At 44.4% G+C, this 109,160-nt stretch overlaps 3 protein-coding genes across 6 annotated transcripts; 1 reads left to right on the forward strand and 2 right to left on the reverse strand.

Moving 5' to 3' along the window:
• Positions 1-2,500: 2,500 nt before the first annotated feature.
• eipr1 (EARP complex and GARP complex interacting protein 1) lies at positions 2,501-81,551 on the reverse strand. 2 transcript variants are annotated; one of them, XM_014210324.1, is made up of 10 exons: positions 81,422-81,551; positions 81,232-81,292; positions 80,964-81,047; positions 70,115-70,247; positions 53,472-53,634; positions 46,987-47,086; positions 43,309-43,445; positions 12,319-12,486; positions 6,106-6,273; positions 2,501-3,044 (listed from the first exon to the last, which is right to left on the reverse strand). In XM_014210324.1, exons 2-10 carry the CDS (start codon positions 81,271-81,273, stop codon positions 2,870-2,872), a joined length of 1,170 nt encoding a protein of 389 aa, XP_014065799.1. In that variant the 5' UTR covers positions 81,274-81,292; positions 81,422-81,551; the 3' UTR covers positions 2,501-2,869. The 2 variants fall into 2 exon arrangements, with proteins under 2 accessions (XP_014065799.1, XP_045579371.1); XM_045723415.2 differs by lacking the exon at positions 12,319-12,486 and having other exon boundaries at positions 81,232-81,511.
• Positions 81,537-99,689, forward strand: LOC106610768 (trafficking protein particle complex subunit 12). Its single transcript, XM_045723413.2, has 12 exons — positions 81,537-81,612; positions 81,973-83,324; positions 83,442-83,558; positions 90,928-91,041; positions 91,383-91,521; positions 92,640-92,752; positions 92,902-92,974; positions 93,814-93,887; positions 95,307-95,405; positions 95,495-95,595; positions 95,852-95,939; positions 98,784-99,689. Exons 2-12 carry the CDS (start codon positions 81,984-81,986, stop codon positions 99,024-99,026), a joined length of 2,502 nt encoding a protein of 833 aa, XP_045579369.1. The 5' UTR covers positions 81,537-81,612; positions 81,973-81,983; the 3' UTR covers positions 99,027-99,689.
• Positions 99,690-99,752: 63 nt separating this feature from the next.
• On the reverse strand, positions 99,753-103,927 carry adi1 (acireductone dioxygenase 1). 3 transcript variants are annotated; one of them, XM_014210266.3, is made up of 4 exons: positions 103,491-103,915; positions 102,807-102,926; positions 102,424-102,639; positions 99,753-100,183 (listed from the first exon to the last, which is right to left on the reverse strand). In XM_014210266.3, exons 1-4 carry the CDS (start codon positions 103,614-103,616, stop codon positions 100,067-100,069), a joined length of 579 nt encoding a protein of 192 aa, XP_014065741.1. In that variant the 5' UTR covers positions 103,617-103,915; the 3' UTR covers positions 99,753-100,066. The 3 variants fall into 3 exon arrangements, 2 of the variants coding, with proteins under 2 accessions (XP_014065741.1, NP_001135332.1); NM_001141860.2 differs by having other exon boundaries at positions 99,796-100,183; positions 102,460-102,639; positions 103,491-103,927; XR_006770909.2 differs by having other exon boundaries at positions 99,917-100,183; positions 102,279-102,639; positions 103,491-103,914.
• Between the last annotated feature and the right edge of the window lie 5,233 nt (positions 103,928-109,160).

Raw genomic sequence — 109,160 nt, forward strand, 5'->3', positions numbered from 1 at the left:
CAACTCCTTTTAAAACCTTTTGTAAATCTCTTCCTTGCCCATCCAGTGGATACAGTCTCTGCCAGTCACCTGTGATATCAACCATGACGCCATCTTGGATTGGAGATCCGGGTTCTTGACTTGAAGATGCTCGTCACCACCGCTGACAGGTACACTACACTAGGGGTCATGTGACTGTGTGACACAGACGATAGTTGGCAGTCGTGCCGGGCAAAACAGTTGAACTCTGGGAGCTCGATGTGAGAACAAGACCTTTCCCACGGCTGTTTCCCCAGATATTTAAAGCACAGTCAACAGCCCAAAAACACCCTCGCCGCTCCTGATTCACACTGGAATCACATGTTGTTTTTACAGTAGAGCAGAGCTGGGCGCAGGGCTGGGAAGTAATGTGGTGTAGCCTGTGGATATCAAAACAGTGGTACAGAGCACAGCAGCAGAGTATTTCAGTCATCTGCATTGTCAGCAGTCCTCTTCTGTCTCCAGAGGTGAACATTGTATACTGAATATCAATGCATCATGCTTAGTTTAATCTGCTAATATTAAATCAAATCAAATTGTATTTGTCACATGCGCCGAATACAACTGTTGTAGACCTTACAGTGAAATGCTTCCTTACAAGCTTTTAACCAACTATGCAGTTAAGAAAAATAAGAGTTAAGAAAATATTTACTAAATAAACTGAAGTAAAAAAAGAATAGAGTAATAATAAAATTAAACAATGAGGGTATATACAGGGGGCACCGGTACGAGTGAACGTGCGGGGGTACAGGTTAGTCGAGGTAATTGAGGTAATATTACATGTAGGTAGGGGTGACTATGCATAGATAATAAACAGCGAGTAGCATTACTGTGAATGTATTAATAGGAAGGCAACTGATCAGGTGAAGGCGTCAATCAGGACTCAGGAGGCACATATTCGGATGCTTGTTAGAACATAAACATATCTGCATTTGTGATGGAGATAGTTGAATTATTGTAATATTGATCTGTCATCCAACTATCAATGCCTATCCAACCGTCTGGCCATCCATGTTTGACCCATCTATGTTTGTGTCTTTCTGTCCCTAGCATGCAGCCTTCCACACAGTCAACAGCATACACAGAGACCATACACGCACACGCATGCACACACACACACGCGTAGTGAGTCCTCAAGGAATAGAACGAACATGCAACATGCCACATGGCTGCAAGCTTGTCACACCACCAGCATCTTAGTCAAAAGAGGGAACAGAGGGATGTGGTGTGTGTGCGTTTCTAATTGGGTGACAACTGACAAGCATCACAATCTCAAATTAAAGACAGGATAGAGGGAGGGTTTGGGGAAGATTATGTTTTCAGCTCCTAAACCACATTAGACCCACGCCCCAATCCCCTTTTCAATAATTCACTGAGCTATAATGAGGGTTGTGGATGTGAGCTGCCTTCCAGAGGAGGGGAAGGGTGCTAGTCTGCATTCAAGCCCTGGGTGCCAACCTGGGCATGGTTAATGAAGACCCACAGCCTCTCATGGTTCTCTTGGCACCATGGAGCTCTGCCTGGAGAAGGAGCCCTGAGCAGAGTCAAGCTGCAATTAAAAAGGCTGTCAGTGGATCTAAAGAAGGCTACCACTGTCACTACAGACCAACGTCAACACACACTGTACAGGAAGACAGGGACGGGGGAGACAGAGGGTATGGGAGGAGGAGAACAGAGGGGATGATATATGAGGAAGAGGAAAACGGGTATTAGTGAGGAGGGAGGTGTAGGAAGAGAAGAAAAGATCAGGAGAGGGTTTGGGGAGGGAGGGGTGATTTTCCGAGCTACCTCCTGGCTTCAACCTGTCATCTAGAAACCATAGTGCCCTGGATACACCTCCTGTCATTCCCCAGGGTGAGGCTGCCATTGAGGCATGCAAGGAATCACCAGTCTCTGACTAGGCTACCTATGGTCTCCCAGTCTCTGACTAGACTACCTATGGGCTCCCAGTCTCTGACTAGACAACTTACGGGCTCCCAGTCTCTGACTAGACTACCTATGGGCTCCCAGTCTCTGACTAGACAACCTACGGGCTCCCAGTCTCTGACTAGACTACCTATGGGCTCCCAGTCTCTGACTAGACAACCTACGGGCTCCCAGTCTCTGACTAGACTACCTATGGGCTCCCAGTCTCTGACTAGACAACCTACGGGCTCCCAGTCTCTGACTAGACTACCTATGGGCTCCCAGTCTCTGACTAGACTACCTATGGGCTCCCAGTCTCTGACTAGACTACCTATGGGCTCCCAGTCTCTGACTAGACAACCTACGGGCTCCCAGTCTCTGACTAGACTACCTATGGGCTCCCCAGTCTCTGACTAGACAACCTATGGGCTCCCAGTCTCTGACTAGGCTACCTATGGGCTCCCAGTCTCTGACTAGGCTACCTATGGGCTCCCAGTCAAATAAGAGAAAAGCCTTCAGAAGATTCCCAAAAGCTCAGTAAAGTAACTGTTCACTAAAAATAAAAAACAAAATCCAGTTGACATAAATAGAATTTAATTGACAATATACAGAACAGATATACAGCAGTTTTTCCATTGTATTTTCTCTGTCCTAGCAAACATACAGTCATCTGCATCATTAATGGGAATGTGTAGCGTAATCAGTTATTTTGTAGAAAGGGTGAGGGAGAGAAAAAGAAAATGAGAGAGAGAAAGAGAGAGACAGCGAGAGAGAGAGAGATGGAGAGTGAGAAAAAAAGAGAGAGTTTGTGTGCAGGGTCTGCCGAGTGTGGCTCCCCAGATGGCTGTCGGACACGGTCGGCTCCCCTCCTCATCGCTCCTCCTTCCTCGCCCTCTTCTCTGTCACTGTGTGATGAGTCCAGTCGTCGGTCCAGTGTGTGGTCTGTCTAGAGCAGGATATGGTATTTGAGTGCGCGGGGGACCCTGTTGATGACCAGTCTGCCATCGTAGCTGAGAGAGGCAAAGAGCCATGGGTCTGCTGAGGACCACTCTACTGCGTACACACTGTCCTCATGCTCCTCATAGGTAGAGATGATACTGTCCTGCAGGGGCTCCTTGCTCCTAGAACACACACATGTACACAAACACACACCGATTCACACACAAATTCATGCACACACAGTGTGAAAAGGGAGTTGAATAGGGAGAGTTTTTATTTTTGAGACAGTAGATCAGCTTTAATACTGCAGACAGATAGTAGCTTCCATCAACGCAATAGTCTGCATCATTTCCAATCCCCAAAATACAGTGCATTCGGAAAGTTTTCAGACCCATTCACTTGACACATTTTGTTAAATTACAGCCTTATTCAAAATAGATTAAATATAATTTGTTTTCATCATCCCACACACAACACCTCATAATGACAAAGCGAAAACATTTTATTTTTTGCAATTTGAACTCAGGTGCATCCTGTTTCCACTGATCATCCTTGAGATGTTTCTACAACTTGAATGGAGTCCACCTGTGGTAAATTCAATTGATTGGACATGATTTGGAAAGAACACACCTGTCTATATAAGGTCCCACAGTTGACAGTGCATGTCAGAGCAAAAACCAAACACAGGATTGTGTCGAGGCACAGATCTGGGGAAGGGTACCAAAACATTTCTGCAGCATTGAAGGTCCCCAAGAACACAGTGGCTTCCATCATTCTTAAATGGAAGAAGTTTGAAACCACCAAGACTCTTCCTAGAGCTGGCCACCCAGCCAAACTGAGCAATCGGGGGAGAAGGGCCTTGATCGGGGAGGTGACCAAGAACCCAATGGTCACTCTGACAGAGCTCTAGAGTTCCTCTGTGGAGATGGGAGAACCTTCCAAAAGGACAACCATCTCTGCAGCACTCCACCAATCAGGCATTTATGGTAGAGAGGCCAGATGGAAGCCATTCCTCAGTAAAAGGCACATGTCAGCCTGCTTTTGTTTGCCAAAAGGCACCTAAAGGACTCTCAGACCATGAGAAACAAGATTCTCTGGTCTGATGAAACCAAGATTGAACTCTTAAGCCTGAATGCCAAGCGCCACGTCTGGAGGAAACCTGGCACCATCCCTACGGTAAAGCATGGTGGTGGCAGCATCATGCTGTGGGGATGTTTTTCAGCAGCAGGGACTGTTGTTCTGGGATTGATTTGCACTTTTCGCACAAAAGTACGTTCATCTCTAGGAGACAGAATGCGTCTCCTTCCTGAGCTGTATGACGGCTGCGTGGTCCAATGGTGTTTATACTTACGTACTATTGTTTGTACAGATGAACGTGTTACTTCAATCGTTTTGGAAATTGCTCCCAAGGATGAACCAGACTTGTGGAGGTCTACAACTTTTTTTCTAAGGTCTTGGCTGATTTCTTTTGATTTTCCCATGATGTCAAGCGAAGAGGCACTGAGTTTGAAGGTAGACCTTGAAATACATCCACAGGTACGTATCCAACTGACTCAAATTATGTCAATTAGCCTATCAGAAGCTTCTAAAGCCATGACATAATTTTCTGGAATTTACCAAGCTGTTTAAAGGCCCAGTCAACTTAGTGTATGTAAACTTCTGACCCACTGGAATTGTGATACAGTGAATTATAAGTGAAATAATCTGTCTGTAAACAATTGTTGGAAAATTTACTCCGGTCATGCACAAAGTAGATGTCCTAACCGACTTGCCAAAACTATAGTTTGTTAACAAGAAATTTGTGGAGTGGTTGAAAAACTAGTTTTAATGACTCCAACCTAAGTGTATGTAAATGTCTGACTTCAACTGTAGTATACACATTTTACGGACTCAGTATATTTGACATTAGTTATCTTGTTGTTTTTAGTCCACCCTTCAGCTACACTAAACCCCTCCCTTCTATCTCTGGACACCATCCAATTTTGATTTCTATTTGGACAAGGCTACAGACACAAACACACACACACACAAAAGGTCTAGTTACATTACTCATAACCTCCACTCATAGTCTCTGTGTTTCTGTTCAAGGCCGGGTTGTGATAACACCAGGTACAGTACTCCTCTACCCTGGCTTCCTTTACACACAATAGGCTATTTATTGCACTCTCAGAAAAAAAAGGTATTGTTCCCTGGGGTACAAAAAGATCTAAATACACAATGTACCTTCAGAGGTGCACATAAGAATCTCACATGATACTGTTCAGTACCTTTCAGGGTACATGTGTGGATAGTATAATGGTACATTATTTTTGTACTCAATATTTTAAATATGAAGGTACAATCATTGGAGGTGTGGCTTCGTGGGGGTGTCGCTTTCAGTTAGTTATTTTTGGCCACCTGGGAGTGGAAGTGTTGGACCAGTTTAAGTGGTCTATGGCAGTGTTAATTAAAGTTTGAGCATGTCCGCTGCCAGTTATGGAGTCTTTATAAAGGCTTACATAAGAGTATATGACAATAAAGATCTGTAATTAATATTGCAGCGAGCTCAACGCAATATTGGGGGACCTAGTCAAGAGGTTGGCGTAATGGTTAAGGTGTTTGACAGTCGCTGGACCCTGGTTCCAGTCCCGGTCGGGGCTACTGAAATTGCTACATTGGTGTCAGAAGTGAGATGGCGAAGATGTGTGTACAAGTGAGGGACTTGATATAGAGAAAAGGAAAACATTTTGCCACTTAAAAGCAACAAACGGTGGTACCCTAAAAAGGTAAACACCTTTTGGCTCTTTTAATGTACAAACTGCAAGAGGACAATAATGCACTTCTAACTAATGGTACAATGGACGTAACTACTACAGTGACAAGCGTTTGTACCCCTTTAAGTATAATTTGGTTACTTTTTTTCTGAGAGAGTGCATGCTATTCACAATGTGTAGTGACAGTTATTTGGCACAGAAATGGAACCATCACAAAATAGGGCACAGAATAGGTGAAGTTCAAGACCAGAGAACTAGAATCAGAGCACGAACTCTAGATTGAATTGATAAAATATTCATAATGATTAGTAACTGTTGTGTTGAAAATCCGATGAAAGATTATGACAGTGGACAGTTATGGTTGAGATTGGTCCAGTATGGCTATAAGGGGGGGGACAGGTCTGGACAAATATGTCAGAAAGTGGACAGTGTTGACAGTCATGACTAAGTGGACAGATATGTCATAGAGGTTTTGACTTAGTGTCCATACTTCTCGTCCTGGTGGTTGTCCTCTCCGTCGCTGAGGTCATCGTCGTCCACCAGGTGACCGAAGGGCTCGGAGGAGATGGACACCATGTTGGACAGAATCACCCTGCTGTCACTGCTGCCGGTCAGCACCAGCTGATCATGAGAGTGGTTGTAGCGAACGCTCCACACCCTGGGTGGTGGGCACACACACACACACACACACACACACACACACACACACACACAAAGAGAATCAGTGAATGGGTGTTTTTAATCCATCTATATATCCTCTCTTTCCTTTTGTCTCTTATCCTTTTGGCTCCTCAGTCCATGTACATGTGTGGTAATTGAGATGGATCTGGGCATTGTTTCCCTGCTGCTTAGTTTGTACCGCCGTGAGGTGTTGTGTAATTATGGTTAGTTAATAAAGGTAATCATTCTGTAAACTCCTAAGCCGTCTCTCTCCTGCACTCTTTTCCTTCTTTCACTTGCTGTCCTTCCCTCCCAATCACTATATCCTCTCTCTCTATCTCTGTCTCTCTCTCACAGCCTAGGGCAGAGCTCAGTGGTGGAGCTCCTCATAGAGAGGGATTGAAGGATAACTGGGCTGTTGACATAAAATCTGGCTCAGCGCACCCTTTCCCTGCGTTCGGCTAATCTTCTTCCCTCCTGAAAAATAGTTCCTAATACCCAGAGCCCCGAGGCCCTCGGAGCACTGCTCAGAAATCACACACTGTAGCCTACTATCAGAATGGGATCACATCTACATTGCTCTGGATACATTTGGCCAGTCTACTGTATGTATGTATGACAGTGAGGGAAAAAAGTATTTGAACTCGGCTGATTTTGTACATTTGCCCACTGACAAAGAAATTATCAGTCTATAATTTTAATGGAAGGTTCATTTGAACAGTGAGAGACAGAATAACAACAAAAAAATCCAGAAAAACGCATGTCAAAAATGTTATAAATTGATTTGCATTTTAATGAGGGAAATAAGTATTTGACCCCCTCTCAATCAGAAAGATTTCTGGCTCCCAGGTGTCTTTTATACAGGTAATGAGCTGAGATTAGGAGCGCACTCTTAAAGGGAGTGCTCCTAATCTCAGCTTGTTACCTGTATAAAAGACACCTGTCCACAGAAGCAATCAATCAATCAGATTCCAAACTCTCCACCATGGCCAAGACCAAAGAGCTCTCCAACGATGTCAGGGACAAGATTGTAGACCTACACAAGGCTGGAATGGGCTACAAGACCATCGCCAAGTAGCTTGGTGAGAAGGTGACAACAGTTGGTGCGATTATTCGCAAATGGAAGAAACACAAAAGAACTGTCAATCTCCCTCGGCCAACTTTTTTCCCTCACTGTATGTAATGTAATGCATGCATGCATGTATGCATGCATGCATGTATGTATGTATGTATGTATGTATGTATGTATGTATGTATGTATGTATGTATGTATGTATGTATGTGTGTGGTTTGGGGAGTGAGAGGGGTTGTAGGGTGGATGTGTGTTTGTGTGTGTGTACAGTAATGCAATGTACTTAATCTCAGAATGTATGTTAGTAGCAGCAACAAAGTTCTCCACAGTGATTATCTATTCAGTTCACACCAGAGAGAGAAAGAGAGACAGAGCATGTCTGTACACACACACACACACACACACACACACACACACCTGAATACTGCAGTGCACTGTGTTCAGCTACTTACATAGCCCTGAGCACTGCAGCTCATCACAGAATAGCTACAGTAACCCACACCTGAACACAGCAGTGCAATGTACTTAACCATCACTGAATGTATGTTTGTAGCAGCAACAAACTTCTCGTCATACAGTAACAACACACACATTGTGACAGGGTCAGTACAAAATAAGCTAAAAGCATACGTATATCAGTGGAATATGACTGTTTTGCAAACTGAGGCTAATTGGTAGGAATGTTGTTCATGTTCTCAAATCAAATTGTATTGGTCACATACACATGGTTAGCAGATGTTAATGCGAGTGTAGCGAAATGCTTGTGCTTCTAGTTCCGACCATGCAGTAATATCTAACAAGTAATCTAACCTAACAATTTCACAACAACTACCTTATACACACAAGTGTAAAGGAATGAATAAGAATATGTACATAAAAGTATATGAATGATTGATGGCTGAACGGCATAGGCAAGATGCAGTAGATGGTATAGAGTACAGTATATACATATGAGATGAGTAATGTAGGGTATGTAAACATTATATAAAGTGGCATTGTTTAAAGTGGCTAGTGATACATTTATTACATACATTTTTCCATTATTTAAGTGGCTAGAGTTGAGTCAGTATGTTGGCAGCAGCCACTCAACGTTAGTGATGGCTGTTTAACAGTCTGATGGCCTTCAGATAGAAGCTGTTTTTCAGTCTCTCGGTCCCCACTTTGATGCACCTGTACTGACCTCGCCTTCTAGAAGATAGCGGGGTGATCAGGCAGTGGCTCGGGTGGTTGTTGTCCTTGATTATCTTTTTGGCCATCCTGTGACATCGGGTGGTGTAGGTGTCCTGGAGGGCAAGTAAAACTTTCCACCCTCTCCACTACTGTCCCGTCAATGTACATAGGGGGCTGCTCCCACTGCTGTTTCCTGAAGTCCACGATCATCTCCTTTGTTTTGCTGACATTGAGTGTGAGGTTATTTTCCTGACACCACACTCCAAGGGCCCTCACCTCCTCCCTGTAGGCCGTCTCGTCGTTGTTGGTAATCAAGCCTACCACTGTAGTGTCGTCTGCAAACTCGATGATTGAGTTGGAGGCGTGCATGGCCACGCAGTCGTGGGTGAACAGGGAGTACAGGAGAGGGCTGAGAACGCACCCTTGTGGGGCCCCAGTGTTGAGAGTCATCGGGGTGGAGATGTTGTTACCTACCCTCACCATCTGGGGGCGGCCCGTCAGGAAGTCCAGGACCCAGTTGAACAGGGCGGGGTCGAGACCCAGGGTCTTGAGCTTAAGGACGAGTTTGGAGGGTACTATGGTGTTAAATGCTGAGCTGTAGTCGATGAACAGCATTCTTTCATAGGTATTCCTCTTGTCCAGATGGGTTAAGGCAGTGTGCAGTGTGATTGCGTCGTCTGTGGACCTATTGGGGCGGTAAGCAAATTGGAGTGGGTCTAGGGTGTCAGGTAAGGTGGAGGTGATATGGTCCTTGACTAGTCTCTCAAATCACTTCATGATGACGGAAGTGAGTGCTACGGGGCGGTAGTCATTTAGCTCAGTTACCATAGCTTTCTTGGGAACAGGAACAATGGTGGGCCTCTTGAAGCATGTGGGAACAGCAGACTGGGATAAGCATTGATTGAATATGTCCGTAAACACAGCAGCCAGCTGGTCTGCGCATGCTCTGAGGACGCGTCTGGGGATGCCGTCTGGGCCTGCAACCTAGTGAGGGTTAACATGTTTAAATGTTTTACTCACGTTGGCTGCAGTGAAGGAGAGCCTGCAGGTTTTGGTAGCGGGCTGTGTCAGTGGCACTGTTTTGTCCTCAAAGCGAGCAAAGAAGTTGTTTAGTCTGTCTGGGAGCAAGACATGGTGGTCCGCGACGGGGCTGGTTTTTCTTTTGTAGTCCGTGATTGACAGTAGACCCTGCCACATACCTCTCGTGTCTGAGCCGCTGAATTGCGACTCTACTTTGTCTCTATACTGACACTTAGCTTGTTTGATTGCCTTCCGGAGGGAATAGCTACACTGTTTGTATTTGGTCATGTTTCCGGTCACCTTGCCCTGATTAAAAGCAGTGGTTCGCGCTTTCAGTTTTGCGCGAATGCTGCCATCAATCCACGGTTTCTGGTTGGGGAATGTTTTAATAGACGCTGTGGGTACAACATCACCGATGCACTTGCTAATAAACTTGCTCACCGAATCAGCGTATTCATCAATGTTGTTGTTTGACGCTATGCAGAACATATCCCAGTCCACGTGATCGAAGCAATCTTGAAGCGTGGAATCCGATTGGTCGGACCAGCGTTGAACAATGCTGGTCCGAACAATGCTGGAACATGTCTCGAGTGAGCCATGTTTCTGTGAAACAAAGAACGTTACAGTCTCTGATGTCTCTCTGGAAGGCAACCCTTGCTCGGATTTCGTCTACCTTGTTGTCAAGAGACTGGACATTGGCGAGTAGTATGCTCGGGAGTGGTGCGCGATGTGCCCGTCTACGGAGCCTGACCAGAAGACCGCTCCGTCTGCCCTTTCTACGGCGCCGTTGTTTTGGGTCGCCGGCTGGGATCCGATCCAATGTCCTGGGTGGTGGGCCAAACAGAGGATCCGCTTCGGGAAAGTCGTATTCCTGGTCGTAATATTGGTGAGTTGACGTTGGTTTTATCCAATAGTTCCTACCGACTGTATGTAATAAAACCTAAGATTTCCTGGGGTAACAATGTAAGAAATAACACATAAAAAAATTAAAATACTGCATTGTTTCCTAGGAACGCAAAGCGAGGCAGCCATGTCTGTCGGCGCCAGAGGTATAGCTGTTCTGTTGGTTGTGCAAAGATGGGGTTTGAGGCTATAAGTACAATGGTACAGTTGAAGTCGGAAGTTTACATACACTTAGGCTGGAGTCATTAAAACTCGTTTTTCAACCACTCCACAAATGTCTTGTTAACAAACTAGTTTTGGCAAGTCGGTTGGGACATCTACTTTGTGCATGACACAAGTCATTTTTCCAACAATTGTTTACAGACAGATTATTTCACTTATAATTCACTGTATCACAATTCCAGTGGGTCAGAAGTTTACATACACCAAGTTGACTGTGCCTTTAAACAGCTTGGAAAATTCCAGAAAATTATGTCATGGCTTTAGAAGCTTTTGATAGGCTAATTGACATCATTTGAGTCAATTGGAGGTGTACCTGTGGATGTATTTCAAGGCCTACCTTCAAACTCAGTACCTCTTTGCTTGACATCATGGGAAAATCAAAAGAAATCAGCAAAATAAATTTGCCCTCCACAAGTCTGGTTCATCCTTGGGAGCAATTTCCAAACGCCTGAAGGTACCACGTTCATCTGTACAAACAATAGTACGCAAGTATAAACACCATGGGACCACACAGCCGTCATACAGCTCAGGAAGGAGACGCGTTCTCTCCTAGAGATGAACGTATTCTGGTGCGAAAAGTGCAAATCAATCCCAGAACAGCAGCAAAGGACCTTGTGAAGATTCTGGAGGAAACAGGTACAAAAGTATCTATATCCACAGTAAAACGAGTCCTATATCGACATAACATGAAAGGCCGCTCAGCAAGGAAGAAGCCACTGCTCCAAAACCGCCAGAAAAAAGCCAGACTACGGTTTGAAACTGCACATGGGGACAAAGATCATACTTTTTGGAGAAATGTCCTCTGGTCTGATGAAACAAAAATGGAACTGTTTGGCTATAATGACCATCGTTATGTTTGGAGGAAAAAGGGGGATGCTTGCAAGCTGAAGAACACCATCCCAACCGTGAAGCACGGGGTGGCAGCATAATGTTGTGGGGGTGCTTTGCTGTAGGAGAGACTTGTGAACTTCACAAAATAGATGGCAACATGAGGACGGAAAATGATGTGGATATATTGAAGCAACGTCTCAAGACATCAGTCAGGAAGTTAAAGCTTGGTCGCAAATGGGTCTTCCAAATGGACAACGACCCCAAGCATACTTCCAAAGTTGTGGCAAAATGGCTTAAGGACAAAGTCAAGGTATTGGAGTGGCCATCACAAAGCCCTGACCTCAATCCCATAGAAAATTTGTGGGCAGAACTGAAAAAGCATGTGCGAGCAAGGAGGCCTACAAACCTGACTCAGTTACACCAGCTCTGTCAGGAGTAATGGGACAAAATTCACCAAATGTATTGTGGGAAGCTTGTGGAAGGCTACCTGAAACGTTTGACCCAAATTAAACAATTTAAAGGCAATGCTACCAAATACTAATTTAGTGTATGTAAACTTCTGACCCACTGGGAATGTGATGAAAGAAATAAAAGCTGAAATAAATAATTCTCTACTATTATTCTGACATTTCACATTCTTAAAATAAAGTGGTGATCTTAACTGACCTAAGACAGGGAATTTTTACTAGGATTAAATGTCAGGAATTGTGAAAAACTGAGTGTAAATGTATTTGGCTAAGGTGTATGTAAACTTCTGACTTCAACTGTATATCTACTGTGTGTGTGTGTGTTTGTGCGTGCATGTCCAGTGTGACAGGTGCCCACCAGTGAGAGTGCTCCTCCAGGCTCTTGACTGGCTCATTGATGTTTCTCACGTCCCAAAATTTGACCTTGCAGTCGTCCCCACAGCTGGCCAGGTAGTACTGTTTGTTGGGATTGAAATCAAGGTCTCGAACAAGCTGCCCATGAGCATTCTCTATACAGTAGATCTGACTGGAAAAGAGAGTGAAAGGGGGGAGGAGAGGGGGAATGAGAGAGAGAGATGGCAGAGAAGTGGGTGAGAAGGGTGAGAAAAAAAGGGGAATGATGTGAGAGAGAGAAAGAGAGAGTGAACGCCACAGCAACCCTGATGACATAAATCATGGAGAGAAGCGTGTAGTGGTACTCTACTCTAGGTGAAGGCCAGACCATATTTCCTGTCCTATAAAAGCCTGACGTGTAATAAAGCCAGGAGTCACAACCACACACGGCCTTGGCTTCCTGATCCTGCTCGTCCCGGCTGGGGAGAGGTCAGTGTTAAGGCACGAGGAAAGAAATGAGAGAGCAAAGAAGAGAGGAGACTTTTCCGCTTCAGATTATGTTCATGTTGTAAACCTACTCTCTTCTCTACTCCTCCACAGGACCCTGTACCCTTCCTCTCATCTCCTCTTCTGTCCTCTCCTCCCCTTCCCCAGTCCTTCCTACCTCTCATCCGCTCTTTTCCCCACTCCACCCCGCCGATCATCTTCCCTCCCTCTCCTGCTGTGATGACTGAAGAGGAACCAGGGCGTTCTATTGAACAGCGTTAGACCCAGTGTTCTCTGCTCCCCGCTCTCCTCCACCAGACACCATCTAGCCTGCTGATCTCATTATACAAATAACATGCTAATTAAAAATCTAATTAAAAAGGGAGGGAAAAGAAAATAACCTGAGGGATTCAATGAGATCAGAATGATGGTCTGTATGGCTCTATGACTATATGGTTTGTAAGGTTCTGCCACCGGACCTCAGCAAACTGGATGAGACCAGACTGGGACTTCACAGAGGGTCCAGACACTGGCAGCAGCTCCTTCCTCTAACCAAACAAAATTACAACATTCTTTAATCTTGTGACTTTAAAATGACTTGAGTGTGTGGAGTCACTTTGCTGTCGAGTGCACAATCTGCTCACCATTGACTGCCTCGGCATGACCTCTGGCCAGGGGTTTGACAGTGTGTGTGTGTGTGTGCTGTGTCGTAAACTCTGTCCTCCATGGAATAGGACGCGCGGGGGAAATGGAGCAGGAAATTGGGTTAGTTTCGGTGATTCCAGAATGCTTCTGAGCACCCCACTCTACTCCCTCCACTCGGCAAATATGAAATGGGGATCCTGAGCAAAGCCTGGCTGGAACCCTCCTCACAAAGTATTAAGGATTATATGCCTTCCTAGCCTAAGCCTGCGGACACAGTGAAACCAAATCGAAACTCATCCTCCTTTACGTCAGTGAGGGCCAGAACAATCTACAACACACACACACACACACACAGTAAAGGTGTTACCATGAATTTGACAGTAATTTACAGGCAGCTCTGTGGCAAGTAAAATTCTGTATTTAATATTAGTACACAGGGGCAAAACTTTCACTGGGATGGGGCGGGGGTCCTGTCACCCCCACATTCTGAAATTGCATTTTTGTCACCCCCGGTTTTATCATTGCCCTGTGATATAACAAAAAGCGTCATCGGTGTGTGTAAGGACCATGCGGACGTCTCAGAGCAGAGCGGTCAGCCGGCTAGATTTAGGACCGCCCGGACACCACCACAGAGCGTTTGGGCAGGCTGTGGGAAGGCAATGCTTCTGAAAGGCTGGCTTAGAACTGGCAAGGGACAGTTGAACAGATGCAGCTGCTGACGGTGTGTATGTGTTGCACTCCTTCTCTGAGTTGTAAAAGCAAGCAGTGCAGATACTGGCTACCCTTTAGTTGACTGATATTAGCTAATGTTTCATCCGCTCTCAACTGAGTCAAATGAATTTAGCCAGTTCAGCTCTAGCCATCTGTCAGATGGCGATATGAGGTAGCTATTATTATAGCACTATCTAACAGCTGTTGTGTGTATGGAAATGTTGTTTTGTAACCTTTGTTTTGTCCCGTTTCAACAGTAAATTCATTTGGCTAGCTTCCGCCAGTTGATGTACCGGCGTGAGAGAGCTTGCCAAAATTATTATTTTTGCCTCAATCACACTAAACCTGCATCAAACAAGACGAAACCAGCGGCCAAACGATTGAGTACCGATATTCTGATGTTTTTTCAGTGCAATGTGAGATTTTATTATTCAGTATAGCAATGTAACGTTATTGATCTGTCAGTTTCTCGAGCTAATTCGCTACTTTTCACACTGATATAGTAATAAACAGCTCTACAGGCTTCACTGTCAAGCTGCACAGTCAGTACACAACACTATGCTCATCATGTCTTAGCAGGATCAGATGGTGACAGGTGTTCGTCCCTGCAGGGTCAGACAGCCAGGGAAGACCAGTCCACGAAGCTCAGGTGAATTTTGCAGTATATTATAACAATATCAGTGAATGGAGAAAAAGTTCCATCTTGAGTTGATCGGTAGGTCTACAGTAGCTACATGACAGAAGCTTAAGTTTAAAGCCACAGTCTGGGATCTGGGAATAATGGTCATTTCAATTATTGAACCATTGATTCTATGCTTGAATAATATTCATGTGTACACCAAGGTTATTCTTTGTCATGCCTGCCTCAGCAGGATCAGATGGTGACAGGGATCTGTACATAAAGTGCCAATGAGAGTGGTTATGGTAGACATGTTGGTCCTCAATGGCTAGTGGTAAAATACATACAATTAACAATTATGGAATAGGCAGCGCAAGCATATTAAAACTGCAGAAGATGATTTTGTACAGTTGTATGCTTGCCCTACCTTTTCCATTGTAGCTACCCTACCCTACCCATTCACTATAACTTGTACTTGCAAAATGTCAACTAAATACAACTATTGAACCATTATATTATCAAAGAATAGAATCAATGTATAAATGCCCCACAAGCATAGCACAACCGTCTTACACTATCATAACCCAAAATATTATGTAGTTTAGGCCATATTTAAAACTATCATGTGTGTGAAATGGACTGTCAGTCTTGCATCTAGAATGCAGTCTATGCTTTTGAGATTAGTTATATTTGAAGTACTTTATATTGGGGGGTTGTGGGCTTCACTGTTATGGCACACAGACAGTACACCAGACAGTAATCACTTGTCATGCCTCATCTTAGGATGGTGACCAGATGATGATAGGGGTCCCAGCAGGGTCAGGCAGCCAGGGAAGACAAGTCTCTTATGGAGCAGAGGTGAATATAATAATATGATTAGTATCAGTGAATTAAACTACTCTCCTTAGTGTTTTCAGTAGTTCCTAATAATCAAACATACAGTCTCATTTGATTGTAAGGTATATAACTTGTGAAGACATCAGTGGTGTAGTGGAAACCTTACCCACCCATTTCATTTTTTAGATGCATGTACAAAGTTATTAGGAAGGTTCAGAATATATGTGAAACATCACAACACAGTTAAAAAACATATGTCACATGGAAATCATAAAAGAGCAGTTTACGGAGATTGTTGGGATGAGAGTAGCTGACGGGTGGGTTTACGGAGATTGTTGGGATGAGAGTAGCTGACGGGTGGGTTTACGGCAATTGTTGGGATGAGAGTAGCTGACGGGTGGGTTTACGGAGATTGTTGGGATGAGAGTAGCTGACGGGTGGGTTTACGGAGATTGTTGGGATGAGAGTAGCTGACGGGTGGGTTTACGGAGATTGTTGGGATGAGAGTAGCTGACGGGTGGGTTTACGGAGATTGTTGGGATGAGAGTAGCTGACGGGTGGGTTTACGGAGATTGTTGGGATGAGAGTAGCTGACGGGTGGGTTTACGGAGATTGTTGGGATGAGAGTAGCTGACGGGTGGGTTTACGGCGATTGTTGGGATGAGAGTAGCTGACGGGTGGGTTTACGGAGATTGTTGGGATGAGAGTAGCTGACGGGTGGGTTTAAGGAGATTGTTGGGATGAGAGTAGCTGACGGGTGGGTTTACGGAGATTGTTGGGATGAGAGTAGCTGACGGGTGGGTTTACGGAGATTGTTGGGATGAGAGTAGCTGACGGGTGGGTTTACGGAGATTGTTGGGATGAGAGTAGCTGACGGGTGGGTTTACGGAGATTGTTGGGATGAGAGTAGCTGACGGGTGGGTTTACGGAGATTGTTGGGATGAGAGTAGCTGACGGGTGGGTTTACGGAGATTGTTGGGATGAGAGTAGCTGACGGGTGTGTTTACGGAGATTGTTGGAATGAGAGTAGCTGACGGGTGGGTTTACGGAGATTGTTGGGATGAGAGCAGCTGACGGGTGGGTTTACGGAGATTGGTGGGATGAGAGCAGCTGACGGGTGTGTTTACGGAGATTGTTGGGATGAGAGCAGCTGACGGGTGGGTTTACGGAGATTGTTGGGATGAGAGTAGCTGACGGGTGGGTTTACGGAGATTGTTGGGATGAGAGTAGCTGACGGGTGGGTTTACGGAGATTGTTGGGATGAGAGTAGCTGACGGGTGGGTTTACGGCGTTTGTTGGGATGAGAGTAGCTGACGGGTGGGTTTACGGAGATTGTTGGGATGAGAGTAGCTGACGGGTGGGTTTACGGAGATTGTTGGGATGAGAGTAGCTGACGGGTGGGTTTACGGAGATTGTTGGGATGAGAGTAGCTGACGGGTGGGTTTACGGAGATTGTTGGGATGAGAGTAGCTGACGGGTGGGTTTACGGAGATTGTTGGGATGAGAGTAGCTGACGGGTGGGTTTACGGCGATTGTTGGGATGAGAGTAGCTGACGGGTGGGTTTACGGAGATTGTTGGGATGAGAGTAGCTGACGGGTGGGTTTACGGAGATTGTTGGGATGAGAGTAGCTGACGGGTGGGTTTACGGAGATTGTTGGGATGAGAGTAGCTGACGGGTGGGTTTACGGAGATTGTTGGGATGAGAGTAGCTGACGGGTGGGTTTACGGAGATTGTTGGGATGAGAGTAGCTGACGGGTGGGTTTACGGAGATTGTTGGGATGAGAGGAGAGGTTGAGGCAGTAGGCTCTCCAGGAGAGGTTAAGGCAGTAGGCTCTCCAGGAGAGGTTGAGGCAGTAGGCTCTCCAGGGGAGGTTGAGGCAGTAGGCTCTCCAGGGGAGGTTGAGGCAGTAGGCTCTCCAGGGGAGGTTGAGGCAGTAGGCTCTCCAGGGGAGGTTGAGGCAGTAGGCTCTCCAGGGGAGGTTGAGGCAGTAGGCTCTCCAGGAGAGGTTGAGGCAGTAGGCTCTCCAGGAGATGTTGAGGCAGTAGACTCTCCAGATGTTGAGGCAGTAGGCTCCCCATGGGAATTTGAAGAAGGCTCTCCAGGAGAGGCTGAGGCAGTAGGCTCTCCAGGAGAGGTTGAGGCAGTAGGCTCTCCAGGAGAGGTTGAGGCAGTAGGCTCTCCAGGAGATGTTGAGGCAGTAGACTCTCCAGATGTTGAGGCAGTAGGCTCCCCATGGGAATTTGAAGAAAAAAAACTCTCCAGGGGAGGTTGAGACAGTAGGCTCTCCAGGAGAGGTTGAGGCGGCAGTAGGCTCTTCAGGTGAGGTTGAGGCGGCAGTAGGCTCTCCAGGAGAGGTTTAGGCAGTAGTAGGCTCTTCAGGTGAGGTTGAGGCGGCAGTAGGCTCTCCAGGAGAGGTTTAGGCAGTAGGCTCTCCAGGAGAGGTTTAGGCAGTAGGCTCTCCAGGAGAGGTTTAGGCAGTAGGCTCTCCAGGAGAGGTTGAGGCAGTAGGCTCTCCAGGAGAGGTTGAGGCAGTAGGCTCTCCAGGGGAGGTGGAGGCAGTAGTCTCTCCAGGAGAGGTTGAGGCAGTAGGCTCTCCAGGAGAGGTTGAGGCAGTAGGCTCTCCAGGAGAGGTTGAGGCAGTAGGCTCTCCAGGTGAGGTTGAGGCAGTAGGCTCTCCAGGTGAGGTTGAGGCAGTAGGCTCTCCAGGTGAGGTTGAGGCAGTAGGCTCTCCAGGTGAGGTTGAGGCAGTAGGCTCTCCAGGAGAGGTTGAGGCGGCAGTAGGCTCTCCAGGAGAGGTTGAGGCGGCAGTAGGCTCTCCAGGAGAGGTTGAGGCGGCAGTAGGCTCTCCAGGAGAGGTTGAGGCGGCAGTAGGCTCTCCAGGAGAGGTTGAGGCGGCAGTAGGCTCTCCAGGAGAGGTTGAGGCGGCAGTAGGCTCTCCAGGAGAGGTTGAGGCGGCAGTAGGCTCTCCAGGAGAGGTTGAGGCGGCAGTAGGCTCTCCAGGAGAGGTTTAGGCGGCAGTAGGCTCTCCAGGAGAGGTTTAGGCAGTAGACCAGGGGAAGTTGAAGAAATAGACCCCATAGGAGAGGCTGAGGAAGTAGACCCCAATGTCCACATCACACCATATCAGCCAAACCCAAAACTAGTGGTAGACCAGAAGCTGTCAAACAAGACACTTCGGTTTCTGGATAGGTGGTACAAATAATTCCAGTGGCTCCTCTATGTTCCCACTGTGAAAGGAGTGTTGTGCTTTTATTGCACAAAAGCTATTAAAAGCCAGAAATCACCTCTTGCAAAAAATGCAGATCCTGCATTTGTGCACTCTGGATTCCTAAACTTATCCGGTGCCTTATTCCAGTTTTCACCACGTGCATGCAGCCATGCACACAAGGTTGCCGTTACCACTCGATGTCACCAATCAAAGCCAGTGGATACCCAACTTTCCACAGTGCGCACTGTAGAGCTAAACGAAGCAAGGTCTTGCCTAAGGAAAGTAGCAGGTTCTGTCCATCTTCTAGCATGTCAGGGATGAAGTTTTTATGAAGTCTCCCTTACAACTGAAGAGAACCTGGCAGAAGTTGCCACAGATGTGCTACTCCACCTGAATGTGCCTCTTTCAGGTCTGAGTGGGCAAACGTATGATGGTGCAGCGAACATGTCAGGGAAAATCAAAGGAACACAGGCTAGGCTGATAGCAGTGCAGCCACTGGCTCTGTATGTGCATTGTGGCCCTCACAGTGTCAATCTAGTCACCCAGGCTGCCTGCCCATCTTCCGCTGTGACGTGATGGCCTGAAGTGGCTCCACAAGCTGGGCTGCCTGCACAACCAGTCAGGCAAATACAAAACAACATTTAAGGAAATAGCGATATCTGAGTGTCGGTCATTCACAAGCCTAAAGCCCTTGTGTTCAACAAGGTGGACTGTTAGGACTCCAGCACTGAGCTCTTTGCTAGGTCAGTACAAGTCTGTGCTGTTCAGCCTGGAGGAAATGAGCACATGTGATTCATCAGACACAGCAACAACAGCAAGGGGATTGCTGAGAGATTTGAGAAGGGGACCACAGTCCTAGGACTCCTTGTAGCAGCTGAGGTAATGGAAGAGTTGGAGTGCCTCATTCGCACCTTTCAAATGTGAACAGAGACATTTGCTGGGATGCTCGCTGCAGTGGACTGTGTTTAGACCACCCTGAAGGCGAAGAGATCAGAGGTCCAATTTCAACAGATCTACAGCAGAGGGACAGAGTTGATTGCCAAGATCAAAATCCAGCCCATTCAGATGCCCCACATCTGTAATCCACCAAAGCACTTCACTGGAAATGCTGCTTCATACTCACTCACATCCCCAGAGGATTTCTACAGGGCTGAGCTCTTCAATGTGCTTGACACAGTTGATGTGCAGCTAACAGAGAGGTTCAAACAGGGTGGCCTGGAAACTCTGACTAAGCTGGAGGAAGTTCTTCTCTCTGGGGAGATGGATGCTGCAGTGGTGGACCAGTATCAGAGTTGAACAGGAGATCACTTGAGGTGCAGCTGGCCATGTTCAAGATGCAATACCAGTACAAAACAAGTACAGAAGCTGCATCTGTTCTCAGGAATCAGCTGCCTGAGGTCCACCGGTCTCCTTTGACCAGGTAGGAGCCCTCATTCGCATACTAATGTTTGTCCCTGCATCCTCTGCTGAAGTCGAGAGGAGTTTCAGTGGTCTAAGAAGGCAGCCTGTCACATTCATCAGGACTGAGTGGATGAAATAGACATGTAAAAAGTCTGCCAGCTGTTTGGCTTGGCAAATGACCACAGGAAACATGTTTGGAGCTTTTGATTAGGTTGAAAAGACAGAAATAAGAACAGATAGGATGAATTAAGGATTAATTAAGAAATAGGTTAAATAAATGAAACAGGGTTAATGGAGGAAGGAAAATCGATAGATGGTGTGTTGGCTATGGCTATTTGTGTTGATTTTGAAAATTGATATAGACAGTCTTGATAAAGACAATCAAGTTAAGTCTTTGTACTTTTTTTAGTTTTTCATTTGTTCGGCTATTAGTTATAGTTGCAACACAACGTTAATGGTAACTCTAGCTGAATTAGAAAATAAAGAAGTACAGAAGAAATTACAGAGGATGAAGGAAGAAAGAATGGATGCATAAAGAAATATGGATGAAGGAAGTATTTATAAAAGGAATAGGATAAAGAAAGGAAACAGGGTTAATGGAGGAAGGAAAATAGATATGGTGTGTTGGCTATGGTTATGTGTGATGATTTAGAAATGTTATATAGAGGATCTTAATAAAACGACAATCAAAAGTTGTCTTTGTACTTTATTTGTCTTTGTACTTAAGTGCTGGTTAAGTGTTATTTTATAGTTTTTTTTAATTTGGGGGGGGGGGGGGGGTGGGGGTCAAGGTGAGGAGGAGGATTATTTAATATACTGTTTGAAGAGGTAGGGTTTCAGATGTTTTCAGAAGATGGGCAAGGACTCTGCTGTCCTAGCTTCAGGAGGAAGCTGATTCCACCATTGGGGTGCCAGGATAGAGAAGGACTGAGTGGGAGCGGTCCTCCCGTAAGGGTGGGAGGGCCAAGAGACCTGAGGTGGCAGAACGGAGTGCTTGGGTTGGGGTGTAGGGTTTGAGCATAGCCTGAAGGTAGGGAGGGGCAGTTCCTCTTGCTGTTCCATAGGTAAGCACCATGGTCTTGTAGTAGATGCAAGCTTCAACTGGAAGCCAGTGTCCGAAGGAGCAGGGCGACATGAGACAACTTGGGAAGGTTGAAAACCAGGTGGGCTGCTGCGTTCTGGATAGTTGCAGGGGTTTGATGGCACAAGCGGGGAGCCGACCCAACAGCTAATTGCAGTTGTGCCTGGATTAGGAGCTGTGCCGCTTCCTTTGTGAGGTAGGACCATACTCTACGGATGTTGTAGAGCATGAACCTGCAGGAGAGGGTCACTGCTTTGATGTTTGCTGAGAATGACAGGGTGTTGTCCAGGATCACGCCATGGTTCTTTGCACTCTGGGAGGGCGAAACTGTGGAGTTGTCAACAGTGATGGAGAGGTCTTTGAGCTGGCAGGCCTTCCCCGGGAGGAAGAGCAGTTCCGTCATGTTCCGTCACTTCTAATAACACACCTACTGTAATATATATACGGTATCAAAGCAAATACTTTGTAATGACACACATTACAATACTGTACAATTGACTATATATACAGTAAAAAAAAGTAAATGCTACCGTAATCGGAATGAATGACTGGATGAATAAATGAAATGCATTGAGGGCAGGGGTTTGTATTTCACAATTACAAGGGATTGGTGCAAGCAGGTTGACTGCTAGGTAAAATGTTTACACATTAAGTGTTTACACATTTATTTCACTTGCACTTAGAGGCCTTACAGTGGAAGTGACAGCATTTTAGCAACATGAAATCTTATTAAAATCTGTTCATATACACCCCCAGGAAGAATATTACGTATACTAAGGAATTTGGGAAGATTCTATAGCAATATAGAGTTGGAAAGCGGCCGTGCGTTTAGACAATTAATAGACACTGCAGGAAATAAAATCGAATAAAAACATCTGTCTCGTCCAGGACCAGAGTCTATGTAGACCGGGTGCGTCATTGCCAATCAGAGCTAAATTAGGCCTTTATTTGCATCATAGGCCTGCCATCATTCACTTTGAACTGGACTGTGTGTTTACAGGCAGTTGCAACAGTGCGACTTTAGATCATTAGAAAGCATTCTCCAAAAGCCACAAAATACACCTGAATGGATTTCTGCAAATATGTCAATACCACTCGGGAGTCCTCTTACATTTAGGAACTTTACAGTCCTATTGATCAAACAACCATGAAAAGGTAGGCTCTCTCTCAACAACAAAAAGATCAACAACTAATGCTAGCCAGAGAAAGATGAGCTCAAAACTAATGAAAGAACATTAGATAAACCCTCCCAAACTTTTTCAGCTAGTTGGCCGTAAAAATTGCACAGATAAACAATGAGATTTATGTTACCTAGAGTGTTCGAGACTAACTATTACTTTCTTTGCCTACGTCTACTGACACGGGTAATACTCAGTAGGTGTTGCACGTTCGTAAATTAATAAGTTACTCTGCGCTCTGGCACACTCAGATGAGAGTACTCTGAAATTGGACTAAATAGCCAGAGTGAATTTGCGAACACAAGAGAAACGCTACAGTGCATTCGGAAAGTATTCAGACCTTCACTTTTTTCACATTTTGTTACATTACAGCCTTATTCCAAAATTGATTGGGAGACTAGTCAGGAGAGGGAAAGATGAATGAAGCAGAGTACAGAGAGATCCTTGATGAAAACCTGCTCCAGAGTGCTCAGGACATCAGACTGGGGGCGAAGGTCCACCTTCCAACAGGACAACGACGCTAAGCACACAGCCAAGACAACGCAGGAGTAGCTTCGGGACAAGTCTCTGAATGTCCTTGAGTGGCCCAGCCAGAACCCGATCGAACATCTCCAGAGAGAGCTAGCTTGCTAACGTTAGGCTCTGCTTTTCCTTCACTCTGTAGTCCAACTCATCGTAAACCATCTTAATTGGGTTGAGGTCGGGTGATTGTGGAGGCCAGGTCATCTGATGCAGCACTCCATTACTCTCCTTCTTGGTCAAATAGCCCTTACACAGCCTTGAGGTGTGTTTTGGGTCATTGTCCTGTTGAAAAACAAATGATAGTCCCACTAAGCCCAAACCAGATGGGATTGCGTATCACTGTGGTAGCCATGCTGGTTAAGTGTGCCTTGAATTCTAAATAAATCACAGACAGTGTCACCAGCAAAGCACCCCCAAACATCACACCTCCTCCTCCATGCTTCACGGTGGGAACCACACATGCGGAGGTCATCTGTTCACCTACTCTGCGTCTCACAAAAACACAGTGGTTGGAACCAAAAATCTAAAATTTGGACTCATCAGACCAAAGGACAGATTTCCACCGGTCTAATGTCCATTGATTGTGTTTCTTGGCCCAAGCAAGTTTCTTCTTCTTATTGGTGTCCTTCAGTATTGGATTCTTTGCAGAAATTCCACCATTAAGGCCTGATTCACGTAGTCTCCTCTGAACAGATGCGTCTGTTACCTGAACTCGGTGAAGCTTTTATTTGGCCTGCAATTTCTGAGGCTGGTAACTCTAATGAATTTATCCTCTGCAGCAGAGGTAACTCTGGGTCTTCCTTTCCTGTGGCGGTCCTCATGAGAGCCAGGTTCATCATAGCACTTGATTGTTTTTGCGAAGGCACTTGAATAAACTTTCAAAGTTCTTGAAATTTTCACATTGACTGACCTTCATGTCTTAAAGTAATGAGGGACTGTTGTTTCTATTTGCTTATTTGAGCTGTTCTTGCCATAATATGGACTTGGTCTTTTACCAAATAGGGCTATCTTCTGTATACCACCACTACCTTCTCACAACACAACTGATTGGCACAAATGCATTAAGAAGGAAAGAAATTCCACAAATTAACTTAACAAGGTACACCTTTTAATTGAAATGCATTCCAGGTGACTACCTCATGAAGCTGGTTGAGAGAATGCCAAGAGTGTGCAAAGCTGTCATCAAAACAAAGGGTGGCTACTTTGAAGAATCTCAAATATATTTTGATTTGTTGAACACTTTTTGGTTACTACATGATTCCATATGTGTTATTTCATAGTTTTGATGTCTTCACTATTATTCTACAATGTAGAAAATAGTAAAACTTTTGACTGGTACTGTAAATAGATACGCTAGCCTATTAGCCACGTTATGATTGACGTGTGATCATTGCCCTTGCTAGTTGGATTGTATTGACATTCCCAGCATTAGTTACATTTGTCAGTTGTTGTCCAAAATATTGAGCCATTGAAACTGAAACAGTGCATCCCGAATGGAGGCAGCAAACAATGTACCAGGACAGCTGTGATTTACAAACTGATTGCAATATTTTTTTGGGACACTGAACTAATAAATTGTGAATTATATTAATAATGCATTGAACTGCATCCATCTATTCTGCCAACAATGCCTTAGTATATGTCATGGAATGTTGAGGCAAATAGAAGCTATTTTTCAAACCTCTCATAAAGTTGGTTTTGTAGCCTAGTGGTCAGAGCGTTTGGCCAGGAACCAAAAGGTTGCTGGATCGAATCCCCGAGCTGACAAGGTAAAAATCTGTCGTTCTGCCCCTGAACAAGGCAGTTAACACATTGTTAGGCTGTCTTAACTGACTTGCCTAGTTAAACAAAGGTTAAATAAATAAAATAAATACAAATAAACTGGGAGTTGTACATTTTAGACTGATATTATGATTGCTTGTTTCATATCTGCAAAGACTTCAAACCGGCAATGCCTACAGGGCAAAACGGATCAAAGGGACTTGGCAAAATGCTCAACCATTTTAGACTAGCTGCTAATTCAATCTGTCCCCTATACATGTTCAATTGATGTGGCACTATTACTACATAGGAGTTAAAATGGTACAGCTATCTCACTCACGGGTTCAACAGATATAGCCTCTTACAAAGCACGCCTCAAAATATGTTAATTAGCCAGACAGAACAATACCATGCGCCCACTAGTGGTCAAAAGGTTTTTGGCGCTCCAAAGATACGATACTGTATTCTGTGGGGTGGAATTACAGTTCGAAATACAGCAATTTTCCCACAATGCACCATACCATATGTAGTATGCTGCAGTAAAACATTTCAACGTTTTTTTTTATTGATGCTAATACCTAAAATTACCGTATAAATTACAGTTTTCCATTACAGTACACACACACACACACACACACACCGCCCCCTCTAACCTCAGTCTGGGTGATAAATCGCTATGCTAAGGGGATAGACTGGATATCTCACACTATCACTACAGGTCTCTGTTTCTATGACAACTGCAGTGGGGGAGAAAAAAAAGAAGAGAGAGAAATAATTGAATTGCTTATCAAAATTAAAGCCCAGCTTTGTGAGTGGTTGGGAAGGAAGGAGTGACAGTCCATGCATAAAAGTAAGGGATCATCACATCAATAGTGTGGGTTGATTGAGATATATCTTTACGGACATTAATATAAAGCAATGCCTGAGGCTTAAAAGTCTCAGAGCAACAAAGTTTTTACTCATGTTACTGTGTTAATATAGGACAAATAGTAAGAACGAGAGCTTTGCCAATTCTAAATAAGTCCATAGTCTATTTAGTAGAGAGGTAGATTATTTCCCATAGCATCCAAGCACGGCTGAGGTGCTCCAGTAATATTGTGAACGTTGCACCATCCTAGCCTTCCTGGGGGCAGCATCAGATGAAAAGGTCATGGATGATTGATTTGACAGACAAAGTTCAGGAGGTTAATGTCAAATAGGCTTAACAAACGCGTCACTCACAGTCGACAACACCTTTGATAAATTGTTAATATCCAACTGCCGAGGGCTGAAGGAAATACGGTAGCCTAAATCATACGAAAAAGGGTAAATCATTTTGTTTTAGATGTGAGCAGTACCAGTGCGCTGTAGTGTCTATATTTCTATCTGGGTGAGATGGCTGTCCTGTCCTGACCTGTCCTGTTTCCCACTGTTATCTGACGCCAGTGTGACCGTTTCAGTCCCTGCTGTGAGTCTCCTCTCAACCCACAGTGTGATGGAGCAAATAGCACTAGCAATCACACTACTGCTAGTCTCTACTCTACCTACTCTCCAACACACGCCTGGATACTGGAGATAAAACACTTCATTCAAAACATTTCAGCTTTAAAGACCAAGTAGAGGATAGTGTGGTTGGTAAACAAGTTATACACAACAATATTAAACTGAATGTAAACATACTATACACACTCACTAAGGCATGCAGAGACACACAGTGTATGCTACTGTACTGTACAGGAAGCTAGAGAGGCCAGTTTGACTGCAGTACTGCACTGCGTTTCTGTATGCATCCTGCGGTGCATGCTGAGGAGGCAGGCCCGGCAGCTATCGCACATCTGACGGTGTGGGTGCGCTGCCCTCTCACTGCGGATTGTGGGTCCAAATTAGGGACGTGACGGTCATGGAGTTATGGATGACGGTTATTGGCCAGCCAAATGACCGCGGTCACTGTAATAACCGTTTGAATAGCAAACCGTCCAAATAGGGTTTAGGAGTGATGAACTGAGAGAACATCCCAAGTGACAGCCCCAGCCAGCAACAGAGCAGAACACACACACACACACACACACACACACACACACACACACACACACACACACACACACACACACACACACCCTCCAGTGTACCCGTTAGCAAGAGCAGCGCACAGAGCAGAACACACAAAATACACAGAGGAGCACAACACCCGCACATGTCACACGTGACACACACACACACACACACACACACAACGTGCCTGTGTAACTACATCTCCTGTGTCTCCTGTGTATACTGTGTCTTTAAGGCTGCTGGAGGGAGCAGTAGACCCAGCAAACCGGGAACATTCCACAAACATTAGCTACGTTTCCAATGAAGTTCCAGTTCGGGTTTTATCTAACATTAGGATGATAACATCCCATCAAATCTATTTATCAACAATGTTATCGATGAAATACCTTGTAATGTTCTCCTAACATTCAAGAATGTTGTGCAACAACCACCACAGAACATTCCCCAAAAGTGTGTATGGTTGTATAAAACATTTGCCTGATGTTGCAAGAACGTTCCTATAACACATCTGTTCTTTAAAAGGTTCCCAGAATGTTTCATTAGGTTATGGGAACAGTCTAGTGGAAACATCACAAAAGATATGCTCCCAAAACACCAAAACTGTTCAGATGATTCAACAGCACCTCTTCAACCTCAGGAGGCTGAAGAAATTTGGCTTGGCCACTAAAACCCTTACAAACTTTTACAGATGCACAATTGAGAGCATCCTGTCGGGCTGTATCACCATCTGATACGGCAACTGCACCACCCACAACCGCAGGGTTCTCCAGAGGGTGGTGCGGTCTGCCCACCGCATCACTGGGGGCAAACTACCTGCCCTCCAGGACACCTACAGCACCCGATCATCAAGGACATCAACCACCTGAGCCACGGCCTGTTCACCCCGCTATCATCCAGAAGGCGAAGTCAGTACAGGTGCATCAAAGCCAGGACCGAGAGACTGAAAAACAGCTTCTATCTCAAGGCCATCAGAATGATAAATAGCCATCACTAGCTGGCTTCCACCCAGTTACGTAACCCTGCACCTTAGATACTGCTATATAAATAAATAAATAAATATATATATATATATATATAGCAGCATCTAAGGTGCTGTGTGTGTATATATATATATCTATATATACAATATATACAACAAACAAAGAAGATAGGCTTTTGAAAAATAACTATTTTTCATAAAATTGTAGTTATCTTAGCTAGCTGAATTGTTAACCAGTTGCTAAGCAGTTGCTAGGGACTCTTTTGGAAGAAGCTAGCTAGCTAACGAAGAACAACAAAGAATATCTAGTTAACAGAAGAAAATAAAGAGAAAATCAGGACAGAAGAAAAAGGATATCAAAGTGAAACAGTTCTCTAAAGACACAAGAGACAATAATACAAGAAACAACACTTCTGTAGCTTGTCAACTATGTGTCTGTCTATCCCTGTTCTCTCCTCTCTGCACAGGCCATACAAACGCTGTAGCCTTCCCTGTAGCTCAGTTGGTAGAGCATGGTGTTTGCAACGCCAGGGTTGTGGGTTCGATTCCCACGGGGGGCCAGCAAAAAAAAATGTATGAAATTGTATGAAATGTATGCATTCACTACTGTAAGTCGCTCTGGATAAGAGCGTCTGCTAAATGACTAAAATGTAAAATGTAAAATGTAAAATGTAAACGCTTCACACCGCGTGGCTGCTGCCACTCTAACCTGGTGGTCCCAGCGCGCACAACCCACGTGAAATTCCAGGTCTCCGGCAGCCTCTGGAACTGCCGATCTGCAGCCAACAAGGCTGAGTTCATCTCAGCCTATGCTACCCTCCAGTCCCTAGACTTCCTGGCGCTGACAGAAACATGGAGTACCACAGATAACACTGCTACTCCTACTGCTCTCTCTTCGTCTGCCCACGTGTTCTCGCATACCCCTAGAGCATCGAGCCAACGGGGTGGTGGCACTGGAATCCTCATCTCTCCCAAGTGGACATTCTCTCTTTCTCCCCTGACCCATCTGTCTATCTCCTCATTTGAATTCCATGCTGTCACAGTTACCAGCCCTTTCAAGCTTAACATCCTTATCATTTATCGCCCTCCAGGTTCCCTTGGAGAGTTCATCAATGAGCTTGACGCCTTGATAAGTTCCTTTCCTGAGGATGGCTCACCTCTCACAGTTCTGGGTGACTTTAACCTCCCCACGTCTACCTTTGACTCATTCCTCTCTGCCTCCTTCTTTCCACTCCTCTCCTCTTTTGACCTCACCCTCTCACCTTCCCCCCCTACTCACAAGGCAGGCAATACGCTTGACCTCATTTTTACTAGATGCTGTTCTTCCACTAATCTCATTGCAACTCCCCTCCAAATCTCCGACCACTACCTTGTATCCTTTTCCCTCTTGCTCTCATCCAACACTTCTCACTCTGCCCCTACTCGGATGGTATTGCGCCGTCCCAACCTTCACTCTCTCTCTCCCGCTACTCTCTCCTCTTCCATCCTATCATCTCTTCCCTCTGCTCAAACCTTCTCCAACCTATCTCCTGATTCTGTCTCCTCAACCCTCCTCTCCTCCCTCTCTGCATCCTTTGATTTTCTCTGTCCCCTATCCTCCAGGCCGGCTCGGTCCTCCCCTCCTGCTCCGTGGCTCGACGACTCACTACGAGCTCACAGAACAGGGCTCCGGGCAGCCGAGCGGAAATGGAGGAAAACTCGCCTCCCTGCGGACCTGGCATCCTTTCACTCCCTCCTCTCTACATTCTCCTCTTCTGTCTCTGCTCCTAAAGCCACTTTCTACCACTCTAAATTCCAAGTATCTGCCTCTAACCCTAGGAAGCTCTTTGCTACCTTCTCCTCCCTCCTGAATCCTCCTCCCCCTCCCCCCCCTCCTCCCTCTCTGCGGATGACTTCGTCAACCATTTTGAAAAGAAGGTTGACGATATCCGATCCTCGTTTGCTAAGTCAAACGACATCGCTGGTCCTGCTCACACTGCCCTACCCTGTGCTTTGACCTCTTTCTCCCCTCTCTCTCCAGATGAAATCTCGCGTCTTGTGACGGCCGGCCGCCCAACAACCTGCCCACTTGACCCTATCCCCTCCTCTCTTCTCCAGACCATTTCCGGAGACCTTCTCCCCTTCCTCACCTCGCTCATCAACTCATCCTTGACCGCTGGCTACGTCCCTTCCGTCTTCAAGAGAGCGAGAGTTGCACCCCTTCTGAAAAAACCTACACTCAATCCCTCCGATGTCAACAACTACAGACCAGTATCCCTTCTTTCTTTTCTCTCCAAAACTCTTGAACGTGCCGTCTTTGGCCAGCTCTCCTGCTATCTCTCTCAGAATGACCTTCTTGATCCTAATCAGTCAGGTTTCAAGACTGGGCATTCAACTGAGACTGCTCTTCTCTGTGTCACGGAGGCTCTCCGCACTGCTAAAGCTAACTCTCTCTCCTCTGCTCTCATCCTTCTAGACCTATCTGCTGCCTTTGATACTGTGAACCATCAGATCCTCCTCTCCACCCTCTACGAGTTGGGCATCTCCGGCGCGGCCCACGCTTGGATTGCGTCCTACCTGACAGGTCGCTCCTACCAGGTGGCGTGGCGAGAATCTGTCTCCGCACCATGCGCTCTCACCACTGGAGTCCCCCAGGGCTCTGTTCTAGGCCCTCTCCTATTCTCGCTATACACCAAGTCACTTGGCTCTGTCATATCCTCACATGGTCTCTCCTATCATTGCTATGCAGACGACACACAATTAATCTTCTCCTTTCCCCCTTCTGATAACCAGGCGGCGAATCGCATCTCTGCATGTCTGGCAGACATATCAGTGTGGATGACGGATCACCAGCTCAAGCTGAACCTCGGCAAGACGGAGCTGCTCTTCCTCCCGGGGAAGGACTGCCCGTTCCATGATCTCGCCATCACGGTTGACAACTCCCTTGTCCCCTCCTCCCAGAGTGCTAAGAACCTTGGCGTGATCCTGGACAACACCCTGTCGTTCTCCACTAACATCAAGGCGGTGACCCGATCCTGTAGGTTCATGCTCTACAACATTCGCAGAGTACGACCCTGCCTCACACAGGAAGCGGCACAGGTCCTAATCCAGGCACTTGTCATCTCCGGTCTGGATTACTGCAACTCGCTGTTGGCTGGGCTCCCTGCCTGTGCCATTAAACCCCTACAACTCATCCAGAACGCCGCAGCCCGTCTGATGTTCAACCTTCCCAAGTTCTCTCACGTCACCCCTGCTCCTCCGCTCTCTCCACTGGCTTCCAGTTGAAGCTCGCATCCGCTACAAGACCATGGTGATTGCCTACGGAGCTGTGAAGGGAACGGCACCTCCATACCTTCAGGCTCTGATCAGGCCCTACACCCAAACAAGGGCACTGCGTTCATCCACCTCTGGCCTGCTGGCCCCCCTACCTCTGAGGAAGCACAGTTCCCGCTCAGCCCAGTCAAAACTGTTCGCTGCTCTGGCACCCCAATGGTGGAACATGCTCCCTCACGACGCCAGGACAGCGGAGTCAATCACCACCTTCCGGAGACACCTGAAACCCCACCTCTTTAAGGAATACCCCCCCCTTAAAAGATTTAGATGCACTATTGTAAAGTGGTTGTTCCACTGGATATCATAAGGTGAATGCACCAATTTGTAAGTCGCTCTGGATAAGAGCGTCTGCTAAATGACTTAAATGTAAATGTATATATATATATATATATATACATATATATATACACACACACACACACACACACTGCTATATATCCCTATATACTGTACTTGGAATCACTGGCCACTTTAATAATGAACACTAGTCACTAATAATGTTTAAATAATGTTTACATACTGCTTTACTCATCTCATATGTATATACTGTATTCTATTCTACTGTATTTTAGTCAATGCCACTCCGACATTGCTCAATCTAATATTTATACATTTCTTAATTCCATTCTTTTACTTTTAGAGTTGTGTGCATTGTTGTGAAACGTTTTAGATACTACTGCACTGTCAGATACTACTGCACTGTCGGAGCTAGGAACACAAGCATTTTGCTACACCAGCAATAACATCTGCTAAATATGTGTATGTACCCAATACAATTTGATTTGATTCTACAATGTTTATTTTAGGGTGCAAAAAACATTTACCTGGCGTTCCAAGAACGTTCCAAGAACACATTTTGTCTGATCTTTAAAAGGTTCCCGTGATGTTTCATTGTGTTGTGGTAACATTGTGGGGACATGACAAGAGATATGTTCTCAAAATGCAAAGACTGTCCAGTTGTGCTGACATTCAGATGTTTGTATCAGGGTGCACAAAACATTTATTTGATATTGCAAGAACGTTGACAAAACAGCCTGTGAGTCGTTTAAAAGGTTCCCAGAACATTTCATTAGGTTGTGGGAACAGTGTGGGAACATCACAAGATATAAGTTCCCAAAACACACTAAATATGCTCAGCTGTGATGATATTCATACAATGTTTAAGTTAGGTTACACAGGACATGCCCTTCATGCTGTAAGATAGAAATAAGTCAGTTTCTATGACGTTCATAGCGTATTTGTTTTAGTTTTAACATAATACTCCATTGATGTTCACGCAATATACATGTATATGCTGCATACTTCTGGGGCCCATATTTATAAGGTACCGAAGACTATGAGTGCTGGTCTAGGATCACCTTCTTTTCAGATCATGAAAAATAAGACCATATCAAGCGTCTTTTAATTTTTACAGTTGCTCTAAATTCTGCAATTCTGAACGAAATGGACGAAATAAAGACAACCTCGCTTTTAGTAGAGTATATCTGAGCTTCAACTTCAGTTTTGAAATACAGTTTGAGAATATGTGGGACTGAACCTGCAATGTCTGGAACTGCAGCCAGATAATTAACCCTCTGCGTGGCCTTGTATATGTTTTCCTCAGTTAAATATGGTCAATCAGGATACAGAACTCAATTTCTGAGTCATTAAAATGTTCCCATCCTCTTCAAACGCTGTGCACTTTTATGATTTTCTTTCTTCATCATGTGATTTTAGTTGGATATAGCTTCCTTTAAATAACTTGTATTCTAGTGTATTCTTTTTTTTACCATTTCTCAATTTCAAGATACACAGCATATGAAGAGGATGGGAACATTTTAATAACTGTTCTGTGTCCTGATTAAACATATTTGACAACAACAAAACATAACACACAGCCACAGCTATCCCCTGATGGCACAGAGGGTTAATGATCTGGCTAGGGAACCAAACACTGCAAGTTCAAACCCCACATGTGCAGCCTGTCAACATACAAAGTGTAAAAAATATGGTTGTGTTTGTATGTTCAAATGTCCTGTGAATGAAATTGAAATGCCATGTCTCTCTATATCACCTACAATAAAGTTCTCAAATGCGAATTGCCATTACTGTACACCTGGAGAGAAATGTATTCCAATCTGCTTTAAGGAACTACACATTTGCACACTGAGAATGTTGTGGAAATATTAGGTAAAACTTAAATATAACATGTTCTGAGGACTGCAAATTAAATATAACATGTTCTGACGTAAAATTACGTCATTCTTACAACATTAAGAGAATGTGCTGTTTAACCTAACAATGTTCCCACCAGAATGTTTCCATAACCTAATGAAACATTCCGGGAACACTTAAAGAATTGATTAAATATGTTCTGGCAGCATTCTTGTAACATCAGGTGAATGTTTTTTGCACCCTAAAGGTACGATTGTAGAATCATCCGGAGAACTTTCTGTTTTGGGAACATACACCACAAGACCAAAAGTATGTGGACACCTGCTTGTCGAACATCCCATTCCAAAATCATGGGTATTAAAATGGAGTTGGTCCCCCCTTTGCTGCTATAAGAGCCTCCACTCTTATGGGAAGGCTTTCCACTAGATGTTGGAACATTGCTGAAGGGACTTGCTTCCATTCAGCCTCAAGCGCATTAGTGAGGTCAGGCACTGATGTTGGGCGATAAGGCCTGGCTCGCAGTCGGTGTTCCAATTCATCCCAAAGGTGTTTGTTGGGGTTGAGGTCAGGGCTCTGTGCAGGCGAGTCAAGTTCTTCCACACCGATCTCAACAAACAATTTCTGTATGGACCTCGCTTTGTGCATGGGGGCATTGTCATACTGAAACAGGAAAGGGCTTTCCCCAAACTGTTGCCACAAAGTTGGAAGCACATAATCGTCCAGAATGTCAGTGTATGCTGTACCATTAAGATTTCCCTTCACTGGAACTAAGGAGTCTAGACCGAACCATGGAATACATCCCCAGACCATTACTCCTCCTCCACCAAACTTTACAGTTGGCACTATGCATTCGGGCAGGTAGCGTTCTTCTGGCATCCGCCAAACCCAGATTCATCCATCGGACTGCCAGATGGTGAAGCGTGATTCATCACTTCAGAGAACGCATTTCCACTGCTCCAGAGTCCAATGGCGGCAAGCTTTACATTCCTCCAGCTGACGCTTGTCATTGCGCATGGTGATGTTAGGCTTGTGTGCGGCTGCTCGGCCATGGAAACCCATTTCATGAAGCTCCCGACGAACAGTTATTGTGCTGACGTTGCTTCCAGAGGCAGTTTGGAACTCGGTAGTGAGTGTTGCAGCCGAGGACAGACAATTTTTATGTGCTACGCGCTTCTGCACTCGGCGGTCCCGTTCTGTGAGCTTGTGTGGCCTACCACTTCACAGATTAGTTGTTGTTGCTCCTAGAACTTTCCACTTCACAAAGACAGCACTTACAGTTGACCTGGGCAGCTCTAGCAGGACAGAAATTTGACGAACTGACTTGTTGGTAAGGTGTGTGGTGGATGAATCAGAATTAGTTGGGTAACATAAGTAATTAAGATGTCTTATCTGCATAATATGCTTATGTGATATACTTGTCCATTAGAATGTATTTCTTTGGACTCTGGTGTTGGCAGTTGCATTTATTCCCTCAGCAGGGGCTCAGTCACTTGGGGCCCAGAGAGGGGAGAGGTCAGGCTTGTCTTTCACATATCCCTGGTGCTATGCAGAGTTTCAGAAAGGGAAGAGGACAGGATGGAACATTGTCTTCATATGTGAATGTATCTGTTAAACCATGTGAAGGGATGGAGTGATTAATGGGGAACCAATTACTTGTCTCCACAATGTCTGTGCGCAAGTCACTCCCTCCTTTGGCATTTGGGGGAGGTGTATGGCAGTGTCTGGAACCATTGTATGTCCTCTCCGATGTTGCATTTATCCTGGGCTAGTGTATGACCTAGAGGCTCACTTCCCTCAGTGAGCTTGTCCAGGAGTGGGGTTGAGAAGGGGTTTTACTTGAGATGGGAGTATCTAGAGTTGACAATTGATTTATGCCATTGGATGAGTTGGTGTTTTTGTGCTATGAAGTACCAGGAATGATATTAGAACCTCGTCTTAGGGACCAAACAGAACGATAATTTATAGCGAATGCTATCTGACTAAGGTACACTCCTTTCTCAATTATAAAGTCCCTTTGTGAAATGTTCCTAATATCTGTGGTTTGTTATGTCGACTAGGGGGGTGGATCTTTGCTATAAAAGATCTCAGTAGCCATTGTTTTATCACTTTCAATGGTTCATTAGAAATGGTGCATCATTGAAAGTCAGTGCTATTGCAAAGCTCTTATTTTATTAAAGATGTAGTTTAAGTATAACTGACTGGTGTGTGAAGTTTGTTTCTCCTCATTTGGTAATACAGAAATTAGCCACCACAGGTGGCATTCTATGCCACGTTTAAAGTCACTGAGCTCTTCAGTAAGGCCATTCTACTGCCAATGTTTGTCTATGGAGATTGCATGGCGGTGTGCTCGATTTTATACACCTGTCAGCAACGGCTGTGGCTGAAATAGCCGAATCCACTAATTGGAAGGGGTTTCCACATACTTTTGTATATATAGTGTATATTTTGTGATGCTGCCACAATGTTTGCACCAGACTGTTCCCACAACCAAATGAAACATTCTGGGAACCTTTAAATAACATATGAAATGTGTTCTGAGAACGTTCTTGTAACATCAGGTAAATGTTTTATACAAACATTCTATAATCATCACCACGACTGGACAGTTTTTGTGTCATGAGAACAATTTCTGCAACCTAACGAATGTTCTGGGAACTTTCACAGAACCAATTTTGGTTTGCTGGGGAGAGTGTTCTCCTCTAGAGTCCCTTAGCGGGGCAGAGCGGGCAGGCCGGTTTGGGCTGGCACACAGTGTGACGAGCCAGAGAAGACACCAACTGAGGAGCCACTGGACCGTGTTCACAGACTGCCATCACACAGCTGCCGCACCAACTGGACACTAACACAAACACACACACACAGTCTCACAAACCCTGTAATACACACACCCACGCACACACATGCACGTACCTAGCTCAAATCCAACACACTCTGCCTGCTCAGAGACTCTGCTCACGCGCACACACTAAGCGCTACTCACACAGACACTGACTCAGCCCTGTGTCCTTGGCTTCCTAAAGGCCCCTGTGTACCCTCAAAGCCCCTGAAGGGTGAATCACACTACTTTTAAGAAGGTATACTGGTAAGGAATAAGAACTAGCTGGAATGTGACTAAAAAGAAAGAATCAAATGCGGGATAATGAGGATAATACTACAGTACTGCAACGGTTTTTACATTTGCATGAAATACATAGTTTATTTTCTTGGCTATTATCATGTCTCTCCTGTATTTTTCTAATATTTTCTCTCCATCCCTCTATACTTTCTCTCTCCCTCATTCTTGTTCCACCTCTCTCTCTCTCTCTCTCCAGCACTCTGTCTTTATAGGAACGGTCGAGAGAGAGGTGATTATTATTCCTTTAGCAGTGCCCACACACAGCCTGACCTCAACTCAATATCTCTCTCCCTCTATATCTCTCTCTCCGTCTCCTCCTCTCTCTCTCTCCATCTCTCTCTTTCCCCACCGCACTTGCCACAGCCTCACACCTCAGGGCTGAGCCGGCAGGCAGTACAGATTGTCTACTGTAAAAGACACGCTGTTCATCAGTCATTATACAGGTAATTGCTCAAATAAAGTAAACACCAACATAGTGTCTTAGTAGGGCGTTGTGGTCCGAACGAGCCAGAACAACTTCGATGCACCTTGGCATGAATTCTACAAGTGTCTGGAACTCTATTGGAAGGATGCGACACCATTCTTCCACGAGAAATTCCACAATTTGGTGTTTTGTTGGTGGTGGAAACCGCTATCTCAGGCAACATTTCAGAATCTCCCATAAGTGTTAAATTAGGTTGAAATCTGGTGACTGAGATGGCCATGGCATATCGTTTTCATGCTCATCAAACCATTCAGTGACCAGCCGTGTCCTGTGGATAGAGGCATTGTCATCCTATGGGGGCACAGCCATGTTAGCCAAAAATAATGGACTGCCCAGCATGACCCTAAGCACCCCAGTATTTCTACTTTGCACACTCATCTACTGTCAAATCTACCATTCCAGTGTTTTAATTGCTATATTGTATTTACTTCGCCCCCATGGCCTATTTATTGCCTTTACCTCCCTTATCTCGCATCTGCTACAAGACCATGGTGCTTGCCTACGGAGCTGTGAGGGAAATGGCACCTCCGTACCTTCAGGCTCTGTTCAGGCCCTACACCCAAACAAGGGCACTGCGTTCATACACCTCTGGCCTGCTGGCCCTCCTACCTCTAAGGAAGCACAGTTCCCCGCTCAGCCCAGTCAAAACTGTTTGCTGCTCTGGCACCCCAATGGTGGAACAAGCTCCCTCACGACGCCAGGACAGCGGAGTCAATCACCACCTTCCGGAGACACCTGAAACCCCACCTCTTTAAGGAATACCTGGGATAGGATAAAGTAATCCTTCTAACCCCCCCCCCCCCCAAAAAAAAAAAGATATAGATGTACTATTGTAAAGTGGTTGTTCCACTGGATATCATAAGGTGAATGCACCAATTTGTAAGTCGCTCTGGATAAGCCTAAATTACGTTAATGTAATGTAATCTCACCTCATTTGCTCACATTGTATATAGACTTATTTTTGACTGTATGTTTCTTTTACTCCATGTGTAACTCTGTGTTGTTATATGTGCGAACTGCTTTGCTTTATCTTGGCCAGGTCGCAGTTGTAAATGAGAACTTGTTCTCAACTTGCCTACCTGGTTAAATAAAGGTGAAATAAATAAATAAATAAAAAATTGCTTAATTAACTAAGGAACCACACCTGTGTGAAGCACCTGCTTTCTATATACTTCGTACCCCTCATTTACTCAAGTGTTTCTTTTATTGGGGAAGTTACCTGGTAAGGACCACATTTAATACTAGAACCCTTTGGTTTCTAATACTAATGACTACAAATTAGAGTTACTATACGAAATAGTTCAGTACTACTGGACTATAAAGAAGTACTTTTGTAGAACATAGTGGCTGAATAATATATGGTTAGTATATTTTTTATTTATTTATTTCACCTTTATTTAACCAGGTAGGCTAGTTGAGAACAAGTTCTCATTTAAAACTGTGACCTGGCCAAGATAAAGCATCGCAGTCTATATACAGTGAGTGCAAATGAGGTAGGATAAGGGAGTTACGGCAATAAATAGGCCATGGTGGTGAAGTAATTACAATATAGCAATTAAACACTGGAATGGTAGATGTGCAGAAGATGAATGTGCAAGTAGAGATACTGGGGTGCAAAGGAGCAAGATAAATAAAGAAATACAGTATGGGGATGAGGTAGTTGGATGGGCTGTTTACAGATTGGCTATGAGGTGCAGTGATCTGTGATCTGCTCTGACAGCTGGTGCTTAAAGCTAGTGAGGCAGATATGAGTCTCCAGCTTCAGAGATTTTTGCAGTTCGTTCCAGTCATTGACAGCAGAGAACTGGGAGGAAAGGCGGCCAAAGGATGAATTGGCTTTGGGGGTGACCAGTGAGATATTCTGTGCTGGAGTGCGTGCTACGAGTGGGTGCTGCTATGGTGACCAGTGAGCTGAGATAAGGCGGGGCTTTACCTAGCAGAGACTTGTAGATGACCTGGAGCCAGTGGGTTTGGCGACGAGAGTGAAGCGAGGGCCAGCCAACGAGAGCGTACAGGTTGCAGTGGTGGGTAGTATATGGGGCTTTGGTGACAAAATGGATGGCACTGTGATAGACTGCATACAATTTGTTGAGTAGAGTGTTGGAGGCTATTTTATAAAAAATATATATATATATTTTACCTTTATTTAACTAGGCAAGTCAGTTAAGAACAAATTCTTATTTTCAATGACGGCCTAGGAACAGTGGGTTAACTGCCTTGTTCAGGGGCAGAACGACAGATTTGTACCTTGTCAGCTCGGGGATTCGATCTTGCAACCTTTTGGTTACTAGTTCAACGCTCTAACCACGAGGCTACGTTGCCGCCCCGATCCGAAATAGGAAGCCGAGTCTAGATTTAATTTTGGATTGGAGATGCTTAATGTGAGTCTGGAAAGAGAGTTTACAGTCTAATCAGAAACCTAGGTATTTGTAGCTGTCCACATATTCTAAGTCAGAGCCGTCCAGAGTAGTGATGCTGGACCGGCGAGCAGGTGCGGGCAGTGATCGGTTGAAGAGCATGCATTTAGTTTTACTTGCATTTAAGAGCAGTTGGAGGCCACGGAAGGAGAGTTGTATGGCATTGAAGCTCGTCTGGAGGGTAGTTAACACAGTGTCCAACGAAGGGCCAGAAGTAAACAGAATGGTGTCGCCTGCGTAGAGGTGGATCAGAGAACCACCAGCTGCAAGAGCGACATCATTAATGTATACAGAAAAGAGAGTCGGCCTGAGAATTGAACCCTGTGGCACCCCCATAGAGACTGCCAGAGGTCCGGACAACAGGCCCTCCGATTTGACACACTGAACTCTATCTGAGAAGTAGTTGGTAAACCAGGCGAGGCAATCATTTGAAAAACCAAGGCTGTTGAGTCTGCCAATAAGAATGTGGTGATTGACAGAGTCGAAAGCCTTGGCCATTTCGATGAATACGGCTGCACAGTAAAGTCTCTTATCATTTAGGACCTTGAGCGTGGCTGAGGTGCACCCATGACCAGCTCTAAAACCAGATTGCATAGCGGAGAAGGTACGGTGAGATTCGAAATGGTCGGTAATCTGTTTGTTAACTTGGCTTTCAAAGACCTTAGAAAGGCAGGGTAGGATAGATATAGGTCTGTAGCAGTTTGGGTCTAGAGTGTCTCCCCCTTTGAAGAGGGGGATGACCGCTGCAGCTTTCTAATCTTTGGGAATCTCAGACGATACGAAAGAGAGGTTGAACAGGCTAGTGATAGGGGTTGCAACAATTTCGGCAGATCATTTTAGAAAGAGAGGATCCAGATTGTCTAGCCCGGCTGATTTGTAGGAGTCCAGCGATCTGGATTTGGGTGAAGGAGAAATCGGGGAGGCTTGGGCGAGTTGCTGTGGGGAGTGCAGGGCTGTTGAAGAGGGTAGGGGTAGCCAGGTGGAAAGCCTGGCCAGCCGTAGAAAAATGCTTATTAAAATTCTCAATTATAGTGGATTTATCGGTGGTGACAGTGTTTCATAGCCTCAGTGCAGTGGGCAGCTATTCTCCATGGATTTTACAGTGTCCCAGAATTTTTTTGAGTTTGTGCTACAGGACGCAAATTTCTGCTTGAAAAAGCTAGCCTTAGCTTTCCTAACTGCCTGCGTATATTGGTTCCTATCTTCCCTGAAAAGTTGCATATCACGGGGGCTATTCGATGCTAATGCAGAACGCCACAGGATGTTTTTGTGCTGGTCAAGGGCAGTCAGGTCTGGAGAGAACCAAGGGCTATATCTGTTCCTGGTTCTACAATTTTTGAAAGGGGCATGCTTATTTAAGATGGTGAGGAAGGCACTTTTAAAGAATGACCAGGCATCCTCTACTGACGGGATGAGGTCAATATCCTTCCAGGATACCCGGGCCAGGTGGATTAGAAAGGCCTGCTCGCTGAAGTGTTTTAGGGAGCGTTTGACAGTGATGAGGGGTGGTCGTTTGACCGCGGACCCATTACGGATGCAGGCAATGAGGCAGTGATCGCTGAGATCTTGGTTGAAAACAGTAGAGGTATATTTGGAGGGCAAGTTGGTTAGGATGATATCTATGAGGGTGCCCGTGTTTACGGATTTGGGGTTGTACCTGGTGGGTTCATTGATAATTTGTGTGAGATTGAGGGCATCAAGCTTAGATTGTAGGATGGCCGGGGTGTTAAGCATGTCCCAGTTTAGGTCACCTAGCAGCACGAGCTCTGAAGATAGATGGGGGGCAATCAGTTCACATATGGTGTCCAGGGCACAGCTGGGGGCAGAGGGTGGCCTATAAGCAAGCGTTAACGGTGAGAGACTTGTTTCTGGAAAGATGGATTTTTTTAAAGTAGAAGCTCGAATTGTTTGGGTACACACCTGGATAGCCTGCAGAGTTCTGTTTTACTATCTCTGCAGTAGATTGCAACTCCACCCCCTTTGGCAGTTCTATCTTGTCAGAAAATGTTATAGTTAGGGATGGAAATTTCAGGGTTTTGGTAGTCTTCCTGAGCCAGGATTCAGACACAGCTAGGACATCCGGGTTGGCAGATTGTGCTAGGGCAGTGAATAAAACAAAAATAGGGAGGAGGCTTCTAATGTTAACATGCATGAAACCAAGGCTATTACGGTTACAGAAGGCAACAAATGGGAGCGCCTGGGGAATAGGAGTGGAGCTAGGCACTGCAGTGCCTGGGTTAACCTCCACAGGGTACGGCTAAAGGCTAAAAGAACTGGTCGCCTAGTACGTTCAGAACAGAGAGTAAAAGGAACACATTTCTGAGTGCGGTAGAATAGATTCAAGGCATAATGTACAGACAAAGGTATGGTAGGATGTGAATACAGTGGGGGTAAACCTGTGCATAGAGTGACGATGAAAGAGATATTGTCTCTAGGAATACCATTTTAACCAGGTGATGTCACCGACTGTGTTGGATGTGGAATTAAAGTGTTCACTAAGGCGTATTGAGCAGGGCTCGAGGCTCTACAGTGAAATAAGGCAATAAATACTAACCAAAACAGCAATGGACAAGGCATATTGACATTAGGAAGAGGCATGCGTAGCCGAGTAATCATGGGAGTCCAGTGAGTGGCTTCAGGCAGCTAGAGGGCCGGGGCTAGCAGCTAGCAGAAGGGCCTTAGAAGGACGTTGCGACAGAAGAAAGTCTGTTGTGGCCTCCTCGTGCTGAATATGTCAGCAGACAGATCAGCAGGGCTCCGTGTGGTAAACCAAGCCAATTGGCAAAATAGGTATAGTGGCCGAAGAATTTGTCCGATGGGCCTCTTAAGCTAACAGTCCGATGTGATCTAGACAGCTAACGTTAGTGGGCCGCGGCTAGCAATGCAGCGGAGCCAGTTTGAGTACCCCCTCGAGCAGATTTCGTCGGTAGTCCAGTCGTGGAGGATCGGCGGGGTTCCGTGCCCCGTACCGGCAGTAGAAGGGGGTCCGGGCCAATTGGCAAAAAGGGTATTATAGCCCAGGAGTGGCTGTTGGGCTTCTTCTGCTAGCCGGGATATGGGCCTAGCATGGGCTAGCTCCAGGCTAATTGGTGCTAGCGTCGGGACAGGGACGTGACGTTAAACCAGGAATAGTCACTCGGATTGCAGCTAGCTAGCTGTGGTGATCCAGGTGAAAAGGTTCAGAGCTTGCGGTAGGAATCTGGGGCTAGCCAGATATGAATCGCATTGTACACACTGGCGAGAGCTTTCCGAGCTAAAGGTTAGCTGATGACCGCTAGCAGTGGTTAGCTGACTAATAGCTAGTTAGCTGGCTAGCTTCTATTGGGGAATACCGGTTCGGAGGTGGATAAGAATACTTTAGAAGAGACAGATCCACACCACGTTGGGTGAGGCGGGTTGCAGGAGAGTATTTTGAAGTTGAGGTTTAGAAAAGTATAAGAGATATGCAAAGAAAAAATATATATAAAAAGATACATACATGGGACATATACAAGACGAAGAACAACGATGTCTGACTTATACGCCATCTTGGAACCAGTATATGGTTAACATATGGTTAGTATATGGTTAATATATGTTAGTATATGGTTAGTATATGTTAATATATAGTTAGTATATTGTTAACATATGGTTAGTATATGGTTAACATATGGTTAGTATATGGTTAACATATTGTTAGTATATGGTTAACATATGGTTAATATATGGTTAGTATATGGCTAATACTATATGGTTAAAATATGGTTAGTATATGGTTAACATGTGGATAACATATGGTTAACATATGGATAACATATGGTTAATATATGGTTAGTATATGGCTAATACTATATGGTTAAAATATGGTTAGTATATGGTTAACATGTGGATAACATATGGTTAACATATGGATAACATATGGTTAGTATATGGTTAGTATATGGTTAATACTATATGGTTAACGTATGGTTAGTATATGGTTAGTATATGGTTAATACTATATGGTTAACGTATGGTTAGTATATGGTTAGTATATGGTTAACATATGGTTAGTATATGGTTAATACAATATGGTTAGTATGTCAGTCTTACCTCATGGTGCGGAGGTCCCAGCCTCTGATGGCTGTGTCGTTGGCTGTGGCCAGCTGGGTACAGTTGTGATGCGGACTCCACTTCCCAGAGGTGAACTTCAGTTGACCTTTACCCTCTAGGGTGGCACTGCTGGAGATCTGGAGTGGCAATACACCTGATCATACAACTGTCAATCATTGGGTATGGCGAGGGAGGCTAAGATAAGGGTAAGAGTTAATGCATTGACGGACCTGTATGGACAGGCCTTCCCTAGCGTGAAGCTGACCTCACCCTCCCTCAGACAGCAAAGTCAATGACAGGTTCAATGACTCCTGAAGGACCTTGTTGCCATTGTGAATATCTATATACTGTTACTCATGGATCACCAGTTTGACCAGTAAGGACCCTCTGAGTCTGTACTGACATAATCAACAGAGATACAATCATTTCATACATATGCATCTCTAAAACCCAACCTGTTATCATTACTTAGATAATTACTCTCTCTCGTCTCTCTCCACAGACACACACACACACACACACACACACACACACACACACACACACACACACACACACACACACACACACACACACACACACACACACACACACACACACACACACACACACACACACACACACACACACACACACACACACACACACTAGTTTCATTATTTTGAGGAGATAGGGAGGAGAGGATAATGGAGAGGGGGAGAAGAGAAGTGAAGGAGGGGGATGAGATAGGGTAAGGGATAGGAGAGAAAGAGAGGGCGGCTGTCTTCCAGTATAATCTCTCCTGTCTAGCGCGTGGCACATTGGCTCAGCCACAACCTCATGCCCTGTCTAGCTCCCAGCTTTGTTAGCGCTAAACACATTAGCAGGCCTAATGACAAAGCATATAAAACACAGGACAGCTACCTTTCGCAATCGCTGTCCAATAAAACAACGCTATCTGCCAAACAGTCACGCATTTAGAGAGAGCGTGAATTGTGTGTGAGTGAACGGCCATGGTGGACAAGGTGTGTGAACATACCGTGAGCCGATGAAGATGTTCACTCAGTAGCAGCAGTGTTTCTAATTGATCACACACACACACACATACACACAGCTTTAATCTACCCTACACTCAATACAGACAAATCCATGCAGCAGCTGGACAGACAGACAGGCCTGTGATGAACACATCAGCCTGAGAGCCTCTGATAGAGGGAGGGGATGTGGGTAAGGATGGAGGGAGGGGGGGGGGGGGGGGTGTAAAGGGATAGAGTGGAGAAGATTAGCATTCTCAACAGCACTGGAAGAATCTGTCTAGGCTGGCAGGCTCCCTCCCTCTCGCTCTACCCTAGTTCTCTCACTTCATCTCTCGCCATCTACTTCTCTCTCATTCCCTCACCCTCTCTTTTTCCTCTGACCCTGCTCTACTCTTCTCTCTCTCTCTCTTTCACCCCTGTGCCCTCGCTCCATTTTTAATGGCTGCCATGCCCAGGGTAGGCTGTGTCACTCAATAGCTCCCTGCTCTGCTGCTCTGCAGCCCAGCCTGACATCAATGTCACTACACGAGGGGACGACGACACACAGAGTGCCTTCTTCTGGGGACGCCGCCACACACATAGAGCAGGAGAGAATGTGTGTGTGAGTGTTCGTCTGTGTCCCTCTGTGAGTGTGCATGTCTGATTGCAACCTCTGGACAAGGCGATTCTTCACAGGTTTACATTATGACACACACATCCACACGCGCACACACACCAATATCAAGTCCTTGGTTGTGTCCTGTTGGGCCTGTGGCCTGGCTGGCCCTGTGCAGATCTCTGTATGAGCACATTAATTACTAATGACTTAGGCCCATTATTCATGAAGCACCTCCCTGCTAAAGTATGCCCAGGCAGCTAGCTGCTAATGGAACTAACTGACCAGCCTACACACTACAAAGTACACACACACACACACACACACACACACACACACACACACACACACACACACACACACACACACACACACACACACACACACACACACACACACACACACTTCATCTCCACTATAGAACTATGGACGTTTTAATTGCAGAGGCAGTGGAGTGGAGAATCAGAGGAACAAAACAGTAAATAACAAGGAGGAGACAGGGACGCCTCCTCCTCACCTCACTGCATTAGTGGGGAGGGAACAGCACTGTCAGAGGAGAGAGTTTCTACTAAACAGTATGGCCACAAACTAGTCCTGACTAGACCAACTGTGACAACAGTGAGTACTTCGGCCATTCAACTTTGAAATGGGCAAAGTTCAACATACACAGAGTTTACAAAACATGCTCTTTCCATGACATAGACTGACCAGGTGAAGCCAGGTGAAAGCGATGATCCCTCACTTGTTAAATCCACATCAATCAGTGTAGATGAAGGGTAGGAGACAGGTCAGAGAAGGATTGAGACAAATGAGGCTGCGGTCCAAACACTTAAACCGACACACCCTATCCCCTCAGCCCTCAAATTAAGTGGACACTTCTGATGACGTATCATGACGTCTGACGAGTGTACACTTGCAGGGCAAGGGGGCGAGAGAGGAAGGAATTATTTTTAAATGGACCGCCCTTGGCTGGAAATTTGTCACTCGTTCATCCCGCGATGATTGTGTTTTCAGCCACTGGTAGCTTGTGGGCACTTTATATGCGCTACAGTCAATTATGATTGCATGTCTACTTATATTAAATAGATAATTACTAATATATACCTACTGTATGATAGCTAGCAAATGAATTAGCTAACTAACGTTAGCCTGCCTAGCTGGAACGTTTTGAAAAAGGAAAATATTTTATTTCTACAATTTCCAGAAGATAACCAAACAAAAACATATTTACAAGACGTGTTTGTGCCGTCATGTGCATTAGTAGCACAATTTCTAACTGATTTGCATTCGTTTTTACCTACACTTGTATGTTAACTTCTCCATTGATGTTGTTTTTAAGTTTTCACAGACTTTTCTTAGCGGCTGTACAATCGTCACGAATTGAATTATGGGGTGTTTCTGGTCCCGAAGTGAACATAATTGTACACTCGCAAACTCGACTAAAAACGTTGGCCGAGGGGCTTACGTTACAAACTTCCCTTGCTTGGCTAATCATTTGGACCGCCCTCCAAGATGGTGACGGGGATTCCCCCAAGGGCAAAAGGCGAGGGTGAGTGGACGAGGGTGTGTCTTTTATAAGTTTGAACCGCAGAGACATGGATTGTGTATGTGTGCCATTCAGACGCTGAACGGGCAAGGGTATGGTAGTAGGTGGAGGGGGAGGGTGCAGCTCAATATTAGGAAGGTGTTCCTAATATGTGGTATACTCAATGTATATCTAGCTTGCATGGGGGTCGTTAAAACAGCAAACGGTTTACTTGACACGTGTTAACTATTTTAGGTGGCTAAACAGCAGAAGAGAATTGGGGCATCAGTGAACCAGCTCTGAAAGTCCACAAGAACACCCACAGGAGCCACTGCTCTGGACACTAAAGCTAGCCCAGATACAGTGTGTTTCAGTAAGGAATCATGTGATCTTGGTGAGGCAAGCAGAGTACACCCCTAGACAGTTCTTATAACACCGTTGTTGGGAAGGGAGGGCAAGATAAGACCGGTCTGATATCGTGGTTATCAAATAATGAGCATGGGGTATGGGGAGACGTATGGTGGTGTGTGTGTGTGTCTCACCGTGGCCTGGGTAGAGCTCTCCGTCAAGTCCCAGAGCAGAGCGTGGTTATCAGCCAGAGAGATCACACGCTTCCCATCTCCCATGGGCTCCCACAGGACACTGCAGCAGAGAGAGAGAGAGAGAGAGACAGCGAGAAAGAGAGCGAGGGGAGAGAGTTAGTTCACATGACACACACATCAGTGCGAGAAAAAAAAAGGTAAACGCTCTTCTACACAACCACAGTACAACGCGCACACACATCCAATGGCGGCAGTTTATTACGAAAGTTTATTACCATGGTATGTAGTCAAATGAGCACTATGTAGTATTTACTGCGTGTGACACATACACAGTGCATGATAAGAGCTGCCTGTGTCTGCTATAGACTGATGTCATTAGTTCTAGTGGTGATAAATGAGACTGGCCCATCTCCTCTGAGTCATTCATCAGTGTGGAGCAACACAACATGAAGCCTCCACTGTGCTGTGTGTGGGGGAGAGATAAAGGGACGGAAGGAGGCGGAGGGAGGGACAAAGTTACAGTCTTCCTCAGGATTTCATCCAACTCAGTAATTTGCATATCTTGTGAGGGGAGAGCGGGACAGGGGGAGAGAGAGGAAGAAAGGGAACAGAGAAGAGGAGTTTATGGAAGTTGTAAATCCAGGGACCATGGGGGACAGTTTTTACTGCCCTCCCAAGGTGCTGGGAGTCACACACACACACACACACACACACACACACACACACACACACACACACACACACACACACACACACACACACACACACACACACACACACACACACACACACTTTCAGTGTAGGAAGCAGCACTGTCTGTCCTTCTCTTACCTGTCGCTCTCTTTCTTTCTCTCCTCTCTGTCTGTCATTCATTTATTCCATAAAAACAGCTCCAATCTGAAGTCAATATATTCACCACCCCCAGATTTATAAAAGTAGCCCTCCCAATAGTATTAATTAATTCATAAAAGAGAGAGAGAAAGATCCTCTTCCCCTTTATGGCAACAGCCAGCCGCTCTTATTAAAGAAAATAAGTTATGTGCATTTGACCTTGAGCTCTGCGGCGGCTTGGCATCCTGGTAGGGACTGAATATGTAAATACACGGAGGACTGCCAGGGAGGGGAGCTTTACAGGCCCATATATCTCAGACAGTCCTGGGTGAGACACCCGCCTCCGTCCTTCTCATCAAACTGTTTCTCCGTCTGCTTTGTATTCAGATGAGTTTAATTCAATAGCAACATATGCACACGCTCATGGTATTGGGGGGAAAATCAGATTGGGCTGCTTTGGGGAATAGAGACAAAACAGATAAATCCGGTTGGCTTGACTACAGAGTTACAGTGAGGGATCAGCTCAATAGAGCTATACAGTGTCTTCGGAAAGTATTCAGACCCCTTGACTTTTTCCACATTTTGTTAGGTTACAGACTTATTCTAAAATTTATGAAATAGTTTTTTCCCTTCATCAATCTACACACAATACCCCATAATGACAAAGCAAAAACAGTTTTTTTTTTTTTGGGGGGGGGGGGGAGTTTCTCCCATTCTTCTCTGCAGATGTTCTCAAGCTCTGTCAGGTTGGATGGGGAGCGTCACTGCACAACTATTTTCCGGTCTCTCCAGAGATGTTCGATCGGGTTCAAGTCGGGGCTCTGGCTGGGCAACAAGGACATTCAGAGACTTGTCCCGAAGGCACTCCTGCATTGTCTTGGCTGTGTGCTTAAGGTCGTTGTCCTGTTGGAAGGTGAACCTTCGTCCCCAGTCTGATGTCCTGAGTGCTCTGGAGCAGGTTTTCATCAAGGATCTCTCTGTAATTTGCTCCATTCATCTTTGCCTCATCCTGACTACTCTTCCAGTCCCTGCCCCTGAAAAATATCCCCACAGCATGATGCTGCCACCACCATACTTCACCGTAGGGATGGTGCCAGGTTTCCTCTAGATGTGACGCTTGGAATACAGGCCAGCTCTAGGAAGAGTCTTGGTGGTTACAAACTTCTTCCATTTAAGAATGATGGAGGCCACTATGTTCTTGTGGACCTTCAATGCTGCATAAATGTTTGGGTACCCTTCCCCAGATCTATGCCTGGACACAATCCTGTCTTGGAGCTCAACAGACAATTCCTTTGACCTTATGGCTTGGTTTTTGCCCTGACATGCACTGTCAACTGTGGGACCTTATATACAGTCGTGGCCAAAAGTTTTGAGAATGACACAAATATTAATTTCCACAAAGTTTGCTGCTTCAGTGTCTTAAGATATTTTTGTCAGATGTTACTATGGAGTATAATTACAAGCATTTCATAAGTGTCAAAGGCTTTTATTGACAATTACATGAAGTTGATGTAAAGAGTCAATATTTGCGGTGTTGACCCTTCTTTTTCAAGACCTCTGCAATCTGCCCTGGCATGCTATCAATTAACTTCTGGGCCACATCCTGACTGATGGAAGCCCATTCTTGCATAATCAATGCTTGCAGTTTGTCAGAATTTGTGGGTTTTTGTTTGTCCACCCGCCTCTTGAGGATTGACCACAAGTTCTCAATGGGATTAAGGTCTGGGGAGTTTCCTGGCCATGCACCCAAAAAAATTATTTTTTGTTCCCCCGAGCCACTTAGTTATCACTTTTGCCTTATGGCAAGGTGCTCCATCATGCTGGAAAAGGCATTGTTCATCACCAAACTGTTCCTGGATGGTTGGGAGAAGTTGCTCTCGGAGCATGTGTTTGTACCATTCTTTATTCATGACTGTGTTCTTAGGCAAAATTGTGAGTGAGCCCACTCCCTTGGCTGAGAAGCAACCCCACACATGAATGGTCTCAGGATGCTTTACTGTTGGCATGACACAGGACTGATGGTAGCGCTCACCTTGTCTTCTCCGGACAAGCTTTTTTCCGGATGCCCCAAACAATCGGAAAGGGGATTCATCAGAGAAAAATGACTTTACCCAGTCCTCAGCAGTCCAATCCCTGTACCTTTTGCAGAATATCAGTCTGTCCCTGTTGTTTTTTTCCTGGAGAGAAGTGGCTTCTTTGCTGCCCTTCTTGACACAGGCCATCCTCCAAAAGTCTTCGCCTCACTGTGCGTGCAGATGCACTCACCCCTGCCTGCTGCCATTCCTGAGCAAGCTCTGTACTGGTGGTGCCCTGATCCCGCAGCTGAATCAACTTTAGGAGACGCTCCTGGCGCTTGCTGGACTTTCTTGGGCGCCCTGAAGCCTTCTTCACAACAATTTAACTGCTCTCCTTGAAGTTCTTGATGATCCGATAAATGATTGATTTAGGTGGAATCTTACTGGCAGAAATATCCTTGCCTGTGAAGCCCTTTTGTGCAAAGCAATCCTTGCAGGTAACCATGGTTGACAGAGGAAGAACAATGATTCCAAGCACCACCCTCCTTTTGAAGCTTCCAGTCTGTTATTCGAACTCAATCAGCATGACAGAGTGATCTCCAGCCTTGTCCTCGTCAACACTCACACCTGTGTTAACGAGAGAATCACTGACATGATGTCAGCTGGTCCTTTTGTGGCAGGGCTGAAATGCACTGGAAATGTTTTTGGGGGATTCAGTTCATTTGCATGGCAAAGACGGACTTTGCAATTAATTGCAATTCATCTGATGACTCTTGATAACATTCTGGAGTATATGCAAATTGCCATCATACAAACTGAGGCAGCAGACTTTGTGAAAATGTATAATTTGTGTCATTCTCAAAACTTTTGGCCACGACTGTAGACAGGTGTGTGCCTCTCCAAATCATGTCCAATAAATTGAATTTACCACAGGTGGACTCACATCAAGTTGTAGAAACCTCTCAAGGATGATCAATGGAAGCAGGATGCACCTGAGCTCAATTTCGAGTCTCATAGCAAAGGGTCTGAATACTTATGTAAATAAGGTATCTGATTTTTGTTTTCAATACATTTGCTAAAATTAAAAAATAATAATAATAATGTTTTCCCTTTGTCATTATTGTCACATACTGACCAGCAGAGGGAGCAATTGGATTAGTTTTGGTCAGGATGTGGCAGGGTTTTTGTGTGTGTGAATGGTTGTGTTGGTGATTAGGACTCCCAATTGAAGGCAGGTGTGTTGAGTTGCCTTTGATTAGGAGTCCTATATAGGAGTGTGTGTTTTTCTTTGGGGTTGTGGGTAATTGTTTCTGTTCAGTGTGATATGCTGTCAGTACTGTTTAGCTGTCGGTATTTTCTTGTTTTTGTAGTGTTCCAGTTGATCTTTTTTTGAATTAAATGATGCTGAACACTAACTCTGCTGCATTTTGGTCCATTTCTGAAGACAGCTGTGACAATTATGGGGTATTGTGTGTAGATTGCTGAGGAAATTGTTTTATTTAATCAATTATAGAATAAGGATGTAACGTTAAAAAAAGTGGAAAAAGTCAAGGGGTCTGAATACTTTCCGAAGGCACTGTAGATCCAAGGCAAGGCCTGAGAAAGACTCAGTGGAGGAGAGAGAGATAGAAAAGAGAAGGGTGGGAGAGAGAGATAGAAAAGGGAGAGAGACAGAGATGGGAACAGAGATAGTAGAAGAGGGAGAGAGATTGAAGAGAGAAAGGGAGATAGGAACTAAGAAGGACAAAATATGGGCAATTTAAAAAGTGTGTGTGTGCAGGTACGTGCGTGTGTAGAGACAGGATTAATCAGCCAAGCAGAGTTAATGTGTCCAATTGAAAGTGTGTTAGAATACTGGTCTCCACGGCCCCTAACAGTACTGACAGTATTGACTGGCTTGCATATGACTGTGTGGCTGCCTGAGATCCCATCGGGCTAACATTGATTGACTAAAAGTCCCTTTGAGTGCAAATCATACTCTGTGCACTGTGATCACCAGCCCCCGCCGCCCAAACACACATACAGGCATACACACACCCCTGTACACAAAGGCTACACAAACATGCTCACAGACACACACACTTACCCCCCTCCCGTCACACCCTCCCGTGAAAAAATAAAACAGTGTGCCTGTTGAGCTTTATGATTCCTCATGGTGCCCAGCCAAGCTATGATTAGTCCTAATCGCTCAATGGGAATTGATTCCTGAGCCTGGTGCTGCTCCAAATCGAAATGAGGCGCTTGGCTCCCCAAAGCAAAGGGAGAGAAATGTAGCCATGCCAGAGTTTGTGGGTCTGTTACTTCATTCCAGCCACGCTTCACAACACGACACTAGCCCAAATGTTAGTCCAGCAAGACTGAGGAGGGACTGAGGTACGGCCATAAAAGGCATAAAGGACGTACATACCTACAGGAAGGAAGGTAATAAGTGATCTGAACCCACTCAGACTCTCATACAGTACATTAAAAACAGCTTCCTGTGCTCTTTCTTAGTCTATTTTCTCCTTGAAATACACTACATCAGGCAGTATATCCTCACCGCTGAGAGCCCTGTTGATAATATACAGTATGTACATACAGACACTCTCATGTACTCCTTCTCTCACACACTTAAACAAGCACATAGTCGCACACACACAAACACACCCTCTGCTGGTTGCTGTGCTCCTGCCAGCGTAGTCAGAGACGGCGGGGGTTGCAGCATGAAAGAGATGGACGAGGTGGGCACCAAACCAAAGCCATCCATCTCTCAGAGCCAATACAACAAAGCGAAGGCTGCAAGACTCACAGAACACACACACAGACACACTATCATGCCCTTGAGAGTGTTGCAGCTCTGGAGGTGTCAGAATGGCAGACAGCAGAACCATCAATCTCCACCACAGAGCCCCACCTCACTCACCCAACTGAAGGCTTTTGCACAAACACACATGCACAAAATAAATTGCAGCCTCTAAAATATATTTTTTTAAATACTGCTCAGGGAAGTTTCTTAAAATGGAAATGGGGTATTTAATTTGGAACGCCAAAATGCAATCTTCCTTCCAAAGGGATGAGGCAGCTACTGAAGTCTAAAAAGGGACGAGTATTGATGTTATTTTCCTGCACCATAAATGGATGGTGAATATAGTGTATACAGCTACATATAAGACAACGGCCTGAGCAGTGGCTGAGCCCTGGGATATGTAGGTCACTCAACACTTCACAACATAGTATTGTAAAGTATAGACCAGGATACACTTCAGTAGTACATGAGAGAGAGCGAGACGGGGCAAGTGACAGAGGGAGATAACAACGAGATGAAGAGGGAGAATGAGAGATAGAAAGATTTAAAGATAGAGGAAGATAAGCGGGTATAGGGGTATACATGGTGAGGCAGGACCATAGATTTAGAAAGACAAAATACACAGAGATAGAGTCAAATGGAGAAGGGGAGAGAGACAGAGGGGGAGAAGGAGAGAAGACGAGATAGAGGAACAGAGAACGAGGGGAAATAGAGGGGAAAAAGAACACAAAGGAGAAAAGAGCAGAGAAAAGTATCGAAACGGGGTCGTGGAAACCCTATAGTTTCAGGGTTGAATAGATATAACTGTGTTGTATACAGTATTGTAGTTGTAGGCGACAGTCAGAGCAGCCTACCTGGAGGCGTTGCCATGGGCGCTGTTGTCAAGGTGACAGAGGAGTTCCAGGTTCTGGGGGTTGTGGGAGTTGTGGGGGTCGTCTGGGGACTCGTGGCTCCCTGACTCCCACTCTGGGGGCATCCTCCATACAGCCCCACACGTCACTACGCGACTCTCACTGGCTGCAGTGGACAGGAGACAAAGTCAGTGTTAGACACCTGAGGTGGGTGGGGACTCACTCATAATATGGATTTGAGAATGAAAACCAGAATGTATAGTGGTACAGAGGGACCAGGTCTGTGGGACCGCATCAGGGACCAGGTTACGAAGGTTAAAAAAACCTGATGCAGCTAGATCCCTGTAGGTGCTTTCATTCAAATACATTTCCTTAGTGTCCTGTGATATACGTAAGGAATCATCAACCTGTGCATTCTATGGAAAATAATCCATGACGTGGTAGGTGTGTTGCACGACGCGCTAGCGGAGTGGCACTAACCTTCGACGGAGTTTCATTATTTTCCAGAGAACGCATAGAGCCCAGAGTTAATTATCCTGTTAGGGCTAGGGGGCAGTATTGACACGGCTGGATAAAAAACATACCCGATTTAATCTGGTTACCACTCCTACCCAGTAACTAGAATATGCATATACTTATTACATATGGATAGAAAACACCCTACATTTTCTAAAACTGTTTGAATGGTGTCTGTGAGTATAACAGAACTCAAATGGCAGGTCAAAACCTGAGAGATTCCTTTACAGGAAGTGGCCTGTCTGACCATTTCTTGAACTTCTTTTCCATCTCTATCATTTACTAAGGATCTCTGCTCTAACGTGACACTTCCCACGTCGTCCATAGGCGCTCAGAGCCCGGGAAAAAACAGAATGTCGTCATTCCAGCCCCAGGCTGAAACACATTATCGCCTTTCTCAAGTGGCCGATCAAGGGACACTGGGCTTATGCGCATGACCCGACCGCCCCCGCCTTTGGGATTTTTTCCTCTGTTTGCCGAAAAGGAGATTCCCTGTCGGAATATTATCGCTTTTCTACGAGAAAAATGGCGTAAAAATTGATTTTAAACAGCGGTTGACATGCTTCGAAGTACGGTAATGGAATATTTAGAATTTTATTGTCACGAATTGCGCCATGCGCGCGACACTTCTTTACTATTTCGGATAGTGTCTGGAACGCACGAACAAAACGCCGCTATTCGGATATAACGATGGATTATTTTGGACCAAACCAACATTTGTTATTGAAGTAGCAGTCCTGGGTGTGCATTCTGACGAAGACAACAAAAGGTAATCAAACTTTTATAATAGTAAATATGATTATGGTGAGTGCTAAACTTGCCGGGTGTCTAAATAGCGAGCCCGTGATGCCTGGGCTATGTACTTAGAATATTGCAAAATGTGCTTTCACCAAAAAGCTATTTTAAAATCGGACATATCGAGTGCATAGAGGAGGTCTGTATCTATAATTCTTAAAATAATTGTTATGCTTTTTGTGAACGTTTATCGTGAGTAATTTAGTAAAATGTTAGCGAATTCCCCGGAAGTTTGCGGGGGGTATGCTAGTTCTGAACGTCACATGCTAATGTAAAAAGCTGGTTTTTGATATAAATATGAACTTGATTGAACAAAACATGCATGTATTGTATAACATAATGTCCTAGGGTTGTCATCTGATGAAGATCATCAAAGGTGAGTGCTGCATTTAGCTGTCTTCTGGGTTTTGGTGACATTATATGCTGGCTTGAAAAATGGGTGTCTGATTATTTCTGGCTTGGTACTCTGCTGACATAATCTAATGTTTTGCTTTCGTTGTAAAGCCTTTTTGAAATCGGACAGTGTGGTTAGATTAACGAGAGTCTTGTCTTTAAATAGCTGTAAAATTGTCATATGTTTGAGAAATTGAAGTAATAGGATTTTTAAGGTTTTGAAAATCGCGCCACAGGCTGCCAGTGGCTGTTACGTAGAGGTTATGACAGAAGCCATGGGGTATAATTTAACGGATATACCGCTAGAAATGTACTGCTAGAAATGTGTTCAATATCCACTGAAGTAGCTAGCAAGTTTACTATATTGAACAAAAATATAAAACGCAACATGTAAACTGTTGGTCCCATGTTTCATGAGCTGAAATAAAAGATCCCAGAAACGTTCCATATGCACATAAAGCTTAATTTGTTTCCATCCCTTGTTAGTCTGCAATTCTCCTTTGCCAAGATAATCCATCCACCTGACAGCTGCTTAAACAGCATGATCATTACACAGGTGCACCTTGTGCTGGGGACAACAAAAGGCTACTCTAAAATGTGCAGTTTTGTCACACAACACAATGCCACAGATGTCTCACGTTTTGAGGGAATATGCAATTGGCATGCTGACTGCAGGAATGTCCACCAGAGCTGTTGCAAGATAATGGAATGTTAATTTTTATAACATAAGCCTCCCCCAACTTCGTTTTAGAGAATTTGTCAGTATGTCCAACCGGCCTCACAACCGCACAACACGTGTAACCACACCAGCCCAGGACCTCCACATCCGGCTTCTTCATCTGCAGGATTGTCTGAGATCAGCTACCCGGACAGCTGATGAAACTGAGGAGTATTTCGGTCTGTAATAAAGCCCTTTTGTGGTGAAAAACTCATTCAGAATGCCTGGGCCTGGCTCCCCAGTGGGTAGGCCTGACTCCCAAGTGGGTGGGCCTATTCGCTCCCTGACCCACCCATGGCTGCGCCGCCTGCCCAGTCATGTGAAATCCATAGATTAGGGCCTAATGAATTCATTTCAATTGACTGGTTTCCTTACATGAACTGTAGCTCAGTAAAACCGTTGAAATTGTTGCATTTATATTTTTGTTCAGTATAGATAGCTACAATAGTTGCCTTGGTAACCAAACAAACAGACTTGCTAGCTTAGCTAACCAAACCATCAGTCCTTGTATGCTATTAAGAAAATCGAATTCAACAATGCCAATAATGTTTTCAATTCAACTTTTGTTTCCAAAAGCTGCTCAAACATAGAACATATAAGAATGAATTTCATAGCCATTGAATAATACCGTGCATTACACAACGAGTGGGTCTAATCCTGAATGCTGATTGGTTAAAACCGCATTCCAGCCAGTGTCTATTTCACAAGTTACCACTGGCTAAATCCATTGTCTCATCAGCTCAGCCAGGCAATTTATATACTAGATCTACACTGTAAAAAGCATCTAGACATGATCTCCCGTCTGTTTTAGACTAGCATTTAGTTTTCAACAGCGGAGATTTGTATAAACCTCTCTGACATTTGCAACATTGTTTCAATATTGAAATTCGATATCCAGCTGTCCCATAGTAATGAACGTGTCGGTAGTCAGGACGAGACAGACAGGCTGGCAGCTCTTCTCAGCCAGTCGAAATCATGAATCAGCATCATTTTAATGGACCTATACAAAGAAATGTGAATATAAAAACACAGAAATACAGATAGTTTACTGTCATTCCAGCTTCAGTTTGAAGTCATTATGTTAGCTGTGTAGTTGGCCATCTCTTCTGAACAGTGGCCTGGCAAGAGAGCAAATGTTCTATGCCAGGCAAAATTGCACATCATTAGCTTGTTATGGATGTATCCCACCCAAAATCACTAGAAAATGCAAATTCAGCTACTTTGCTGTTATTCTGGCTGCACTGTTTTCCGTGACTGTGTTAGCCACAGCTGGCTAGCTACCAAGCAAAGGATAAGAACGTTGCCAGCCATCATGGCAACGGAACATTTAGAATGAACGACTGGGTCGCGTCCATAGATTTACAACAAAAAGACTTAACAACTGTGTCGCATCTCTGGCAACCGAACCGATAGAATGCATGACGGCCAGAATATATTGGTAACCCGTTGTATAAAAGTGATAACGCCTTCGAAGCCGGTGTTCGGAGGATATATTAGCACGGTTTGCCGGACCGAGACACTGGCTTCTCGGGCAATATCACTTAAATATTGTATGCTCTAGTATGCCCTTCAAGCAAATTAGAAATGAGTATTCAACAATGCCACGGTATAAATGACTCTCTCACTTGACTCGCTCCTGCTCTAACTACTCACTATTATTTTCAAGCTTCAAATTTTAATGTCACGTGCACAAGTAGAGTGAAATCCATTTCTTGCAAGCTCAAAACCCAACAATGCAGTAATCAATATCAATGTAGTACTACAAATAACATAAGGTAGAACAAAAACACACAATAAATAAAAATAAGAACACGAGAAGTAAGTAAGCTACACAAAATACTCTGCGGGCTGTCATGTGCCTTTTATGGAGGAGTGGCTTCCGTCTGGCCACTTTACCATAAAGGCTAATTTGTGGAGTGCTGCAGAGATGGTTGTCCTTCTGGAAGGTTCTCCCATCTCCACAGAGGAACTCTGGAGCTCTGTCAGTGACCGTCAGGTTCTTGGTCACCTCCCTGATCAAGGCCCTCTCCCCCGATTGCTCAGGTTGGCCAGGCGGCCAGCTCTAGAAAGTTATTGGTGCCTAGAAGACCAGCATCCCGGAGTCGCCTCTTCACTGTTGACGTTGAGACTGGTGTTTTGCGGGTACTATTTAATGAAGCTGCCAGTTGAGGACTTGTGAGGCGTCTGTTTCTCAAACTAGGCACTCTAATGTACTTGTCCTCTTGCTCAGTTGTGCACTGGGGCCTCCCACGCCTCTTTCTATTCTGGTTAGAGCCAGTTTGCGATGTTCTGTGAAGGGAGTAGTACACAGCATTGTACGAGATCTTCAGTTTCTTGGCAATTTCTCGCATGGAACAGCCTTCATTTCTCAGAACAAGAATAGAATGTCGAGTTTCATAGGAAAGTCCTTTGTTTCTGGCCATTTTGAGCCTGTAATCGAACCCACAAATGCTGATGCTCCAGATACTCAACTAATCTAAAGAAGGCCAGTTTTATGGCTTCATAAATCAGTTTTCAGCTGTGCTAACATAATTGAAAAAGGGTTTTCTAATGATCAATTAGCCTTTTAAAATGATAAACTTGGATTAGCTAAAACAACGTGGCATTGGAACACAGGAGTGACGGTTGCTGATAATGGGCCTCTGTAAGCCTATGTAGATATTCCATTTTTTTAAATCTGCCGTTTCCAGCTACAAAAGTAATTTCCAACATTAAAAATGTCTACACTGTATTTCTGATCAATTTGATGTTATTTTAATTGACAAAAATGTTAGCTTTTCTTTCAAAAACAATAACATTTCTAAGTGACCCCAAACTTTTGAACGGTAGTGTATATATACACAGTACTAGTCAAAAGTTTGGACACACCTACTCATTCAAGGGTTTTTCTTTATTTTTACAATTTTCTACCTTGTAGAATTATAGTGAAGACATCAAAACTATGGAATAACACATATGGAATCATGTAGTAACCAAATCAAAATATATTTTAGATTCTTCAAAGTAGCCACCCTTTGCCTTGATGACAGCTTTGCACACTCTTTGTATTCTCCCAACCAGCTTTACCTGGAATGCTTTTCCAACTGTCTTGAAGGAGTTCCCACATATGCAGCACTGATGCAGCACTCCATCACTCTCCTTCTTGGTAAAATAGCCCTTACACAACCTGGAGGTGTGTTAGGTCATTGTCCCGTTGAAAAACAAATGATAGTCCCACTAAGCCCAAACCAGATGGGATGGCGTATTGCTGCAGAATACTGTGGTAGTGTGCCTTGAATAACATTTTTTTTTTTAAATCACTGACAGTTACACCAGCAAAGCACCTGTCACTTTCTGACCAGTAAGGGGTCATTTGTTATTGTAGTTTGGTCAGGACGTGGCAGGGGGGTGTTTGTTTTATGTGGTTCAGGGCTTGTTGGTATATGTGTTTTGTAGAGGGGTGTTTGTTTAGATTAGTCCGGGGTTTTTGGTTAGGTTCTATGTTGTGTATTTCTATGTTAGATCTAGGGTGTTTAGTTCTGTTTAGTTAATTGAGATTGGGCCTTCAATTGGAGGCAGCTGTTTCTCGTTGCCTCTGATTGAAGGTCCTATGTATAGGGGTGTGTTTGTTGTGGGAATTGTGGGAGGTTGTTTTTGCATTGTTATGTTTAGCCTGCAAGACTGTATAGCTGTCATTAATTTTTTCATTTTTGTGTAATGTTCGTCATAAAATAAAGATGAGCATTCAGGTACCCGCTGCATTTTGGTCCACTTCCTACGACGACCGTTACAGAACCTCCCACCAACAATGGACCAAGCAGCGGAGTAAGGAGCATGAAAGGAATTATTTTGAGTCGTGGACATGGAAGGAGATATTAGCCGGAAAGGGACCATGGAGGAAGGCTGGAGAAAACTGGGACTGTTACAGGGGTACACGATTGGCATTTAAGCCTGAGAGGCAGCCCCAAGAAATGTTTTTTTGGGGGGGGGTCACACGGGTAGTTTGGCTGGGACAGGGTTAAGCCCCAAGCCAACTCCCCGTGCTTATCGGAGGCAGCCTATTACTGGTCAGGTCCCGTGCTATGGAGTGATACGCACGGCATCGAGGCCGAGCATTCACAAGTCGGTGTGCGAGGTGCCAGCGTCCCGCATTTGCCAGGGGGAAGCGGACATCCAGCCAGTAAGGGTGGTGCCAGTACTGTGCTCGAGTCCGCCAGTGCGCCTTCACGGCCCAGTGTATCCTGTTCCCGCTCCTCGCACTAGCCCTGAGGTGCGTCTCCCCAGTCTGGTACCTCCAGTACCAGCCCCACGCACCAGGCTTCCAGTGCGTCAGCCCAGTCCAACTCGTCCTGTTCCTGCTCCTCGCACTAGCCTTGGGGTGCGTGTCTCCAGTCTGGTACCTCCACTACCAGCCCCACGCATCAGGCTTTCAGTGCGCAGTACCCCGTCCAGAGCTTCCGGCGACAGTACCCCGTCCAGAGCTTCCGGCGACAGTACCCCGTCCAGAGCTTCCGGCGACAGTACCCCGTCCAGAGTGTCCGGCGACAGTGCCCCATCTAGAGACGGCCTACAGTCCGGAACCGAGTGAGACGGCCTACAGTCCGGAATCGGCGCAGCCAGAGTCGCCCTACTGTCCGGAGCCCCCAGAGTCGCCCTACTGTCCGGAGCCCCCAGAGTCGCCCTACTGTCCGGAGCCCCCAGAGTCGCCCTACTGTCCGGAGCCCCCAGAGTCGCCCTACTGTCCGGAGCCCCCAGAGTCGCCCTACTGTCCGGAGCCCCCAGAGTCGCCCTACTGTCCGGAGCCCCCAGAGTCGCCCTACAGTCCGGAGCTCCCAGAGTCGCTCTTCTGCCCGAGGTCTACAGCAATGCGCTTCAGCCAGAGGCATTCAGCGGGGGTGGACAGGTTAGGTGGGGGACTAAGGCCAGAGCCTGAGCCACCTCCTGTGGAGGTTTGGGGAGGGGGGGGGGGTGTAGCACGGGAACCGTTGGAGACAGCAGCCACCCTCCCTTCCCTCCCTTTAGTTTGGGGGGTTTATTTGTGTTTATTTATTAAATTTTTTTGTGTGAGGTGCATCCGGGGTCTGCACCTTTTGGGGGGGGGGGGGGGGGGGGTAGTAATGTCACATTCTGACCAGTAAGGTGTCATTTGTTATTGTAGTTTGGTCAGGACGTGGCAAGGGGGTGTTTGTTTTATGTGGTTCGGGGTTTGTTGGTATATGTGTTTTGTAGAGGGGTGTTTGTTTAGATTAGTCCGGGGTTTTTGGTTAGGTTCTATGTTAGATCTAGGGTGTTTAGTTAATTGAGATTGTTCCTCGTTGCCTCTGATTGTAGGTCCTATGTATAGGGGTGTGTTTATTGTGGGAGGTTGTTTTTGCATTGTTATGTTTAGCCTGCAAGACTGTCTAGCTGTCGTTTGTTTTTTCATTTTGTTGTTTTTGTGTAATGTTCATCATAAAATAAAGATGAGCATTCATGTACCCGCTGCATTTTGGTCCACTTCCTACGACGACCGTTACAGCACCCCCACACCATCACACCTCCTCCTCCATGCTTCACGGTGGGAACCACACGCAGAGATCATCCATTCACCCACTCTGCGTCTCAAATTTGGACTCATCAGACCAAAGGACAGATTTCCACTGGTCTAATGTCCATTGCTCGTGTTTCTTGGCCCAATAAATTCTCTTATTGTTTGTCTTTTAGTAGTGGTTTCTTGGCAGGAATTCCACCATGAAGGCCTGATCACGCAGTCTCCTCTGAACAGTTGATGTTGAGATGTGTCTTACCTGAACTCTGAAGCATTTATTTCGGCTGCAATTTCTGAGGCTGGTAACTCTAATGAAGTTATCCTCTGCAGCAGAGGTAACTCTGGGTCTTCCTTTCCTGTGGCAGTCCTCATGAGGGCCAGTTTCATAATAGCACTTGATGTTTTTTGCAACTGCACTTGAAGAAACTTGAAAAACTCTTTACATTTTCCGGATTGACCAACCTTCATGTCTTAAAGTAATGATGGACTTGCCATAATATGGACTTGGTCTTTTACCAAATAGGGCTATATTCTGTATATCAACCCTACCTTGTGACAACAAGTGATTGGCTCAAATGCATTAAGAAGGAAAGAAATTCAACAAATTGACTTCAAACAAGGCCTGTTAGTCGAAATGCATTCCAGGTGACTACCTCATGAAGCTGGTTGAGAGAATGCCAAGAGTGTGCAAAGCTGTCATCAAGGTAAAGGGTGGCTACTTTGAAGAATCTCAAATATAAAATATATCTTGATTTGTTGCTACATGATTCCACGTGTTATTTCATAGTTCGATGTCTTCATACTACAATGTAGAAAATAGTAAAAATAAAGAAAACCTTGGAATGAGTAGGTGTGTTCAAACTTTTGACTGGTACTGTATATATTTGAGCCCATCTCAGTGAACTAGTCCATTGCGGAGGCCTAGACTAAAAGCCAATGTATGCTTGATTCAAAAATGTGGTCGGAGGCCTCATATGGAGGGTGTGAAGCAATTGCGGGGCATGCAGTGGCCAAATCGAGCATATCAATGCACCTCCCAAATTGGTTGACGGTAGGTGGGGGCGGTACATCCAATATAAACACAAACTCAAAATCACTTTCTTGACAACAGCTCTGCACTGCTCCGCGAAGCGCAATAAGTAGGAACGCCCTGACTTCTGCTGAGGCCATATCCCCGTAAATGCTGCACGGCCAATGCACAGTCAGATTGACCATGCGCCCAGATGCACTTCTCTCTCCAGAATCCGCTCTCACCCGTTCATTGTTTCATAACTTCATTGTGTGATTTATTTTTTTTTGATTGGGAGTGCATATCACAATATATACAGTATATACATATGAGATGAGTAATGTAGGATATGTAGACATTATTAAAGTGGTGTTATTTAAAGTGACTAGTGATACCTTTATTAAATCCTCTTATTAAATGTATTAAAGTGGCCAGAGATTTCAGTCTGTATGTTGGCAGCAGCCACTCTATGTTAGTGATGGCCTTGAGATAGAAGCTGTTTTTCAGTCTCTCGGTCCCAGCTTTGATGCACCTGTACTGACCTCGTCTTCTGGATGATAGCGGGGTGAACAGACAGTGGCTCGGTGGTTGTTGTCCTTGATCTTTTTGGCCTTCCTGTGACATCGGGTGCTGCAAAATACCAGTCTCGTCGTCTACAGTGAAGAGGCGACTCTGGGATGCTGGCATTCTAGGCAGAGTTGCAAAGAAAAAGCCATATCTCAGACTGGCCAATAAAAAGAAAAGATTAAGATGGGCAAAATAACACTGACACTGGACAGGGGAACTGCCTAGAAGGCCAGCATCCTGGAGTCGCCTCTTTGCTGTTGACGTTGAGACTGGTGTTTTGCGGGTTTAAACCGTACCAGCCAGCACCCAAAATTAGTACCGGAACTTATTTCATTCCCAATACAATATATCAATTCCCCAATACATATCACCAGTAGTACATTACCGTTAATTCCTAATTGTTTTATCTACAATGTTTGTTACATTGGTTACGGTCATTTATTTTAATGCATTCAATATTATTATTCCAGTCTTCCTGTTCTCATTGTCAGAGTGGACACATTGTTTGCAGAGCGCACAACCTATTCTACACTTGTGAGAAACAACTTTTGGTTTATATAATTCCAATTACGAGTTCTGTCAATTTAGTTATTGTATTTTGTTTGGAGCACTCCTGTCAATGTTGAGTAATGATGCTCACGCATAGAAGTAGGCCTGTAGGCTACCTGGCCTGCGCGCAGATGTAGGCGTATAAATGTGCCTATTTGGGGATCTGATAGTATTTGTGATTGCCTTAACGGACCACCACTAATGACGTGTGGAGCTTCTCAAAGTAATGTTTTCTTCACCTCAAAACAGCAAGCAAACAGTCTGTTTTTACATCCATTGAAAATTACAATAGTTTACAATAGTGCCCGAAACGCATCGGATTTTTAAAACTTTGTTTCTATTGAACATGCCATACAAAGATCTAGGGTGTTGATGACCAATTCACCCCTTTTACCAAAGAGCACATTCTGTCTACCAAATGTTACTATTGTGTACCTTAGTAGCGCTTCCCTTCCTCCTCTTTCTACTAGTTCCTTAATGTATTTGAAACATCTTTCCAACTCTCCATTTCGATAACCACAGCGTGTAAGGGAAACATGTCATGCTCTGATCCAGTGGAAACTTCATAAAGTAGGCTTCTTGTCATTGCTTGACTTGGACTGAAATAAGTTCCGGTACTAATTTTGGGTGCTGGCTGGTACGGTTTAAACCCGCAAAACACCAGTCTCAACGTCAACAGCAAAGAGGCGACTCCAGGATGCTGGCCTTCTAGGCAGTTCCCCTGTCCAGTGTCAGTGTTATTTTGCCCATCTTAATCTTTTCTTTTTATTGGCCAGTCTGAGATATGGCTTTTTCTTTGCAACTCTGCCTAGAATGCCAGCATCCCAGAGTCGCCTCTTCACTGTAGACGACGAGACTGGTATTTTGCAGCACCCGATGTCACAGGAAGGCCAAAAAGATCAAGGACAACAACCACCGAGCCACTGTCTGTTCACCCCGCTATCATCCAGAAGACGAGGTCAGTACAGGTGCATCAAAGCTGGGACCGAGAGACTGAAAAACAGCTTCTATCTCAAGGCCATCACTAACATAGAGTGGCTGCTGCCAACATACAGACTGAAATCTCTGGCCACTTTAATACATTTAATAAGAGGATTTAATAAAGGTATCACTAGTCACTTTAAATAACACCACTTTAATAAATGTCTACATATCCTACATTACTCATCTCATATGTATATACTGTATTCTATACCATCTACTGCATCTTGCCTATGCCGCACGGCCATCGCTCATCCATATATTTATATGTACATATTCTTATTCATCCCTTTACATGTGTGTATAAGGTAGTCATTGTGAATTTATTAGATTATTTGTTAGATATTACTGCACTGTCGGAACTAGAAGCACAAGCATTTCGCTACACTCGCATTAACATCTGATAACCATGTGTATGTGACCAATAAAATTTGATTTGATTTGTTGGGAATGGACTCATAAGTAAGGTAAAGTGAAATTTGATTTGATTTGAATTTGTCTCCTAGTGTCTGCTGGAAAGCAGATAAACAGGTTTTCCTTTAGGATTTTCCCTGTGCTTAGCTCTACTGACAAGCATACCCATAACATGATGCAGCCACCACAACGCTTGAAAAGGAGGATCTGAGGGCCCATGACAATTATTTTCAGCCTCCTTAGGGGGAAGAGGCATCGTCATGCCCTCTTCACGACTGTGTTGGTGTGTTTGGATTAGGTCTGACCCAGACTAAAAAAAATCTTGGCCGACCATAGGTCGTCTGTTCTTTCGGCCAATCGATTGCTGAAATTTTTTAAATGTGTATTTTTCCCATAGATAGACACCCTATGTGTTTTAATAAAATCAACTATGTGCAGTATTGTTTTAGTGCCTTGTTGCAAACAGGATGCATGTTTTGGAATATTTTTATTCTGTACAGGCTTCCGTCTTCCACTCTGTCATTTACGTTAGTATTGTGGAGTAACTACAATGTTGTTGATACATCCTCAGTTTTCTCCTATCACAACAATTAATAAACTCTGTAACTGTTTCAAAGTCACCAGTGGCCTCATGGTGAAATCCCTGAGCTGTTTCCTTATACTCCAGCAACTGAGTTAGGAAGGACACCTGTATCTTTGTAGTAACTGTGTGTATTGATACATCATCCAAAGTATAACTGATAAATTCTCCACAGTGTATTCGGCTCCACGGTGTCTTAATGTAACCGTAATTACTTTCCGACCTCAGTGCAGTTCAGTGTAAACAAGCATAACAGTAGGGTCGGTATCGGGGGCCTCCCTAGTGGCGCAGCGGTCTAAGGCCCTGCATCGCAGTGCTGGAGGCGTCACTACAGATCCGGGTTTGATCCCGGGCTGTGTCGCAGCTGGCAGCGACCGAGAGACCCATGAGTCGGTGCACAATTGGCCCAGCGTCGTCCGGGTTAGGGGAGGGTTTGGCCGGTTGGGATGTCCTTGTCCCATCGTGCTCTAAAGACACCACTTCGGTTGCAAGTATTTCCTCGACACATTGGTGTGGCTGGTTTCCGAGTTAAGCGAGCAGTGTGTCAAGAAGCAGTGCGGCTTGGCAGGGTCGTGTTTCGGAGTACGCATGGCTCTCGACCTTCGCCTCTCCTGAGACCACATGGGAGTTGTAGTGATGAGATAAGACTAACTATCAATTGGATATCACGAAATTGGGGAGAAAAAGTGGTAAAAAGTACCTTAGTTTCTATATTGAACAAAAATATAAAGGCAACATGCAACAATTTCACTGAGTTACAGTTCATATAAGGAAATCAGTTAATTGAAATAAAAATCATTAGGCCCTAATCTATGGATTTCACATGACTGGGCAGGAGCGCAGCCATGGATGGGCCAGGGAGGGCATAGGTCCACCCACTGGGGAGCCACGCCCAACCAATCAGAATGAGTTTTTCCCCACAAAAGGGCTTTATTACAGATAGAAATACTCCTCAGTTTCATCAGCTGTCCAGGTGGCTGATCTCAGACTGCTAAATTCTCTAAAACGACATTGGAGGTGGCTTATGGTAGAAAAATGACTGCATGCTCCCAAGTGATGCAGCGGTCTAAGGCACTGCATCTCAGTGCTAGAGGCGTCACTACAGACACCCTGGTTCGAATCCAGGCTGTATCACAACCGGTCATGATTGGGTGTCCCATAGGGCGGCGCACAATTGGCCTAGTGTCATCCGGGTTTGGCTGTTGTAGGCAGTCATTGTAAATAAGAATTTGTTCTTAACTGAATTGCCTAGTTAAATAAAGGTTAAAAGGTGGACATTCCTGCAGTCAGCATGCCAATTGCACACTCCCTCAAAACTTGAGACATCTGTGACATTGTGTTGTGTGACAAAACTGCAAATTTTAGAGTGGCCTTTTATTGTCCCCAGCACAAGGTGCACCTGTGTAGTGATCATGCTGTTTAAGCAGCTTTTTGATATGCCACAACTGTCAGGTGGATGGATTATCTTGGCAAAGGAGACATGCTCACTAAAAGGGATGTAAACAAATGTGTGCACAAAATTGGAGAGAAAGAAGCTTTTTGTGCGTATGGAAAATTTCTGGAATTGTTTATTTCAGCTAATGAAACATGGGACCAACACTTCACATGTTGCGTTTTTGTTCATTGCCAATTCTTTGGATATATCCATTATAATGATCCTGATAAATGAATTTGCCTGGCTCAGAGAAGCTGTTAGTCTCGTCATGTTCATATGCAGGGCAGATTAAGTTTATGAACGCCTGGCTGGGCTGGTGGACAGTGGATGCGCATTTATACTTGCAATAGAATTTTGCGGGAATTATCGTGAATAACTCCCTGCTATCAACCAATCAGCATCCAGGATTCAAACAACCCGTTTTAAAATTGACTTTATACCATGACATGGCATTGTTGAATAGTCATTTCTGATTGGCTTGTATGACATTGAAGAGCATAAATAATTTCCTTATAATGCAAGTTATAATTCAATGGCTATGAAATTCATTCTTACATGTTCTATGCTTGAGCTGCTTTTGAAAGCAAAAGTTGAATTGAAAGCATTATTGGCAATAGCAAGCTGATGGTTTGGTTTGCTAAGCTGTGAGCTAAACGAGCAAGTCTGTTTGTTTGGTTATCAAGTAAACTTGTTAGCTGCCTCCCGAGTGGCGCAGTGATCTAAGCAGAAATCCTGGCTCGAGTCTGGGTTGTGTTTCGGAGGACGCACGGCTGTCGACCTTCGCCTCTCCCGAGTCCGTACGGGTGTTGCAGCGATGGGACAAGACTGTAACTACCAATTGGATACCACGAAATTGGGGCAAAAAAAATATATAATAATAAAATTGCTAGCTACTTCAGTGGACGTTGAACACATTTCGACCAGAAATATGTTAAATTATAAACCAGGTGGTTCAAGCCCTGAATGCTGATTGGCTGAAAGCCGTGGTATATAAGACCGTGTACCACAGGTATGACCAAAAATGTATTTTCAGTGTTCTAATTACGTTGGTAATAGCAATAGGGAACCTCGGGGGTTTGTGTTATATGGCCAATATACCACGGCTAATGGCTGTATCCAGGCACTCTGTGTTGCGTCGTGCATAAGAACAGCCCTTAGCTGTGGTACATTGGTCATATACCACACTCCCTCATGCTTTATTGCTTAATTATAGCCCTGGTATAAGTGGGATAATCAACTCGGGGCTAGTGCATCGTGGAACCTTCCACGTCATACATTATTTTCCAGAGAACGCATAGCCCCTTGTTGATTATCTCTTGTATAATAGTGAGTAGTTAGAGCAGGAGCTAGTCAAGTGACAGAAATAATATTCATAAATATACATTTTGTGTGCGACATGCATGTGTCTGTCTGCAGTGGGGTGGTCTGGTCTCTGTGCTCTAACGGGAGCTGTCATCGTGTGAGCTGAAGCATGTAGAGCCCAGCTGACAAGAGAGAGACCGAGACAGAGCGAGAGATGGAAAGAGAGAGAGCGAGAGGGAGGGAGAAAGAGAGAGAGGGAGAAAGAAAGAGAATAAGAAAGACAGAATGAGAGACAGAGTGAGAGACTGTGGCCCTCTCTCCCTCTGGTGTCTGCTGCCCCTAGAGGCCTTCCCTGGCCTCCACACCTCCCTGTTCTCGCAGTCGCTCACATCGCTGTCTACCACTGCGCGCTATGCCACGTTCACACCCCAACCACACCACCTTCACAAGAGACAGCCTATCTTCTCAGATCAGATAGTGGATAGAAATGAATTTGCGTCAGCAGCAGCAGAGACATAGTGGGTAGAATGGGGGCATATGATCTTCACTCCTCCACTGCGCTTCTCTTTGACTGGGGCTGCTCCATTAGATTGGATGTAATGGCAATTACATTTCTCTTTTGAACTGCACACTGACATATCGTGTATCACAGCCTTGTTTTCAATGCCTCTCTCCCTGTCTCTCTCTTCAAAACGGCAGTACATCCAGAGGTGATTCAGATTGTCACCAAGGCCAAAGGCATTCATCTAATGAACTCAGAAATTTAATTACATTTTTTTTCTTCTCTCCCTCGTCCAAATAGTCATGTTCCTTTAGATTTTTAATTGCCTCGTGGCAACTGTTGGCAGAAGGAGTGTGAGGGAAATGTGACATGTTACTTTAGCATAATTGCTAGCGTGAAATTGTTGGGAGCATGGTGTGAGTCTGGCCTTGTATGTCATGTGTGTGTGTCCTATCTAGGCCATGGACAGGGGTGGACATGGCTGGCTACTGTCTTGCCTAGATGGCTACCTTAAATAACATCCTTTCAGGTCAAGACAAAATTCAGTTGCTATACCTTATGGGGCCCTTAGTTTTTCCTGAACGTGACTTCACTAGCAAAAACTCTGGCCCCTAGTTGTGAGAGAGACTAGTGACAAAGACAGGACAAAAAAGACTGAAAAAAGGAGAGAGAGAGAGAGATAGAAAAGCAGACAGACTGAGAGAAAGAAAAGGAGAAGGAGAGATAGAGAGGCAGACAGACGGAGAGAAAGACAAGAAGGAGAGCGAGGCAGACAGACAGACAGACAGACAGACAGACAGACAGACAGACAGACAGACAGACAGACAGACAGACAGACAGACAGACAGACAGACAGACAGACAGACAGACAGACAGACAGACAGACAGACAGACAGACAGACAGACAGACAGACAGACAGAAAGAAAGAAAGAAAGAAAGAAAGAAAGAAAGAAAGAAAGAAAGAAAGAAAGAAAGAAAAGGAGAAGGAGAAGGAGAAGGAGAAGGAGAAGGAGAGATAGAGAGCGAGAGGCAGACAGACGGAGAGAAAGAAAAGGAGAGAGAGACACAGACAGACAGACAGACAGACAGACAGACAGACAGACAGACAGACAGACAGACAGACAGACAGACAGACAGACAGACAGACAGACAGACAGACAGACAGACAGAAAAGGAGAAGGAGAAGGAGAGAAAGAAAAGGAGAAGGAGATAAAGAGAGAGACAGGCAGAGAGAAAGAAAAGGAGAAGAAAAGAAAGGGACTAGATGCAACGGGAGAGTGTGAGTGTGTTAGTGAGAGAAGAAAGGAACTAGATACAACGGGAGTGTGTGAGTGAGAGAAGAAAGGGACAAGATGCAACGGGAGCGCGGAAGCCTCACTTTTGTTGTAGCAGGTCGACAGCACGGCTTTATCTGCAGGACTGGCGCTGATGTGCCATATCTCCCCTGCCTGGTGCAGCAGGACGCTCTTACTAATGATGTTATTCTCATCATCAAAGTCAATGATGTGGATCTGTGGGAAGGAGAGAGGAGGAGAGAGAAAGAGAGGTGGGGAGGGGAGAGGGAGGGAGAGCGAGAGAGAGACAGAGAAACAGAGAGAGGTCAACAGCACGGAAACAGAGAGAGAACGAGAGCAGTGAGGACGAGGTTGGAATGAGCTCCTCTTCCGTCATCTCTCACCAGTCACCCTAACCCTCAACAATTCAAAGCAACCCTCACTTCTCAAAGAAAAAAGTTCCACTTTAATATGACAGTAAATGCAATCTTAAATGCAAACATCACTTCAGTTTTCTTAACTTCACACACCCACGGTTTTTTTTGTATTGATTTTCCCTTCAAAGCAGCGATTAAACACCCCTTCAGAACTTGGGTTAGATTCATAGGAGTTACAGAGAGATTCACATGTCTAAGAAAGGTCCGATAGACAAAAAAAAAATCGAATTTAGCTCACCACACTTCACAGCATATGATAACTAATATGTGAAACATGAAAGCAGGGAGGGGTCACTCTCTGTGAAATCAGTAAAACATGACCGCAGTAGTGATGGTCATGTGACATCCTTTTGCTCCAAGGTAGGCCTTTTAGTGTGACAGGCTACAAGGAGAGTTTAAAGCATTGAAACTCAGATATGGTGGCTATTGGACAATGGTTGAAAGGTGTTGTGAAGCCAAAGCCTCCTGTTTAATTGATTCCAGATTGTCTAACAGCCATGAAGTTACACCATATATACAAAAGTATGTGGACACCGCTTCAAATTAGTGGATTCGGCTATTTCAGCCACACCTATTGCTGACAGGTGTATACATTCAAGCACACTGCCATGCAATCTCCATAGACAAACATTAGCAGTAGATTGAAAGTCACTGAGCTCTTCTGTAAGGCCAATGTGGCACCATCATAGGATGCCACCTTTCCAACAGTTCATCAAATTTCTGCCCTGCTAGAGCTGACTTGGTTAACTGTAAATGCTGTTATTGTGAAGTGGAAACGTCTAGAAGCAACAACGGCTCAGCCGCAAAGTGGTAGGCCACACAAGCTCATAGAATGGGACCACCGATGGCTGAAGTGCATAAAAATTGTCTGTCCTCGGTTGCAACACTCACTACCGAGTTCCAAACTGCCTCTGGAAGCAAATCATCTGGAGCTTCATGAAATGGGTTTCCATGGCCGAGCACCTGCACACAAGTCTAAGATCACCATGCGCAATGCCAAGCGTCGGCTGGAGTGGTGTATAGCTCGCTGCCATTGGACCCTGGAAACGCGTTCTCTGGACTGATGAATCACGCTTCACAAACTGGCAGTCCAACAGACTAATCTGGGTTTGGCGGATGCCAGGAGAACGCTAACTACCACAACGCATAGTACCAACTATAAAGTTTGGTGGAGGAGGAATAATGGTCTGGGGCTTTTCTTCATGGTTTGGGCTAGACCCCTTAGTTCCAGTGAAGGGAAATCATAACGCTACAGCATACAATGACATTCTACACAATGACATTCTGTACTTCTAACTTTGTGGCAACAGTTTGGGGAAGGCCTTTTCCTGTTTCAGCATGACAATCCCCCCCCCGTGAACAAAGCGAGGTCCATACAGAAATGATTTGTTGAGATCGGTGTGGAAGAACTTGACTGGCCTGCAGAGCCCTGACCTCAACCCCATCGAACACCTTTAGGCTGATTTGGAACGCCGACTGCGAGCCAGTCCTAATCGTCCAACATCAGTGCCCAACCTCACTAATGCTCGTGGCTGAATGGAAGCAAGTCCCTGCAGCAATGTTCCAACATCTAGTGGAAAGCCTTCCCAGAAGAGTGGAGGCTCTTATAGCAGCAAAGGGGGGACCAACTCCATATTAATGCCCATGATTATGGAATGAGATGTTCGATGAGCAGGTGTCCACATAGTTTTGGTCACGTAGTGCATCTTGGCATCCTCTTAAAAGGTCAGCAGAACAGAACGTTAGCATCCCAATTGAAAACGTTGGCCCAATTTATGCAAGCAAGCAGTGTGCAGGAAGTTGGGACCTCTTGATTTGACTTAGGCTTATTTGAATTTACCATTCTGGAAATCTTTGATTTACGGACTTTGATTTGCGGATGTCGGATCTTAACTTGATCACTCTTTTGTCGCAGAGAATGTTCCTGCTGCATCAGGAATTTCAAATGAGCCTTGAGAGTGCCTAAAAAAGAGCAGTTGTCTTTCTATCCATGCAGGGGGCAGTCGAGTCATTGGGATCAGGGTTTGCTATCAAAATCATTTTCTCTCTCACTCGCTCAAACACTGGTCTTATAACCGCGACATTAAACATGGATCTGAAATGCAGACATACGCATCAACAACCATCATTTTATACAGCTTAATAACACAACATAGATATTGGTCTCCACTGGGCCATGACATAGAAGTGTCAAGTGTATGGGTAAGGTCAAAATTACCTTCAATCGTGGCCTGCGGTAGTCTAGCGGTTCGGGCTGCTGCCTTCACTGCAGCCGAGCACATACAGTACAAGCCTACCGTGTCAGCAATGGTTGCAATTGAGATCAGCTGTGAGGGTGAATTTAGCACGTATTGATGGTGTAACGAGACATCTGCCGATAATATAGTGCCATCGATGGTTTCAATAGGCCCCTTGTTATTTGATAATATTCCAATAGGCTACATTCTGTAGGCTACCTGTTAGCCTATCGATTGTCAATTAATGAAAGGTGTGAAAATCCATAATAGGCTACTGTGTTTCCCTGGCTGAGTTTATCAGCTGATATGGGCCATCGGTTGATTGGCAGATGTAGGCCTACTGTAGAACGATAACATTTCCTTCAGTGTGGATGTCGTTCACGTTTTATAGATAGGCTATGCATAATTTGTCAGTATATACTCACAAATTTAAAACGTAATATGTAAAGTGTTTTATTTTATGAGCTGAAATAAAAGATCAACGAAATTTCCATATGCACATTTTTTGCACACATTTGTTTATACCCATTAGTGACAATTTCTCCTTTGCCAAGATAATCCATCCACCTGACAGGTGTGGCATATCAAGAAGCTGATTAACCTGTTGAGGACAGACGTTCCGCTAGCGGAACCCCGTTCCGCCTGCGAAACCCCTAGCCAACAGCCAATGGCATCGCACGGCGCGAAATACAAAACCAACTAAAAAACCACAATTCAATTTTCTCAAACAATCAACTATTTTACACCATTTTAAAGATAAGACTCTCGTTAACCTGTTTGGGATAGGGGGCAGTATTTTCACGGCCGGATAAAAAACGTACCCGATTTAATCTGGTTACTACTCCTGCCCAGAAACTAGAATATGCATATATTTAGTAGATTTGGATAGAAAACACTAAAGTTTCTAAAACTGTTTGAATGGTGTCTGTGAGTATAACAGAACTCATATGGCAGGCCAAAACCTGAGAAGATTCTATACAGGAAGTACCCTGTCTGACAATTTGTTCTCCTTCTAGGTCATCTCTATCAAAAATACATCATCTCTGCTGTAACATGACATTTTATAAGGCTTTCATTGGCTCTCAGATGGCTCCAGAAAGTGGAATGAGAGCTCTCCAGTCTCTGGGCGAAAAACAGCAGGAGTTTTTGTGAGTGGTCCTGCTGAGAACAATGACACTGGAGCGCGCATGCACGAGACGACTCCATGTTTTTCTTTCAGTGTTTGAATAATATCGCTATTTTACGAGAAAAATAGCATAAAAATTGATTTTAAACAGCGTTTGACATGCTTCGAAGTACATGTAAATATACATTTACATTTAAGTCATTTAGCAGACGCTCTTATCCAGAGCGACTTACAAATTGGTGGATTCACCTTATGATATCCAGTGGAACAACCACTTTACAATAGTGCATCTAAATCTTTAGGGGGGGGGGGGGGGGGGGGGGGTTAGAAGGATTACTTTATCCTATCCTAGGTATTCCTTAAAGAGGTGGGGTTTCAGGTGTCTCCGGAAGGTGGTGATTGACTCCGCTGTCCTGGCGTCGTGAGGGAGCTTGTTCCACCATTGGGGTGCCAGAGCAGCGAACAGTTTTGACTGGGCTGAGCGGGAACTGTGCTTCCTCAGAGGTAGGGAGGCGAGCAGGCCAGAGGTGGATGAACGCAGTGCCCTTGTTTGGGTGTAGGGCCTGATCAGAGCCTGAAGGTACGGAGGTGCCGTTCCCTTCACAGCTCCGTAGGCAAGCACCAAGGTCTTGTAGCGGATGCGAGCTTCAACAGGAAGCCAGTGGAGAGAGCGGAGGAGCGGGGTGACGTGAGAGAACTTGGGAAGGTTGAACACCAGACGGGCTGCGGCGTTCTGGATGAGTTGTAGGGGTTTAATGGCACAGGCAGGGAGCCCAGCCAACAGCGAGTTGCAGTAATCCAGACGGGAGATGACAAGTGCCTGGATTAGGACCTGCGCCGCTTCCTGTGTGAGGCAGGGTCGTACTCTGCGAATGTTGTAGAGCATGAACCTACAGGATCGGGTTACCGCCTTGATGTTAGTAGAGAACGACAGGGTGTTGTCCAGGGTCACTCCAAGGTTCTTAGCACTCTGGGAGGAGGACACAATGGAGTTGTCAACCGTGAACTTGATTGAACAAAACTTGATTGAACAAAACATGCATGTATTGTATAACATAATATCCTAGGAGTGTCATCTGATGAAGATCATCAAAGGTACGATAGACGGGGCCATGTACCGTCAAATCTTGGGTGAGAACCTCCTTCCCTCAGCCAGGGCATTGAAAATGGGTCGTGGATGGGTATTCCAGCATGACAATGATCCAAAACACACGGCCAAGGCAACAAAGGAGTGGCTCAAGAAGAAGCACATTAAGGTCCTGGAGTGGCCTAGCCAGTCTCCAGACCTTAATCCCATAGAAAATCTGTGGAGGGAGCTGAAGGTTCGAGTTGCCAAACGTCAGCCTCGAAACCTTAATGACTTGGAGAAGATCTGCAAAGAGGAGTGGGACAAAATCCCTCCTGAAATGTGTGCAAACCTGGTGGCCAACTACAAGAAATGTCTGACCTCTGTGATTGCCAACAAGGGTTTTGCAACCAAGTACTAAGTCATGTTTTGCCGAGGGGTCAAATACTTATTTCCCTCATTAAAATGCAAATCATTTTATAACATTTTTGACATGTGTTTTTCTGGATTTTTTTGTTGTTATTCTGTCACTCACTGTTCAAATAAACCTACCATTAAAATTATAGACTGATAATTTCTTTGTAAGTGGGCAAACGTACAAAATCAGCAGGGGATCAAATACTTTTTTCCGCCACTGTAACACTTTGCATTCAGGACAAAAAGTTAACTTCTTTGCCACATTCTTTTGCAGTATTCCTTAAGTGCCTTGTTGCAAACAGGATGCATGTTTTGGAACATTTGTATTTGGTACAGGCTTCCTTCTTTTCACTCTGTCATTTAGGTTAGTATTGTGGAGTAACTACAATGTTGTTGATACATCCTCAGTTCTCATAGCACAGCCATTAAACTCTTAACTGTTTTAAAGTCACCATTGGCCTCATGGTAAAATCCCTGAGCAGTCTCCTTCCTCTCGAACAGCTGAGGTAGGAAGGACGCCTGAAACTTTGTAATGACTGGGTGTATTAATACATCTTCCAAAGTGTAATTAATAACTTCACCATGCTCAAAGGGATATTCAGTGTCTGCTTTTTTTATTTTTACACATCTGCCAAATCGGTGCCCTTATTTGAGGCATTGAAAAACCTCCCTGGTCTTCTCTGTGGTTGAATCTGTGCTTGAAATTCACTGCTCAATTGAGGGACCTTACAGATAATTGTATGTGTGGGTTACAGAGATGGGGTAGTCATTACAAAAATAATGTTAACCACTATTATTGAAAACAGAATGAGTCCATGCAACTTATTATGCGATGTGTTAAGCACTTACTTAGGCTTGCCATAACAAAGGGGTTGAATACTTATTGCCTCAAGACATTTAAGCTTTACATTTTGTATTAATTTCTAAAATGTTCTATAAACAAAATTCCACTTTGACATTATGGGGTAATGTGTGTAGATCAGTGACATAAAATCTCAATTTAATACATTTTTAATTCAGCCTGTAACATAACAAAATGTGGAAAAGGTAAACGGGTGTGAATCCTTTCTAAAGGTACACTATGTCCATTTATTACAACCCACATAAGAATTCACACGAGACGAATTTTAACCTGCACATAGCCTACATAAGGTACAATGTAGGTACTACGTGCATTGTATACAAACACCGCTTCAAGCTGCCCCCTGGTGGCAATTCTATATTCTATATTAAAATTCTCCTGCTGCAGGATTATTTTCCTCCTGCGACGAAAGTGGTCAAATTAAGATCTGACATCTGTAGGTTGTAAAGCAGTGACAATCATCTGGTTTGATGTGGTTATTAACACACATCATTCTAATAAGGCTGAGTCTCACTGCACCGTGGGAACCATTAATCTGGTGGCACCGGACAATAACTCCAGGCATTCCTCTCCCCTGTTCATTTTTTACAGGCTGGGAGGAGAAGAGCAGAGCATTGGAACGGCAGCATACAGCATCCTTTAGCCTACTCAAAGTCACATAGGCTGCCATTAACCTTGGGCTGGAACCCATTGAGCCAAAATTATTACGCAAAGTTATAATTTTATGGAAGGGAACCATACAAATAAATTCCGGTGCTGGTGGGACAGGGTAATTGGAAGGAGGGCCAGTAACAGGGCCCCTGAATGAACCCAGGTCTGGAGGAGAAGTCCCATGGGTAATTTATTCTGTGCTATTCTCCAGCTGGAGCCTGTAGAGTGACTCATCCCTCCATCCTCTCTCTCAGAGGGATAAAAACGAGCTGGCCGATGGCCTCCACTTTTGGGCCTCTTAGTTAAAGCTCTTTAGTGGTGCAGATGACAGTAAGTGGGGCAGGGGAGTAAGGAGATGGCAGAGGTGGTACGGCAAATATGCTTTCTCTTTTTAGTACCCTTTAAAGCCACACACACTGGAGGATCCCCAACAATGTGCCATTCATATTGCACTGCCCTCTCAGGGCTGAAGTGGCACTTGAGGTGAGAGGAGAGGGTAAATTAGATATCTGAGCCCTACATTAGAGAGACAATGAAAGGATAAAAAGCCAGGAGGCTTATTGTCATGTCCAAAGGTACTGTATAAGTGCCTCTGAAGCCAGATCCAATCAGGTGGGGTCTTTATGTGATCAATTCTTGAGGATGGGACTGAAGTCATCTTCAAGGAAGAACACTTTCTGGAACATCCAATAATTGTACGTGAAATAGCATTTCAATAATGATTGGCTGAAATTATTGCTGTCTTTGTTATAATTGTAGTGCATTCTGAAATGCTGGTACAAAACACCCCCTTTTTCTCAACATCACCTGTCAAGGCTTGGTGCAGGCATCACAGCAGTATGATCATTATGAGTATTTGCCTCTCAAAAACATGGTGTGGGTGAGTCAAACATAAGTACCGTCTGTCTGTCCAACCACAGGGATATGTTCAAAGTGGGCTCCAGCTAAATCTTAACACCCATAGACTTGTAAACAACAGCCAATCCCAGAATCGAAAAAAAGCACTGGCAATTTTTCTCACCAAAGGATGCCAAAAACATTTCAACACAGACATCAGTCTCTCCTCTCTCCCTCTCTAAAATCACTAATTATCTCGCCCTCATTTATGGCCAACTGTTTCTGTCGGTTGTCTATCTGCACGATGACCTAGAAAAGACCACACACACACACACACACACACACACACACACACACACACACACACACACACACTAAATTGGAGTCAGCCCAATACCCAGTGACAGGCGCCAAGGCTAAGCCTGTCCTCACATCAATACCTGGTCCACACAGGCCTATGCGGCTAGCATGATCGCAGGCTTGTTTGCTAGGGCTACAACTCTCAAAGCCACAAGGCTGCTGGACAAGGCTTGAGGTAACCAACTTTACTGAAAGTACTGTACCACTAAACCCAGTTGGGTAGGTTACTTTATAAATGTAATATGTTACAGTTAACTGTCCAAAATTGTAATCAGTAACAAAATGTGTGGGTTACCGAAACTCAGTAACATAATCGGATTAATTTCAGTTTACCTTCCCCTTAAGAGGCATTAGAAGAGGACACAAAGCCATTTGTAACGTATTTATAATCAGATTACATGTAATCAGTTACTCCCCAATCCTGAAGAAGTTAAAATAAGCATAACATGGATGGACAGTCATAGCACAGGCAATGAGATATTACATTACAACCCAGTCTTGCTGAAACCCAGGAGGAACTAGTTGTGAGATATCACTGAGTCCCAAGCCCTGCAACAACACGTGGGCCAATCCTGGGTGGAATCCCTGAGGTACAGTATATAATTAGGGTGGAAGTGGAATAACCCATTGGGAATACTAGAGGCCTTAAGGTGCTGGGACGGGCAGCCACAGGACTAGATCAGAGAACGGAACAAGTCCACTCTAGGTTTTTCCATAAAAAATAGATAGGGAGAAAGACATCATTTTTGTACAACCTTTAGATTGCATGCCAAACTGGGGCCCACATTTGAAGAACATCCACATTGTTTTGTACAACACCCTTCTTCGATGCTCTTTGAATGTAGAATTAACGTTAGGTCCAATGTTCCCTCTAAGCTGCGCAGAGAAGCACAAGATTGAACTTCACTCAACTCTAGAGTTTTCCCCGTTAGTTAACACTATCAACGTTTCCCTTTACTGTGGGAATTGTGATCGAATCAACGCAATATTAGCCACGTTCAATGTAACACTGAAACAAAACAAACTATGCAAGAGATTTTCTTGTACGCAGAGCGTATTGGAGTAGAATTGAATTGCATTGACAGGCACGACTCAGGCCCATACTCTACACAGACCGGTGCGCCATAACCAATCAGAGCTGCAGTAGGCCTACATGCAAATAGCCATTGCCATATATGGATCTGTGCCATTCACTTTGAACTGTTTACAGCATGAGCAGTCATGAGTAGATTAGCTTGATTTGAGATGAAAGTGAGAGCTGAATGTAGCCACCTGTGCACATTTGTTCATATTCTTTGCTAGTTAGTGAGTTATTAGCCCAGTTATAGCTTATTTCTGGTCAACAATGGATGAGTGGTTGCTTCCTACAAGAGCACAAAATGTGCACATTTCTAGCCATCTTTGAAAAGTGAGTCAGGTAAAGAGCTTTTTTTATGTGTTAAAAGGACAGGGTTGTATTTTGAGACCGTCTTGAATAACCCAATAGGCAGAGGGTAGCATAATTTGACTCATTCTCTGATAATTGTATGGGAATAATAATGCATTTTATTTTGTGTTTTTTTGCATCAAAGAACACAACATTTTCAGTCACCTCGTCTGAAGGACAAGTAGATAAACAGGTTAATGTCAAGCCCTGCATGTTTTTTTCTCCAAAAGTCTCATGGAATGTAAGCCTACATAGAACACCACACATTTGCTGCTACTGTAGGCTGAATGATAGAACAGCAATGTCCATGTTAAAATGTTATGGGATGCATTTTTCTCCATTGTTGCTGATGGTAGGCCACACAGTAGCCTACTTGGCCACTGTTAAAACGGTAACTTAAAGTGGGTACAGCCTCAGTGTTTACAGTAAACATGCGCCGGAAGATGCACAGAAATTTCACAATGTTCAAGTTCGCGCTCAGCAGACCTGAAATTTGCTCAGTGAACATTGGTTAGGGCCATACATTTACATGTAAACGGCCCCATGAGCACCAACATGTGAAGTTATGGAGCATGTCGAATCTAGTGTCAAATGAAAGCTAAGAGTCTATATTTTGTAGAAATTAAAGGATATATATTTTTCAACCATTTTCTATCCTAAATATTAGGAATAAGCAAAGGCGTTGATTTCTGATCAAACAGATAGAAAAAGAGGTCTTAGAAAACATCTACCAGAAAATGTCTTAAAAGGTATGAGAAATACAGTACATCAAAGCACAATGTGGAAGTAAAGAACCCTGCCAACTAATATCAACATTTATATTGCGTTTTGGAGAATTTTTTGGCCTTTTGTAAGTTTAAGAAACATTGCCCTGTGCCTTGAAATTCCATTACCAAAAACACACATACCTTTAAGATATTTTCTAATTTCTCTCCCCCATGAGGGAGGATAATGAAAGTTCACTGGAGTAAGAAGTAAAAGGTAGCCCTACATTTTTTTTTTTTACTGATATCCATTTGGTTTCTGATTTATGAAGTTATTGCCCCTTGATATTCTGTTACCAAATTGGTAGCAGAATGTCCGAAAAATCTAACAGAAATTAATGCAATTGAATTGGCTGCAATGGTAAATCATAGTAGTCACAAACTATAGTTGGGTCACCTGCTACAGTTCTCCCTTCCACTGGCATACTGTAATATTCAACTCATAACTGTTTTCTTTCTCTTTTGTGAGAGAAAGAAAGCTCAGTTGGTCGAGCATGGCGTTTGCAATGTCAGGGTTGTAGGTTCGATTCCCGCGGGGGAACAGTACGAAAAAATGATAAATGTATGCACTCACTACTGTAAGTGACTCTGGATAAGATTGAAAACAGTCTGGACAACCCTTCTCTCTCTCTCTCTCTCTCTCTCTCTCTCTCTCTCTCTCTCTCTCTCTCTCTCCAGTTAGTATACCTCTCCTAGCTCTTACTGACACAATGAGCCCCCTCTTTTTACATTTTTTTGCCCATATACAGCTGTGTAGTAGGTTGACTCACCTGATTGTCAAATTTGAGGGACTGGGTGCCCACAAGGAATCGAATGGCATCTGATTCAGCTGTCTGGGAAGTAAGTGCACGAGCCTGGAAAGGCAAAACAACAAGATAGATACAATTGACACATTGTAAAATGAATGATATAATTGCAAAGCAACAATGTTGACAAACATTGAATACAGCTCAGCTGTCACTGGGGTTAAATTCGTAGCTAGGGGGTTGTCTGACATAGCAATAACGTTATCAAGCAAATGCATGGAACTGACTGTACCTGAAATTCGAGGCCGTATATGACAGGTGCATCGTCCTCCATTTCCCACGTCTGATGTAAGCTTATGATTATTGATAGAAAGCGTAACGTTTAATTTGAGGTTTCACAAATAAGCTGCTTGTACTGGTTATCCATCACCTCACTGGACGTTATTATAGTTCCGCAAAAGTAAAAATGAATACTTACGTACCGTATAGTAAATGCCCGTAAATATGTTTGGAAAAAGCTGATATTTATGTTTTAAAATGCGTAAAATCTTCAAGAATACCTATTTAACAGTTGCGTATGAAATTTCATCCCTCTAGGACCCCGTACATTTCACTTCCTGGAAAACTAACGCAGGCGCACTATTGCCGTAACTGTCATCGTTCCTAAGCAAAGGTAACGTAAAGCCTTTTTGTTAACATTTATTCGTTTACAGCTTGACAGGAGATTCTGATGCATCGCTACATGTGATTTCTGTGAACAAGTGTTTGGTATTAATAATTGTATGAAACTAAATAATGTCCCGTTTCTCCATTTGAAGCACTGTTAACTTAGCTTAACAATCTAGTTAAATAGCTGGTTAGCTAGCCAAGCAGTTAGCATATCGTCATCACGCAACAACCACAACAATCTTCTACTATAGCCCAGTTTAAGAAATACCAAATGCATTACCTATACTTTAACGCACATACTTACAAATCCATGTTATTTTTTCTGTGGATCTACTTTATTTCCCCGTGCTATGCTATTCCTCAGGGCAAAGAATCATGGACAACAACGAGACTCCTGCCCAGAGGCCAGTCACCCTGGACATCACAGGGGCAGTGGAGGTTAAACCCAGCCTGAGTGAAGCCCCTATCTCTCCAGAGCCATCCCTCCTTCCCTCCTCCGATGTCCATTTCCAGGAGGAGAGCATCGACCTGGGGGGCGAGTCCTTCATCACTCCCGAGGAGGATAGCCACAGCACGCCCTCAGAGAGCCTGATGGACAAGCTCAATGACCAGATGATGGAGAGTGTCATGATCTCTGACTCCCCCAACAACAGTGAGGAGGACGATGTGGTTCCCATGGACAACCTGCTGGAGCAGTTTGAGGAGAGGGAGGAGGAGCCAGCAGCAGCAGTGGTTAAAGAAACCTTAGTGGAGGAAGAGAAGGAGGAGGAGAAAGTGGATGATCTGATTGGACAAGACACTACTGAGATCAAGATAGAGGCTGCGATGATGCAGACAAGTCCAGTAGCCTCTAGTCCTGAGGAACCATTGGAGAATGTGAAACAGAAGCTAACCACTGATGACCAGGACGTTATCACTGTCTGTGTCTCTGCTGTAACCCCAGAGGACACCACCCCCAGCTCAGGCAGCCCCAAGCCTGAGGCAGCAGCCCTGGAAGCCAGCAGCAAAGAGACCACATCAAAGGATGAATCCATCCCTGTGTGCACCATCTTCAGCCAGGGCAGCCAGCCCAAAGCCCAGGCCCTGGTGCCGGATGGCTTCCAGCCTACCCTCATTAAATCTCCCAGCTTCAGTAGTGGCACTGGGGGGAGCACAGAGATTACCCCCAGTCAACTGGCTCCCCTGGTCTGCCAGCCCAGCCCCAGCCTCAGCAAGTTCTTCTCTGACAGTGGCCATGTCAACCCGGCTACTGACTTCTTTGACTCCTTCACCACCTCCTCCTTCATCTCTATCAGCAACCCCAACGCAGAGTCCCCAAAGTCAGCCGCCCCACCCGAACGCCAGCTCTCTGCTTCCTCTGGGTCCTCTCTGTCCACCCCTGGGCTAACGGAGTCTGGCATCCCCACCCCTAGCTCCTTCATTGGGCCTATCCAGACTGAAGCCACCCCCAGGCCTCTTAGACAGGCTCCAGTAGAGACAGCCCCGGCCACAGCCCCTCCTCAGCCCTTCACCCAGCTGCAGGCAGTGTTCTCGGGGGGAGATGACCCGTTTGCCACGGCTCTGAACATGAGTGAGGCTGATAAGAGGTACGATGCCTGGCTGCCTTCTGAGGAGACCAGGAAGGTGCTGATCTCCATGGCAACACAGCAGTACAGCCAGGTGTTTGTGGAGAGGGAGAGACTGTCCATGCCCGGACTCAAGTTTGACAACCTGCAGGTGGGTTAGCTTGCCATTTGCCCATAGAGCTGGGGTTCCATACATGTTGATATCTAGTCATTTTGTCCTGGCCCTAACTGATTGTGACCACTGACCAGTCCTGTGTGTGTGTTTCAGGGTGATGCTGTGAAGGACCTGATGGTGCGTTTAATGGGGGAGCAGGCAGCTATGAAGAGACAGGTCCTTACAGCCAACTCTGTAGAACAGTCCTTCCTGGGCCTCAAACAACTCATTGTGAGTCACTGTGCGTGCATGTTAATGTGTTTGTGTGAACAGGTATTTTATACATCTATATGTAACAGCCTTGTTGGAAATGACTTTCATGGCAGCTTGGTTCACCCATACTTTAAAAAATATATAATAATTCGCCTTTGCATTCCCCTCCATTTGAAAGAACTAGGATGCACAGAAAACGCTTGCACTTCTACTTATTCAGTGAGTGAAGACCGCGTAAATTGCTGTTTGCATGTAGCAGATACGCTTGGGACATTCTATGATGACTACCTAGAGTATGCCTCACCTCCCTCATTGAATGGTTGTTAATAGCACAGCCCCATAAAATTGCTTACAAATTCTCTGGTTCACCTGTCTCCCCTATCCCTCCATAAAACATGTAAATTAGTCTGCATAGTGACCTCTCCTCCTCTTTCCTCCCCTCCGCCCGTCTTAGCTGCGGACCCGCAAATACCCCTGACCTGACTTGGTATTTAAAGTGTATGCACTGTAGCGGAGGGAGGGAGAGGGAGATCGATCCTCCAGGCTTTGAGTTCTCTCTCCTGCTGTGCTGATGTCTAATGCATGGGAGCTGTTTGCATATTTCAAAGCCTTCTGCTCACACACACACCTGGGCTGCAGTCCGCTAGGAATACACACACACACACACACACACACACACACACACACACATACACACAGAGAGAGATTGTGAGTGAGGCAGGTCTGCTGAAATATCAATGGGTTTTGCTCCTCCACTGTGGCCCTCACGGCTCCAGCCGGCCCAGCCTATCAACCTGACACTGATCAATAGTTATGATTGATTGCACCAAATTTGAGACAGTTGGGTGGTCTGTTTCTCCATTCGCTTGGTGTATGTTGGCATGGTGTGTGTTAGTGTTAATGGCCTACTTTTGCATGTTTTCTGGGAGGGAAGAGTTCTATATTATGCCCTATATGTATAATTATATACATTTTACAATTGTATAACATTGAGGTCCTTGAAAATAATAATTAAGTGTTTGAAAAGGCCCTATGAGCCCTGCTTAATAAAGAATATATGGTCCGAGGGCTATGTTGTTATGGGCCAATTTTCATATATTCACTTTCACACGTTCGGAGCTGTGTGAAAATCTTTATTTTTGTTTGAAACCATTTTGAAATGTTTATCCCAATGTCACACATTGGCCCCATTTGTTTATAGAAAGACTCAATTATAGATTATGGTAATTCCTCTTAACATAATTTACTGAATTCCCATGTTCACTTTGAAGACGTTAGAATAACTGTCCACATGTACTTTTCCTCAGCCAACAAGATGAGTAATGAACAGCAAAATCACTAGCCTATGTCAATTTACTATCCCCCATAGTAGAAAAGTTGACCTGTTCTATTGGTCAGTTTGTCATTCCATGCTAGAAAGAAATAGATTACTCCAAACCGACTCCAGGACAGTTTCAGGACGATAGAGCACAAATTCATACAACCAGTACATAAATAAAAAAATAAAAAATTTGCAACAGATCAGAATGTTTACCTTAAAATGTTGATCAAATATTATTTCTTCACATTATAAGCGCAGCGATGTGCACACGGCAGTAGGCTACGCACAAATGTTCATTCCATAATGCAATTAGCGGGAAAATGACAGAGATGAGAATATCCGTTAGAAATGTTGAACAATTAGAGATCTAAAGATGCAATAACTAGCGTGCCTACGTTGCCTATGCACTTGAATGGTGAATGGGAAGTTCGCTACAAATTCCAGTTGAGAAATAAAAATAGCAGCTCTTTTTAATCATGGCCATGAAAACGTTTTTTTAACACACAATTGCATATAGAATTGTGCAATGATTTGGCTTAAAAGCACATGTCCACTCCAGCAGCAACAGTAGCTTCAGCAGCAGCTCTTGTGCTGTCTGACAGATTTCCCGCTCTGTATCTATGTGCTCTGAACGTGTGATAAATAAGAATCATAACGACGAACAAAAATAAACACTCACAAATGTAACTCCACAAAATGATGCAAATGAATCTATAGACGATAAGCATGACCGGTCAAATGTATTTACGTCGACTGGTATTTCCACCAATGAATAGGCTAAAAAGCATCTAGCAATGGGATTTTTTTCTTCTTCTCCCAGACAATTGGCCTGCTCCAATTCCATTTATTGGCTATTAGAAACCCTGGTGTGTGTGTGTGTGTGCACACAGAGCTATGTTTACCTTGGGCTTGTAGTGACTAATTAGATGTGCCCTATGGCTGTATAGAGATGTGTGTGAGTCTTCCCTCTGGCTTGTGTGTGTGTGTGTGTGTGTGTGTGTGTGTGTGTGTGTACTCCCTCCTGATTCTGGGGGCTGCTGGCAGTGACTCATGCTGCAGTGCCAGAGTGTGACTGCACCCACTGCCACCACACTCCCTCTGAGAGAACACACAAACGCTGGCTGTCACAGATGGAGGGAGGAGCACAGAGATTATGGAAGGGAAGAACAGAGGAGAGGGAGAGGAAGGACGAGGGAGAAGAGATGGGAAGGGAGGAAGAGAGCTATTAGGCTGGGAAAGAAGAGAGATGAGGGGAGGGGAAGCGAGGGATAAAAAGGAGGAAACAGCCTCTGTGGAGAAGAGCGAGGCTTTGAGAACAGATGCTGCGCTCTCTCTCTCTCCCCATCCCCCGCTGATACATACAGACAGACAGTGGTGATATACACCACTGAGAGAACATTATTCGTAGGCGAGCTCAGATAATAATATTATTAACACCACCTGAACATACAGTAACTGAGTCCAAATATCATAGCTCCACACTTTGACTTGAAATGGAACTGACCCAAACCCTGTTGAATGTTGGTGTTGTAGAGGGAGAGCCAGATCCTCTTTCTCGCTGCTTGGTTAACTGTCCTCTATCCCTCAGGATGTCTCTCCCTCCCATCCCTCTCTCTACCCTTCCTTTGAGAGCTAGTGACCCGTCTGTCCTCTCCCCTGTGTCGGCCCGTCAGCATTTCCCCTCTTGCTCAGCAGGGCTCAGGGACTTTTTCTCTCTCTCTCTCTCTCTCTTCCCACCCTCTCATCCCTTCCTCATTTCCTCTAAGGCTTGTGTTGTGACCCATCTCTTGTCTCTTGTGGCCAATGTCAGCTGGCCAATGCCTCCTCTTGCTCAGCATTACCCATGGCCTCTCTCCTTCCCTCCCTCTGGTGACCTGTCTCTCCCCCCCCCCCCTCTCTCTCTCTCTCTCTCTCTCTCTCCCTCCCCATAGTGATATTGGCCTAGGGCTTATATTTCTCTCATCTCTCTCCCTCCGGTGACCTGTCTCCTCTCTCTCTCTCTCTCTCTCTCTCTCTCTCTCTCTCTCTCTCTCTCTCTCTCTCTCCATAGTGATATTGGCCTAGGGCTTATATTTCTCTCATCTCTCTCCCTCCGGTGACCTGTCTCCTCTCTCTCCCTGTGGCTGGTCAGCGTCCCCGCTCTCTCAGCAGGGCCCTGGGCTGGTTAATCTGTCACTCTGATTAACCACCTCTCTCCTTCCTTCTCTCCATCCCTCTCTTCCTCTGGGGCTGATGACCTCCCTCTCTCCCTAGTGTGCTGGTGTCTGGGCCTGGGGCCAGGCCCGTCTGTGCCGGGGCCATATGTCCAGTGGAGGAAGGGGACCGGGGGATGTATGATTAGCATCATCCCCACCTTCCTCCCACCTTGGCTGGGTCAGCCTTGGCTTTGACGCTCCCTCCCCTCAGTAACCACAATGACCTGCATTATACAGTAGCTACCTGGAGGTGTGCAGCAGAGTTGTCATTACCTCAACCCATTACAACATTGAGACCTGGACTAGCTGTGTCAGCTGTTTGTCGTATGCTATAGCTGTCAGTGCTCTTCAGCGCTGGTCCTGGGCATAAGCACAGAGCGTGGCAATGTAGCTACAGCTAGGTACTGAGTTTTGTAAAGGGAGAATGAGGCCTTTAAATCCATCTGTGGACGACGTCATCAAACACGGTCACCTAAAGGAACGCTGTTCAGAACTCTTCCCAGAGACAGCCATTACAGGGTTATACAGAGTTGCTATGCAATCCCTACTAAGTTAGTTACTTCAAAATTCCTTCATGTCAGTCATGTGATCTATACCATTGTCCCAGGGCTATAGATGTCTGGATCCCTTCAAAAAGAAACTACTGTGGTCTTTAGAACAGTCAGCCAGTCAGTCCATCCTCTTGGCCTGGAGGCAAAGCCCTGGACTGGCACTCAGGGCCACTGCTACAAGGCCTACAGCCCTTCACCAAACCATCAAAGACAAGTTAGCCACTACCAATGCCTTAGAGATGCTAGTGTGTTTTGCATACTACCTTTCTTTTGTCTCTCCCCTCTGTATTCATTCAAAATGCTGGGGCTAAATTGAAGTGGCACAGGAGCTTAGTTTGTTAGGCAGAACAGGGCGAGTAGCCTTTCTACTGTGTTTGGCTGGAGGCTGGCGTCTCACGAGAACCCTGGCAGTGGGTGTGCAGTGAGCTTCGCTTCAGGGAGTTTTTACTTCACCAAAGGAAAATCTCTAAAACTTGTGATCTTCAACACAATTTAAGAATCCTCGCCCCTTTTAAACCCGTGACGCTGCTAATTGCGAACACAGCCTCGTGTTTGTTTCTGTGTGTTTCGTATGGGAATCCAGTGGTATTCTATTGAAGTAGTAGGCTGTAGTGAAGTCTCTCTGTTCTTCTCCTATGGGGTGGGGATGGAGCTCCCTGGCGGGGGCCCAAGGCCTGGTTGGTTACACTGGCTCTGGAGTCTCTCGCTGTTGCCCCGTCAGAACTGTGGCTAGTCAAGCAGACACTAGCTGGCTTGTCATCATCTTGGTTCTCTCTCCCCCAGCTGTGTGCGAGCGTGAGTGCACGCCACACGTCTGTAGTACTCACAAGAGCTTCTGTTGAACCTTTTTTTTTTTTTTTTTTTTTATCAGGTGAATAAAAAGGGATGAGCTGAAAGGAAGCTCATACTTCTGCCTCCCTGGTGGCTGTGCGCGAACACTATGCATGCAAACTGTGGCTTATCCACTTCCTTCCCCAGTGCGAGGGACAGGATTTTTAATTTAGGCCTGCACTGTGGCCCTGCTCAGTACACATTCTGCGTCCATCCGCGTTTCCCCATTAAATATCACTCGATATAATCAGCAACTTCTCTGTCTTAATGCATCCTCATTTTGATTTAGGAGGATCCGATTGGCTCTTATTGCAGAGTAATATGAGCGGAGGTAAACTATACAGAAAAAATATATTAACACAGCATGTAAAGTTTTGGTCCCATGTGTCACGGGCTGAAATAAAAGATCCCAGAAATGTTCCATACGCACAAAAACTTTTTTATCTGCATTCCCAGTCATGTGAAATCCATAGATTAGAGCCTAATGCATTTATTTCAATTAACTGATTTCCTTCTATGAACTGTAACTCAGTAAAAATCTTTGAAATTGTTGCATGTTCTGTTTTTTTATATTTTTGTTCAATATATTAGTCATGGCATATCACTCTACTGTTCTCTCTCTCACCTCTTCTAATAGAATGTTCTCACACCTGGGATTATTGATGCTGTTGGGTATGCATGGGTGTGGGATGGCACTCACTAACATCAGTCTTGGTGGGTCATTCCATGTCATTTCAGCAAGCCATGACACCCACCATCTCAGATTGCTCTGAAATAATTTCCGTCGTTAGAAACAGAAGATTAGCGTTCCTGCAACATTATTTTTGTTGGGAAATAATTTGATTTTGATCATTAGAAATTAAGCTAATTGATTGCACCCAAATTAGCCATTTGAATTTATAGGATTCATGTATCCAATGAATATAGTACCTCACATACGATTTGGACCTAACTTTTTGTTCTAACAATGAGATAGTAAAAAGCCTCCCACACCAAACCCCCACCCACCCCAACAACGAGTGTCAGTTGCAGGAATGCTAATCTTTTCTTTCTAACAACAGAAGACATTTAGGAACAATCTAGATGGTGGGTGTCGATCCGCTTTCTTGTGCTTTTTGAGATGGCACGACCCCTTGTTGAAAACCCTTACTGTCCCTCTCCTGAACACTAACTCACAGCCCTCTAATTCTTGAAACAAGTAGCCTACCTGCCTTCAACTCTGCCTACCTCACCATGCAGGGAACAGAGGTGGGGAATGGGACCCCATTGTTTACACGCTCCTCTGTTAGCACTTCTGGAGCTTTCCAGTTGCATCACCAACAGTTCCCTCCTCTGTGAAGTTGTGCCTGTATTGGGTGTGAAATAACGTGTGACTTGCAGGCTATCCCTCTCTTCTGCTAGTCATTATCAGTCCTCTTAACGGGACTATGGAAAAGTTGTGCCGATACTAAACCAGGCACCCCTTTTGGAGACCACCCACCGACCCAACAGGTGGCGCTCTTCTTCAAGCCTACTTGTGACTTGGTGCCACTACATTATGGGATATGGTTGATATAATAAGGGTCGTGCGAGTGTATGCATGTACAGTATAGGGTCGTGCGAGTGTGCATGTACAGTATAGGGTTGTAAAACTCAGGTAACTTTCCCCAAACTCCCTGGGGACTGCCGTGGGTTCTGTCTCAGTGGCTGCAGCTGCTTTTGGCCATCTCCATGTCTCTCGTTTTCAGCTTCATTTCACCCCCTAATGAAGATTTAGAGGCACCAGGGACACTGGCATGGGGGAGAGGGAGTGTGTGTGTGTGGAAGAGTGAGAGGGGGGAGGAAGGATGTCTTTCATTGTCCCAGTGAAATTGTCATCACTAATTAACACAGCCACAAAGTCAAAATTGGCTACAGAAATGTAGGCATAAGGTTCAGTGTTGCTAAGGTTAGGTTTACAATACATTTTTAAGTAGAGAAATTGTAGAAATGGGTGGGGTTTAGCCATAATTATGACTTTGTGGGTGTGTTTAACGAATGACAACCCAGTGTAATCTCCCATGATGGAACCCCACCTGTGCTCCAGTATAGGAAGAAAGCTGTCTGTTGTGACTGGGCTCTCCCTCCTCGATTCACTCAACAGATCTAGCTTGCATTCCTCTCTGTTCTTCTATTCTCCTCTTCTATTCTCCTAATCCTCTGCTGCCTAATTAGCTGGCTGGCTGTGATGAATGGCCGTGCAGTGAAAACCCAATCTCTGGGCTGACCTTGTCATCCTTACTGATTGGGAGGCTCGACTCCACACACCCTCTTATGCCCCTCCGTCCCCTGTCTATGGCTGCCCTGGATCCTTACCACTAATACCACCAGTCATAAACTCACTTGACAATGCTATGGTTGGCATCTCTGGTTGGTTAACTTTAGCGGTCACTGTGTCCTATGTGTGTGTGTGCGCCTGTCCTCTCACCTTGTCTGTTGGTTTTGTTGTAACGGCTCCTCTGTCCCTGTAGAGCACGAAGAACTGGCGTGCTGCGGTGGACCTGACAGGCAGACTGCTGACAGCTCATGGTCAGGGCTACGGTAAGGCTGGCCAGCCCTCCAGCCACAACACTGACTCACTACAGGTACCTGTGTGTCTCTGTAAATGTTTCTGTTTGTCTTTGGCAATACAAGTGCAATACTGGTGCACATGCCTGTATGAGTGAGAGTGGTTTATGTGTGTAAGTCACGTATCTGATCACGTATGTAGCTAAGTGTCGATACAGTGTGTATGGGGAATAGAGGTAAGACTAACGTGCGTGTGTGTGTGTGTGTGTGTGTGGTAGAGGAGCGGATGGGGGTGAAAGCCAGGAGCTGCCTGCATGAATTAGACTCAGGATGACAAGAGTGGGCTGACACACACACACACAGAGGGTGGGGGAGGGGGGGGAACAGGCTAGGATGACAGGAGTGTGTGTTGTTGCAGCTGTGGTTTGTTCGCCTGGCCCTGCTCACCAAGCTGAGCCTGTTCCAGAATGCTGAGATGGAACTGGAGCCGTTTGGAAACCTGGACCAACCTGACCTCTACTATGAATACTATCCTACCGTATACCCTGGGAGGAGAGGTACACACCATGTATACTTAAAATACTAACCAAACTCTCTGCCCCCTCCCGATCAAACCATAGAAATCCCCAGCCCTGCTAACAACCAAAGACAACACTTTATTTCAGTGCCACTGTTGTTTTTCCCTTTTAACTCTGCATGAGCAGCTCTCTGATGTAGTGCCATTGCTTTAGTCTTTACAGCCCTAGGGTTTACTATAGTAGAGGCAATCGCTGTAGAGTCATGGCCGTGGACACACAGACAGCGAGAGAACCGAGGTGAACGCTTCAAGCGACACCACACAGCAGTCCAAGGGGAGAGCAGATTGAATTTCCATTCCTCAATATTAAATGCTTTGTGATGCCCTAGGTGGCTACAGATACTGGCAGCAGTTTCCTGCCTGGCATCAAAGATTGACATCTGAAGGTCTGCTGCCCCCATCCAATATCTATTATCCATGATCTAACTCTTAGAAGGAACATTACTGAGCGCCAAGCATATCCTCTCAAACAACCAGCAGTATATACTGTTTAAAAAAACAGAATCGGTTATTCATTTGTTTACAAAGTCAGAGGGAAAAGTATTTTTTTTTTTTTAAAGGCAACTTGAATAGTTTTATTTTCTATCTGCATCAACAAGTCATAGTTTCACTAAACGATGGGATGCACTTTCATTTAGTTCACTCTTTCTACACGAAGCCGACAAGTCCGATGTTTCTTCAGGTCATCAGGGTGAAACGAGTTTAACCCCTGACCCTTAGTACTCCAGAACATGGCTGTTCTCTCTGTGACGTCACTGTAAAGCTGTAGATGGGAGTCGTGGGTGTTTTCATGGGTGCTGCTGATTACCAGAGAATCTCTACACAGACAGCGACAGACAGACCGAGACGGTGCTTCCTCTGTAGCTATCAAAGAGCCAGAGATCAAAGGCTCAAAGCTCAGGCACATGTCTCACTGCTCACCTCTAGGCAGGGCCTTCGTTCCTCAGGAGAGGGGTGAGAGGAAGAGAGTGTTGGATAAAGGGAGAGAGGAGGCTTCCTGCTTTGCAACACACGTTTCTCAACGCCATCTGTACGTTTCATCTGTGGGAGTTTGTGAATGACATATGTGTGAAGATTCTCTCTCTCTCGCTCTTTCAGGCTCCATGGTTCCGTTCTCGATGCGGGTGCTGCATGCAGAGCTGCCTCAGTACCTGGGGAAACCACAGGAGTCTCTGGACAGACTACACAGCATGAGGACCGTCTGTCAGACCGTGAGTTCACACACACACACACACACCAACTTTCTCTCGTGTCCTCCCTCACTTTTGTTTTCTTCCAATAAAGTCAGTGATGCGTTGAAAAATAATGACTACCTTGTTTACAATGTGTCCCCTTTTTAAAACGCTGTCTCTCCTGATAGATCCTGGATAACCTTGAGCAGGGCTTGGCTGAGGACGGCAGCATGGTCAACCTCACCCAGGAGAACAGACAAGGTACGGTACAGAACAGTGTCTAGTCCCCACCCTGTCCTACACTATCTGAGAGAGTGGCGTAGACCCACACTCGATACCCAGTGTTATTCAACCTCCGCAATCCTCTTCCCAGTGAAGCCACTAATTTGCTGTCAGACCTTTGTTTTATATTAAAGGAACTTATTAAATGGGCATAGACCATTGAGACAGTTGGTTTTGAGTTGTGAGAAAGCAATCAATACATAAGACATGGCCAACTTTTCAATAATTGGTTCATCGTACTGTTCAGATGCAGAGGGATCTGGTAGTTGCACCTCACTCCTTTGTCAGTCTCTCGCTCTGCTTCTCTTCCTACGCGCTCAATAACAAAGACTAGCACATCTCAATAGACCCCCACTGAGTGATGGCCTCAGTCAGGAGAACACACACACACACAGGTTCACTACACACACACACAATGATATGCTTGTACACACAATCCAGTCCATACACATTCACGCATATGAACACGCACATCCTGCTGCAGATGAGCGCAAACAAGCCCACTGACAGCCTATCCAATCAGCCTGAGGCTAGAAAGAGGGAGTGTGTGGGAGAGGGAGTTGCAGCGTCTTCCCTCCCTTCTCAGACAAACGATGATGTTGATGGGAATACTAGTGTGATGAGGGGTAGTTGGACAGAGAGATGGGAGAGAAAGGGAAGGAGGTGCTGAATTTGCTCTCCCATGCTTCTGCTGTGTTATTCAACTTTTTTTGTACAGTGAAATATTGATTCAATGAATGGTCCCACAATGCTAAAATTGCCCAGGTAAATAAATCAACAGGTCTGAAATGAAACCAATGTGTCCTCCTTTGTTGCAGCATCTCTTCACCTGTGGAAGTCTCGTCTGAGTCGGGTCATGTACGCCATGGCTAACTGTCTACTCATGATGAAGGTATGTGTTCCGCGTGTGTGTGTGTGTGTGTGTGTGTGTGTGTGTGTGTGGGGGGGGGGGGGGACTATAACGGCAGCACAGAGCTACCAGAGTCCCCTGTGGGTGTATGCGCATACACACACACCAACTGTAACACACACATTCATTGACGTATTTGCCCAGTCACATATTCACACACATGCCCATCCATGGCTGTCAGGAAGCTAGCGGAGGAATTGATAACAACTTGCAAGCCACATGTACACACACACACACACACAATGGCTAATGAAGGCTTATTGGGTTTTAGCAGCATTGTTTTGGTGCATAGTGAGTAAACGTGTTCAGAGAGGTCTTCTCGGGTGTGTGTGTGTTTTATTATATAAGGAGAGATGCCGTTTGTCTGGTTCAGTCCTCTTCATTCTGCCTTCCCCTCAGTCCAGCCCTCTGTCTAGATACCCATGCTGACAGTGGAACAGCCAGGCGGACGCTAGCCTGAGCATATCCTGCACCAAGACACTGTCTGTCCTGCCCGTTCAAAACATCTACTTCAATATCATCACCCAGAGTCTAGACCAAATGAGGGAATGGTGAAACACAAAGCTATCCTGTAACAGAACCACCATTCTGGATGATCTGACTATCATGGATTGGAGTTGTAATGTAATTGGCAGATGCAGAGTAAAACAGTGTTCGCCTGACATCCACAAGACATTTGATAAGTTCCTTCGATGAAGACGGCATTCATCATGTTTAATGGCCCTCTATACCAGGGTTATTCAACTCTTACACTACGAGGTCCGGAGCCTCCTGCTTTTCTGTTCTACCTGATAATTAATTGCACCCACCTGGTGTCCCAGGTCTAAATCAGTCCCTGATTAGAGGGGAACAATGAAAAAAATGCAGTGGAACTGGTGTCGAGGTTCAGAGTTTGAGGGCTCTATACTTTACTAGAGAATGCTGTCTAACAATGTTGCTTGTTCTTTCCTAGTGACAGTTGTGAGTAAAATGTTGTTTGTGTTGGTCTGTAGATGTATGATGGCAGACCACAGGCTTCCCAGTAATATCCCATAGGATCACCCTGATTGGATTCTTTGTTAGTGGGAGATGGAGAAATAGAGGGACAGTGAGAAAGTGGGGAGTCATTCTGTACATAGGACCATAGAAAGAGACACAGCGCCATCTGCTGGTGGTAGCATGAATGTAAAAACCCACACACACTGCACCAACTCACTGACCTCTCTCCCATCCCCAGATACATAGCAGCCATGCTCAGCAGTTCAGTCAGCATGTGAGCGATGTGATGTGTGGTAGAGAACAGCCATGGCTGGGGCACGGTGTGACCAGGGACACCTCGCCCTACTAATGGTCAATACACTTGATTAATTCTCACTCTGTCTGTCTCCCTCTGTCTTTCTGTCTCCCTCTCTATTTATCTAGGACTATGTTCTGGCTGTAGAGACATATCACTCCATCATCCAGTACGAGCCTCAGCAGAAAGTACAGCTGCTGAGTGGGATAGGACGCATATTCCTGCAGGTGAACACACACACACCTTTTATCTTTCAATTTCAACTAGTTTTTCCACAATATAATGCGTTTTGGTTTGAATTGTTATTTTTGACCAGATTGGAGACATTAAAACAGCCGAGAAGTATTTCCTAGATGTGGAGAAAGCCTCTCTGGAGAAGGGAAGTGGAACTACAGACACATGCGTTTTGATGAACAGGTACGAATCAGTGTGTCATAAATGATTCATTTATCTGTACTTCTGTCAGACTTCCCGTAGGGTGTGAGTAGGCACCGGGGTCACTTTGATGCTTTGCTAGGAGACAAAATGGTGTCATTCACACTGTGTTGATTCACGTTAGCTGTTAATTCCTGTCAGTTGGCCGACAGTCACATCTTCACACAGAATCACTGAAGTGACATTGTAATGTGATAGGTCTCTGTAGTAACCCAGCTGACCTGTGTGTGTTGTTCAGGGCCTTCATCTACCTCAGTCAGAACAACTACTCAGAGGCACACTCCTCGTTCGCAGAGGTCCTAAAGATCGACCCCAAAAACCCTGTGGTAGGTGATCACACAATCGACAACAATTTCTGACAACTATACGTGATTAAGACTTAACACATTTTATAGGATACATCGGAAGTTTTACTTTCCTAGAAGATTGTAAATGAATAAATGTACTGTAGTTTGAGGCAGATCTCACCCCTCGACTGCATGATATTTCCCCTCAAGCAAGAAAACAGCCTCCCTCTCTCCCCCTAAGGCAACATTATCTTCTCCCTAGACAAACAACGCCTTTCTTCCCTCTCCTCTGTGCAGAGCTCTTCTCCTTTCTTCCTCAGGCAAATTACTCTCGCCTCTCCCTCTGTAGATGAATAATAATTATTTCCCCACTCTCCTCAAGCCTTTGTCCCCTCTCCTCTCTTTACACACATGCCAAAAATGCCCTCTTTCCTCTCCCTGCAGGCAAAAAACTCCTTTCTGCTTTCTCTCCCCTGTCGACATACCCATATGAAAATATACTATGCTCTAAATACTGTAGTATTACTATATACTGTAGTGTTTTTGGCGGAAGTACACTAGTATTCATTGTAGTGTTGATGTACATGACTGTAGTAAAGTTTACTGTAGTAAAATCTATAGCATATACTGTAGTATTTATCGTTGACATAAAAGTGGGGGCTTTCTCCTTGAGGAAACCTACTGGGCAAATACTAAGAGCAAATGTTGCATAACATGTATAGTACCGGTCAAAAGTTTGGACACAACTCATGCAAGGGTTTTTCTTTATTTTCTACATTGTAGAATAGTAAAGACATCAAAATTATGGAATCATGTAACCAAAAATGTGATGGGATGGCGTATCGCTGCAGAAGACTGTGGTAGCCATACTGGTTAAGTGTGCCTTGAATTGTAAATAAATCACTGACAAGTGTCACCAGCAAAGCACCATCACACCACTTCCTCCATGCTTCACGGTGGGAACCACATGCAGAGATCATCCGTTCACCTACTCTGCGTCTCGCAGACACGGCAGTTGGAACCAAAAATCTCAAATTTGGACTCAGACCAAAGGACAGATTTCCACCGGTCTAATGTCCATTGCTTGTGTTTCTTGGCCAAAGCGAGTCTCTTCTTCTTATTGGTGTCCTTTTAGTAGTGGTTTCTTTGCAGCTATTCGACCATGAAGGCCTGATTCACACAGTCTCCTCTGAACAGTTGATTGTTGAAATGGGTCTTACTTGAACGCTGAAGCATTTATTTGGGCTGTAATTTCTGAGGCTGGTAACTCTAATGAACTTATTCTATGCAGCAGATGTAACTCTGGGTCTTCCTTTCCTGTGGCAGTCCTCATGAGAGCCAGTTGCACTTGGTTTTTGCAACTGCACTTGAAACTTTAAAAGTTGTTGACATTTTCCGTATTGACTGACCTTCATGTCTTAATGTAATGATGGAATGTCGTTTCTCTTTGCTTATTTGAGCTGTTCTTGACATAACATGGACTTGGTCTTTTACCAAATAGGGCTATCTTCTGTATACCACCCCTACCTTGACACAACACAACCGATTGTCTCAAATGCATTAAGGGAAGAAATTCCACAAATTAATTAAGGCACACCTCTTAATTTAAATTCATTCCAGGTGACTACCTTGTGAAGCTGGTTGAGATAATGCCAAGAGTGTGCAAAGCTTTCATCAAGGCAAAGGGTGGCTACTTTGAAGAGTCTCAAATATAAAAGATTTTGATTTGTTTAACACTTTTTTGGTTACTACATGATTCCATATGTGTTATTTCATAGTTTGTCTTCCCTATTATTATACAATGTAGACAATTGTAAAAAAATTAAGAAAAACCTTGGAATGAGTAGGAGTCCAAACTTTTGACTGGTACTGTAGGTAGGACTCGAGTCTGAACTGATAGTTCAGAGCTTCTGCTCTTTTATAAAACCTGAAGCGAACGCAATATATGATCTATACTTGGATTAGGATTCTCAGTCATGGGTGGCACAAATTGGGATATGGGGAATGGGTGGAGCATACGTTAGAAAAAAATGTAGTATAGACGGGTTGGTTGTTTAGCAAATTACGTGTGTGCAACTATGGGCCAAAACAGACGGGGTTGGCTTAGATTGTTGACAACATGTAAACTATATTTCATCTCCAACGTTTATTGAAAACAAATACATTTGCACAATGAGCACTTGTCTCTCAAATACATTTACACTTGTTGGTTGGCTAGCGAATTTGCCATATTAGCACTGACTTGAAATCAGTCAACAAGACATGGTTAAAGAACAAGATGAAACAAGTCACTTAAGATTCCCTACATGGCAGTTTCTTGTCATTGTTGGTTGCCGTCTGGCAATCCAGAATCACAACTACTCACGGACTTCTGCCCCATTTGAAGCGTGTGCATCGGTAACATGACTTTGTCAACTAAGCCACCTATTTACTAGTGTTTTTTGCAGATAATACTGTATTACATAGTATTCTCCAGTATACTACAAAATGCTATAGTAAACACTACACCATGTAGTATATAATTCTCCAGTATACTACAACATTCTAAAGTAAGCACTACATTATCAAACTATACTAGTGTGAAGTATAGTATTCTACAGTATACTACAAAATTCTATAGTAAGCACTTCATGGTCGAGGGTTACGACCGTGTATAGTATTCTACAAAATTATATAGTAAGTACTACACATGATCAAGGGATACTACAGTGTGCAGTATACTGTATTCTACAGTATTACAAAATTATATAGTAAGTACTACACATGATCAAGGGATACTACAGTAGTAGAGTAATACCACTGCTTTCCCTTCACTTCTGAGGCCTTTCGGGCCTCTCTTCCTCTCCCTGCAGGCAAATAACCTCTCTCTCCTCTCCCCTACAGGCGAATAACAATGCAGCAGTGTGCCTGTTGTACCTGGGCCGTTTGAAGGAGTCGCTGAGACAGCTGGAGGGCCTGGTGCAACAGGACCCGGCCCTGTACCTTCACGAGAGCGTCCTTTTCAACCTGACCACCATGTACGAGCTGGAGTCGTCCCGCTCCACCCAGAAGAAACAGGCCCTGCTGGAGTCAGTGGCCTGCCGAGAGGGAGACAGCTTCAACACACAGTGCCTCAAACTGGTGTAGAGGGAACCAGGGAGGTATAGGACCCTTGTAGGTCACAAGGTTAGTGCAAAACAATTGCAAAAACAGGGGGCCATCAGGAGTGTGGCCTAGGCTTGAGTGTCATTACACTCCACTAAACAACATGGGCATTACCCTGCCTGAACTCCAGAGCAGGCACACACAACTATCCCACAGCGCAGGCAAATCCACTCCCATATTATACTAGTGATGGAAATGATCATGATTGTGTAACTCACAAGTGAATGCTGATAGGATATCTATGTGAATACATACAGTACAATGTTTTTAGACAAGGCAGACATTTTGTATTCCTGTGTGATTAAGACCTGAGTAAATCATGTTATTTTGTCCTGTAAAATCAACCACACTTAAAGGGTCTTCTGTAACTTTTGGAATTTGAGGGTCAATGATTGACTTGGCTCAGGATCCACCCCTCTCCACAAAAGGAATGTAAAATAGATATGGAATAATTCAACTGTACATATTATTTGTAGGGAAAATATATTAATGGAAAGTGTTATTAAATCACTTATTGAATTATCCCTTAAGTATAACTAACTGTTTACATGTTGTGGTGTTGACCTGATTTTGTTGAAGTGTACTGTATTGCTCTGGATGTGAGAAAAGGAATCTTGTTTATCCAAATAAACTGAACTTGGTGTAGACCTTTTACAATGGTTATTGATTGAGACCAGACTTGTGACAATCAATTACTTTAGAAGAATGAAAAGTTAGACAAATGATTTAATGTGATAGCTTACTGGCATTTTAGCTCACTGTAGGTAACAAACAGCTTACTAGACTTGATTCTCACTGATGTAGTTACAAAAATAGAATGCGACCTTGAGTGGAGCAATACATTCTACAATATAAAGACAAATCATAGAAAGTGGTGTTAATTAGTATAATTGCTTACAATGTAGGCACTGCATGGGTTTAAATACCTGATAATACAAAAGCCTGTCATGAGTCTGATTATCCAACTCCACTAAATCGTGTAATTCTATGGACACTCCATCCAGTACCACCTGTTGCTCGTCTTAAGCACATTGGAGAGCGCTCACATACTTCTGGCGAATATCAAACTCATCTGCTGGACGATTGTAGGCTTTCCATACAGGCTCCCCCACGAACAGTCTCATGGCTTGAGTGTAGTTCTGTAAAATGCATGAGGAAAAACAATCAACATTTTATTTGAAATGTAAAAATCTTACTTTTGACTTGGACATGTATGGCTCTAGACCTAGACATTCTCATATTTACATAGGTCAACTGCTGGCAGTGTGTGCATATCCTATCCTAACCACATGACCTGACGGAAGACATTGGGGGAGTTCAATTAAGCTGAGCCGCGGTGCACCGGTCTACAATGCCTTCAGAAAGTATACACACCCCTCAACTTTTTCCAAAGAGATTGTCACTGGCCTACACACAATACCCCACAATGTAAATTCCATTGTTTTTAGAATTGACAAATTAATTAAACAAAAAGCTTGAGTCTAAGTATTCAACCCCTTTTATGGCAAGCCTAAAAGTTCAGCAGTAAAAATGTGCATAAGTCAGAAGTTGCATGGGCTCACTGTGTGCAATAGTGTTTAACATGATTTTTCAATGACTACCTCATCTCCGTACCCCACACATACAATTATCTGTAAGGTCCCTCAGTCGAGCTGTGAATTTCAAACAGATTCACCATAAGACTAGGGAGGTGTTCCAATGCCTCAAAAAAGGGCACCTATTGGTAGATATGTAAAAAAAAAAGCAGACATTAAATATCCCTTTGAGCATGGTGAAGTTATTACACTTTGGATGGTGTATCAATACACCAAGTCACTACAAAGATACAGGCGTCCTTCCTAACTCAGTTGCCAGAGATGAAGGAAAACGCTCAGGGATTTCATCATGAGGCCAATGGTGACTTTAAAACAGTTACAGAGTTTAATGGCTGTGATAAGAGAACTGAGGATGGATCAACAACATATTATAGTTACTCCACAATACTAACCTAAATGACAGTGAAAAGGAGGAAGGAAACCTGTAAGGAATAAAAATATTTGTTTGCAATAAGGCACTAAATAAAAACTGCTAAAAATGTGGCAAAGAAATTAATGCTTTGTATTCTGGACAAAGTTATGTTTGGGGCAAATCCAACATTACTAAGTACCACTTCATATTTTCAAACATGGTGGTGGCTGCATCGTGTTATGGGTATGCTTGTCATGGGCAATGACTAGGGAGTGTTTTAGGATACAAAGAAATGGAATAGAGCTAAGCACAGGCAAAATCCTAGAGGAAAACCTGGTTGAGTCTGCTTTCCAACAGACACTGGGAGACAAACTCACCTTTCAGCAGGACAATAACCTAAAACACAAGGCCAAATCAACACTGGAGTTGCTTACCAAGACGACATTGAATTTTCCTGCTACAAATTTGACTTAAATAGGCTTGGAAATCTATGGCAAGACTTGAAAATGGATGTCTAGCAAGGATCAACAACCAACTTGGCAGAGCTTGAATAATTCTTTAAAGAATAATGTACAAATATTGTACAATCCAGGTGTGCAAAGCTCTTAGACTTACCCAGAAAGACTCACAGCTGTAATTGCTGCCAAAGGTGATTCTAACATTTATTGAATACTTATGTAAATGAGATATTTCTGTATTTCATTAAAGAAATGTGCAAATATTTCTTAAAACATGTTTGCAATTTATCATTATGGGGTATGTGTAGATGGGTGAGAAAAATAAATATATTTAATCCATTTGGAATTCAAGCAGTAACAAAAACATAAGTCAAGGGGGTACGAATGCTTTCTGAAGGCACTGTATGGCCAGTGATATCAACGGGGAAAAGCAGAGGGAGCCACCCATCCCATGAGTGAATGTCATTCCAGTGCACTGCACTGCTTGCTATTATTTCTATCAGATGGTGTTTGTTTGCATGTTTAGGTAAAAAGACAAATAATGTCCTGTTTGGAACACTGGGCAGATTCGATTATGCTGAGTACCGGTCTGTGGCCCGTGACGTGCAAAAGCGGTGAGGGAGGAGGGCCCTTCTCAATTGGAACAGTAATCTGCACCACTCGGTCATGTTGTCAACAAGGCAGCATGGTGCTTCATTCAGAAACATACATCTTTTCTCCCATCAAATATAGGTTCAAGTTTTCATTAGGAAGGTAGATATAGCGTTTTTATCAAAAGCAATCACTTTTGCATGTGAAAACACAGATTCCTACTCATTACTCCACGTACTTAACCATCGGCCACGAGCGGGGCACCTGGCTCACGCCTGGGAGGAAGCCTGGTTCCAAAACTAATGCAATCGCTTTTCGCCTTCGACCAGGGAAACCCGGGCCAGATAATCGAATCCCCTCCATGTTGGACAGTTTTACTGTACGTGTTGTAGACAGCCAAATGACAAATGGAGCCATACGGTCTCAGTCAGAGTGAATCTGTGGTAGATGCCTGCAGGCAGAGTGATCAGGTCTCCCTTGGTCATAGCGATGCGGATCCAGCGGTCCTCCCTGTCCCTCACGTCAAAATAGGCCCTGCCATCCAGGATGTAGCGGATCTCATCATCCAGGTGGAGGTGCTCCTCAAAAAACATCTTCAGCTTGGGACAAGAGTACACAAATGGCAGGACACTTTTAATTAACGTGCTTTTATAAAGTGTATCATTATAACAAGTCTAATATTGGCATACAGAATAACAAGTGAAACAATTGTAATCTGACTCTGAGCACCCTCAAATGTGTTCTTGTCACTGTACGGAGGTATTACCTTGTCCTCGTAGTTAGGTAGTTTGTCCTTGTCAATAGTGATGATGTCGGAGTAGGAGTAGCCTCTGTCTTTACGGATCTTTTCCAGCGCAGGGTCTGTTTCATAAATATCAGCATCTAACTGGAAGACATGGACAGTACAGAATCAACCAGTCTGTCTCTAGTCTCATAAAATTTTATGAATTTCAAAACTTTTATTTTATGAATTCCATTTTTTTGTGGCTAACATTAGCTAGGCTACGAGTTAGGTCAAATGGTTAAGGTTAGCTTACATGCTAAGTAGTTGCAAATTAGCTAAAACGCTAAAGCTGTCGGTGATGAGATTCTAACACGCAACCTTTGGATTGCTAGATAATCGCGTTATAAGCCAACCCATCCACCTTATTTTCATTTTGGCTGAAGTAACCCGTTTTATGTAACTATACCAAACGTAAAATATACAAATTTGAACATCCCGGAATAACTACTATGTTACGTCTAGTCTATGAGACCAGGCTGGCGACTCAGACGCTACTGTTATGCAATCCAATTCAGTCACATTTATTTGTGTACAATTGCGTTCACAGACGTGTATGCCAGTAAATAACGAAGTAGATAACGTAGCAAGCTAAACGTTGACAACTTTTTCTTGATAGCTGAAGTTATCAAGTTGTTATCCCGCCTTGCTCGCTAGTTAGCTAACTACCTTCCAGTAGAAAACCCCAATATTTTCTAACTCCTTCAAAGACACAGGTTCGTTTGGGTTTAGTTTATGTGGCATCCTATGATCTTCGTCAGAATCGTCCATGAACCAAGCCTCAATCGACGTCATGGTATGGCACTGAATAAATGTTAAAACAAAGATAAATCTTCTTATTATTCTTGTTCTTCTATGATGTAATGGCGGTCCGTTAACGTTAAACGTTTAAACGCAAACGTTAAAGTTGCATTCTGCCACCTACTGTGCTGGAGTGTGTGGTCAATGACGGTTTACAACATTAGCTCCACATTTCTAAATCCTGCTACCTAACTCAGTACTTCTGAGAAAATAAAAATAAATACCCCTACTAGCTTCTAATAGATCCCATCCCTAAAGAGAACTGTGTAGGTAGCTAGCTAAGTAAGTAAGATCATGCACGTGATAAAAACACAAACGATGACGTCGCTTTGGAATGGTAATGAGGAAACGTTCAAAATAAAAGTCCGCATTTCAACTCATTGCAATGTCAATAACTAATTCAACATGATTTCAGTAGTCTGTTAGAGCAGTGATTGAGGAGGGACAACCTGAGGGGTACTTGAACCAGCAACCCTTGACTTTGTTGTCAAAGATCCCTACTTTCAATTACCTCATCAGAACATTGGAACAAAAGTGGGAGCACTTGTATTGAATATCCCGCTGAATATCCCATTACAAATAAATCAGTAGTAGGCTACCATAAGAGGATTAATTCACTTAAAGGTCCAATGAGGCGTTTTTTTTTTATCTGAATATCAAATCATTTCTGGGTAACAATTAAGTGCCTTATTGTGATTGCTTTCAATTAAAATTGTAAAAAAAAAAATAATATATATATATATATATATATATATATAATATATATATATATATATATATATATATATATATATATATATATATATATATATATATATATATAAAAAGCTTCTTTGCAAAGAGCAATTTCTCAAGCAAGAATTTTGTCAGAACTGTCTGGGAGTGGTCAGAGTGTGGAGAGGAAAACTGAAAACAAGCTGTTATTGGCAGAGAGGTTTGGGACTCTTTCTTATTGGTCTATTAACCTATTTACGCATGGTTATGTCAACATTGAAAGACCAAAGCTCTTTTCACATGATGGGAATACACATATGCATATGTTGGTCACAGATACATTAAAAAAAAAGAAAATCAGTCAGTATCTGGTGTGACCACCATTTGCCTCATGCAGCGCGACACATCTCCTTCGCATAGAGTTGATTGTGGCCTGTGGAATGTTTGCTCACACCCCTTCAATGGCTGTGCGATGTTGCTGGATATTGGCGGGATCTGGAACACGCTGTCGTACACGTCGACCCAGAGCATCCCAAACATGCTCAGTGGGTAACGGGTGAGTATGCAGGCCATGGAAGAACTGGGACATTTTCAGCTTTCAGGAATTGTCTACTGATCCTTGCGACATGGGACCGTTCATAATCATGCTGAAACATGAGGTGATGGTGGTGGATGAATGGCATGACAATAGGCCTCAGGATGTCACAGTACCTCTCAAATTGCCATCAATAAAAATGCAATATTCTTCGTTGTCTGTACTTTATGCCTGCCCATACCATAACTCCACCGCCACCATAGGGCATTCTGTTCACAACATTGAAATCAGCAAAAATGTGTCCACAAAATTAGAGAGAAATACATTTTTTGTGCATATGGAACATTTCTGGGATATTTTATTTAAGCTCATTAAGCATGGACCCAACACTTTACATGTTAAGTTTATATTTTTGTTCAGTATATAAAACACAGGGAAATATATTTATTTAATGCACTGGGCCTTTAAATGGGTTTGATGAAACCAATAACTGGGTTTGATGATGAATTGTTGGCACATCTGGGGAGTTTAGTTATATTAAGATGTGTATATAACTCATTTGTTGGCAATCAGTGCCTTCGAACAAACATTGTGGCTGCTGTAAAATATGCACCGTACTGTAGCCTAGTGGTGCGAGCAAGCTAGCGATGGGTGCATTTGCATGCCTGTTGTAGTTTCACTGTACTATCCACAGCTCCCCACAAGGTGGCAGGCATGTAGTTGACAAACAACATTCCTGTCTTAATAATTATCTGTAGTTGAGGTGATAAAACAGTCGGGATTGTGTGATCCTGTGTTTTCTCATATCAGTGATATTTAAATAGGAATTTAGCTGTAGCATGAATCACATGAATTGAAAATGACTCCCTCTTTGTATGCATGCTTCTTGAAGATGCAACACATGAAATATTGACTACTGGATATATATGACAAACCCAACGCAACAGAATTGTTTTCTACCCGTGTCACCAAAATGTGGTTCTGGAGCAGTCACAGGTTCATTGCATTATACTAAGATATTGGATCAAACGAAGCTTCTGACGTCATTGAAGACGTACTTCTGATACTGTGGCACGCATTGGCACACTGCTTCGAAGTTAGCGATGCCTCAGAGTTTCGGTATCGCGCGTAACATCACTAGTAAATACTACAGTATACCTTGCTACAGTCCACAAAACACTATAGTAAATACTACAGTATAATACCGTCCTTAAAACCACTGCCTTTAATACTACAGTATACTGCAGTCTGCAAAAACACTACAATAATTACTATAGTATATATACACTACTCTTCTTTTACTACTTTATTTATACTATAGTAAACTGTAAATACTACAGTATACTACAAGTGAATACTACAATCAAGTCCGCAGAAACACAACAGTGGATAATATAGTATTCCTACCATAGTATACATTATAGTCTCTTTTTATGTCAGTAGCTTGAAGGTGACTTTGTTGACTTCTCACAAATAGTTCAAATGCAATGCAGTATATACTGTGTGCATAACGACAATAACTAGTCCTATAAGAATGACAGCTTTTTGGTCCTTTTTTATTTGATATCAATAAGAAAAAAAAGAATTGCATCATTATGTAAACTCTGTTGGTGGGATATTTGGTCGGTCATCTTGTATTTGTTCGATGTGATTTATGTTCACACTGATTATCTGAGACATGTTAGTGTGAGAAAATGAGGGCTATTTTACGTTAGTAACCCACATTAATGTGAATCATATTAACCACAGTGCTGATTCTTTGAAATAAGACCACCATCTCAAGGGTAAATAGAGACTGAAAAAATAACAAACCTCCTTCTTTCGACTGGAACTAACCACATGACCTCATCTGGGTGTGGGAAATATGACATTCAATCAAAATATACTTATGATGCCCTCAGCTTGGATAGATCTACTCCATGATACCACATGTTCATATGGGATGACATAATGCGTAGAACGGAAAGAGTCTGTCAAACAACTGTGCTCTGCGTCTCACAATGATTCGCTTGGAGTGACACAGGACAACAGAGGCAAGACAGCAGAGTGTATTAACCCTTGGATTATCTGTATTTTTAGGTATCAAGAGCTGCAATGCACTTGATGTCAAAAACAAAACGGGTCAAGACCAAGTAAGAGCACTATGTTGCCACCTGAGAGCATCTCGACAATACAGTGCATTCGGAAAATATTCAGACCCCTTTCTTTTTTACATTTTGTTACGTTACAGGCTTATTCTAGAAAATGACTACATTGTTTTTCCCCCATTAATCTACACACATTACCCCTTAATAATGACAAAGCAAAAACAGGTTTTTAGATATTGTAGCAAATGTATTAAAAAAATAAATAAATGAAATATCACAATTACTTAAGTATTCATACCTTTTACTCAGTACTTTGTTGAAGCACCTTTGTCAGCGATTACAGTCTCGAGTCTTCTTGGGTATGACACTACAAGCTTGGCACACCTGTATTTGGGGAGTTTCTCCCATTCTTCTCTGCAGATCCTCTCAGGCTCTGTCAAGTTGAATGGGGAGCGTCGCTGCACAGCTATTTTCAGGTCTCTCCAGAAATGTTCAATTGGGTTCAAGTCCGGGCTCTGGCTGGACAGAGTGGCCCAGAGTGCGGGCTCTCAAGGACAGAGTGGCCCAGAGTGGCCCAGCGACTTGTCCCGAAGCCACTCCTGCGTTGTCTTGGCTGTGTGCTTAGAGTTGTTGTCCTGTTGGAAGGTGAACTGTTGCACCAGCCTGAGTTCCTGAGCACTCTGGAGCAGGTCTTCATCAAGGATCTCTCTGTACTTTATCACTCCATCTATCACTCCAGTGTTAATTGCTCAATTGTAATTATTTCGCCACTATGGCCTATTTATTGCCTTACCTCCCTAATCTTACTACATTTTCACACACTGTATATAGATTTTTCTATTGTGTTATTGACTGTACGTTTGTTTATCCTATGTATAACTCTGTGATGTTTGTGTCGCACTGCTTTGCTTTATCTTGGCCAGGTCGCAGTTGTAAATGAGAACTTGTTCTCAACTGACCTACCTGGTTAAATAAAGGTGAAATAAAATACATAAATAAAACTTTGCTCTTTCCCTCGATCCTGACTAGTCTCCCAGTCCCTGCCGCTGAAAAATCCCGACAGCATGATGCTCCCACCACCATGGGTTGGTGCCAGGTTTTCACTCAACGTGACGCTTGGCATTCAGGCCAAATAATTCAATCTTGGTTTCATCAGACCAGAAAATCTTGTTTCTAATGGTCTGAGAGTCTTTAGGTGCCTTTTGGCAAACTCCAACCTGGCTGTCATGTGCCTTTTACTGAGGAGTGGCTTCTACCATAAAGACCTGATTGGTGGAGTGCTGCAGAGATGGTTGTCCTTCTGGAAGGTTTTCCCATCTCCACAGAGGAACTCTGTCAGGTCTTTCTCCCCTGATTGCTCAGTTTGGCTGGGCGGCCAGCTCTAAGAAGAGTATTGGTGGTTCCAAACTTCTTCCATTCAAGAATGATGGAGGCCACTGTGTTCTTGGAGACCTTCAGTTCTGCAGAAATGTTTTGGTACCCTTCCCCAGATCTGTGCCTCGACACAATCCTTTCTTGGAGCTCTGTGTACAATTCCTTCGACCTCATGGCTTGGTTTTTGTTCTGACATGCACTCTGAACTGTGGGACCTTATATAGACAGGTGTGTGCCTTTCCAAATCATGTCCAATCAATTGAATTTACCACAGGTAGACTCCAATCAAGTTGTAGAAACATCTCAAGGGTGTTCAATGGAAATAAGACGCACCTGAGCTCAATTTCAAGTCTCATAGCAAAGGGTCTGAGTTCTTATGTAAATAAGGTATTTCTGTTTGGGTTATCATGTGTGGATTGATGAGGGAAAAATGTATTGAATCCATTTTAGAATAAGGCTGTAATGTAAAAAAAATAGGGAAATAGGGAAGGGGTCTGATTACTTTCCGAATGCACTGTATAAGCACCATGCAGTGGGTTTCTCTCTCTCTCGCTCTCTTTCTCTCTGTGTGTGTGTGTGTGTGTGTGTGTGTGTGTGTGTGTGTGTGTGCTTGTTCTTTGATTGTGCTAAGCATTACATCAGCACACTACACCCACACAAGTGACGGATATGTGTGAACAGAAGTGTTTTTGAGGAGAATCAGTGGCCTAACACAGCACAGGAAAAAGTACAGGATTGGATGGCGATTCCTGTGAAATCATTCTGAAGTAACTGTTCTGTTTTTGTTTTTGTTTCTGCTTAGTGATTAGACAACATTGAGAAATGTAC

Source organism: Salmo salar, chromosome 09 (assembly GCF_965601325.2).
Source record: "Salmo salar chromosome 09, fSalSal1, whole genome shotgun sequence".
NCBI classification, from domain to species: Eukaryota; Metazoa; Chordata; class Actinopteri; order Salmoniformes; family Salmonidae; genus Salmo; species Salmo salar.

Bases quoted from the DNA above. Each gene is read 5' to 3' on its own strand.
- eipr1 (XM_014210324.1), bottom strand. From the start codon at position 81,273: ATGGAGGACGATGCACCTGTCATATACGGCCTCGAATTTCAG. The intron at 81,048-81,231 runs GTACAGTCAGTT...TTGCCTTTCCAG, and splicing joins TATACGGCCTCGAATTTCAG to GCTCGTGCACTTACTTCCCA. The intron at 3,045-6,105 runs GTATGGACACTA...TGTGTGTTCTAG, and splicing joins GACAACCACCAGGACGAGAA to GAGCAAGGAGCCCCTGCAGG.
- LOC106610768 (XM_045723413.2), top strand. From the start codon at position 81,984: ATGGACAACAACGAGACTCCTGCCCAGAGGCCAGTCACCCTGGACATC. The intron at 83,559-90,927 runs GTGAGTCACTGT...CTGTCCCTGTAG, and splicing joins TGGGCCTCAAACAACTCATT to AGCACGAAGAACTGGCGTGC. The intron at 91,522-92,639 runs GTACACACCATG...TCGCTCTTTCAG, and splicing joins CGTATACCCTGGGAGGAGAG to GCTCCATGGTTCCGTTCTCG.
- adi1 (XM_014210266.3), bottom strand. From the start codon at position 103,616: ATGACGTCGATTGAGGCTTGGTTCATGGACGATTCTGACGAAGATCAT. The intron at 102,927-103,490 runs GTAGTTAGCTAA...CATGTCTTCCAG, and splicing joins TTGGGGTTTTCTACTGGAAG to TTAGATGCTGATATTTATGA. The intron at 102,640-102,806 runs GTAATACCTCCG...TCTTGTCCCAAG, and splicing joins TACCTAACTACGAGGACAAG to CTGAAGATGTTTTTTGAGGA.